At 41.1% G+C, this 131,707-nt stretch overlaps 2 protein-coding genes across 2 annotated transcripts; both read right to left on the reverse strand.

The window, feature by feature from the left end:
* Positions 1 to 49,865: 49,865 nt before the first annotated feature.
* On the reverse strand, positions 49,866 to 98,320 carry DERA (deoxyribose-phosphate aldolase). Its single transcript, XM_021535160.3, has 9 exons — positions 98,257 to 98,320; positions 90,249 to 90,346; positions 87,756 to 87,903; positions 86,963 to 87,058; positions 84,994 to 85,128; positions 78,447 to 78,575; positions 57,425 to 57,537; positions 53,157 to 53,306; positions 49,866 to 51,737 (listed from the first exon to the last, which is right to left on the reverse strand). Exons 1-9 carry the CDS (start codon positions 98,285 to 98,287, stop codon positions 51,681 to 51,683), a joined length of 957 nt encoding a protein of 318 aa, XP_021390835.2. The 5' UTR covers positions 98,288 to 98,320; the 3' UTR covers positions 49,866 to 51,680.
* A 2,435-nt stretch (positions 98,321 to 100,755) lies between these two features.
* On the reverse strand, positions 100,756 to 108,159 carry STRAP (serine/threonine kinase receptor associated protein). Its single transcript, XM_021535172.3, has 10 exons — positions 108,011 to 108,159; positions 106,763 to 106,898; positions 105,953 to 106,034; positions 105,629 to 105,701; positions 104,896 to 104,992; positions 103,875 to 104,012; positions 103,364 to 103,500; positions 102,582 to 102,731; positions 102,028 to 102,096; positions 100,756 to 101,694 (listed from the first exon to the last, which is right to left on the reverse strand). Exons 1-10 carry the CDS (start codon positions 108,120 to 108,122, stop codon positions 101,627 to 101,629), a joined length of 1,062 nt encoding a protein of 353 aa, XP_021390847.1. The 5' UTR covers positions 108,123 to 108,159; the 3' UTR covers positions 100,756 to 101,626.
* Between the last annotated feature and the right edge of the window lie 23,548 nt (positions 108,160 to 131,707).

Raw genomic sequence — 131,707 nt, forward strand, 5'->3', positions numbered from 1 at the left:
ATGTTCTGCCACAGGAGAAGCTACATGAAAAGGATGGAATTCACTGCGGTGACATAGTTTGTGAGCTGGCAAAGGAAATCTCTTCTGCACCATTAACCACATTTAATGCTTAAATTTAGGGTGGGCATTGTGGGAGTGGGAGAAAAACCTAGTGAATCCACCCCTTCCCAGCAAGGGACAGACTATTTCTCCAAAAGTGGCTGCATGAGCTGGGACTGTGAGAGGAGAGGCAGCAAAAGGCTGAAGGATCTCTTCTCTGAGGGCACTGGAAAGTGTGAAACAGGCTAATTTCCACATATTTGGGTAAATTTATCCATGACACCTGACAGCTATTTGCTTGTAAGGTGTTATTTTCTAAATCATGTTTGTACTGCAATAGACCCAGGTTTAAGCCATGAAAAATATTCATTTCTTTTCTGAGAAATCCTTGCATACTTGACCTTTGTCCTTGCACAGAAAAGCTATAAAATGCTGGTTGGAGTCTGCTGACAGGAGGAATGTGATTGCTCTCAATGCATTTGAGAGTTAGACATAAAAAGGAGAGGAACTATATAATAGAAGGGCAAAGTTTACATTTTGGGCAGATGAATATGATTGGACTGTAGATGTTTTATTAACTAACAATATTTTTTTTTTAATTGCAAAAGTAATAGTGGCTTGGAACCACTTACACCAAGAACAAGATATTTAACTCTGTTTTAAGGTAAAATGTTTAGTCTGCTGCATTCTCAGGCTGGATGGCCTCGAACTTCCCAAGGCCACATTCTTTTTTTTTCTCCTCAGAAACTGAAACATGAGGAAAGATGACAGCAGATAACAGAATGTAGCCATTTAAGTTTAATTTTCTGATGAAGATAATTCTGCAAGAAAAAGGATTAGTTAACTCCCTTGATAGGACCTCCTTAGAATGGGCTTTGGGATGAAGAGTAGAATATTGGAAGTTCCCTGCCTTCTTCACACAGACAGGAGGATTTTTCTACCAGATTTAATAAAGGGTTTGGCCTTTCAGATGGATGGCAAAAGAAAAGGGGGCACTGGATGCTGAATTTGGCCTTAGTTCAGTTGGTGGAGCAGAGGAATCTACATTCAAAAATCTATCAATCAATCTCACTGTTATGACAGAGCAATTTAGCACTCAAAACCAACAGACAGGAATTTTTCTTGAACTGCAGCATCTAGGACTCCATTAAAAGCTGATGGAATCCTTTGTACATACAGGGCACTGCCTAAATTACATAAATCTTGTGCCAGCACACTGTGAAATCAGTATAAAAGACTCTAAAGGCTTGGTCTTTAAAAGAAGCTGCTTTTAATTTCTAAAAATTTTGTGACTTTTTACATTAAAAAAAAAATGGAGGACAGCAAAAATAAGGATGTGTGTGTGCATACAAAATAATGCAGTAAACAGCTGAAAAATGTTAGGATAGCTTGCTTTTGTTCAGCCTTTTGTTGATCTACGGCAGTTTTTACAAAGCACTCAGATCTGACTGCTTGTGTTTGAGATCACCTGTTGCCATTCTGCATTGCTTTGCACAAAGTAAATTTAAGATACTCATGTTTTAATCCTCACCATAAAGGTTTAGAGTTCTGAAGTGCATTGTGGGAAAAGTTGCCTCCTAGATGAGATTAGGAGTGGCCAGAAACATCCCAGTTCAGTTTTCTCTTTGATTACTGCCTAAGTTTTCTAACCTTTCTCCCTTGTAATTAGTAGGAAGGACTCTAGTTTCAGACTTGGCTTGGGAAGAAGTTGCTTTTGTGCAGCTCTGGTTTTAACTGAGTAGGTGCTGTGCTCATCAGAGGTCATTACTGGCTTTGAATGGCCAGATGCATTCCTGATTACTGCTGGTACATTTTGGGGGTATCTTTTTAATGGTTAAATGTACTGTATTCATGGACACAACAACAACAACAAAAAAAGGCAAGTTCTGTCCCAGACAATTCATAGACCACCTCAGTTAAGTCTAAATGCATGGGATACCTTTTCTTGGGGGGAGGGGGCCCTGAAGAAAACTCGATGGAGAGGATTAAGATCTCCATCTGTTAAGTTTACGCTGATTATCAAACACATCCTCCCAGTTGGAACAAGATGCATTAAAAGAGCAATTTCACTTCTACTGCCTAGCACAATGTCATTGAACACCTGCAATAGTTTAAACATTAAGCATAATTGGCTTTGCTTGACATAAATCTGTAGTTTTGTAAATAAGAGCAGTTGAGTTTCTGTGCAATACCAATTAGCTATAAGGAATGCTTTGTTTGCTGATGCCTGCAGCTTTGTGGAGGAAAGAGGGGGTTGTTAAAGCTCAGCAGTGGTAGTCAGAAGGTAGAACCCAGATTAGACAATTACACAAGCTTTGAATATCCCTGTACAAGTTACTTCATTTGTTTCAACCAGTTTCCATAGAGCACAAAAGAAAGAATAACATTTATAATTTTTTTTTTTTTTGGTAAAGAGGTCTGAGAATGTCTGATCAAAATACCTTGGAGGTAATTTTATAGCACTAAACTGATCTGTCCTGTTGTTTAATGTTGGATTTCTTTTCCCTTCTTTTGGTGGAAGCTACTTGAAAATTCTTGAGGCACCCTGAAAATTCTTGTAAATTTTCTTGAATCACTTGTTTTCTGCCAGGGATGGAGGAAAGAGGTGCATGATCTGCTAGACATGAAAACCAGTCTTGTTCAGTTCCTGTAGGAATTGTGGGTTGGAAAGGTCAGGTAGGAGAATCCCTCCCTTGTGGCATTATAGAATAGTACTGCAGAGCAGAACTAAAGCTTTTAACTTTAGCTTGGTGTCTGTTTGCTGTAACATGTATTAGATTTGTCTTGGCAAAAGCAAATGCATCTGCCTTCCAGAGGAGGTTTTCAAAGTCTGCTTTTTTTTAATCTGAAAAAAAAAAAAAAAAAGGGAAATTCACAAGTCTCCTCATGATTTCTCTGTTCTGAACAGAATAAAAATTACCTTTTCTTTTCGATCTACCTGGTCTCTAGAAAGTGTCCCCACAGAAGTCATATTTTGGTGATGTAGTACTTTAAATTATTCTGGTTTCAATCTCTGTCTGTAGCTTTAAATACAGATTTCCATGAATTAGACAAAGTTGACATCTAAACTTTATGAAATCTAATAGTATTGGTGATGGCTCTCTAAAGGTAATCAGTTCTAATACTCCGTGGTAATAAGTATGAAAGAAACTGCTCTGACAGGAATTTTTCATTGTTTTGGAGATATTTCATCTCTAGTGTACTGGATATTGCACCCTAAGACTACCAAGTTATAAATACAATCTATAGGGTTTTTTTTATTTCAAATATAAAATTGACAGAAACATTTTTTAAAATACTTTTCCTACTTTGATGTTGATTGTTTTGCTTTGAGGTGAATGTTTGTTTGTTTGTTTGTTCTGCCCAGCTTAAATAAAGGAATAGGAGTCTTTACATCTGTCATTGACCTGGGGGAAGTCCACGACCTCACCATCACCACAATTTTATGCAGAGCCAAAATGTTCTCATTCCTATCTATCTCATTTCTGAGAAAATGCCCAAGTCTAGAAAACATTGCAGACATTAGCTTTACATTTTCTAGGCTTCTTTCCCGTTAATATGGGAAGCAACTGTTCAAGTGGTTGCACTGTCACAGCTTAGCTTTGAGCAGGGTGTTTGAAACTGAATATTCATTTTGATCACCCAGCTGACCAGCTGGAGCTGAATGCAGGTTATGAATATTTTCTAGATTCTTCTTTTATTATTTAAAAATATATATTCTTTTTTCCTTTTGGATCAGAAGAAATGTTTTGAAAGCTGAAACTCTTAGCAATCAATCCGAAAGGAGGAATCAGTGGGGACATCAACAGAAAAACAAACCTTAAAGCAGTGGATGTTTGTCCTACCTGCTTTGTAGCCTGGTAAAAAGCATCTTTTGAAAGCAGATCCCAAATGTCTTTATTGTCATTTTGTGGGAATTTCAGAAGCAAGATTGCCATGAGGTTAGGGGTAGTAGTCACAGTAGCACTTAATGAGAAGGCACAGAGAGTTTTCTCTGTTTCATTTTTTGCTTGGTCAATGACTGTGATATGAAGATACTGCCTGTTTGGCTGGCAGGATGGAGTAATCTTTGATATCCAGCAAAACTGTTAATTCAAAACTAATGTTGAATAGTAAACCCAAAGGTTGCAAGAGGATGCTGCTTGAAAGTAAATCCAGCGTTACATGCAATTCTGAATTTCTTCACCTTAGTTCACAGAGTTTTTCTGTTGTCTTGAAATTGTTCCCTTTTAAAGTATTCAGGGGAAAAACCTGAGAGATTTTAATACCATGCTGACAGATGATAACCCCCTCAACAAGCTGTGTCAAGCTGGTTATAAAGAGCTGTCATTTAATGGAAATGCTCTTTAAACTTAAGCTGTTTCTAAACTAAACTTTAAAGGTGAGAATATTGTGTAAAACCTTAACAGCAAAAATATTATGCAGTTTTAGGTATTCTGTAATAAAGAATTAGGGAATGTCTGTGACTGTAAGGAAGAAATTTCATTGCAGAGATGCAAGTACAGAAATTATGCAGGCCTTGCAAAAAATAAGCAGACAGTTTCAGGAACAGAGAACAGCAAACTGTATGAAGAGGGGAAGGAGGTGGTTATTAGCCATTTGAAAATGGTGTTACTTTATTCCTTTAAGCGTTTAATTGCTGCTCCTTGGGATAGGAAATTCATGTTTATGAGAATACGTGAGAGTAGAGGAAGGTCTTGTCTGTTGGATTGCACAGGTGTTAAAAAATCTAAATACAGTGGCAGTAAGGGCACACCTAGAATATCTATTTGTTTATTATTACAAAAAAATTAGTTGAAAATGCTGGTTTTGTAGTTCTGGCTTAAGTAACTGAAGGGTATAACTTTGTAAATCCAGTGCTGCTTCTCCTGACAGTTCAAGTGTGAATTGGCAGTAAATTGATTCTTGCCTTTGCAAAGTTTGTTCATCTGATTAATGGCTGAAATGGACTACTCTCTGTTCGATTATTTAAAACAAGCCTGCTACAACAGAGGCTGTAGCAAGGGTTAACTAAAGCAGGGTGGTTTGGGGTTTGTTCATTGAGCATTTTCAAGCTCTCTTCCTATACAGCCAGTGATTGTTACACCTACCTTTCAACATTCTTTAGTAAATGGCATTTTCACTTTCTTCAAGCCTTTTTAAGATGCAGTGAGTTCCAAACAATCACTTGCACAGATGTTCATAAGTGTTTTGGGGTGGGTTTGTTTGTTTGTTTGTTTTTGTTTGTGTGTGGGGGGGGGTGTTGTTGGGTTTTTTCAGATACTTGTGCAGTTCTGACACCGGCTCAGGCATGTAGATCCTTCAGAAATGCTCAGAGAGAGTAGCCCAATTTAAATTATCTATTGAATGCTGAAACACAAATTGCACATGAAATCCCCAAGCTTCAAGGGTCTCTGGCAGGTCACATCCTACCAGTCAGTCAAACATTTAGTCAGTGCCACCCCCATGCACCTATGAAACTGAGGCTGTTTGACACCTCTGAGAATATTTTTCGTGTTAGATCTGTTGTAAATGAGCACATGGTCCAGAATAATTAATGGTAACACTTCAGTCCTTTTTTGACAGAGTTGTGTTTCTCATGCAGTTTGTGCTGGTCTGTCTATTTAGATGCAATCAGCCATGCCTGAAAGACAGGAAAGAACAAGACGGACAAGTGTGTCAGTGAGTGAACCTCTTTTCTGTAATTAGAAATGCACAGGGAATAAATTATTCTCTAATTCAAGCTGTCCAGCTCACACTAATAATAACAACTCAAGGAGCAATCTGTTTATAAAAATCAAAACTGAATTTGTGAGACTCAGTGCAAGACAGGATTTACTGTGTAAGCTTTGTTCTGGTTTATCAGGGCTCCAGGAAGGCAGGGTGAGTGTTTGAGGCTGCACTACACAGCCATTTCAGACACAAATTATATATATCACAGATGATTAGCTAAAACATTAATCAGAGATCAGCGTAGCGACTCTGGACCGAATTTTTGTCTGCTAAATTAATGACTGTTAAGGAAAAAATGCCACAGAATAAAGGTATGACTAAAGTTGGCCAAAGTCCTGTCTTTATTTTTCTTTTGTGGACATCTCTTAATGCTTTTCCATTTAATTGTCTGGCTGGCATGGGCAAAACCTTTCCTGTGGAGGCACTGGAGAGGATCCTTAGCAATGCCTCAATAATCCCTGTTTTGCTTATATGAGTGTAATTAAACTCTTCTTTCTCTGGGCTGTAGGCCCAAGAGACTAAATAGAGTCTTAAACTTATGTGTCCAAAATTTTAGGGACAAGGCTCAAGGGATTTTCGCTGTTTGTTGCAATTAAGCTTTTGCTACTATTTTCTCCTAAATTAACAAGTTAGCCATTGTTAAGGCCTATGCAATTGTAGCACTTGATTAAGATGCAAAAAATGAGCACTGGAGAGTGCTGGGCCTCTTATTTGACTTCAACTTGGAGTCAAGTGGAGCTGTGATGTTTTGAGAGTGGAGGAGGTGCCAGCTTTCCAACAGTGAGTCTGAAAATGAGAGTCCACAGTCTTCCTTTCACACCTGGGAAAGTAATCAGGTCTCAGGATTAGATATGTTACTTATCCTCTCTGAGAGCCAAAAGCTGTAAAGAAACTGCTCGCAATTTGAGCAGCTGTCATAAAGCATCCCTGACATTTTTAAGCAATCTCAGATCTTTGGATGAAGAGCCATGATAGTAACTCTACTTTTTTGGAAGGCTGAGATGTACACAATGAATTCTGTCTGTCAGACAACATGCTGCAAAAAAGAGTGGTGACTACCAGAAGTCAGCTTAACAGGTAACAATATTTTTTACTCTTATTTTTGTGAAATCTCAGCAAGTTACTTTATTCATTTTGTTCTTCATATGAGGTGTCTGTATATGGTCGGTCACTGATCTGAAAGTGCAGATGAGATCAAGGGGAGGGAACAAAAGCTATCAAGGTTTTCTGGCACATTTGTACATATGCATCACTTCAAAACAAGTAGAACAAGCTTGAAGACACTGTCCAGTAAGTCTGAGTGTCTCATTAATTTAATTGCAAACCATTAAATCCTCAAATTAGTTTATTATTCAAATATATTCATGTATTTCCTCCCCCAGGGCTCTCCCCCTAAAAACCCCTGCCTTTTCAGTACAGCTCTGTTTTGTGAACATCTGAAATCTGAACAAAAGAATATCCACAGTGTGTCATCCTTTTACCCAGTGTGCAAGGGGGGGGAAATAAAGGACAAAACACAAAAGCCTTCTGAGTAAAGCCTTTGAGGAGCCCAGGCTGAAGGAGGTCCCTTTACTTCTGTGTTTCTGTAGTCTCAATAGCTTCTGTAGCCAATCAGAATATAAACAGTAGCTAAACAAAATCCTAATTACCAGTTTGGCATGCTGTAGTTTAATGTTCAATTCAGGTACTTGTTTTCAGTTTACATTTGGCTTTAGTATCTTTCTGCCAGTACTTTTGCCCGTGGGGGTTTTATGCCTTGCTTTTCGAAGTCCAAGGTGAAACCAGCTGTGGGCCAGACACTTCCCTGACCAGGCTTCTACAAGTAGTAGGAAGGGGATTTTGGGTGGAGGAGGGAGAATAAACTCGCACATCACCTTCACAGAGTGCACACTCTTCAAATATTATTTTGTCTGAGCCACAGCTGCCCTTCCCAGAGCTTTGTAGTTCAACATCTAACATCTGGGAGCTGTGCTAATGACAGGAGCTGGGGACAGATCTGGTGTTTTTTGTGGTTTAACCTCTCGTTACAAGAGTGAAATAAGTCATAAGCTACTGGAGCTTGAGTTTTTTAAGTCCACAAAATAGACACATGGTTGACTTGAAGTTAGCTTTAGAATTTATTTGTAGGAAACTCCTTCCTTTGAAAACAGGATGAGATCTTTCCTTTTCATCATAGTAAGCAAGGCACTTGGGTCTTCTCTGATGGAAGAATTAGATCTAGGTTTTAGTCACATTTTAAAATAAATAAAAATGAGTTGATGCTAATGCCTTGGCTTCTATACCTTCACATGAACTTAAACCCTTCATGGCCTGACCTCCACAGAAGGACGTGTACAAGTAGTCTTCCTGGGGTATTTTGGGGCTTGTTTTTGTTTTCCTTCGCCTTCTCCAGCGTTCATCCACCAATGCCCTCAAAGCTTTGGTATGAAGAGCACCCCAGGCTGTTACAGATGTTCTCCTTGTTTTTTTCAGCTCTTTTGGCTGCTTTTGACAAGCATCTCTCAGCAGCCTTGTGCTGGCATCCCTGCTCCTGCTCACCTTTTCTCTCACCTGTTATGGCACAAGGGTCTTTTTTGTCTGCCCCGTGGCATGCAGTGCTCTAATCCAAGCTTCCTTCCCATCTCCTCAGAAGTAATTCTGCTTTCCTGGCTCCCTCTGAGGATCTGTCACCCAGCCCCACTCGCTGCTGCATTATTAACCATCGAGCAGACACCGAGTGAACCTGCTGGAAGCTGAATTCAGAGAGTGTTTCTGTGGTGCCCTGCTGTTCCCCTGGTCCCTGCTCCGCTCCCGGTGTTCCTCTGCGTGCTGGGCATTGGATTTCTGCAGGAACCATCAGCGTGCCCCGTCCTTGTGCCCTGTGTCCTTGCACACTCGCTGCCCCTTGCTAGCTGCCCTGGTTTTGGAATTGCTGCATTCCAGGGACAGTGGGGACATCCAGTGGTCACATGGGTTATAATTAATTACTCCTGATCCCGTCAGGGAGATCAAATTTCCAAGCTTTCTTGTTTTCCCAGCGTTTGACTTGTTTTTCATCATAGCTCATTATGCTGTAAAGTGTCTGACAGAAGGTTGGGATGACTTGTTTTCTCTCGTCTTTTTCTTCCCCTTATGTGATGTTGGTTCGTATCTATCAGCAACAGAAATCAGGAAGTTGAGTCTCTCGCAGACAAATATCTGGGGATATCTTTTAATTGCTTTTCAAATTGAGGATTTGGAAGAAAGAGTAAAGAAAATATGAGCTATTCTTTTGAATGCGTAACACTGGAGTAACTGGTAAAAAAATGTTATTGCTAGTGGTGACAGGGAATTTTTTTTTAAGTGATGACAAATAATCACAACTTAAACTTTTTATATAACTTTTTCAAATTACCTCATGCATAATGCATGTGCACCTTGGTTCATCTGGCGTCTGTAATGAGGCTGAGAGGAGCTGTCTCCTTCCCTTTTCTGAACTTGGCAGTGATCAGATTCAGTCCCTGCTCATCGTAGAAGCAGAGCCTCCCATTTTCCTGACTGAGTGTTTTTTTCTGGAATGATTCTGAACAAGACAAATTTTTAAAAGATACAAATAAAAATAGACCTGTTCTGTGGTTGTCACAATATAGCATAACTGTGAATTCCAGACCTTTCCATCAGAGGATGGGAGATGCTTCTTATCCTGTCCTGCTAAATTTGTACTATATGTGTGTATATATATATATATATATATATATATATATATATAAATTTAATTTGTTAAATTAAGTTGAATCCATTTAAATTAATTGAATATATATATATATGTTCAATTTGTTGTATAATCATGAAGAGGATCCACCTGTCCTTTGCTTTCTTGGTAATGCCAGAAATGGCACAATTTGACCTTACCATCAGAACAGCAAAATGTCTTTGCTCGGCATCAGTGTGGTCAAATCTGCTCCCTTATTTATTTTTTAGAAATATTAAAAAATAGTATGAACCCTCCATGGATTGAGAGAGTACATAAAAACCTTAACTTATTTTAAAATTAATTTATTATCATTTTGTGTATTGTTCTCTTAGTCCATCTGATAGAAGAAAGGTTGCCTTTATTTTGTTGTCAAATTACAAATTAATTTAAGCAATATGATTGTTCCTCTGCTGTTTACCATTTCCACGTTGAGATAAAATTTCTGGAAGCCACAGGAGAAATCCTAGTAAAGGTCACTGGCCTAATCATAAAATGCCTTTAAAAGTTTTATGACCCTTTAATGGAGTGCAGTGTGATAATTCCTCCTGGAAAAGATCTAGCTCTGGAACAAAGCCTTTTGAAGAAACACTGCAGCCTTGGTAGGGCAATTCTTTTCCCCAGGTTTGCATGTGGTACCATGGTGGTGACAGTGACCAGCCAAAATGCTTCAATCATCTGGAAGAAATGCAATGCAAAAATGAAGCAAGTAAGAACTTATGGATTTTGAATTTTACCTCTGTGAAAGAGGTAAAATTCAATTTCTACAAGGCAAATTCATATAAAGGAAAAAAAGAAACCGAAAATGCATTTGATATTCAAGCAAATTATATTGAATTACCTCCACTTTATTTGTGAAATAACTGGCTTTTTGCAGTGCATGATGGTTGTTATTTCAACAAATCCTTAATTTTTCCTGGGTGATGGAGACAGTGGGAATACCAGACTGGAAAAACCACAGTGTTCTCTCCTTTTCTCCTCTTCCCTGCTGGTATTTTGCCATGAAAATTCATCTTCAATACCTACTTCAAAAATATGGATGAACATCATAAGCTAAATAATGGGTGTGACTGAATTTATGTCAGAAGTGAGCATTTGCAAAGCTTAATCTAAAAAATCATTCTGTCTTTAAGGCCAAAGTCTTGTGCCTTTTACCGTCTGGTGGAAAAGATTAATTGTTCCGAGTTATGAAAGAAATGCATTTCACAGCTGTGAATAAACATAATGCATGTGGCTTTTCCATGCTGCAGACACTGCAGTGGAGACTGGTATTACTTCCTTAAAATCGAGTAGGATTCTGGACATTTGAGGGGGTGTCAGGAAAGCTCCGGGCTGCACATCCTGTGCGGAGGGCCATTAATCAGCCGGGGAGCAGAGCCCTGGCAGCTCACCTGCTCCCTCCTCCACTTCCTTCTGCAGGGAGCTGCTGCTCCTACTTCAATCTACCAACAGTCCTCAGGAATATGTATTTCAAGCCCTGCCAAAAGGAGGTGTGGCAGGGTTTGACAGTGGCAGCGGATATCGCGGAGGTTGGGAGTTTTTTTGGGTTTTTTTTAATGTTTGTTTTTTCTTTTCTCGAGATGAGCCTTTTCCGTTTGCGCTTGAAGTTTTGCTTGATTAATGTATTCATTAGAGAGGAGTGGCGGTAATGATTAAACAAAAATGGCTCCAAAATGCGGAGTTCATTTCAACCCATTTGGTTTTGTTGCATGCAAATTGGATTGGCATTGCATCCTGCACAGCAGGTACTCCACTTGAAATCAAAGACTGATGCTTCTATAGGATTAGAAAGGATATCTTGAGGGGTGGAGGAAGAGACTGAGGTTGAGAGACTTCTGTTGCTTTTTGTTGTTACTTTTTAGAAGCAATGGTGGATGAATAATGATAATACTGCTGTTTTGCCAGCCTTGAGCACTAATAACATTGTTTGCTTACAATTAAAAGGAAATAAAAGCTTCATTGTATCTTGAATTCCGAACAAATCCAGGATGCTTAATTGAGATTCTTTCCCTCATAAATAACTAATGGCACCTGAGTCTGAATTTTAATGCTAAATGGCTCTGAATGAAAATACTTGACTGCTGAGTCATGTCAGGCTGCCACACTTTTTTTATTTTAATCTGACTGTACGTCTTTTAAGAGCTTCACTAATTACTTAAGCCCAGTCTTTGCCTAAGTAGAAACCTAATGAGAGAGCTGCAGCTTGCAGAGGATTGCAGTTAGTTAAAATAAATGCAATTGAAGCATGTCTCTTGGAAGAGAGATCTGAAAGATTGAGTTGAGCTGCTGAAGGTATTGATCTTCCTCGAATTCACCATGGCCAGTTGTTGGCTGCAACGAGAGGGGAAGGTCCACATCATTCCCATGGCTCTGGCAGGACCTTCCAGTCAAAATTCCCCTTTGGGAGGTGTGATCTGAAGGAGTCACCAGCAGCCTGTGAAAACCAAGCTCTGGTGAAACATCACCCTGAACATCCTTTAGCAGCACTCAGAAAGCCAGCATTTCCCATAAAAAAATTTTCAGATTGCTTTAATAATGATCCTATCCTCATGTAGGCTTTGGGGCTCCTGACTTGGAATACCTTCCTTGCAATCTGCTCTGCTTAATCATCCAGCATTTCTGCACACTGTAGCTTTTCTGAGAGTGGTTACTGTAGCTTCACTGTTTACTTTTTTCCAAGTCCCAGCCACACTTATGGCTTCACAAAATATTTCTTATTTAGTCTCTTTTTAAATACATAATTCAATGAGCTTATCCTGTGTCTTGATGCTGCAAAACATCAAAAACCTTGGGTTTTCCTAATGAAACTGTAAAATGCTTTTTTTTTTAAATAGTGTATTATTTTTAGTCAACACTTTGCCTCACCTGTACAGAAAGAAGTTGAAGGGAGGAGCAGCGTGCTAAGAATATTCACCTTTTTTTAGTGTCACTGTTGCTTTCCTCAGTGTGTCCACAGATTCAGATTTCGTGCAGGGTTGGCTTCCCTGTGTATCGCTCAAATACAACAGATGGAGAGTGTCTGACCTCAGGAACTTATCAGTGCCTTACGAAACAATAAAATCAGAATTCTGAGAAACAAGAGAAATATCACGTATTCCAACCAATTCAAACTCTTCTCTAGCTGATGCCATTTGATAACATCACTCCATGTGATATGAGCTTCCTCTCAGCTGGTGGTGAATGCTGTCTGGTTCTGTCTGTCTATCTATCTATCTATCTATCTATCTATCTATCTATCTATCTATCTACCATGAGAATCATGACTGCCCTGGACCCTTGTTCAGGGTTTAGTACCTGGTTTTATTCTGCTGCCTGGCTTGCCTTGGTCATTTATGAGCATCAGGGTGTGCCTGAAGGTTGAACTTGATGGTCTATGAGGTCTTTTCTGTAGTATGGTATGATCTATGGAATTTTTCAACCATATAAAATCCTAACATTTCTATAAGGTTTTGTTTATTATTATTGTTGGGTTTGGGATTTTACATTTCCTACATTTTGCCTGTCCTGTATATGGTTTAGAGAAGATAGGGCCTAAATTTAGATTTCTATGATCAAACCAAAGGGAGGCCTGGCATTTTGTCATTGATTATTTTACTACAGCAGAAAAATTCTGAAGTCTAGGAATCTGCAAATAATAATTACTGCCCCCAACTATTGCTTGACTTTATTTTCAAAACTGATCTCTACTGCAGATTTAATCTTGTATTTTTCTTTTCAGGTTTGCCTAGCATTAAATTTATCTATATTCTGTATTAACTCCTAGGTTGGTAGAGTCAGTTCTTGATGGGGGTTGGTTTGGTTTTTCATAGTAAAGGATCTTAACCTATACAGTTCACATAGGCTGGACCGAGGGAATAAATCAATAAGCTTCTCTTGCATATTTGTGCTCCTGCTTAAGAAATAAACATTGCCATTTAAGTATATGCAGAGCAATAATTATTTCTTTTGTAGTAACTCTCTCATTCCAGTCTTAAATCAACCTACAAATTCCAGAGGAAGATGTTCTAAAAATGAATAGACACCTGGAAAGCAAAAATATAGGTCAGGATTCATAGAGGTACTTTTTCTAATTCCAATACTTTTGCATGAGAGTAACTTTGCTTTTTTTCTGCCTCCAGCATTGGTATATAAGCTCTTTAATTGGCTGAGATTTTAAAGAACACTCTAATCAATGTTTGCTTCCCATTGAACTTTTGAGAGAGAGATTTGTGATGCATTCTCTTAAAATCATGAACAGAAAAGCAGTTTGCTTACTCAAAACCAGTATCCCATTGAAGAAAGATGTGGTGTTTATCATTCAGCAATCAACTTAATTGCCTTCCATTATGAAATTGGCTTGGGTTTTTGGGATCCCGCCATAACAGTTTTTAATAGCACAAATGAATTTTTCATAGAATGAGAATGGAAAAAAGTTCCAAAATGCTGAATTCAAAGATATATTTCTCCACTGTGCATTCTTCCATGCTGCTCCTGCTGGAAATCATCGAGTCATATGTTGTTATTGCTTGTCAGAAGATCCATCCAGATGGGAAGTCCTTCTATTTTATATTAGCAGAGGCTGTAGGCAGCCAGAAATAGGGAAGTGGATACAGCCTTGCCATCTTCCAAAACTGAATAAAAGAGGAATGTAATCAACCTCCCAAGAGAAATTGAGAAGTTTTACTTATTCCTCACTTCAGTAGCTCAGTTTTATCTGTAGGGTTGTTCTGCTGTGAGCCTTGATCTGCTTTTTAATGCTTCTTTTCTCTATTGAAGGGGGAGTATCCAACAGGTCAGGCAGTTCCTCTCATCTTGGACATGATGGCCACAGTAGATGCAAGCTAAGGAACTAAATCCAGAACACCCCATGGGGGCTTTCCTGGAGGCTCTGCTTAGCAAGGTGATGTCACTAAGTATCTGAAAAAAAACCCCCAAAACCAACAAAATCTTTACTTTTAGGAAGTTGGAGCACTTTTTGGAGACAAAAATGTGTAGTTCTTTCAATATGTCTCACTAGAATGCTGTAGGGTCTCTTTCCTATTGGTACAAAGAAAAATCTTCTCTAAAAGGTTTTCCACACTAGAAGATCTAAATTGGTTTATTCTCATTTAAGTGTGACCAGTTGATTTAACACAGCTATTTAATTTTTTTAAAATAATTGAAATAACCCCTTAGCTTTCTAGGCTGGAAATCAAATTTTGGCTAGCTGTTGTATTTTGCTGCGGGATCTCGTCTTCATAAGTGGCATTTCTGTGAATATTTCATTGTTGGTTTCTGCCTTTCTTGGCTCCTAAGGTCTGAATATTAAAATATCACTAAAGTTAATTTTCAGAGAGATTGAGGACACTTTCTAAAAAGAAACATTTTGAGGATGATGGAGGATTTGGAAAAAAAAAAAAAAAGAACAACAAAAACATCATAACTTTTCAGTGCTGCTTCTGCTTTGTGAGCATTGATTTCCTGGTTGGATTTGTTGATTAGATTGGTTTTTTAAACTAGGTGGTTCTTAATGCAATTTTTTTTTAATACCACTGATTTTCATGTCTGTTATTGTGAGATTATTACAGAGGCATTTAAAAACCATTTCTAAGTAAAATTTTAATTTCCTCATCTCTCACATGTAAACTGCAGTGATGAAAGCAAATGTTTTCATTGAATTTCATGTTCTTTCTTCAAGAAGAAGAGGAAAAAATTTGGAAGCTTTACTGGGAGAAAGTTTTAAGGGGTTTTGCTGGAGATTCTTTTTTTGGAAGAGGGAAGCTGTCACAAGAAATAAGAAAATAGATGGGCATTACAGAATCTGTGGTTGTCTAAATTCCTCTAAAGATTAATTCTGAAACTAAAGTACTTTAGGAATCCTATAATCTAGGAAAATCAGACTGGTATCCAACACATATTAGTGGATGCTGACTTCTTCCAGTGGTAGCTGCTGCATGTGCTTGTAGCTGTCAGATCATGTGGGTGCATTGTCTGATAATAGCTGTATTTTTTACTTACCTGTCAGATTTGAAAGGCTGAATTGATGGTGTGTGTGGTTTAAACATGTGGATGTGTGCAGTACATGTCTGTCAAGGAAAGCTGGAAATGTATGAGTTAATTGTATATTGTTTTGTAGTAGGGTAAATTTTTAATCACATTGCATGTATACTTTTTTTTTTTTTTTGGTGAAGGAAGTAATTGATATATGGGACACAGTGGAACATAAATATTTTATTTGGTCTTCTAAAAATAAAAAGAGTCATGTGGGTTTCTTTCATGAACTTATATGTTTATAAGATGAAGGAATTTATTCATGAATGTTGAGATGCAAAAAAAAAAGCATCAGCAATAACAGCTGCCTAAATCAGTTGAGACAGTAGTGAGTTACATTGTTTTGTTTTATATCTGCTTTTACTTTTGAGGGCAGGGAGTTTGTAAACACTCACACCTCTGAAAACAAAAATCTCTGTAGGTGGTGGCACACCTCCTTTCCCTTCATTTACTAAATCCTGCATTCCCATCCTTCTTTGTCACCGGTGATGTGGTACAGGGCTGCTGATATGGGCTGCAAGAAAATTCTGGATTTTTTGGAAGGAACTGATTTTCTGGGGCACTAATTGTACTTTTCTTGACAGAGCAGAAGTTATTCAAACCAACTGCATCATACATGGTGCTCTTTTCTCTAAAACCACATCCACTGGGGCTTTCCTTAGGCTGAGAAACTTTGTCATGTTGGAATCATGCGTGAGGCTTCAGGACACTGATGTGACAATAGCATTATGTACTGAATGTGGCTGTAGGTTGGGGGTTTTTTTAAGGTTTTGTATTCAGGTATTCAAAAACATGAAGGCATCAAAGTGGCAGTGTTTTATTTAGACACAGAGATGAGAGAGAAGTTCCAGGTTAGATGCAAGTGGTGACCATGAGTGACACTGCTGCACATTGCCTGGGCAGGGAGCCTGGTATCCACCACCAGGCTCTGACTCAGGAAAAATGTGATTAAAACAAGAAGCATAGCAAAAAACACCCACTTGGCTAAGTTTTCCTTTTTATTTAAAAAATTAGCTATTAATAATTCCCATAATAATCTCTGCATGTGAAGATACAGTGGGACAAGCCCCAGTATGAGCTGGAGAGGAAAGGTAGGATGGGTGCAGGTGTGCTGGAGAGGTGCTGGCATCCTATTGAATGCTGTTAGCTGGGTCTTGCCAGCCCTGTCCTCTGAACTCAAACCCTGAGTGCTTTAACAGATGATAAAACAAGAATTGTTTGAAAATCTCAACAAAAGAAAGCCTAATATAGATTCTCTAAATCTGATCAGCATGTTGCATTGTCCTCATTCCCATTTATCCAATTTAATAATGCTATAATTGGTCCCTCATGAAAATATTTGTCTTAAAATCTGTGGTTTAGCATCAGGAGTTTGGTATTGTGGCTGTGTGGTGTTTTTATTGTGGTTGTTTGGGGTTTTTTCCCCCTCTCTCTTTGCTGCTTGCTGCCAGCTGAGCGCAGTGTGTTGTTTGCCTGTTGAAATATAGATTGGGTGATCTGTCTCTTTTAGACCATTCAGTGATGAAATTTCTACTGTACCACTTTATTGTGACATTACCTGACTAGATAAAGCCATTTTCTGTCTGAGCAGGGAAAGAAGCTGGCAGTGTCTACATAAATCGTGTTACTCATTTCATGCTGAGACAGGGGTTCCCAGAGGGAGATCCTCTGGGACACGTCCCACCTCAACAGAAAAACAAACAGAGGCACAGCCTATTTCTGAAAATGGAGATGATCAGTTTTAGAATGCTGTTGTTATTATAAACAGCTATTGCAGTTTAGCTTAACAGGTATCCCAACAGCTATTAAAAAATAAAGCACATATAAAAGAAATACAGTTTCACCCTGTTCCTTCCTTTCCCCAAAGTACTTGGCATCACCCTTGGACTCCAGTTGCAGGGGAATGACTGCATATCTTAAAATAATGCAAATGTGGGTTTGTTCATGCCAAAATTGCTGCTTTGTCTGGCCCATTTGAATACCATAGTCCAATACTTGAGTGAGGCAGCTCTCAGACCCGTTTGTGAAATCACCAGTTTTTAACAGCTCTTTATTTTGTGAGCTACTTACCCCTAGATCCTAATGTGCTTCATAAAAATAAGGTAAAATTCTTATCCTTGTTTTGCAGATGGAGAGCTGTGGTCTTTAGAGATAGATAAGTGAATTGGGGACCTGGAGAGGATTTCTGGCAAAAGCTGTTTTTTGTCAGGAAACATTGATTCATTAAAGCTCTTTTGCAGAAGCATATGCTTTGATGAAACTCCTGGCATGAAGTTTTCCTGAAGCGTGGGACGGAATTTAAAGGCAGATTTTTCTGTGCTGGCAGAAAAGTGAACATGGACTTTCCTCTGTGGCTGGGTCACCCAGCTGGGCTGTTCAGCCCCTGCCAGAGCTCCAGTGCCCTCCACAGCAGCATGGGGGTGTCCAGAGGTGCTTTTTGCTGTCCTCTCAGTGTGCTGAGACCTCTCAGTGTGGTAGGGAATGGCAAAAGGACTGATTTTCCTCCTTGGAAAAACCTGTGTTTGTCCCTCCCCTGCAGGCTGTCCAGGCATGGCTTTGTGCTCTTGTTAGGCAAACACCTGGAATATCTCTGGGGTCAAAGGTAAAGCAGAACAAAACAGTGTAAAGTTGTGTAGACTGAAAAGTTAGAACTCTCAGGAATTTTTTGCTTCATAGAGAAAATATTTGGTTTTGTTCTGCCCTACTGGCAGTTACTGGGGAATAAACTCCTGACAGCATCCTAGAAATCAGCTGCTCATGGTATTTCTGGAGAGGCTGTGTGGACTCTCTTTCTGCTGTTCTGAGCCTCTAGAAGGAGGCTGTTACTCTTGATCTGCAATGAACAGCCACAACTCTGACAATAATATTCTGCACTTCTTCAGTCACTGCAACTCAACTCAGAATTCCCTTTCGGAGCCTGCACAAAACAACCTGATGTGCCTGAGCAGTGGGTAGGAGAGGCAGTGCTTCTCCAGCTGGGGAACGATCTGACAGACTCGGTGATGTGCCCACTGTCACAGGGAGGGAGGGAGGGCTGCTGTGTGCCAGAGACTGAGAACAGAAGTGTCTGCTCCTCCAGCATGCAGAGCTCACCTGTGCTCAGCACTGCCCCTTGGGCCTCCCCATGCTCTCTGCCCTGCCTTGCCCACTTTACCACACCTTTCTTCTTTCTTTCTAGGAAGAAATTAAAATGTGAACAACAACAACAACAACAAAAAAAATGCCACTTCATCTATCATAGCTGGTTTGGGGATCATTTTTAAGCACAGCCCTTTCATATGGTTTTCTTTCCCTTGTTTTCTGTGTGTGTGCCCACTTTGTTTTCCAGCTCTATCCAAAATACCCAGGACTATGTAGTCGGCTGATTGGTGTCTTCTGGGGTCTTTTCTCCTTTGATAAAATGCTGCTGGCTGTTCTGTACCTGCTACTTTATATCCTTCTCCCTCTCATATATAGCTACCTATATCATATGGAAAGGATCAAACAGTTTTGATTTTTCCCAATGATACTGAGAAATGCAATATTTATCACAGGTTACTTGCAGAGAAGAAGAAAGGAGAATCTAAGAGTGTTCCCTTCAGCTGTTTTTCTGTCAAGGCACGGTGTATGTCCCAGTCCACTTGTTTTGCTCAGTGTGTTAGTTCTGCTCACTACCAGTGGTAATGCAGCAAGACTGATAAAGTTGGTTGCCTATTGGCCATGCGAAGGAGAAAAAACAACCAAAACTTGTTGTTAGTTATCCCCACTAAAGTGCTAAACAAATCTCCCAGCAGCTAAACTCCATTCCCTTTTTATTACTTACTGTACCTTGTATATCAAATATTTATTAACTGAAAACAGCTTTGCTCACTGACTGATCTTGCAAACATGGGACAGATTCACCACAGCCAGCTAGTGGCCAATTGCTTATTCAGGCTGCTAAAGGAAATGGGCCTGGTGGAAAGACAAACTCTGTGATGGTTTTTCTTCCCCCCTTCCCCACTTCCCAGGAACAAACCTCTCACATCACTACTTTGCCTGCCATATTTACCTTTCATGAAAACCAATGTGTCTGAATGAGGTCACTGCCACCCTTTTGAAGAGGGCTTTATTTTTGTTTTATTGTGTTTATTTTTGTGGCGCCTGCGTGGGAAATGAAGCTTTAGTGGTTTGAAAAGGCAGGAGCAGACAGAGGCACTGTTTCAATTAGCAGATTGAGTCTGTCACCCGGTGAAATGAAAAGATCTTAAAGCAGCTTCTTCCTTGGTTGCTGTCTGATCATCTCTGGCTCCGTGTTAATCTGTGGGGGTCCTCAACAGTCCGACTGCAGCAAGCTTGAAGCCCTTGGATGTTGAGGGATGACAGGATGAGAAGAACAAAACTGAATTCACACTCTCTCTTCCTCTGGAAGAGCTGCTGGTAAACTTGAAAGATCTTTGCATCATTCCAGGCTTTGCCTTTGGTTGCTGTAATGAAAGTGATTTGCTGTCCGTTGTCTGATAAATATCCCCTGGAATGACAGCACAGTTGAGCTCTTTCACTGAAAGGGGAGGCAGAGAACAAGCAGGAATTGCAGGCATTTAAGAGATGCTCTCCAAGGAGTTGTTCAGGGACACAATTTTCCCTCCCTACCAAAGCCAGAGTCACCTGCTGCAAGCACATGCATTGCAGTAAATGCACACAGCAGGCTGGGGTATCAGTAGTAGGTCCATTTTCAGTGACTCTTTTGGGGCCCACACCTTGTGCCCTGAAGTTTTGCTCAGCAAGTCCACACTGATGTTGATCAGCCACAGCTGATGATTGCATTGATTTCACTGGTCATTACCAAAAGGACTTCAAATATTATATTAAAGATATATAACATCTTATTATCTGTGTTCTCTCTTGTGTCATTATCTTTGTTCTCTCTCTCTTGGACTAATTTGAGGGACTATACAGCAATTCTCTCCTCACAGCAGCACTTTCACCCAGCCAGAAGCACCAAGCCTGTTCCTGGGTGTGTGCTCTGCTGCCCTGGTACTCGTGGGCTGCTCTCCTCCGTCAGGTCCTGCAGCACATTTTTCCTGGAGAGCAGCAGGAAGCCATCAGTACCTCTGCAGCATTTTGGGAAGCCCCTGGAATCAATGCAACTGTGCAGCAAGAGTGGCATCAGGAGCACTGGGAGCTGCCCAGCCAGAGGGACAGGGCTGGGCAGCAGGGAAGGGGCAGCTGCTCCATGGGTCATGTCTGTTGGATTAAGCCTTTTCTGACCCAGAGACGGGGAAACAGAGAGGTGTTTTAAAAGCTTTTATTCCGTTTTCAGTCTCACAAGAAGGGTGAAACAATACAGATGTTATAATTCACACCATCCCAATCAGAAGCCTACTGTTTCCTAACTACATTTTAAGTGTTTCTTGGCCTATCAACTTTTTGCCATGCCATGCTGTAAATGCCTTCAAGCCAATAATCTAAAACTACCCCTTGTGGGTCCTACCACAGTGCATCTTTCATAGTTCTAGTATCCAGTCTTATTTACAAAACTATCCTTTGAAACTCATTTCTAGTTCCATTTCTCTCTCAGCAATGTCTGTCCCATTCCATGGCATTTCTAAGTCAGCATTTCATATCTCAAAGTTTGCATGCAGATGCCCACCATGTGAGCCTTCTGTCAGGCTTTGAAAATTCTCTACTAATTCATTTCCCATATTGTCCACCTCATGAGTGCACTTAGAGCACCCTGGTTCACTGCCAGAGGACAGGGTCCTTACTGCATGCTCCTGAAGTCTGAGGTGACCAATACTTTCCAGACTAGACACAATTTTTTTTTTCCATATGCTAAGAACCATAATCATATCTGGCTCTTCTGACCCATCCCCTGGTGAATTATTGCTAATATTTTCCCTTTTTCATTTTTATACCTTTGGATAGTTGAAGATGGATACACTCTGCCTTTAATCACTTTGCCAAGCTGGAAATATTTATATATTTATTTTTAAAAAAAGGAAAAAAATCTACATTTTATATTTGTGATAAGATGCATGAGCATTGCTGAGCAAGAAGCAACTGCCAGAACCCACAAATCTATGGATTAATTTTACATCCACGAAGCAGGGGTGATATATTTTATACGTGTGCATTAACAAGATGGTCATCAGGGACTGCTCGTTTGGATAATAAAATAGCCACAAAGTCACTGTTGGTTTTTTGTTGGTTTGGTTTTTTTTTTTTTTAATTCACTTTTAATGTGGATAAACTATTGTCTTGAAAGATCCCTGAATACAGAGCAAGAGTGGAGTAGGGAAAGGCAAGGAATCCATGGAAAGCTGCTGACAGAGCCATTGTAAACACCCACCCCACACTCAGTTACTGGTTAACTGGGACAGGATGGACTCAGCCTGATGCCAAACCCCAGAAGCTGCCCCATCTGCTGAAGGATGTTTGTCTTGCCACAGGTACCTGATGGATGAGGATGGGATGGGTGTCATGCTGTGCATAACACAAGCACCAAAAGGTCAAAATGCTAAATTTATTGTTTGCCTTTCCTGTCTGACAGTACTATTATGCAATTCTGAGCTTTCAGGTCTTTCCACTCTGCCCCCAGACATCTGTAGGCTACTTAGAAAATGTTTTGAGGAAAGTCTTGGACTCCAGTGTGTGTCCAGAACAATCTGATGTTTACAACCTTTGTACACTTTCCCAGAAATGTATTTTCAAAGCTTTGCTTGCTTGCTCCAGACTAGATAAATACTTCCAGATAATATCCTTCCAGATAAATACAGAAATGGGAGCATTCTTACCCAAACCTTTCTGCTTGCCATGAAGTGGTGGTTTGTCATTAAAAAAAGAATCAAAAACAAAAGAAGAAGAAGAAAATAACCAGCTCCTTTCTTTGTGTATCATACTTTGTAATGAATTTCTTGTTAATGGGAATAGGCCTTGTACTAGTGCCTTAAGCCAGATATCAGTCCTAAGTTTACTGCACTTCTCACAATAGTATTTATTTTCTGTGTGCTGTCATTTATTCTAGAATTGGATTTTATTCTTTAAGACTTGCTTCCCCTTTTTGATGGTGTTTTGAGTTGTTTTCTTTTTTAATTTGCTTAAAACTGGTCCTGATTTTCCAAATAATGTCTCTGACAATAGAAGGAACCGAATGCAGGAGCCCATTTACTTTCACAATGTTTTGGGTAAAAGGATTTAGGCTGAAGCAGAGACAACCTAGTTGTAGTAATTTGGAAGTTACTTTAAACATGAGAAACAATTTGGTCTCTGAATTTTTCAGCCAATCCATTAAGACTCCATGATTTATTCTTTCAAACTCTTCTTTATCTCTGACTATATTTATTATATGGCCAAGCTATGTCCAGTTTGCACCTGACTGACCCCAGGGAATGAATCTAATTTGCTGTCTGTAAATAAGGGGGTGAAGTTTGCCTGGAGGCTGGGGCAGAGGAGTGAGCAGATGTGTGATGAGGGGTCTGTCATCCATGTAAGTGAGGAGAAACACTTTGGTTGGGTGTCAAAACCAGATCAGAGGAAGCAAGCCTTTCCCCCTAATTGGTTTCTAAGTGTTATTTATTCCTCTTGTCACCAGACTCACTCATACCTCTGGGAGCACAGCACTCCCCAGTATGACTTGGGTTCCTCACACGCTGTCATGGTCTGTGGGGTGTGGCAGATGCTCAGGAGCACCAAACTCCCCTGATGCAGGTGCAGGAGGTTGTGTGCCAGGTTTCTGAAGGAAACAGGGTTCCCAGGGGAGTGGGGAGCTTGTGGGGCACCGAGCCTTGCTGCCCTGCACTGGGGGCTGCCCAGGAGAGCAGGGAGCAGAGCTGAATGCTGCCCACTCCCAGCAAACCTGAAATATTCAAGGTCAGGTCAGATGTGGCTCTGAGAAACCTGATCTGGTTGAAGATGTGCCTGCCCATGGCAGGCAGGTTGAGCCATGTGACTTCTAAGGACCCCTTCCAACCCAAACTGTGGTTTCTGGGACCTTCTTTGCCAAGAGAGATTGCCAAGGTGGCTTTGGCTGCACATTCCTGCCCAGTTCCAGTAAGTGAGGTTGACCCTGTGTGGGATTGGGTGGGGGACCCAGCCCCAGGTGAAAAACAAAACAAAACAAAACAAAACAAAAAAAAAAAAAAAAAAAAACCCACAAAAAAAATAAACCTCTGGGGCAAGGTGGGAAATTGTTTTAAAACCAAATCATCTCCCAGACATGTCCAGTTGCATTCCCAAAAGGGAATGGGATGAGGCAGGAGGTGACGAAGTGAGCATGTAGTAATCCTGCTCACTTGCCTCCCTCCCAGCTGAGCATCAGGGCTAGCCCAGGACAACATCTTGAGCATCTTTCTCTCTTCATTCCAGAGGCAGCCAGGCTGTTTTCTTCCCATGAGGAGATGGGAGATGAAGGGGAAGAATGACAGATTTGTGAAAGGAGCACTGTGCCTCTGACAGCTTGCAGATGCACAGGAAACAAGGTTGGCAAAAGGCAGCATTAGGTGTTCCTACTGCCAGCTAATGGTGTCCAGTCAGGTGGGTTAGCCTAACAGACAGATAGTAATGGATTAGCTGTACCAGAGCACATGCTTTATTGGCAACTAACCATTTACAACCTACTGTGCTCTTCCACCCAGAATTTTCCTACTTAATTTCCTGACAAACCACTGTCCTAGCACCATCTAGTGTCCAGCCTGGCAATTCAGGCATCCTTAATGTGGGAATTCCAGCCTTTTGTGGCCTAAAGAAGAAAATTCACGGGGATTTTCTTGGGTTTTTTAAGCTAACATAGCCTCCTCCAGCACCTTCAGAAAAATCTACAGTTTTACCACCTGAAAAAATGCTTTTGTTTCCGAATCCTGCCATTATTTACCATGATTGTCTTCTCTCAAATGTCTGAAATCTTTCTGCATAGAAAAGGGCAGCAATCAAGCACCTTTCCTGACAAGGATGTTGAAATTTTCACTTTCAGAAGGGGTATCTTGGCTGAAAAAAATGAGGAGCACAGAGGTCTTAAGAAGGGATAACGTGAAAAATGCAGGTTCTTCAATGTCAGTGGCAAGGCAAGACAGTGGTTAAAATTCTGCTGCTTAAAAGTCCTGGATTATTTCCAAGAGGATGGAGAAATGGAGAGCAGAGTGTGCTGCAAAGAACAGCAAAACGAGACCATGGTGTGCCTGGCAATCTGAGCTGGCATGCAAAGAACTGAAATTACTGCAAAGTGTCCTATTTCCCATGAAGTCAGAAGCACAGCAGGAATGTTGGCACTCCCAATTCCAGCCTCCAAGCAGCATGTATCATTATAACTTATTGCCAAACTCTTGGTTTATTAGCACTACAGAGCCAGGAGCGTGCGTTCATATCCCTTCTGTCACATTGCATCCATGGGGTTAAGTCTCATAGTTTGCAAAGTGGAGCGGGCTAATTATCATACATAAAAATGACTAAAATCTGACAGTCACATATCCCCTGGGAAGGACAACCCAGGAGATGTCAACAGAGAGGGGGAAAAAAAAATCACACTGGGGAGAACTTTCCCAAGTTTTCAGCAGTTCTGGTGGTGTGCTTTCCCCTAGAGTCTCACAGAAATCCCAGGCAGCAGAAACAATTTGGATGGATGTGTCTCAAGGACCATGGTGTGTGTGGCTGTCACCTCCACCACTCTGTGTCACCAACACCACTGTGTGTCACCAGCACTGTGTGTGTGTCACCAACACCATTGTGTGTCACCAACATCACTGTGTGTGTGTCACCAACACCATTGTGTGTCACCAACACCACTGTGTGTGTGTGTCACCACCATCACTGTGTGTCAGCACCACTGTGTGATTGTCACCAACACCACTGTGTGAGTGTCACCAGCACTGTGTGTGTATCACCACCACCACTTTGTGTCACCACCACTGTGTGCATGTCACCAACACCACTGTGTGAGGGTCACCAGCACTGTGTGAGTATCACCAATGCCACTGTGTGTCACCAACATCAGTGTATGAGTGTCACCACCACCACTGTGTCGCCATCACCACTGTGTGAGTGTCACCAACACCACTGTGTGTGTGTGTCATCACCACCACTGTGTGTCACCAACACCACCATGTGTCACTACTACCACTTGTGAGTGTCATCACCACCACCACTGTGTGTGTGGGACTGTCACCATCACCACTCTGTGAGTGTCAGCATCACTGTGTGTGTGTCACCAACACCACTATGTGTGGCTGTCACCACCACCACTGCGTGCCGCCACCACCACCACTGTGGCTTTCACCACCACCATGTCTCACCACCACTGTGAGTGTCACAACCACTGTGTGAGTGTCACCAACACCACTGTGTAAGTGTCACCAACACCACTGTGTGTGTGTGACTGTCACCACCACTACTGTGTGTGTCACCAAAACCACTGTGTGTGCCTGTCACCACCACCACTGCATGTCATCACCACCACTGTGACTTTCACCACTACTGTGTGTCACCACCACTGTGTGAGTGTCACCATCCCACTGTGTGAGTGTCACCACCCCACTGTGGCTGTCACCGCTGTGTGAGCGTGGCCGCCTGCTTGCCCTCCCTGTTGTGGGCCAGCCGCAGCTGCTCACACAGAGGCTCAGCACAGCCATGGAGAGCCCCATCCCAGCCATGGCCACCGCTCTGGGCACTGTTCACCTTCCCCAGGGCTCCTCTCCAGGTGCCCCTTCCTTCCCCAAGGGCAGCCCTGCCCTGTTCCATCCCACAGCCGCAGGGAGAGGGGCTGTGCTGCAGCAGGCACCAGGGCCAGGTTTGCCCAAAGCTGCTGGCTCTGTGTCAAATGAGGGCTGCTTTTGAAACAGAATATCAGAATAAATTATTAGAGGAAGCAGAACTAACTCCTGCAAGAGCCCTTTTTTGACAACAATAGACTTGGGAGAGGAAGAGAAGGAGTCACATGAATAACACGTGTGCCCCTGACAAAGAGAGGAACTCTGACCTGAACGCCCAGCAGCTGCTGAACACCCCAGTGCTTGCTGATGTGAAGACACTCCACCTGAAGATTGTCACTTCACTAATGACATGATTGCTAAGATTTTGGGTGGGGATTTGTCCTAACAGATGTTTTTCATCACTTACTTTTTTTTTTTTTTAATTATTCCTGATGCTTTTACCTATCGAATTGCAGGCTTCTTCAAAGGAAAAGGAATAGGCAGTTGTCATAACAACAAAGCTCTTCATTACCACAGGAACCTTTGACAGCTTTATTTAAAACACTAAAAAAAATTAAAAGAAGAATCCAACCAATTATTTTTATCAGTCTGATTCATGTTCTTCTTAAACAGATTACTGTGTGTTCTCTAGCAGTTACACTGTGAAGGGAGTATGGCATGAATATTTATGATACTGTAAACTTTGGGAAAAAAATTAAATGTGAGTTTGTTGTCTTTTTGAGCTTCCTGTGGCAATAGCTCACCTTGCCTTTTAATTAGAGGATATGATGTGAAATTGAAAGGTGGACTTTTTCTTTTTTTCCTCACATATGTAAAGCAAAATGATCATAGTATGAAATATAATACTGAGTTAGTCATCCATGTGTCCCATAAAATTATGCCTTCCATTTTTCAAGCCAAAAAGAGGATATTAGCATCCTGAAGATCGAGGAGGAATGGTTTGTTTATTAAGAGGTGGAGGCCCTTTGCAAAGTTTAGAACAGGCTCCTGTTTTTAATTCTCAGTTCCCTGAAGCTGAAATAGAAGAGAGCAAAATACCAGGTATGGCTGGCCCATCTTACAGAAGAGGAAGATGCAGGGAGGTGCTGTCCACAGCCCCTCCACTCCCAAGAAATAGCCTGTTTATTGGGCAGTGTGACTTGCTGGGGCAGGAGAAGCCGGAGGCTGATCTGGGGACAGAGCACTGCCTGGCCACAGGAGACAGGAGCCAAAGAGTCCTTGTATTTTTTCATACAAAAGAGGCAAATAGCTCCAGCTTTTTCCTGTTTAACTTGCACACTCAAATATGAAAGATGCTCTTCTGGATTTCACATTCTAATTCTTAGTCTGAAATAAAGGCTAAATGCCTTTCATCTGTTCAAGTCATTTATAGCACCCTTAGCAAAAGGATTTTTTTTTACAGCAAAGTGAAGGATAATAGTGGAATTGTTAAACTCGTACCCTTAAAATAAGCCACATTTGTCCTCAGTTCGAACAGTGATGTTTCTTGCTGGGCGTAATCAACAACTTAATTCTCTCCCTAAGCCAAGGAAAGAATGAATATCTGCAGAGACCTATCATTCTGTCTTCCATCCATAAAGGAATATAACAAGCAGCTGTTGCATTTATCTTAAGAAGATGATAACTCTAAATTGCCTCATGTCACAGGCACTTCTCTTGCAGATGTCCACAATTCCTCCATCAAGAGGATGACCATGAAAAGCAAGGAAAATCCCAAACATATAAGGTCAGACGTCTCTCCTAAAATAATAGATTAACCTCAGACGTGTTGGAACCCTATTTTCTGCCAGTTTGGGGGCAGAGAGGTTTTTATTTACCGTTAAAAACAGGCTGGTAACATAGAGCAGAACTTGTTTTCTCTCTGGGTGGAGGGGATGGGGTGCTGTGGGTATTATTTCCTTATTTTCTTCCTCCTCCATCTACCTACAGACTGGGTTTGATGGCTTCCCTCCGAGAGGAAATGTGGCCCTGGCTCTGCTGTTACACGAGCTGATGTTGGGAGTTATTATTTAATTATGACAACTACACACATACAAGGCACTGCATTAGGAAACACACACACACCATCTGCTAGATCCCAGGATTTAGCTGTGGGCGTACAAGAGAGGAGTCTTATGAGTATTAACTTTATTCCAGGAGATCATAAATGCAGGTCTCCTTACACGGCACTGCCAAGGGAGGCATCCAGGAGAAGAGCATTCCTCCATGATATAGTCATTACTGCTTCAGCAAGATGTTAATTTTTACAATAAATAAGCTTAATCTTTTTTATGCAGATCGTTTTAGAAAATAAACAGGCCATTTTTATGAGCTACTTAGACCCAGGACTGGGATAGGATTTGTGGTAAGGTCCTGTATACACTACAAATTGTAAGCAATTTTGAATTCCTGGGGAACTACTGCAGTTCATTACTTCTTGTGGGTTTTTAAATAACTTATAAATGCAACATTTTTGCATGTTTCAGAGCATTTAGAAAGCAGAATCATTGCCTGGAGGAACTCAATTCCTGATTACTAAAGAAAGAAGACGACTGCAGTCCATGGGCTGAGCTTGTAGTTTTACCACAGCACCTTCCTCTGATTGCTTCTGGAGAACTTGCACAGAAAACAGGGATTGGGGGAGCTGCTGTGGGAGAGCCTGACCACCTTGGAAGCATTAAATCCCTTGGGCTCCACACACCCAGTGTGGTCTCCTCTGCTATCCATGATTGGAACTTCAGCAGAAGTTAGCAAACAGCAGGAAACTCAGTTCAGGTGTCTTTAACCACACACCTCACTTTTAGAAATAAAGTAATAATGCAGTTTTGGACCCCCGAGGCTATCTCTATCTGATGTGGGCTGTGAATAGTAATATGCAATAGATGTGTGATTCTGATGTGAATTGTTGATTAATGTTTGCTGAAGGAATAATGCAGCTGTTGTCTTGAGGATAAAAGAGATGTTGTCTTTTTCATGAAGTATTAGAGAAAGAAATGATACTACTAGATTTAGGCATTTAATATCTTACATGACTAAATCTCAAGAAGGGACTGATTTTGCCTTCTGGCCAGCCCTGAGATGAATTCATTTGTATGACAGCCTCTGTTATGACACTAGATATGATATCATGTCCTGGCCAGAAGGTTTCACAGTTTTGGTGAGATCCTGTGAAGGAGATGAATCATTCCAGCCCAAAACTATCCTGGCTTTCAGAAGACAAATGTGGCCTCCAGGTTTAGCTGCTCCCATTGACCTTGTGGGACATGGGCTCAGTTCACTGATCATAGAATCATAGAATGGTTTGGTTTGGGAGGGACCTTAAAGTTTATCCAGTTCCAATCCCCCTGCCATGGGTATGGACACCTCTCAATAGATCAGGTTGCTCAAATGCCCCATCCAGCCTGGCCTTGAACACTTCCAGGGATGGGACATCCACAGCTTCTCTGGGCAACCTGTGCCAGGGCCTTCCCACCCTCCCTCTAAACCTGCCTTGTGTCTTCCTGGGAGCCTGGATAAGGCTGTGCAGCCTGAGCCTTCATTTCTCTCTTGTAAATAAGCTGATTTCATATTGTTAGGAAATCTCATTTTCTCTTTATCTGTGGAAATTATTCTCAGGCACTGTGGAAAAGAGGATCACATAACCAGGTTAGTTTTGGCTGCATGCAGGCACACGTTGTGTCACTGCATCACAGAGGCATCATAATTTCAACAGCTACAAGTTTATGTAAAACATCTCCATTCCCCGTGGCAGGAAAGTTTATTAGCACTGTATTCCTCTTCTTGCTATCCACTGAGCCAAGTAGCTGTGTCTCACAATTACAGAAAGGAAAATATAATATCTAGGCTGGCTTTCCTAGTGCAGCCTAAGGGGATTTCTGTGGCTTTCACCCCCTCACCTAACATATCCCCTGCAGGACACAGGATCCCACTGACACCAGGCAGCAGCCCTAGTTTGCCTGTCCAGCTCTGGGTACAACACCACGACAACAACAGAGCTGTTAACAATCCAAGCCAGGAACAAACTGGCAGCAAACTGAAGCTGACCCTAGGGACACACCTGGGACATGCCAAATGAACAGTGCTCCCTCCACACCCTTGGGCAGAAGCACCATGGGGTCTTTAGACTCTGCAACTGTCAAAGAAACCACTTATTTTAAAACATTGGCTCTAAATCAAATTCTAGGCAAAATAGCAAGCATAGGAAAACATCAGACGTTTCATTTGGTAAGGCAGGTAGAGGTGTTTGTGTGCAGTTTTTTTTAAACATGTTTTATAATGTAAATAAAACCTGGATGAGAAAGAGAAAAATTGTTTTCATCATGAAAGCAACTGTAATTCCCAATTAAACAACTGCTAATAAATGTTGGTATTGTTCAGTCTCTGTGGAGGCCACCACTAACATCACACAGTGTGTAGGCCCCCAGAACTCTTGTTTGTTTCTAAAGCGATCAGGTCGCACCACTCAGTTCCCCTCAATTTATTTAAATCTGTTACTTTATTTCAAGTGCTAATTATCTCTCACAACAAACAGAGCCTTGTCAGCTGCAATTACTGGCATTACAATAGATTATCAACAGAAAAGTGTGTCTTGAAGCAAGAAGTGTTGCCTTGGTTACCAACCCAAAACGCTCCTGGATTGCATCTGTAACCACAATTTCCTGATTATACCTGAAATATTTCATGAGCGAGGCCCCACTTTTCCTCCTAAATCAGTACAGGGCCTCATGAGCCAAATTTTACCCTATAGAACTGTGATTTAAATCACAACAGATCAAGTTTGGAGCCAATGGCAGCATACCCTAAAGGCAAAAGGAAGAGGTTACATTTTGCATGAGCAGAGGGGGATGCATTTTGCTCCTGTAGTTCCCCTTAGAATCATTCCTGTGCCTCCCCAAGCCTTGCGCCTGGCTCATAAATGAGAGCAGGCTCTTGCCCAGCAAAGCAAAGCAAAGCAGGTGTGTTTCACAAGGCCCTTCTCCTCCCTACCAACCACCCTGACACATGCAAAGAGCTGGCACGGGCTCGGGAGCCTTGGACTAGTTATGAATGCAGCTTTCAGGATGGCTGTGAGGGGGAGAGGGGCTTGATTTGACTTGGCAGAAGGAGAAATGTCAGTCGCGAAGGAAGCGCGAGTTCGGGAGAGAAGTTGGGAGGTTGGGTACGTCTCTCATCCCGTGTCACACAGCCAAAAGTTAAATGCTTCTGCCTGAGAAATGTGTGCTTGTCTTTCATCCCACCTAAGGCTGGCTCAAACAGGAGGGAAACAAAGCTGAGGTGGATACGTGTGGGAACCCAGGACATCCCTCTGGCTGCCCTGGCTGTCTCCAGACACTGGCAGGGGACTCAGGGACTTTGGCATGAAGTCAAAAACAGCTGTGGCTTCAATTTTAGCCCGTGGAAAAAAAGTGCCAACTTTGTGTGAGGAATTACAAGCCACAAGGGTTTAAGTAGTGAGGTAGTTGAATTATCACAGGGTGAAAGAGTAGAATTTTGGGGCTTTTTAGAATGGGGTTAAAGGGGACAAGAGGGAGGAATTTGGGCATGTCCTGATCTTCTTCTCCTTCTTCTTTGCCCTCCATGTCTTGCTGTGATGGTGACACTTTTCTATTGGTTTAAGGTAGACACACACTGTCCAACATAAATGATAGGTATTGACACATTATTGTAAATATAGTACATGTAGTTTTTGGTATAAAATGTAAACACTGCCCTAGAGAGCAGACAGAATGCCATGGCCTCCTTGCTAGACTGAGCTCAGCAGGTCAGAGAAAGAATGTTATAGATAAGGAAAAAAAAATAACAACCTTGAGAAGCTGATCCTATGCATTCAGACTCCTTTTTTGGCTGCATGGGCTGAGAAACAAGGATTTTTACATTCTTAGGGTTAACTCAACACCCAGACCCCTAGAGACATGGTGCTGAAACTTTGTGACCTTGTCATCTGGAGGAGGCTCCAGCACTGTGTCAGCCCCCAAAGGGGAAGACAGAAAAGGAACTGGGATGCCTAAGCTTTATTTCCTCAAGTATATCCCAAACCACAGTCCTACTGAGCACCATTTATTTGGACCCCCAGCTTGTGACTCTTAATCTTTTATGGGCAGCTTTCCTCTTCTGTGCTTCCCCAAACCCTCCTGACCAATTTTAATGCACAGACATCAGCTTCCTAGCCTTGAAATGCCTGACCAGCCCTTTGCCTATCTTTACACCTAAGCCTGATCAAGATCTCCAAACAATACATTTGCTTGCCCTAGAGGAATCCAAAAATTTGGGGAATGCTGACCAATTGGGGTAAAATATGGTGGAAGTCTTTGCTTTCCTTTAAGGTCTTTTTTTAAACTGGGGATTTTCTGGTCCTGTGAGTGACATGGTGTTAGGACGTTTGGCCAGAGAGGAGGAGCCTGGCCACGTTTCCTCCCCTCTCCTATCACAGTGTGGGCCTGTGCTGCCGGGGTGGGGCTGCATTTTCCAACCTCCCTTTGGGTAGCTGTACAATGGCACAGGAGAGATTTAGTGGGCAAGAAGGAGGGAGACCAAAGCCAGTTGTGTGCTTGTGGCATTTTGTTTAAAAGATGCTGAGTTCCAGTCCCAGCTCTTTCTGTGTTTTATCTGTGTAAAATCCATGTAATGTATAAAAGGATCACTCCCTAGGACCAAATACTCTTGCATGGATTATGTGTTTCTTGTTTATGCACCCTCTTTCTCCTCTTCTCCCAAATCAATCATCACAGAAGCTCCTTGGCTTTTCAGAAGAGCACACAGGGGAGCATTCCCACACCTGTAGGGGCACTGTGCTGAGGGGATGGCACACAGGTCTGAGTCCTCTTAGAGTGAAAAAGGACATGTCTGGATGTGCTGAGTCTCCTTAAGTGCAGCAACACTGCAAAACCCTATTGGCAAGTGAGGGTGAGCCAAATTTTCCTCTGAGTTCCTCAGAAGGGCTGGATCTGAGGGACTGCTGAGCAAAATAAATCACTGCTGATGGAAATATCACCTTTGAACCAGTCAAAAACCACTCTCAGGAACATGGTTTTATTTCAGCTTTGGAATCACTGTCTAGGCATAAATAAGAAGGTTTGGGGGCATTCTGCAGATCATTGGGGAGCATACTGCAGAGTCTTGTCTTCACTCACATTTTTCATCCCCTCAATTTGCACAGCAGGAGCACTGATTTGTACTCACAGCAGAACTGGTTTCTGTTTATCCAACCCCAAATATAAATATTTCCATAAAGATAAAATTTTAATGCAGGGCTTTATGACAAAGGCTGTTATTTGCAGGCTGCCATTAACAAATCCATGCTGCTGTGGTTTAAATGGAAAAATTTAGAGCCAATTACAAAATGTTGTAATCAGGTGCAGCTATGAAGATATGATAATACCTGAACTGGAGACAGAAGGTTTTGTTGGGGATAAAAAAGCAGAGTGAAGGACTAGAAGCCAAGCCTAAAAGGGCACAAACATGGCAGCACCATCAGAAGAGCATTATGAGTAGTGTGATACGATTCTCCCACAGAACAGATTTCCATGAGTTATCCCAGGGAGAGAATGGGAATCAGTACAGCTCCTTCACAAATACATCTTGGCTGCTTCAAAAATTAACTTATTAATTCTGAACAAAGAGAAGTTCAAATAAAAGTTAGTCTGCTTTAAGAGTAATTAACTAGAGCAGAGGGAAATGGTAAAGCAGCACAGAGAAAAGTCCCAGAGAGGGACAGGTTAGTCCATTATGCTCTTACTAAAATTAGACTCTTCCAATTTTTCCCTAACTTTGGCATGTGCATTTTGATAGCACCCTCTCTGATATCCTGAACACATTCTAAGGAATTGATAGAAATTGATTGCAGCCAGGCCTTGGTGTTTGCTGAGCCTGGCAGAGGTGGAGGAGAGCTGGCCACGGCGTGTGGCTGCTCAGGATGGCCTGGGCAGGAGCAGCTTTCCTCAGATGTGGCACTTGAGTGGCTTTTAATGCATTTTGTCTGCATGAAGCCAGCCCTGGAATATGTCTAAAAGGCTCCCCTGCTAGAGTGCAACAGGTTTTGACAACCACCAGTGCTCAGAGGAAGAACAAATGTGTGATTTAGACCACTGTTGAGGACTTTGTCCCTGCAAAGAGAGTTGTCACATTGCAAAATTGTTAAGCTGCATATAATGGAATGCTGACTGCACAATGTGTTACAGCCATGCTCTGCTATTATTTAACAATATAACTATGGTTATTTACCAATCTTAGATTGCCAAACCACAGAGGAGCAAAACTACGTGAAAAACTTAGCATGTCTAAAGCAAAAATTTGTTCTATCTCAGGCCATGTTATTATATTATAAAATTTTATTAAGAAATAAATTTATTGAGCATTGTTTGCCTTAGAGGTGAGTGATTCTGAAACTCTATTTCTTGTATCCACATAACCATGCTTCAGTAAATTTTGACGTTTTAACAAGAGTTTGGGGTCAGTTTCCTCAGGCAAGCTGCAGAAATTATTTCTGATGATTTAGTTATGTGGTGGTGTGGTTTTCTGTAATCATACACCAGGCATCTGGAATGAGGTGGGGAAATTAATCTCTGGTGCACCTTTAGAGTAGATGGAGAAATAAACCCAAAAGAAATTAAAATAAAAACATAACTTTATACTGATTCTAAAAATGCTGTTGTTTTCTGCATAGAATAGAAGTTTACATGAAGAAGACTGAGAGTGAGAGGCACTGTGAAAGTTAAAATAAGCCAATTCCAATGGATAGTTTTCCCATCATACTCTGAAATTAACAACGTGGCATTGTGCAAGCACAGAACAGAGGGAGCTACTTTATCCAATAAACTTTGCGGTAAGGAAAAAAAAAAAAAGCAATTTTAAAATGCAGCCTTTGATTTTTTTATTTTGCTCACTTTCTCTGAATGTCCCCTATTTGTAATGTTTGCTTCTGCCTTTCTGACAAGCCCCAAATTCCTCAGCTCCAGGAGCTGTGGGCACATAAGAGCTGGCAGATCAGGCCTTGGCTTCCCTTCCCTTGGAACATGCTCCCTTCTCAGATGGGGTGCTGCTCCAGAATAGAAATAACTAATGACAGTGGGACTGCTTGAAAGCCACATGGAGGGAGGAAAGAGATGTTATTCACTTCAGCAGTGCAAATGAAGTGAGAGCTTTCTTTCTACAGGCATGTGTGGGAAGGGCATCAACAGAGCAATTACATGGTGGGTGGGAAAGGGGATTTTGTCACTTTGGCAGTACTGGCAGACAGAAATAAACTGCTTCTAGGGGAATAGCAGGGTAAGAACTTGCACATCAAGAGCATAAGCAGAATTAAAATGGGCCCTTAAGGGGCTTTATTGAGGGCTGTTGTTTTTTTTTTTTTAAGTGCCTAAGGCCCCTCCTATTTCATTATGGGCAAGCCAAGAATCAGGAATGGGTTGAAAAAGTGAGCAAGTTGCATCAGAACTAGTAAGAAACTGTTCAACTGTTCTGACTGCAAGAATTTGATTGCAACCCTTATACAGCTTATGCAGCTGTTACAGAAGGTGGCAAAATGGCACATTCAGCACACAGGGCTGGTGAGAGGGGTAGTGATGAACAAAGCAGAGTGTAAGAAACCCTCTTCCTTTTTAAAATCAAAAATGGAGTCCATTTCCTCTTGAATAGAATAGAATAGAATAGAATAGAATAGAATAGAATAGAATAGAATAGAATAGAATAGAATAGAATAGAATCGAATATGCTGAGTTGGGAGGACACTGTACTATGTCCTGGAGCTGCTTGTGGTTTTTCCTGGTTTCCCTGGGATTTCACATTACTCATATGAAGGCAGAAGGCAAAGCCTGCTCCAGGTTGACTGGAAGAGGGACGGGAAGCTTTGCTGTTCTGTACCTACAACAGCAAGGTGTTGCTGGTCTTTTCTGGGAATTAAATAAAAAAATTTCTAACACAGGTTACAATAACACTGAACCAACACATTCAGGTGATGGAGATGGCTTTGCTCCTTTGTCATGTTTTTTCTTGCTAAAAGAAAACCAGTAGTGATGTCCACTAGTGCAGATGAACAGACAGTTGTAATGTGATAGTCATGAGCCAGAAATAGCAGATTGCTGCAAAAGAAAGATAAGAAATATGGTGTGTGGAACAGAAAGGAGTCCCCTCACATGTAAAAAACACACTGCCATTTCATGGGCCCCAGATGCCAACAACCAAATTGGAGTCACTCATTGCTTAGTGGAGCAGCTCATCAGGCTCATTTGGTGCACCAGTGCTCCTAGCAGCAGGCTGGGCTGCCATGCAGAGCACTGCAGCTGAGACAGAACAAACCTGCCTTCAGCTAGACAGCCTGGAGATTTTTTAGATGGCAGATGATTGGTGATGTCGCATAAAATTGACAGCTCTTCAGACAAAAGGAAGGAGCTTGACTTAATGAGTGCAATGGGTGGGTGTATAAGCAAAGACTTTTCTAAGAATTATCATTACCTAGGAAAGGCAATTTTCAGCTGAATTGACACTGCAGTAATTAAGGGCCAATGTAGAGAATCTTGGTCATTATAACTATTTAAATTTCCAAATTGCTTAGTTTAGAATTGCTTATGCTTGAAGTGCTACTGACAGCCCCATCACTTTCTATTCTCAGCCAGCTTGATTGGCAAATTGCTGAGGTCTGTACCTCACAGCCACAGTTCCACCTTGGTGCCAAAAGTCACTACCTGGAGCAGAACAGTGAGCAGCAACTACGGTCAGATCAAACCACAGTGAATCCAAGTCTTGAGTCCTTGATAGTGGAAATGCACATTAAAAGGGTCACTGGGTAGCAGATTCTTGAAAATCGTGGTGAAGGATGTCTTCATATTTCAGTTATTTAAATTTCCCTTACCTGTGAATTAACAGCCTAGTTGCAATCCACACTGTTGGACTACTAGAGAACCTAATTTTTTTTTTTTCTGATTTTTTCCTCTGTGTTGTCAGCCTCAGATGGACACTGCTTTTCAAATGGCAAATGTTATTCTGTGCTTGCAGGAACTTTTTTCAGAGATGGATAAAAGAAACATCTGGACTGACTAAGGGGATTGCATTATGTCTTGCAGCAGCTCTCCTAGTTCTGAAAGTGAATCATAATATGTTGTACCTGCCAGTTGCTCTAATTCTCTTGTCATAGCAAAGTCAGAGAGACTGGGAGACACAAACCATATTTTTATTTTAACAATTTAGAAGACTTTGTGTGTTATTCTGCAGGAATGGAGGCACTGGCCTCCTTTAGCTTTGGCACGTTGACCTCCTTTTCTTTTCCCGTGTAAAAATGTATTATTGTGCACTTTGTTCTACCGACTTTAAGAAAGATAAATTGGTTTTTTAGTCCCTCTTCCTCTGTACTGTCACTTTTGATTCACAGTTGCTAAGTGTTGCAAAAGCTCACCAGAGGGACACTCTCATAGTGTGATTTGCAAACTTTGAAATAACACCCACCAGCAGAAGCACCATATGCTACAAAGTTGCACAGTATACTGACAGCAGTATTTCATTTATAATTTGAATTTCCAAAAATGTCAGCATTTTTCACATCAACAAATGCCTCTCAGCTTGCAGTGCATGACTCTTTCCTCTGAGTGGACATTAAATTGTGCTAATTCTGCTTGAATTTCTACAGACTTCATTAATGACAGACACATTAAAATCAATTGGCTTTTATTATGGTAACTTGTTGTATTGAGACAAAATAAATCTCTGAATTTTCTGAATGTGCAGATAAGTCACTGGGCTTAAATGCTTACCCAAATGTGTGTGTAGTTTATGGCATGTGGACTTTGAGGCCCTTTGTAACACTGATAATCCAGTGTACCCTCTTTGATAATCAAATAAAATAGTGAGGAATAGTTTTTTAATAAATCAAAGGCAAACTTCACATAAAACACAAGCTGTTCCCTTTGTGGTTAATTTTCATCCAGCTGCACTTAAGTACAACAGAGCCAGCAGAGAAAACTACTTGGCAACACTTCCTAATTAGGGGACGTTAATTACAGCTAAATACTATACAAATTCTATGTTACAAGAGTTCACCTAAATCAATGTTATTATGGTACTAAAGGAATTAATAATGATTTCATACGTAGAAGCTGTTGCCAAACTACCCATTAGTTCAGAGTTTAAAATGACTTTACAATGAAATCTCTAAATCTGCCTTACATAAAACACTGGAGCAGTGGCAGACAATCACACATGGCACTTGCATTGTGCACTGCTGACTGTGCCTGATGGCATCCCCTGCTTCTGCTGGAGTGTGGATGGGCTGGGCGAGAGAGGCAGGGAGGGAAGGGCCCTGCAGGACCAGGCACAATCCCCACAGAGCTCTGTCCATGAGTGGAGATCTGTCCCTCCAGGGGCAGGTTTGGGACAGGTTTCATGGGGCAGGGGGCAGGCAGAGCCTCTGGAAAACCCACAGTGTTGGAGTTCTGGATGCTGAGAATTTTAGACAGTCTGTGGTGACAAACTCTGACTCTCAGGAGAGCACTGCATTGGACCTGAGGCCATGGAGAAGGCTTCCAAAATTGATTGCTAGCACTGGGACTGGGGTTATGTAGTTGGTTAGAAGTGTGTAATATCACAGGGTGGAAAACTTAAGAGTTTGGGGTTTTAGAACAGAGTAATATATATGAAGCAAGATGGAAGTTTTAGGCCAGGCTGGTCCTTCTTCACTTTCTTCTTCACCTTCTTCTCCATGGGTTTGGGTGGTATTGTGTAATCAGACAAAAAAGTCCACAGTGCGGGCTTTGAGTGATCAATTATTGGGCTAAAAGTGAAAATAATTTAGGTGTCATTTCCTAATTGGATAGTTTAGACTTAAAAGACCTTGTAACAAGAGATAGTTGGCCATTTTGTGCCTTAATGAAAGACAGCAGAACTCAGTGCTGTAAGGCTGTAATATTGATAAGAAACAATAAACACCTGAGTCTGAATGGGAATCATGGTCTCAAGTGCCTTTAATCCCCACCTCGACAGAGATAGAAAAAGGAAGCTGAAAACTGGCAGCACAGACATTTCCCAGTTCATGTCCCAGTGCTGAAATACAAACTGGGGTGTATGGGGTAGGATCACAGCCGCCCTGACTCCCAGCCCAGGGTTCAGACACATTTTCCACTTAGGATGGAGAACCTCTTGTGAAGCTGATCCAGGCTGAAGTGTCCTTCACTGTATCTACTCAATATCGGTGCTTTAAATGCAACACAAGGATTAAAACACTTGCACCTTGCAGCTCTGGCAGCATCTGCCTTGTTAAAATTATGGCTTAGCATTTCTAGATCAAATCCAAATTCCCAAAAAGGGAGGAATGTTAACCTACTATGCAGGCAGAGAATTTCTCCCAATTTATTTATCCTTAAATAGGGATCTGTTACTGTCTCAGCAGCCTTGTCAGTAATGGGGGAAGAGAGATTGAGACTAGCCTGGATGCACAAAGCAAAGACCTGGTCTGCAGAGAGCCAGGGAAGTGAGTGAGCAATTCCTTAGCTCAGGCTTTGCACAGAGCAATCCTGATGGGTTAAAGCCCTCTTTGTGCTTGCTGGGTTTGAGGCAACTGCACTCCCTCTGGTTTCCCTCAGCCCAATTTGTATAACTCATAGGACACTCCCTCTGTTCCAAGAACTCGCTGGTCTTTTCCTCCACCCTGAGTTATTGCTGCCCTGGAAACACTTAGCTGTACCCTTCATTTCCATGGGGAGCGTCTACCTCAGAGTCCAGCTCCTCTTTTTTCCATTCTGCCCCTTTTTTTCACCGTGGTGGATGAGGTATGGCAGGTGCAAAAACATACCTGAATGTGGTGGATGGCAGAGGGGAGCTGCTTTACAACTTCGTTGGTTTATTTCTTAGAAATAGACAGAGAAAGATTTGTGTTGTTGCAGGGAAAAGCTGCTCAATTTGTATGTTTTAGAGTAAATCAGGATCAAAGTAAGTTATTGATTTATTAACGGCATGTAATTAACTGGCAATCAGTAAACTATAAATCCAGGGTCAATATCAGCACCACAACAGATAACCCACAATATGAGATGCTTTCAAAATGTAAATAAATGCTTGTAAATTCAAAAAGAGCCTTCCACATGCAATCCCCAAAAGGCTCCCACCACATTTGCCCTACGTGAGGGTGAAGAGGGATCCCACAAGGCTGCACATGCAGTTTAGGTTCCCTGAACTGTCAGTCCACTCAGGGTGTGTGTCCACAGGGAAGAGCCCTTGTCTTTCAGGGCTGGGGATGTGAGGGGCTCCCCCAGAAGGGTGAGAGAACCTTGCACGAGTTTAACGCCCAGCACAGGAAAAGTCACGTTCAGCAAACACACACAGAGCTTTATAAGGCATCTCCTGAGCTGCCAGGCTTTGAAGAGCCGACCTCCAACCAAGTTATAAAAGTTGTTTTGCTGCACTGCCCCAGGACGGGAACATCAAAAAGATCAGGACATAGATGCAAAATTAACCCTTTCTAAGGCATCAAGAGTGAGAACAGGTGGGGGAAATGTTTGTAGTTCGATTCAGGTATCCACAATCACTGAGGAAGGCAGCAACACTGGGAGATGTCCCAGCCTTTACCTGCAACCATCGCCCACCCTGACTTCTTTTAAATTTTTAGTCCATCTGGGGACAGTAGTGACCACGTGGGGTTGCTAACCCAAATGTATTCCAACACTGGGAACCTGTGCACAGCATCCTGCTGGGACAGCCCAGAAGAACAAGAGGCATGAGGCCAAGCAGGGAAGCCATGCCTAGAGCAGAAGCCAGGCAGGAAAGCTGCAGGAAGATTTGTGTCCATGGCCCAGGGTATCACTGGCTTGGGGCAGGATTATCCAACATGCCCAAATTTTGGATATACCAGATATGCCAGCTTTCACTCCCACTGCCACTGCTCTTCTTTGAGTGAGCAAGAGAGCACTCTGCCTGTAAACCACAGTGTTTGGCTTTTCACTTTGTACTGAAAGCATTTTTTGTTTGAGAAAACATAGCTGTATCAGCACAAGAATTGTATTTAAGCAAAACATTCAGCAATATTTACACCAGCAGAACACTAACAGATAGTGCTGCATCTTTTACGTATGGAGCAAAGGGCTGACTTGCAACAGACTGCTATTTTGATAAGAATACCTTCTGCTTAGGAACTATTCTTAAGTTTATTTTTCAAGTGTTATTCCAAATCCATGTTATAAAATGTTTATACGTGCACTTAGGAACATGGTTATGGTATAGATGTAAAAGGGGAAAAAAACCCACCCCACAACTGGTGTCTTTTCTCATACTTAAAATGTCAGAACGGATTTGCAGCTCTCTCACCCTGGGGCTGTGTAAAGCCAACCCTCACAACTCAGGGGATGCTGTTAAAGTGCCCGTGTGCCCCCCAGCCCCCAGCACACTTGTGTGGCACTCGCATCCTCAGGGTAGCCCAAGAAATCCAGAAGCAGAGTGGGTCTGTCACCTTAAGGATGTGAAAGGAGATGTTCCCGTGACAATAAAAGCATTCCTAAGTGCACCTCCAATCATAAATCATTTTCAAAATTGCTCCTGGCTTTTTAATTTCTTTCATTTGGAGGATTTATAGTGCTCTGATGTGCCAGAATGTTTATTCCATGGGCTGCCCGTCACGTGGCACCCCAATGGCATAGCACCAGGCTCCAGTCCCTGTTAATCTAAACCTCTGCAATGATCATCTGCAGCTTCTAATAAATGACTGATAACTCTGGGTGTAACTCTTGCAGTGATTAAAGTTAACATCAGCACAGAGTGCTTCAGTGTTTCAGCCACTTCTTGACGGCTATTTGCCATTCTCCCTTTTTAGTATTGCCATCACTGAAACAAAAAGCTTCTTGTTTGAAAATTATTTATGGAGTGTTCCAGTGCTTTATAAGATTTTCATACACCACTCTGTGAGCTGGGATCCTTTTGGATTAGAGTGTACTCTGAATTTCAGTCCACGGATGAGAACATCTTGATTTCTTTTCATAGTTTGCAGCTCCAGAAATGGCCATGAATATGTATTCTGTCTTTTGACACTCCTTTGTGCCAGATTTTGGGGAAAGCTGTACAAGATCTGAGAAGTTAAAGACAGAGTGGACCCATAAGACCCATGCCTCCCTGTGCAAGCTTGTGCTTTGTGTCGGGTTGGGTCCCAGCTGGGGGGTTCCTGCTGCCTCCCTGGTGGGCTGCCAAATAATCTCAGATAATAAATGGCACTCATCCAAAACTCCCCCTTTGTTATTTTTGCCTGGTGCCCCTGATACAAACCCAGCACTTTGTATCAAACCATTCTCCTCCATTGCTGCAATTCACATTTACCTCCATCAACACTTTTGCATCCCTGATGTGCAAAGGCACCAGCCAAGAAGCACAACACATCACAGCAAGGGCTGTGTGAAAACAGGACCAATCAATCAATCAATCACTCCCTGCCTCAATTACTTAATTGCTGGGATAAATTAAATTTATAATATGTGACAGGAAGAAAGGAATAAACACTGAGGTCTCGAGGGCAAAGCATTTCAAAGTTACAAAAGACTAAATTGCCCATGCAGGCATCTCTCAACCTTTGTAAATGCCACTTTCACTGACAGTGTTGTTTCCTCATCCACCTGTCTGTCTCCTGTCAGAGTCCAGGACATCCCTCTGGCTGCCCTGGCTGTCTCCAGACCCTGGCAGGGGTCTGGGAGACCCTGGCATGAAGTCAAAAGCACCTGTGTTTTCAATTTTAGCCCATGGAAAGCTGCGTGATATTTGAATTAACACAAGGCAGAAAAGTAGAATTTTGGGATTTTTAGAATGGGGTTCAAAGGGGTACAAGATAGTGGAATTTGGGTATGTCTTAGACTTCTCCTTTGTCTTGTCCTCCATGTCTTGGTGTAATGGTGGCAATTTTCTATTTGTTTAAGGTAGAGACACACTTTCTAACATAGATGATGGGAATTGGTAAAGAAATTGTAAACACAGACATGTAGTTTTGAGTGTATAATGTGGGAGCTGCCCAGGGCTCAGGGCAGATGGCCATGGTGGATTTGCTAGGCAGAGCTTGGCAGGTCAGAGAAAGAATGTTATAAATAAGAGAAGAAATAAACAGCCTTGAAAGCACAATCAGAAGCATCCCAGGCTCCTTCTTTGGCTGCATTCAGGCTAGGTAAGCAAAGCTTCTCTATGATCTCGCTTGGGGTCACCCTGACCTATAGGAACCCCAAGAGAGAAATCCACAGTCTCCCAGCCATTCCTAAAACTAAATTGGTGGGAGATTGATTGTGATCCATTTTCTTTTGCTCCTAGTATTCCTCCTCTCCAGATGAGGAACTGTTTCTGGCAGGTTCTCTTCCACTCTTCTTGGATCACTCTTGCTTTGCGTCTGGGCTTCTGAGTAATTTCCTCCTCCATGCCTTTCCTTCCACTTTACCTGTTCCCTCTGGCACTCCCCGTTTCCTGTATCCCTCTAACCTGTGCCAGTGCCTGTCTCCCCCTGCAGTCTAGCTCTTGCCTGATGTGGAATTACACTCTGGCAGGCACCACGTGCCACACTGACACCACAAAGGCAGGTCCCGAGCAGCAGGACCATTCTCCCCCTTGCCACAGGTTCATGCTCCGGGAATTTTATAGATCTCAACTGCTCCAGTTTCTAGATGTGGGATGAAAACTCCCAGCCCACCCCTTATTTTTATTCAGCTTTATCTTCTGGCACTCTTTTTGTAAGAAAGTTCAGTCAAGGAAGACACCTACCTAGAAAATTTCAGTCCAAGCAATTAGCTGGCCAGTGCCACAATTGGAGCATAATGGAGAATAAAACGTTTATGAGTCCTGTAAGTGGTTGAGACTCCTACTTCTGCCTGGAGTAAGTGTAATTTCTGAGGAAGGATTTAAAGCTCTATTTGTGCTTTGCTCATGCACTTCACTCCTGTTCTCTGGAAACATACCCTATTGACCAATTACTCTGTGTTCAAACACACAAGCAGCAATTAACTTACTCATCTGCCTCACCTATCACATGTGTATTTAAATTCTCTCTTAGCACCTTAGTGTTTCTTTATCTTGTCAGCAAAACCCAAAGCACTGATGTATTCTTAGGCACAGCACTTTTTTCCTGCTCTCTCTGAGTGTTGCACCAGTTTTACACTCCATTGAGTTCAGGAGAGCTATACAGCAGGAAATTAGGCCCAAAGTACATATAGAGGTTTAAATCCCATCCTAAAATACTGTAACACACTGCTCTGAGGCCCTCTAATGGAGACAATGGCAGCCACAATCAGGAAAATGAAATGGAATTAACACTAAACAAAGAAATTTCCACTGGAGAAGGCAGCTCAGGGAACACATACTCAATGAGGAGTGGATAGATACTTCTGTGCAGTTGAACTTTTATTTATGCATTTATTTGTTTATTCAGAGCAGGAGGTCAAGAGGAATTTTTATTTTTTTTTTTTTTTTTAGAGAAGCAGGGGTGGGAAGTGAATGAAATTAGATCAGAAGGAAGAGTACAGGTGAGACCTCCTGGAAACCTCTGCCTGCACAACTTTGATGGAGAGGTCATTGATACTGGGGCCATCCCTGCTGTGTCTCCAAGGACAGTCTGTGGGCAGAGGTGATCCAGTGAGTGGCCATGAATACCATGTCCATCCTCTCTGAAAATGCTACATGTGACTTGCCTGCAGTCTAACACAACACACTGAAGCAACTCAGCACCCTCCCGTGTTGATAACACATCCCTTTCACCCTGACTGGCAGTGTGGAGCTGCCTGGAGCCACATCTGCTCCTTCCTCTCTGGCAAATCTCAGCCAGCACAATGCCAAGATCCTCCTGCTCACCAGCAGTGCTTCTGAGGGATTGTGCATTGGGATTTTACCTGGCATTGTCAGGGCAAGTGTAAGAAACGTTTCAGAAATTACACAACAGCTTTGCCTTCAGTCCGCTGGGGATAACTTTCTCTTCTGCCTCAGCTGCCTCCTCCTCACCTCCTCATCTTAAGTGTCTTAAAGTAATAGGAGTTGTGGGAATTTGCTCAGGGTAATGGTAGAGAAAAGTAAAGATATTTTTCTCAGTCACTGTAGGAATATACTTGCACTGGATGCCATCAAGTTGTTTGAGTATGTTGGACATCCACACTATAACAGCAGCCAAAGATATCTGTCATTTCTGACTCTTCCTGTAAGCATTAGTCACGGAGCTGTACCTTTCTCATTTAAACTTGCATTCCACACTCAGAAATAAAGAAGGAAACCATGTAAAGATTGCTCCCATTTCATTAGCTGACCTGAACAAGCCATGCCAGCTCTCCAAGAAATGTAGTGGCTTCCTGTCCACCCTCGATATGTCTTATTTATTTAAAGCTCCTTGAGCTTTAAACAGATGCAGAGCAGCTTTTCAGATCATGAGTTTTTAGGGGCCATTCTGAAGCACATTTAGCAGAAGAGAGCCGAGGTGACACTGATTTACAGACTGGCACAGGCATTTTGTATTTCCTATCCCCAAGGACAGGTGTGATTTGGGCTGCCATATGGGGAAAAAATTAGTGCCCGTGAAGATGCTCCCCACTCTGCTGTCACCAAATACTGAAATAACCCATTTAAAAGTGCTGAAGAAACTTGAAGTCAGTCCCTGGTGCCTGGATCTATAGTTAGAGGGACATTACTGGATGATGTGATCCTTCCAGATTGCAGGGTTTATTTCTTTACAACATTAGAGTACTTGTCAACCCTGAAGGGAATAAGGGAGGGAGGATGGAGAGGATGAAACTACTTGGATGTGCAGCACTGCAGGTCTAAAGCTTCAAGTCCCGGGTTCGGCACACACAGCATCTGTTTAACATCCTTGCAGCTTCAGCTGGGCTTCAGCCTGAGAATTGCTCCAGCACCATGAACCACAGAGCCTCCCCTCCACGCCTGCATTAGGCTTTTCTTAACATTCAGAGGCAAACAACAAAAGTTGTCCTTTTCCTTTACAGCTCTTTCACTTTTCACCTAATGAAGGTGGAATATAAAATGCTGAAGGAAAAAGCAGTTTTTCTCCTACAGTAGAATTTCTTTTTCAGTTATTTTTAATCTGTCATCTGTTTTAACATGCATCCACAAGCTGAATTTATTTTAATTTTTTCCCTCCCTTGTGTTTTATTATTTACCTCCCGTTCCAAAGAGATCACAAAAGATTGCACTTCAGTAAAGCAGTAACAGCAGTGGCAATGACCTCCCTTGCTTCTCACAACTTTTCTTTATACCCTTCTGTTCCTCCTTTATCTACATCTTCCCATCACTGCCATCCCAGAGGCCTCGTTACAGCTGCTATCACACAGGGTGGAGGCATTCATGGGGTTTTTTTGGGATTGGACAGACATGTGCTGTGTAGAACACAAAGCCCTTCTTGTTCAGAGCCCCGATAGTCGTTCTTTTGCTCTGTTTCAATTCATGCTTTTAAAGAAGTTCCACCAAGAAATCACGTTCTGGGTCAGCTGTGGTGCCTGTGCTTTGAAGAAAGCCCCAGACTCTGCAGAAGGCAGCAAAAAGCAGCCAGCACTGAGACGTGCCAGCCTTCTGACATGATGCTGGCTGAATGTTTCATTTCCCCTGGAAATGAAGATAACATCCTTAATCATCTTACGTGTAATTAAATTAAATCATGGAGCATACGCATTCCTCACCTCCTCCTAAGGAGCTGGTTGCTCAGGTCTGAAAAAAGGGTGGAAAAAAGAAGAGCTCTCAGTGGGCCAGGAATCACTACAGACAGTTTTAGCACTTTGCAGAGCAGCCTCTCAGGCAGGGAGAGAGCAGGGGCTGGCTGCTGCAGCTGGCAGGCTCAGAGGTGCAGCTCACCCAGCTCCTCCACCAGCCCACAGGTTGTGACAATGGCAGGGACCCCTAAACCATGGGATTACCAAAACAGCCTTGGCCCAGACATAGGGAGGGAGCTGGCTCCCTGCTTTGCTCATTTGCTTGTCTTGTTAACTAGTAAAGAGGTGAGAACTCCTCTAAGACTTTGCATAAAAGCAGAGCTCATGCTATTACTGAAATGTAAAAATCAGGTTATGGAGCTTCTCCCTCATCTTTCTGGGCAAATCATCATCCATCTTAGGGTTTGGTTACTGTGGTGTATTGCAGCAGCTGAGCCTGCAAAGGGCCTGTTCAGCTTGAGGAAGAGGTGACTGAGAGGAGACCTCGTCAATGTCTATTCATGTCTGAGGGGAGAGTGCCCGAGGATGGAGCAGGTGGTGCCCAGCAAGAGGACAAGAGGCAACAGGCAGGAACTGATGCTCTGAAAGTTCTGCATGACCATTAGGAAGAACCTCCCTGTGCAGTGACCAAGCATGGAACAGACTGCCTAGAGAAGCTGTGGAGTCTCCCTCACTGGGTATACTCCAGAACCCTCTGGACACAATCCTGTGCTGTGTGCTCTGGGATGGCCCTGCTGGAGACGGGAGGATGGGCCAGCTGTGGTGCCTTCCAACCCAACTCATTCTGTGACATCTATGATTCCTCTTCTCCTTCCACACAGAAAGCAGGACTTGAAAAAACAAGTGCAGTCATTTCCAGTATGGCTTCCTCAGTTTGTTAACATTGTTTAGAAGCCCTTTGTTTTCATCTCATGTAAAGAAGCAATTTTAAATTTATGCTTCCTCAATTCAGTGTTTTCAAACACTCCCTGTGATCTCAGAGATCTGAAACTTTTATGCCTCAAGAAAGCTTTGCTGTATTTTTCTGCACCCATCACCCACTTACTCCTGCTTTTAGGGAGTGCAAGGGCTGCAAATGTTCTTGATGCTTCTTTCTAAGCCTTATCACCACTTAATTTAGCACGGTTCTGGCTTTCTGTGACTTTAATAGTAATAGGCAATCAGTAATTTTACCAATGGTGTCTTTACATAATAAGAACACTCTTCTCTCTGGTTGCCCTGTTACATAAGGACTGACCAGAAGGACAATTTCCTTTCTCTCCTGGGCAGGTTGCATCTAAATAAAAGCAGAACCCTCCTTTTACTCCTATGCCCCACAATACATGTCATCCAGTTGTGCTTTCAGCAAAAGCTCACCAAGATTTAAATAAGACTTGCTGTTGTTGTTAGTGTTTTTCGGTTTTATTCTCCCCAAGAGAGGCAAGGAGCCAAAGTTTCAACTGAGAAAATAAAATTAAAAGTAGATCAGTTTTTTCTGTCTCAGTGGCATGTGCTGTGGTATATAATGTATGTTCCCTGCTTCACAAAGGAAATGAAAGAATGAACTTATATGATGAAATAAAGATATCAAAGTATTACTTGCCCCAGCTGATATGTGCACTTCACATATAATTACTATTTAATATCTTTGTTTCCTACAAACCAGGAAAAAAGCTTACCCTCTCACACAATTCCCTCTTCTAGTAAATAAGCAGATGCAGATTATTCTAGATTTGCAGCTCCTACTTTACTTCCTTCTTGAAATTATTCTCTTCTTTTCAAAGTAATGTGGTCTACAAAATGAAGCTATTTAAAATCCTAAATGAATAAGTGTTACAAAAATAATAAATTAGTATATACAGGACTGACTTGCACAAAACATATGTCACACTCAGAAATATATTTAGACATGAGTGCATAATTGCCTGTTCCTTTTCTAATGGCCTGAAGCACAGAACTAAATCTGAACTTTTCCCAAAGTCAGAAATGATGGAGCGCCGCCCCCTCCACACTTCCCAAAAATTCAGGTCCTCACGTGCTGCCTGCAGCCTCCACAAACTTCAGCTGAAGACCACAGCTGAAGAGCAGCAAGTGGCCAGCAGGAAAAAGATGGGACAGATGGAAAAGAGGGCAGGGAAGGGTTAGGGTGAAGGGCAGCAAGCTGAGGAGCCCACACTGTGAGCACTCCCAGCTCCTTGGGGATGGGAATGAAGATCCGGCTCAGAAATTAAGGGAATCCCTGCACTTGGCTCTCCCACAGGCTCAGTGCTGGCACAAGCCCAGGAATGCTTCTGGCCCTGCCCAGCAGCCCCACTCAGCCCTGCCTCATCCCAGGATGGATCCCATACCTGCTCTGGTGGCAGCAGTCTCCTGGACTGGCCCTTTGGATAAGCCCAGTCCCTTGCTGCTCCTGATGGCATCCCTGGCCCAGGTTCAACCCCTCACACCCCCCCGGGGCTGCCAGCAGGATAATTGTTGGCTGGTACCAGCAAGGAGGGGTGAGAGACAAGGTTCTGGGTCATGTTGGTGGCCCACAGACACAGACAATGTGATCACAACTTGAATCACCATGGAGTTAAATACAACCAATTGCTCTGAAACACTGAGCCTTCTGCTCATTCCTCGAAAAAGAACAGCCCCCAAACCAGAATCATCTTTATTTGGATGTGTTTATAGTCTCTGCTACTTTTTTTTTAATTTTTTGACAAAAAGGTTTCAACAGAAAAGATGTATTTACTACATTCCAACACAGCTTCTCTGAAAACACTGGTTGGCTTGGAGTTGCACAGTATTTCACAGGTGTGTTGAATGTTCATGGAGAAGGGAAGTGGCTATCCTCAAATCTCCAGGAACCTCTCCCTCTGCAAACAGAGCTGTCACCCCTGGAGTCACCCCCAGCAGCCCATGTGCACACCAAAACTGTTGACAGAATTTCTCATGGCAACTTCTTTCACCAGCACAGCTCCCATGGAGACAGTGAGGCTGTTCTCAGAGACTCACACAGTGAGGTGGCAAAGTTGAACCTCCATTAATTTTAAGGTACCACACAGAATCCTCCACCTACAAACTAAAGCATCACCAAAAAAATAGTTTTTATCATCACCCTAATTGTCCTAAAGAAAACTGACAACAACAAAGAAGTGTGGTTTGCAAGTGGTATTATTTCCCACTATGAAAGTATGGACATTTATTACATTTAATAATATTTCTAGAGCAGCAGCAAAATCCAGTGTTTGGCGGCTGGGAGGGCAGGGCAGAGAGTCAGACTGGAAAAAGCCTGGTGGGAGCTGACTTCTTATAATAGCTCTGTATTTCTGAAAGCTCAGCAGCAGAATTTTCCCTTCCATATGCAGACAGGCACTTGAATTGTTCCTTGGCAAAACTGCCAATGAAATCAGAAGGAAAACTCATGGTAAAAATGGGCTATTTTCAGGAAAACAGAGTCACAGCTCAGCCTCACCTTCTGTGTTGAGATCTAAAGCAGAAAAACACTGAAAGCCTTGGATTAACTATTTTCTGAGAAATTAGGGCCCATTTTTAATCCTGAGCACTTCATATAGGATTTTGCTTTCTGTATATATTGTTTTCCTTTATTTGTTTTTCCCCTAATCAGCTTTCCTGTCTCTCCAAGGCTTTTTGTAGCACTCTAGTGATTCAGGTGGTATAGCCAGATAAATAACAGTAATTATCTTTATAATAAATCTCTTTGTAATAAATGCACCTCGTAGCTTGATTTACAGCAAAATCCTCCTCCTCCTCTTACTTTCATGATGAGACCTACTTAAGTCAGTGAGACTAGTCATGATGATAATTAAGTTTTTAGTACAACTCTGGTTAGTGAGCAGAATGCAGTACTGATAAAATGAATCTACTAGCACCAGTCTGATACTCAAAAGGTGTTGGCGATTTGGCTATTGTTCTTAATGTGCTCTGAAAAAAGCACAATTTTTTACATTGAATCAATAAACCCTATATAAGACACAATTCAGATTATCTTTTAAATTCAAGTATTTCTTTTGGAATGGCAAAGTTGAAGTTCAGCCAGCTGAACAGTGACACCTTCAAACTGACAGTCAACCCCCCTACATGAAAATGGAAAGATTTGCATGAATGTGTTTTAAAATGACAGGAGACAGGAACTGTAGCTTCTAAGTAAGTTAGACTAAAATTTTAAGACTGAAATGCCTAAAAATAGGCCCCTGAATACATAGTTAGGCACCTATATAGAGACTGCTTGATTTTCAGTTGTTCTGATCACCCAGAGCTCCCATTAACTTCAGGAGCAACTGTGGATACTCAGCTGTTCTAGAAATCAAGCCACTTTTATTCAAGGGTCTAAATATGGATGTCTGTGCCCAAGTTTGGGGGGAAAAATAGAAAAAATAAAAAAGAGGTCTGGTTGCCTTTTTTTTTTTCCAACAGAAGACATTTGATAAAAGAGAAGTAATAGCCAAATTTCATTCTTCTTTTCCATTACAATGCCTGAGACTGAATCAACAGAAGAATTTATAGTGCAACACATCTGTGCCAAAAGATTTTGTCTGATGTGAATGGAAATCTATTCCAAGATCAGTAGCTCTTAATTAGCAATCTGAAGCATTCCATAGATATTTCATATTCTGAGACTGCAAAGTGTTACCAGGCCACCTAAATATTTTTCCTAGTATTTCAGTGTTGCCATTAATAAGCTTTTCAGGCTGGTCTGAGGAACTTTGTAAGATTAACTTTGCAAATCTGTATGTATTAACTATTTAACTATTTCAGAAATGCCACTTTTTTCTGCTTTTGGATCAAATACAACCAGCAGACTTGAGCATATTTTTAAATACCATGAACTATGAAGAAGAGAGAATTAGGCCTTTAATTCTATCATATGCACTTGGTTGTCAGAATACTTCTGAATGCTGTTTGCTTAAAGACCTCTTTTGTAAAAGTAATCCTGAGTTGGTTTTGTGTCTAAGCCATTGCCAGTTCATGCTGAAGTGCATAAGAGCCAGTCACATGATAGAAAATCTGCAAGGAAAAAAAAAAGAAAATTTATGATGGAATTATATATGACTATAAAGCTGCAAGTGTCAAGGAAGTAACAAATTAAAGGCATACCAGATGAGGATGATAGATATTTGTTTGTGTGTGTGCATAAAATATGATGTAATATCCCTTAATATATTTTTGTTTGTAGACTATGAACTGAGGATTCTTGCTGCTGTGTTTGGAAATAAAAAGTAAAAAGCAAAGACCCTTGCTGCTCTTAACTAAGATTTCAAAAAGACCCAGGTAGAAGCCAATGTTTTCCTCTGGCATCAGGTTTTGACTATTTCAGTATGTTTGTTTTGTTGAATATATTGACTGGGACATTTTATTTTCCATGTCTTTAGACAGCAAGAACTTTGGTCATGGCTGGGGCATTTGTGCAATTCCTGCCAGATAAAAGATAAAACCCTTAAGAAATCAGAATAAATGGTGCAACACAATCACTGGCTGTGTTCTAACACCCAGCAGTGATGGCAGTGGCAAAGAGAAAGCTCATGCTGCTCTGTCATAACCAGGGACATAATTTTAGGTCAAGTATGAGGCAGAAGGAGCAAGACAATATTATTGTCATTGCAGGAGTGAGCCAGGGGTTTCAGCAGTCATGAATATTAACCTGACATCTTTAAGCTGTTCTTAGAATATTTCCTAAACCTTGTCAGTATTTCAAAAGAAAGTAAGTAAGGAAAGGGAGAAGACTGGCTGCTATACCTCATGTTTTCCTAGCAGCAGCAACAGGATAATGACCCTCAGATATTTTTCTTGGTAAAAGGTAATATCACCTCCTCTCCTGGGCTTAATGAACATGAAAGTCAGGACCAAAAGCTTCATATTTTGGTATTTCCAATGACACTACAATGTTCCAAATTACACTGCATCCTTTGGGGTTGATAGCCTGTGCCACTGATATAAATCATGGATAGATAGGTCAGAATCTTTCTTCCCACTAGGAACTTCTTCCCCAGGAAACAGTCAACATGTGAACAATTCTCTATCAGCAGCACCCATACACAGGATGAGATGGGACTTTCTCCACAGGATGGAAACACACCATGAGGAGTTGTGGCACAGTGACACGAAGGGTCTGTGAGGCTCATTCACAGCTGGGATTGAAGAGAAGAACACTGCCATGCATTTGATAAGGCTCTGTACACACACAAACTGCCAAAATTTTGTAAAATTTTACACTGCCAACATGGCCTAGACCATGGTCAGCTGCCCCAGCATCAGAGCCCCCGATGTCTGTAATGACAGCTCAAATTTAAATAATCACTGAGCTGGAAGCAAATCTGTCATTCATAATGAATTAGAGGGACGTTCAATTTCTGCAGAAGCAGTAAGCCAGCACTTTTAGAAAGATTGCTTTTGTTCTTTATGAGTTCTAAGCTGCCAACAACCAACCTGTTGCTCAATGTCTCCCAGTAAACTGCTGGCACCCAGGCGGAAGAGTTCCGGCGTCAGCCACTCCACTCCCAGCTCCTCCTTCACCAGCATGAGCCAGGTAATGGCTTCCTTGGCTGTCCTAATGCCCCCTGCAGGTTTAAATCCAACCTTTGGAGAGAGAGAGAAAAGAAAATAAATAAAAGTTCAATACACATTTTCATCCATCAGCAACACTAGAAGAGCAATCGATGCTGGCACGGCTGCAGTCTCAAAGTGCCTGTGATGTAACAGCTCTGCCTGGTAAGGACCTGAGTAAGAGCCTCCAGAGAGAGGCAGGACTTCAAGCACCTCTTCAAAGTCCAATTTATTGTATCCAAGATGTTAGAACAGTCCAGAGTCATGGGTGGCAGAGCCATGGCTAAAGCTGTCAGCTCCAGATGCAGACAAGGCTGAAGACCCATTAATTTTGGTTACAATGCATTATATACTTTTCTTTGCTGAGCGTCTTTGATACATAAGAACCAATCTATACCTTAACTTTCACCTATAGCCTATCATAACTACTATCATTACCATATTATGCCTAATACTATCCAATCACATGAGTTAGTATGCTACAGTTTAAGCTTAAAGTTGTTTTTCAGATTTCTTGCAGTGGATAGTTCTTAGACCTCCTTTCAACTTGCCACATCAACATGTCTTGTTTGCCTGTGGTATCTTTTTGCTTCATAAAGACATCTTTTTGTTTGTGGTCAGCTTATCCTTCAGTCTAAGTCCTCAAATCTCTTTCCAACTTGACTTAATGTTTATTTTCTTAGTTGTCCAGCAAGACTGGCTCAGCAATTGTCAATGTACACATCTATTATTCTTCTATGTCAAAACTTGATTCCATCTCTATTCCATTCTCAGGTTCTACATTCAGGGAGCTTTCTGCCAAGCATATATATCTGTGAAACTTTCTTGTCAAACTTTCATCCTTCCCAACAGATCTGGCTGCAAGCAGCACAAGGTCTGGACTAGAACTTGGAGCTACCAAGCCTCAGCCATCACTACCAAAGGTAACATTTTCATCCTGAGGGAGCAATACTTTTGACCCCTGGGCACTTCCTCAGGAGCTGGGCTTGAGGTCTAATGGGAGCAGTGTGTCTCTAATGCAAGGGATTTAGGCAGGACTGGGGTATCTGCATAATCACAGAGTGCCCATGGCATCATCACCTACTGCCAATCTAATTCCAAATATACAACAACAAATGCACAACCTTTAAAGTGATGCAACTTTAAAGATGCTGCATGTAAGGTGGCTGACTCAGGCTCAGTCCTGGCTGTGTTTTACAAAAAGCCTGTGCAGAACAGTTACACATGGTTTGGCTGTACATTCAAATCTACCAGAGGCTTAATTTTCACTATTTTTTTTTTCAAATGGCAATTAAATTATGTTTGTCTTTATCAAAAATTGAAAGGTCTGCAGAACTTCTGTTCCCCACCACAGGCTGGGTGTGCTTTCAGTCCCTTGGTGTGGGATGTGTATCACATCTGAAGGTGAACTGCCACGTCTGCAAAGGCACAAACACCAAGTAAAACTTGTCTTTGAGATAAAGCATGTCTGGAATCCTATGATGGACCTGCTGTGCACTTGGCATACAACCCTAATGCCAGTCCTTTGGTTATGTGCCATTTAAACACAAGACAGAGCTTGTGACACTCAGCTATCAAATCCCTCATCAAAAATGCCAAAATGTTGGCCTGTAGCAGCTACCTAAACTCTTGAAAAGCAAGGGGAATCAGGAAAAATTCTTCCTGTATAAAAAAAAGGTAAATTTGAACAACACATTGATTCTTCTTATGTTTCCTTCTGCCTTTACATTCTGCAAGAATTATCATTTTGTTTTTGTATTCAAGCTCCTGAAACCTCACTGCACTGAGGATTTTTTTTGTGCCTTATGGACATAATAGTGGAATCAGAAAATATCTGTTTTTAAATGTGTTTAGTAATCTTTTTTATATAGTGATTTCAGGACCAACAAACACAGAATAAATCCTTCTCTCATGCTGGAGCATTGTGATAATGGCATATTTCCAATAAGATTAAAAAGAACAAAAGCAAGAAAAGCTTGATAAATCCAAACCACGAAAACTCGAAAACTGTGTTTTTGTGGATGGACAAATAGATGTGTGAGTGTATGCATACATCTGTTAACATTAGACTTCCAAAAAGAATTTTAAGCCCAGCAACGTGAAAGGTGTCTTCTAGATAATAAACAAAAACAGTTGGAATGTGCTTTCCCTCAGGAAGAGAAATTCTAATGAAAATTGAATTCAGATTTCTTCCTAGAAATATGACATCTCTTTGAGATAATCTGTGGCAAAAACAAGTGAAACAGAGTTAATAAGAGAATTAAAACCATCATTCAGAACTCCTTCCCCTTTTAGCAGATTCTGAAAGCTCTTTTCTTTGCAAAAAAGCTGACAAAGACAAGCCTGTCTTCTCCTCCATTTGCCAGCTTTCCAAACAGCACATCTGACTGCCATAAAAACGTAAAAAGGAAGGGGGGTTGGAATTTAATTCAAGAGCAGTACAAAGTCCAGCTACCACTTTCCTGCTGTTTCACAGTATTTCATTATTTTGCTTAATAAGTTCATCTCCTCAAGAATTTTCTCTTCACCTTACATTATTAAAAGTAATAAGTTTTTCTGGATTGGGGGTTTTCCCAACAGAAAAACCAATTTATGTATGTCCTTCAATAATGACAGGAAAAGATTATTTCCCATTATATTGCACACTTTTCATATCACCACCACAGCTTATCAGTCAATAAATGTTACTCTGCAACTTGTTCCTTTCCTTGAAGAAGTTTAATTTCTGTATTAACCTGTTTTTCCCAGGCAACGCCTTGCTAGAAAGCATCCCTACAGCAGCAAAATTAGTTTGTTAAAGAAACCATTTAGAAATTTCTTGTCACTGATAATATTGTCTTCAGTTAATAAAAGTACATACAGTCAGTTTACATCTAATTCACTGACACACACATGCACACGGACACAAGCTCTTACTCCTAATAATACATTTCATACCATGAATGCCTCCTTTGAAAGCAAAAGGTGAATTCAACATTTATATCCAGTTATGGGGACAAAGCTGTGCTGATGCAGCTTGTGGCACCCAGCACTGGTGCCCAGGGGGTTGCTGACCCCAGGGATCTGCCTCACGCTGGGGCACTAAGGGTGCTCCCACAGAAACAAGACTATTGGAGCTGCTCAAATTATTGTGTGGCAGAGAGAGAGGCAGGAAGGGAAAGAAGGAGTGGGGACAGCCCAGGGATCCATGCTGGCCTCATCTAGATAGCTACAGAGAGTGGATGGACACACCTCCAACCTGGTGTCACACGTTGCTCAAGCTCCGACAGCTCCTGAAACCTTCTCAGCCCCCATCCCACTGCTCATCCCATGTGCTGACATTGTACCTTGCAAGGCCACCTGCAGAAGGGACAGAAGGAGCAGCTGGAGATGAGGGAAGAGTGGCCAGAAATGGGGAGAGGCTCTTAGCTGGAGATACGGCTTCCTGCCCTGGTGCTGAAGGTGAGAACAAAACCCACTGCTGAACACCAATAGCAGATCCAACTGGCAGCCCCTACCTGCCCATGGACAAAGGAAGTTGCTTAAGCCCTCCTGGGAATCTCCTCCCTTCTCAATATTTCAGCAAAAGGATGAGTGCACAGACCATTCATCACTGGCTTTGCTGTACATTCCCCTTCACTCCACTGACCTCACCTGACAGTGACCTGATGGATCAACATTAAGTACCAGGATATAATGTTCTTCCAACCCCTGTCCCCTCTCTCCTTCGTTCCATACCAAGCAAGGGGATACAGCTGGATCTGCCTCCTTGTCCCCTTGGAAAGCCTCTCTGGCAAGGGAGGAAAGAGCAAAATGTATCCCTTGGGTTGCCAGGACAGTCAGAAAACACACTTGTGTACATTGGGCAGATTCAATGGCTCTACAGCTGTATAGCTCTGCTGATGTTTTTGGGAGCATGTCAGCCACTATCAGCCCTGTTATTAATGGACATGACCACCTAAATGGTGAAACAAAATTCAAACCCATATGCAGCAGGGAACTCTGATTGCATGAGCATTTATGGAATGAAGACACAGTTCTTCAAGGCAGAAAACACAAAAGTAAAAAAAAAAAAAAAAAAAAATTAGTATTAGCAAGTCAATCCTATCACATCCTTATTTCTTTCTGAGTGACCCTGTTTGGTTAATTTTTACAGAGGAAATGAGAACTACCTTGTAGCCAGTTTGCCAGTAGTACTCCTTAATGGCTCGCATCATGACTATGCCAACAGGAAAGGTCGCATTTTCCACCTCCTTTCCTGTAGATGTCTTTATAAAATCAGAACCTGAAAGGAAACAAAATGTTTTATAGCAGTTTTAGAGCAGGAGTCCCACTGCACATACAGGTTCACAGCCTCAAAGATGCCCTCCTGCTTCTCAGCAAATCTGAAGTATTCCTTTACACGTATGTCCCTGTGGTGTACATAAATCAACATTTTACTATTTCCACCAGGATCTCTGAAACTAGAAATTATTTGCATCAGGCTTTTTTAATTTAACTTTACATCTACTTGGTCTCACATCTGAGAGTCTGCTATTTTATCTCCTGCAGCTGTTTTTAAGAGAAAAATATCTCATATGTATTTACTAAACCAGCTGTGTAACACTATAAACCAAGGGAAAACTCCCCTTTTATGCATTTTACAATTGCAACATTGCAAGTTACTGATTTAATGCACTAACAAGGTCAAAATATCTGTGATCTTTAAAGAAAAGAGTTAGCCTTGGCTTATTTTTTTTGTTTTCTCACTACTGAATAATATTCTCCACTGCCTGCCTTAATACTTATGTAACATTCTTGTGTATCTTGCTGTTCTGCCTTGGTTTGAAAGAAATCCTGAAGCACAGTGTAACAAAAAACAAAGAAACTAACAAAAAATAATGTGCCTTGCAGTGCATGATCCAGCATTGACAGAACACAATGACAAAACTTCTTTAATTTCATTAGGATGCACTTCACCCCTAGGAACCTACTTCTTAGAAAAGGTGTACTGTGGGATCATTAATTATCAAACGTAATTGGGAGAAGAAGAGGGATAATTCAAACATCATGTAGTAGTGCATCATCCACTTAAGTCAATTGGAACTGCATCTGCTTCCACTTCAAATTTGGCTTGGGGTCCATTTTGTCTCTTATGTGAATGATGATGCCTCTACAACATCCCCTGGAGTAGGGAAGGGAAGTTTGAGCACTGGCTCCAAGTAAGGAGTTGCCTTGGCTATGTTCTGTGAGCTGCAGCACATCCATAAAGAGCCCTCCTGATGGCACAGCTGACGTGCACACAGCTGGGTCTCAGCCCGATGGCAGGGCAGCACAAAGCCAGGCATGTTTCCCTGGCTTTTAGACACAATCAAGTGGTACCACCAACTTTGGGGTTTCTAAGATCACACAGTTATCCCTGTAGGCTTCCTGACTAGGCACTGTGTCAGCCCAGTGGTGGTTCAATTGCACCCTCCTGTGACAACTTCCATTCTGGAGAGAAACAGCTATTTGCAAGAAGGGTTCTAACTCCACAGTGCAAAATGTGCAAAAGAGGCAATTAATAGTTGATAGGGCTCTGCAGGGAATGGACCACACAGGAGAGACAATTGACTTGCACATTTCAGCGCTGCTCCCTTCCAGAGAGGTACTATGGACATCTGATAGTCACATTAAAACAAGGAGCAGTGGAAGTGTAACTTCAACATCACCAAATTATATTTTTAATTTCCCTTTGAAAATGTAGCACTTAAAGTCCTTCAGTGCAATACTTCTCATTTTTTCTCCTATAAGGTAAGTCAAAGCTTTTATAAGTCTTATAATTACAAGTCTCTATGGTACAGTTTCATTAAAAACTTTCATTAAACAACAGCTGCCCTTGTATATGGTCTTCTAATCAATTTGGTCAAACAGAATGACTTCTAATCAGCTGTTGATAAAAATAGAAGATGAAATTTTAATTCTAATAGATTAACCACAAACTCAAGATAGTCTTCAAAATCCATCTAGTTCTATTCTCCAGTGGATTTAACGACTATTCAGCAACTCATTACTAAATAGAACAAGATGAACATTTTCCAGTTCATTAAAGAAATGTACTATGTATTTTTGCATTGTCCTCATGATTCGTTACAGGGAGTCTTAATTACAAGATAATGGATAATGGTTATTAAATGCAGACTCCAGTAATGAAGCTCTATTCATTTGCGAGCCTCAGAGACTGCAAAGAGGGGAAAATAAAATTACTAGCTTCAAAAGATTAACGGATCAAATTATTATTCAATTTTGAAAATCTCATTCAGACTTCATAGAAACAAGAAGAGATTAAAAACTAGTATTAGTACAAAAGTTGTGCATTTATATATTTATTTTTAAATAATATCTTAAGGCTATTACAAGAATAATCAGCTTTAGATGTGATTATTAGACAAACATACAGCCAATTAAGTAGCATCCTCTAACAATGAAAACAACACATTTTTATTTGCTGAACAAATTCTTTTTATGGCACAAGAGCTTGCTAGCGGGACTGCAGGCAGCCTCTTGCAGATGACAGGGGACCCACACTAGCACAGAGAGCCATGACAGAAGGTGCTGTTAATGTTTGGATTTCAGCAATGAAAAGGGGAATTTAAAAATCAAGTGCTGACATAAAAGGCACCTCATTAAGCCAACTTTATGCTTAACCTTGTGATAATAAGGGAGTTTCACCCGGTCTATTTCTTATTCAAGCTTCCAAAAATAAGTTGAAGGAATTAAGTTCAGAAGGAGTTTCACCTGGAAATTTAGGTGATGATTTAAACGCCTGAGTTTTATCATCCATCTTCTCATCTTCCTGTGAATGGATACACTCAAAAAATCAAGACTAAGGCTAAAATACACACTGAATGGCTTTCCCCTTCCTTAGAGCAGATTACATGATCCAATGAAGCATAAAATCCAAGATTTTACAAAATCAGTTATTCAGGGTAGATTTCTAGGCCCGGTGAGCCTGGAAAAGACTACTCTTTCTACTTTTATTTTCCAATGTGAAGCCACAACAGTACATTTCCTTTCAAGGCAACAAGTCATAAGAGACTCAAATGAATCAGGGGGATGAGATGAGGTCAGCTGGGTACAACATGGTGCAGTTAACACCAAGGTTCTGTGTTCCACACACACAGGACATTCAATTCAGAGGAATTCCATTATATTTTTTTCTGTTCTAGATACACAGCCTCATTTATGAATGCTTTGGTCTCCCAAAAGGTCAGAAGAGCTTTCAGAACTGGCTTGCCCTATTGCTATCCTGTACATCTACAGAAATTTCCAGCCCACATAACATTGAAGCAGAGCATGAGAAGTGGAGAATCTTATTCAGATGACAGCATCCAAGAAACACACTCTGATTCTATAATTAAGCAATAAGGAATAATAAGCAGTGTAGCAATTGTGGAGTAATCACAACCTTTTGGTTGTGAAGTGTTTCAAATGCCCTTGGGGAATGATTATCTCCTGATACCTACAGACTTTGTGTTGCTGCCTTAGTCTTAATAAAGAACAAAGATGTGGCTGGCAGTTTTAAACAATAGTTTAGAGAGAGATGCTTGCAGAGGGACAATTATGTGCTACTTTGTAAGTATTTGCAATGAGCACAGATACATCTTCATTGCTGCAACTGAGTTATAACAATATGGAGTTCTCCCAGGAAGAACACAAAGCCTTCCAAGACTTCCAGGACTGGTGGCAAAAAGTGGCAATCTGCTCAGAGGCCCTGCAAACCCACCTGCTGGTTCTCCTGATAAGGCAGCAATGACAAAATAGTAGCATATCAAATGTGCATGAAGTCCCATTAGCAAGTAATCTTTTTATTTTATGAGCACCCAAGCCAAGGGTCTTCTGATTCACACACAAATTAGCCTTACTGGGGGTGACCAGGTTAACAACCCTCTGAAAATAAGAGGCAGGGCAAGATAGAAAAGGCTAATGTAGCAGCTTATTCTTGTCAGTTGAGTCGTCCTTAATTGTCCCACTTACATGTCCTTACATCTCCAGCAGACAGATAAAATTCATTCCCTGTTAGCTTAACTTTGCCATCCAGGAGAAGAGAATACAAAGGTGTGACACCTCACTCAAGCAGTAGCTCAGCAGGTAGCTTTAGCTCCATGGCGTGGGGCCACACTGCCAGACCACTTGGTTAGGTGCCAATGCATGTTTTGCCATGCATGTGCCTCAGCTACCATTGAAAAATGCTGGTTTATAACTTGCTCTGTTGAGAACTGCCCCTTTTTTGCAACTCTTTTTGAAAAAGTGCCTGCACAGAGGGAAAAAAAGCAAAAATCCCATCATAGGCCTCCACATTTAGTGTCTGTTTCCAAGGAGGACAACCTTCTGAAAACCCATCCTATCTTCCCAGCTTGGTTTCTAAGACTCAGAATGGATGCTCCCTTTCTTGAACAGGACCTCCAGAAACAGTTCTGCAGGCCCCTAGGAACACTTACACATGCACACAAAGGGACAAATGATCAAGTCCATACTTGTGCAAAATTCTCTGTAGATGATGTCTGAAAGAATTCAGCATTGCTGAATTATGCACAGCTTGCTAATGCACTGTTGCAGCATCTACCACAGATCTCCACAGAATATTATTATTAATTAGTATTAGTTTCTTGTGTGTTCATTTAAAATGTTACTTTAGAAGGTTCAGCAGGAAGAGCCATACCAGCTTCTGTTGCTTGGCTACACAGCATAGGCTGTGTTTTTAGTGTTTTTAGAGCATTCCTTACAATCCAATCCCTGTGTGGCATGGAGTAAGTGGAGATAAATAATTGACAGGTGCTCTGGGTCCAAAGACCACAGCTGGAATCCCTATCACTGGTGGCTCCTGGTGGCATTGGTGGCTTGGAGCCACCCTGAAGCCCAGATGCCAGGGTGCAGGATTCAGGCAATTATGTGCTGCTGGAGCAGCCATTCCTCTTCCTCTCCAAAGAGGAAGCAGCAGGAGTGACTTGTTATGAGACAACAAGGAAGTTTAAGGAATTCCTGTATTGTTATCCACTTGCTAAATTTCATTTACCAGGACCCCATTTTTCTTCTTTAAAAGGGTGTGCCACATAATGCACTCAGGGGTGTCACAGTGCACTGTGAGATGGGACCACACTCCAGCACAGTGTGGGTGGAGGGAGGCAGAGATCTCTGAAGCTTGCTCTTGGGGAAAGAGGTTTATTGGGGGTCCAGGAATGCCCGAGCCTTGTGCTCTCAGGCGTAGCACGAGGCTGGGCTTAAGAGGACAGGAGAGGGGAGAGAGAAACGGAGGGTTTAGGAGAGGGGAAGCTCCAGGGGGGGAGGAAGTCCAAGAGGGGGGAGAGGTTCCAAGACGGGGAGGAAGTCCAAGAGGGGGGAGAGGTTCCAAGAGCGGGGAGAGGTTCCAAGAGGGGGAAGGGTCCAAGAGACCGCATGGCCCCTTGGAGCTCCCTTATCAGGGGCTCCCAGGTGGGCCGGGACAAGGCATGGGCCAATGGGGTTACAGACACTGATGTTTTAGGGGCAGGTATAGAGGTGTGGGATGAGCCACAATCTTTTGGGGGGTGGGATGGAACAGTCCATTTCACTCCAGGATTCATCCAAGGGCAGAAGTGACATCCGGCTAGCTGAGAGAACAATCATATCTATCTATCCTCTGCAACAGTGCACGACCTGCATTAACCTTATTTCTTATTGCAGATGGCACTGCTGGAACTGCTGGAGCAGTTTGCCTAATGACACATGACAAGCCAAAGGCAGAAAGAAGAAATAAAGCAAGGAATCCCAACAACTAATCCTAACCTTACTACCACTGGGGAAAAACCAGACTTTTCTCTCAGCATACCCACTTGCAGTGCTAATTTCCCCTACAAGCCATTCTGTGGGCTATTTTTTGCCACACTCTTGATTTTGAGCAAGACTCAAAATACAAGAGACACCAGTAGAAATGTCTCTCTCTAGCACAGTGCACCCAGGGCAGGAGGCAGTGCTGGTGGCACAGCTCTGGCCCCAAATTCCCAAATTCATGGTCTCCTCCAGTAGTTATTGATGAAGAAACATAAAGCTTGGCCTCTCCTTTCAGACTGAATGCAAACACTCTCAGCACTGAGCCACATGCTCTGGCTAGGATGGGTGAAAAACCAAAATGCTGTGGGAGAAACTGGACTTGATTTGAAAATCTCCCCCTTTAAGCTTCCTTACAAACACTGAAATTCATTGCATCACTTTCTTGTTCACATTTAAATTAACCTAAACAATTATAAACTAGCTGAAACCGTGATATAATTAAAACAGCACTGGTCTAGCTCAAGCTTTTTCCCTCTTGGCATTCTTGGGTTTGGATCAATACATCTCAGCCTCTCAAAATGTTGTCCTGTACATGACATATTACAGACTGAGGCTGGAACCCTGATATATATACCAGTAATAGAACTGCAATTTGGAAGAAAATAATAAATATGCATGATGGCTTAGAATCACAGCACTATGTGGCATATTGCATTCCATGTTTTAGCAACCACATTTAGCTTTGTGCTTTTTAACGTTGATAACAACTTTGAAACAAATATGCTAACATTAAAGCTCAGGTACACTTACATATTGTCTATTAGCCTATAACAAAATTACTCAAATTGAAGAAATAGCTGTTTTAAAATCAATTTGGAAATACTCCACACTGAATAAAGCAAGTAGAAAATCAGACTACTTTATCAAGAAGGTGCTGTGAATTTTAAAGATTTAAAAAAATCCACCATCCATAATGCAGCCAAAATCATGACACTTCAATGTCATTTTGAGTGTTTTTCAACACTTGATGTTAAAAGCAGTTTAAGATTCTGTTCCTACGCTAACCCAGAGAAAGGCAGGATTGATTTTTGAGATTTAAAAGCCCATGTTTTAATGCTGCAGTCAGAATCCATCCAGCAGGCAGCCTCTTTGTCATGCAGAGGACAAACAGCAGCATCAGCCCCTCTTCCACACTGTCCCCTCCAACCAAAGGCAGCTGGCACAGCTGAAGGCTTCAGTACCAGAGGGATTTCCAGGATCAAAGCTATTTTCCTTGAGCAATTGGAAAGGTCAACATTTTGGCTTCTGGCTTTGCCTGAAAACCAGAAAAATAAAAGGTGACAGATCTCACCAGACTCATCTGTGACTTGTTTGTTTCCACCTGGCTTTTACAAATCAGGTAGAACAGGTTTCTTGAGGGCTTGCATGGAGGGATGAATATTCCACTTTGGTTACCACCTGACTACCAGAAAAATGTGAGGCACTTTTAGCTTATTTTTTATGACACTCAAACACCTTCAACACCAACCAGTTACAAACACGTAGATTTTATCATGGACTTCTTGGATTCTCCTGATGCAACAAATATCCAAAGGTTAACACCCTGGATGGCCCTACCTATACATATAAGGCATCACAATGCTTGTTTTTAAAGGAAATCAATCTTACTTAAAGCTCCTTTACTTTCCAGAAAATTTTGCCCCTCAGAATATTTCCTTTTTCCTTCTCCACCTTGATAATTTGGCATTCGGCAAAACTCCAAAAGCCCATGCATGCAGGCTGCAGTGTAGGTGAGACCTTCCAGACATTTTCACTACTGTCAGTAGGGTTGTTCTGCAATGTTTCCAACTCTTCAGGCAGCCTGAATACCATAAAAACCTGCCAGCTCCCTTAAATGAAAAAAACAACCAAAAGCCCTGACTGTGCCGCCACACTCCAAACAGGAGGCACCTCTCTGCTGGCGGCCAGGGAAATACACTTCTGGTTTTTTAAAAAATCCTTTTTTTCTCCCTTGCATTATTAACAATGCTTACATGGTAAAACTAACAATTTTATTTCAAAGGGATGCTTTATGAAGGTGCGTTGCTGCTAAATTCAGTCAGACTTTTCTGGCATAACTTCTACTGAGCACTACTTGAATGAAGGAAATAAAAAAGACCAGTAAGCACCATCACAAATAGGGAGCAACTCATAAAAAGGTATTTAATAGGCAGTTTCTTCACCTCCCTTTGTTAACAGCCTGTGTGCTGATCTTACCACAGACTGCAATTTTGGTGAACATTTCAATCCAAAAACACTTGATTAAATAATTGCATGGGTTTTGGTTAAAAAAAATTATAGAAACCATAGAGAAATGCTGATTTCACCAGTCCACTGGCAAACCAAAGATGATATTCCAATCTTCAAATCTACATTTTATATATATAGGTTTTACATTTTTAAAAACTTACACTAAATATATATTATCATTTTGAACTTTGGCATTCCACCCTTTTTACTGAAATACTGTGAATCAAAGAAATTGAGTATCAAACTCTCTTTGTGCTAGATGTATATATATCCTCATAGGTATTTAGTGGCAAGTTATTAAATGTCACTATTCATTCAGACAGGACATTTTATATCTTTCTTAAAGGAAAAAAAAAAAACAAAACAAAACCCATCTATGTAAAATTTGCAGCAATATTTCAGAGCCTGACTCTGGTATCAATGTGTCCTGGACTGTAAGATAAGTGTGTATTCTATTTGCCATCTGTTAGAGGTGGGGCAGCTCTCTGCTGTTCATTGGGCAGTTTTCTTTATCTCTTCCGAAAACCAATCCTCCCTCCAGGAGACATCTGCTGTTAATGGGCTATTAATTATAAATTATCTTCTGTTAATGTGTTATTGCTTGTCCCTGTGTGGCTGATAAAATTCCATCATCCCATTGTGAGATGCTCCACCCAGAGGGAGGGGCCAAGCATTCCTACCTGGATATAATCTGACTTTGGAACACCACAGCAGCCTTAGCTCACTGCATTCCCAGAGGAGCAGCTTTCTTCCCCACTGCATTTCCAGAGGAGCAGCTTTCTTCCCCACTGCATTCCCAGAGGAGGAGCTTTCTTCCCACTGCATTTCCAGAGGAGCAGCTTTCTTCCCCACTGCATTCCCAGAGGGAACCACTTTCTTCCCCACTGCATTCCCAGAGGGAGCCCAGGCCCATCTCCCCCAGCCCTGGAGCTTCAGAGGAAAACTCCCCCCTTTGTCCAGGATCCCTGCTCCAGAAGAAGCACAGCTGGCACTGCAGGAGGGATGAGCCACCATGGGATAGGACTGCTGCCACCATCCTGACCCACAGGGGGTCAGGACTATTCTGACTCTGTCGGTGGCTTTTTTTGTTTGTTTGTTTGTACTACAACATTTGTATTTTTAGTTTTTCTAGTAAAGAACTGTTATTCCTATTCCCATATCTTTGCCTGAGAGCCTTTCAATTTCAAAATTGCAATAATTCAGAGGGAGGGGTTTTACATTTTCCATTTCAAGGCAGAGTTCCTGCCTTCGTTAGCAGACACCTGTCTCTTCAAACCTAGACACAATGACTTCTTCTCTCAGATGTTCAGAAACAGAGGTGGTCAAGCAGAACATCCCCTGTGCTTTGCTGAGTTGTCACATGCCAAGTTGCAGAGGCAGGCATGGTGTCAGCGTCGCGCCGGGAAGCGAGACCACCCCGTCTGCACCTCTCCTTCTGGCATAAACAGCAAAAAAAGACAGGAGGATTTCCGTGTTTAGCATTTCCCAACATCAAATCACAAAGGTGTCTGATAAGTATTTACATTGGAAGATGCTGTTCTGGGGTGAAGTACAGCAGTGTTACATATCCCTTATCTAAGAACTAAGCACTGTATTCACTTCCATGGAGGGCTTTAAGGCCCCCAGACATTAGCCCAAAGCAAAACCACATTGTCTCCATTTAATTACCTATCTTTTCATACTTACTGTGATCCAAATTACTGAGTTAAACAAAATGGTTACTAGTAACAGGAGACCATTGATAACCAGCAAGCTGAGGTGGGTGTACGTGCACGGAGTTCAAAAGAAAATGATGTTGCTGCATGCTGTTTACTTCTACAGCATGAATTTATAAAGTGAATTAGCAAAAATTAAAAGCATTAAAGCCCCAGGAACCGATGAAGTCAAAGAGAAATAGAAAATGGATTCACTCCTAAAAAGATAAAATTATTTAACAACTTATTAAAACAGTTCATCACTGTAATTAAAATCCAAGTGCCTAGAAAAAAGTGCCACAAGAAAGGTAATTATTTATGAGGAGACTTTAAAAAACCATTCACAGTGAATTTGGGAGAGAATCAGCCTGAAAGAGTTGGTAGTAAAAGGAAATTGTTTGTTTATTCATAAAACATTTTGGTCTAGCCTACCACAAAGAATCCCTAACATCTGCTCAATGGCAGCTGTAAGTAACATTAGGAACACTCAGCCAATTTATATCTTTCCTTTTTATTAAAAAATAAACAGGTCTTTTTAAATTATTCACTAGTAAATTAACATAAAAATCAGTGCTGTAGCTAACCACATTTTGTGGAAAGGCATCTACAAGCTTTGCATGATCGTGATGATCTCAATCTTTCTACATTTCAATGACTACTTTGCACTTTATGTGATGTCCCACCTAATTCAGCAAGTGAAAATGTAGAAAAGTTACAAACCATACAGGAGTCACTGCCATGAATAATACAAAATGCACAACTGATACTTCAAAAGCCATATTAGTTGCCTCCTTCTGACTTTAACTGATTCCATTCCTATCTTTCCTTTGCCTTCTGCCGAACAAAAATTCCCCTCAAATAATCTCAGATCTCTCCTGCTTTTTTCACAAATAAGGCATTCATTAAACAGGAAGCAGCAACAAAATACAGTGGTGCTACTGATTAATAATTATTTGTTCTTATCTGCAGCTCTGCATGTTCTCGTGTTTCACTCCAAAACTGTGTTCTTAAGATAGTAAAAAAGGAACAGGAACACTTCAAACCTAGAAGCTTCTCTTTACCTCTCACTGACTTTTTTTTTTACTCAATCTCTTCAACATTTTAGAAGACAAATATATTACTTTCTTCTTGAGTTTCTCTCCCAGCTTCAGTTCTTACTTCATAATAGAAGCAAGTGCCTGCAATGAACTCACCAAGATGTTGTTCAAGGACATGGAGTAGCTCTGCTTATTTTACTAGGATATTTTTGTTTTACTTCTAGGGAAAAAGTAAGTGTTTCTGCAGTGCTCTCTGGAGACACTGAGTTTAAAGCTGAGCTGTAATTCTAACCCAGGCACTGGAAATGGCATCCTTACAATAGCACAGGGTCCACCCAGCTGAAGTTCCTGGAGGACTCTGCCTTGAAGCTGCAGCCGTGCTGCCACTGGCGACCAAGAGAGCTGCTGAGAAGCTGGATGTGCTGAGATCCAGAGCAGCTGCAAACACAGTGCCTGATTACAACATAAACCTAGTTATTTAGCTACCAACAGCATGTATATGGTGTCAGGGTAGCAGAGAACCAGCTGAAAAATGCCACCCCTCCTCTTCCTTGGCCTAGGATTCCCAAGAGACACAGCATCCCTCTCCATCTTATCCCAGAGAACAGCTTCCACATCTTGGGGTCAGCTCTGTTCCAAAGCTCTGTTTATGAGGAAGGCTTTGTGCTTCCTTTGAGTTCTGCACAGGTTCATTTTCCAGGACTAGTGGGAAACAGGCTTTTGAAGATACATGACTCACAATTTTTTATTCCATAAGTTCAGTGTGATGCATGAAATATGGAACACCATCCCTTGTTTCCTTTTTGGTCCATTGCAGATGAATTAACAGTGACAAACTACAAGATTTCATTCCTGAGATGTTTGGGATAGGCTGGTAAATTCAACATTGGACTGGCAACATAACTGCAAAGGTGGAAAGAAGATGTTATACTCAAGAAGAGCTCCTGGTATCACCAAGAGGGAATCTTTTCTACATCTTGGATTTAGGGAGAACTCAACCTTAGGAATCAGCTGCAGTTGTACACTGCAGATAAGTCACTTTATAGCCCAAATAGATAGCAGGAAAGAAACTTCAAAGGTACAAAACTCAATCAGATGTCAGATCCCTGTTGACTTGCCATGAAGACTATGGCCTTTGCTGTCAATTTAGTCTTTGAAAAATTCCCTCAGAAGAACTCCTACAGACACCTCTGGGAAAGCTATTGTCTGTAGTAACTATAAAGTACAGGCAGAAATCTTAAATTGTCTTATATGAGATATGCTTAACTTTAAAACTGTAATTTCTGAAAAGGAATTGAAAAAAAAGAAAAAAAAAACCAACAAAAAAAAAAAAAAAAAAAAAACCAAAAAAAAACCAAACCAACAACAAAACCAAATCAGGAACATTTCCCAGGGGATGAAATTCTCACATATAGTGTCAAAAAAGGTAATATCTTCTATTTTTTGTTCACAATCTGAGCTGTAACAACAAGAACCAGAAGAACATAGAAAGGCCGGGAGACAGACTCCAAGTAACCCAGGTACCTGCCAAGGAAATTCAAGTTCCTTGTGTAACTCATCAAAAACATTGCAAGCAACCACAGAGGCAACCTGGAAGAGTCTGTTTCCAAATACCATTGAAGTGAGCATATTCTATGATAAATGCATTTGCATTTGACCAGTCCTGTGTAGCTCAGTGAGGAATGTGTTCATGCACCCCAGCAGTCAGCTGGGGTGTTCAGTGTTTCCCTGCACTTCATGATATAACACTTCAACAAAAACCAGTGCAGCATCAGCACCATTAGGACATGATTTGTTAAAGGCTCATGGATGTCTATGTTGATGTTAGTGTGTTTTAATATGCAGGTTTAGCACTCAGGTAAGGAAACAATCCATGCTCTACATATGGGAAACTTCTTGGTTTTGTCCCACTTTTATGGCTTAACTGGTATTTCACTTCTCACACACTGTTTGTGCTCATCTCTTGTTACACTTCTTTGTTTTTATCTGTGTCCTTATGATAAAATGGTATATTCAAGTGAGTATCCACAGTTCTTTAAAATAACCTAATGATGTTCAAGATCACATATTCCTGATGTATTTTCCCACTCAATACATTTCTCTTCACAAGTCTAAATCCACATTGCTGCTGCCATGAGCATATGTCTTCAAATTAGACAGGCAAAATCACTAGGCATAGATACCTTAAAAAGCAGCAGCAATTAAAAAAAAAATCCAGGACCTACAACCCTAAAATCATGCTTAGTGTATTTCCACATCTGTATTAGGCTTCTGTTAAGGAACTGGATTTTCTAACTCGTGTTCCTACATGCAATCTTTTTTAATATTTCATAAGCCAATTTTATATAATTGATAGGTACAGTAAATTAAATATTTATTTCTATTTTTCACTGGTTTAGTAGAATTTAACACCTGCTACTGACAGAATAAAAAAACCCAACCTGAAATATTAAAGAAATAGATAGTACCAAGTACATCTACTGATTTTACATAATATTTCCATGTTTTAAAATTGCATTCTCTCAAACCATTACCTTCAATACCAGAGCTTCACAGATGCAAAGTTTTTTGCCAGGAAGCCCTGTTATTTTGTTGGCATATTTAACTGGAACTATTCACTGTGCAACAATTTCTGAGTCTGATGCGATATGAAACTTCACAAGTTTTAACTCAAATTCTAACAAGTTATTTAACATAGAAACAAGGTTTCATTCATGGAGAAAATTAACCCAACAGGGGTGCTTTCTCACCTCTCTGCATCAGTTGTTATAAATTGGAAGTATACCATTCAGATATTCCTTAATTAACATGTTTTGGAAAGATCTTGAATATCAGCAAAAGTAAAGTGCCATTCAGGCACTGAGGATAATTTGCTAATAGAAAGTTGACCTCACTCAACACAAGTGTGTTACTCTGTCAGTACCTGCTATTTCACAACCCATTCCAAAGGGTGGAGCATAAAGAACTGTGGGAGTCCAGGACATCCCTCTGGCTGCCCTGGCTGTCTCCAGACCCTAGCAGGGGGCTCAGAGACCTTGGCATGAAATCAAAAACACCTGTGGCTTTGATTTTAGCCCGTGGAAAAAGCTGCCAACTCTGTATGAGCAACTACAAGCTACAAGGGTTTAGTAGTGTGATAGTTGAAATTAACACAGGGTGAAAAAGGAGGATTTTGGGGCTTTTTAGAATGGGGTTAAAGGGGACAAGAGGGAGGAATTTGGGCGTGTCCTGATCTTCTTCTCCTTCTTCTTTGCCCTCCATGTCTTGCTGTGATGGTGACACTTTTCTATTGGTTTAAGGTAGGGCCACACTGTCCAACATAAATGATAGGTATTGACACATTATTGTAAATATAGTACATGTAGTTTTTGGTATAAAATGTAAACACTGCCCTAGAGAGCAGACAGAATGCCATGGCCTCCTTGCTAGACAGAGCTCAGCAGGTCAGAGAAAGAATGTTATAGATAAGGAAAAATAAACAACCTTGAGAAGCCGACCCTACATATTCCAGACTCCTTCTTTGGCTGCATGGGCTGAGAAACAAGGACTTTTACACTCTTGGGGTCACCTCGACACCCAGACCCCAAGAAAGAACAGCCCCTTTCCTAAAGGTCAGGAAGCAGAAATCAGTGTTCAAACCCTTGTCCTCAGAGAGAAGGACAAGCCTGGGGTTTCTGAGGAGAAACAGACAGAACAGGTGAAAAGGGGACACAGCAGAACTCTCCTTTTGGAAGAACATTTTGGGGCAGAGTGCTGTGAGAACAGCTGGAGGAAAGGCACTTCCCTGCTGCTCCTGTCTGCTGCACAAAGCATCACTTCAGAGCTCTGCTGGTTCCCACCACCACTGTCACTCCCAGGGCTGGTTGTACAGGAAATCACAGCCAGCAGCTCCCACCAGAAAATTTCCAGAACTTCTTTTATTCTGTTTCCTGATTTGAATCATGACCAAGAGTATTCCATTTTCATGCACATACACAGAAATTTCTACCTTCTAACAAGAGGAACACACTTCTGTTCATATCTTAATGTACTAAGCCTCACAGAGGTTCTATAAAACGTGCAAATGCTAATTTTACACACAGAAAACCAGAGAGGCAAGTAGAGTTATCAGAAGTCATGATATGCTGGAAGTCATTCTGCAACCTCAAACCCATCTTCTGGCTTCCTGAGCTGGTGTTCTGGTGAGAAGTGCTTGGAAATAGCACTTTTTCTATTTTTAAGGGGAGATGGTGGAGGGAGAAAGTCAGGTGGTGGTGTGGGTAACACAAAATCAAACAAACAGGTACAGAGCTGACAAGTTTTACACTGTTTTACACGGCTATTTTTTCTTTGACTTCCTTGGAGGGTATATATTCTTATTTTCTGATCACAGGAGAACACCATTAATAGAACAGACACAAAAATTAGTAAAAAATGCAGAAAATTAGCTGAGTTGCCAAGCATCCTGCTCTGACAAATATGAATGGCCCCAGATAAAGATCTCCCCTCAGACATGGCTGTGTAGGCAGGCACGCAGCTCAGTAAGCACATAAATAAATGCATAACAAAATGTACCATTGCATGCACGTCTGGGTTTTTAACAAACTGCAAACAAATGAGGCTTCACTGTATGCACTCTAACTCTGTTCTCACTTCACAGATTCTTTCTATCTTTATTTTTCCCCCAACATCTTTGTTTCTCTCAAGTGTTACTTCTGTCTTCTACTTACCCATGCAGGGTTCTGTTGACTCAACTGGAAAGACTTTTCATGAGAGCCTGCCCCAGCCTGTCTCAACCAATTTCTATTTCTTCACTTCTGTTTCCCTACACACATATTACTGAGTTCCAGATAGATTTTTAAGTCTCATTTCACATTCCTTCAAGGTCTGCTTTCCTCAAGCCCCACTTTTTTGTGGTTGGTAGTTTTGTTTTGTTTGTTTTTTTTTTTTTGTTTTTTTTTGGGTTTGTTTTTTTTTTTTTTTGTTTTTGTTGGGTTTGTTTGTTTTTTGCTATGGTCTTTCTAGGGCATCTCATCAGCAATTCAAACCTGAGGATATTGTGACTGCATTGTTGGAACTTTTAAATTCCAAGCTTATCTATCACGCCTACATTATTTCTAGTGATTAGCTGCAGTATCACTGTTAAGCTTGTAGGCAATTACCTCATTTAAGGGTGCATCCTTGTAGTGCCTCAGTGAACATGCTGTTAGCAGCATTTTCATACTGCTGGCTTTTTTATTTCTCTCCATTCTGTACCAGAACAGATGAAGTCACTTTCTTCTGTTCCAACCTTTTTAGGCTGATTGTATTTAAAGATACTCCATCTTTTGATCTTACACTTAATTCAGAAACTTTGTTCATCCATTATATCATTCAAAACTTTGAGACAGACTGCCACACTGCATCTTTGTTTTCCACAGTGTGTTTTGAGCTTGTTCTTTGCACTAAACTTTCAGTGATGTTAACTAGAACTTTGAAGATGCTCAACAACCACAGGCTATGCAGAATGCAGGACATCTGCTGCAGCAGACAGGGAAGTGATCAGCTTCCAGTGTAATTCCACAGCAATAATCACTGTCCTAACAAGCCCCTTAAGCAGCCAACTGCAACCACCTCTACACCAGATAGTGGCCAGGAAAGCCTCAGTCACCAGTCAGTGCCAAGTACTCTTCCCACGCACTCCTAGGAATAAGGATTGCCTGACCTGCCCCCAGCCCCATACTGGGCTGGAAGTCCAGAGCTGAACATCATCTGCCACCCTGGAGAGTACTCAGAGACAAATCACAGCCACAGAAAGTGTTTCTGATTTCTGACGGGTGTTTTACAGGTAGAGTGTGCCTTTTACAGATCAAACCAAACACGGCTGGTTGTATTTCAGACAAGTAAAGACACAAAGTGAAATTTTGTGTTACCAAGCTTCCTCCCTTGGCTTGCCTTTTATTTGCAAATGCCCTGGGCTCTAAAAGCTGACTGACTTGGAATCAAATTACAGCTGAAGTTGTAGACACATAATTAAATCAACACATAATACAACTCACATGCTACTGAGGGGGGGGACCCTTGATTTTTGTATTGAGCACAAGACTTAAAGCCAGAAACTCACAAGTGATCTCAGTTTGACTTTTGCTTTGTCTGTTATTATCTTTGTCATGTATTTCACAAGGCAATTTTAAGATTTACTCTGCTAATGTCAGTTATGAGCTTTGAAGACATGAGGTACTAAGTGCCAAGTATTATTATTTATTCAGTAGTCTTGTTTTCTATGTTAGTTGCATTTGAGCAAAGCAAGCCTTGCTTTTTAGTCAGTTTTGCTAATTTGGTTTCCTTGGTCTCTCATTTTTCATGAAACAGTCACTGGGCAGAAGTTTTGGTTCCTAGTGGTCCACATCCAGCAGTAGAGGAAGTGAGCCCCTGTACTCAAATGGCTGCTAGCATGTTTACAGCCCCACCACATAACCCTGCTCAGAACAAATCTGTGCAAGAAAGTGCTCAGAACAACATCAGCTATTGGCATCCTCGAGTTTGTCTTCCCTAATATTAACCCCAGGATAAAAATCTTTTTTTAGAGCTGAGGTAAAAGCTTTGTGTAGCCAGGCAATCTTTTGTGATGTTCCAAACCATCTCTCTCTCCTATGAACTGCAACACAAAGATTTTCCTCACTGTTTGTGGTTTTGTGTTATTTCTGTTCACTTTGGAATGAACAGCATCAGAGGATCTAAAACCATTTCTAGTCACATATTCAATGTGTTTTAATTTTCCCCCTCTAGACATCAGAAACCTTATTGCTTCAGCCACCTTCTGCTACTTCTTGCAGGATTACTTGTGCTAGGGAACTTCAGAAGTTGGTTCATTTTAGGACTAACTCACTCCCTTCATAAATTCAATGTTTACATTAGTCAGTATCTTCACATATTTGACTAATTGTTTAATGACCCATGAAAAAATTGTTTAAAACCCATACATTAGTGAGCTGCAGAAGAACATTTATCACTCCTGTTCTTTACACAGGTTCTTGTTTAGATATAGACAAAGAAAACAAGTATCTTTCACATGTCACTGCTGTGCTCCTGCAGCTTCCCAAAGTGTCATAAAAGGAGCAGTTTTCATAGTCAAAATTACACAGATCAAGTTTTCACTTTCAAAGTACTCTTTCCTAGCCTGCATATCTTTATGATTATGAATTGTTACACAGTACAATAAAGACTTGGAATTAGGTAATTTGGCTTTCCAGAATAAAAAATCTTTCATATAAGCAGAATATGCAATTAAGTCATCAACAGCTTTACTGAAGTATTCCTTTCCCACTGCAAGTTCATCTTTCCCTTCCTTGTCTGCCTTGTCTGCCTTCCTTGCCTGTTTCTGATGTTTGTGCCAAAAAACAGAAGTTTAAAAATGGCCCACCTCTCTACTATGTACAAGAACGCTTTCTTGAATGTTCACAAGAAGAAACTGAGAAATTTCTTCCTGAAAATTCTCACTGAAGAAATATGTAATAGTTACAACTAGCATGGGGGAGTAAGGCACCCATCTGTGTTCCTTAGGACTGTGTATTCCAAGAGACTACTTAGGCACAGACTTGAGTGTCTCCTGCTGTAGAAATGGACATGATTTACACAAGGATACACCAGACACTGAACACCACTAATTACTTTACTCTCTGTCCCCAAAGCAGAGCCAAAAATGCAGCCAGTTTTCTTGAGAAGCTCGTGTACTCAAATCACCACCAGGACTTGAAGAAGTACAAGAAATGGCAGTGGATGCTATAACCCAATGACCCAGAATTCCCTAATTCAGTGCGAGGGGTTTTTCTCAGGCAGCTTTCCAAAATCAGGGTGCTCCTTAGGCAGTAGGACTGCTCTGCAAAGCTCCCTGCCATCTTGCCCTCCTCAGCACGGCATAATTATTATTCTTGCCAGGTGAGTCACTGTCCTTAGAGGGATGTCAGTCTCTTTCACTCAGAAATAGCTTCTCAAATATTCCAGAAGAATTTATGGCGTGCCAGTCAAGTTGGTAAAGGCATGGTTAAAATAATTTAAGACACCTGTGTGTTTCCACCCATTCTGATGTCTTTCCCCTCGTGCACTTTACTAGAGAAGAGGAAGTAGCCATGGAGAATTATTTCAGAGACAGCAAGAGTCAGGAGCCACCAGTTCACACAGAGGAAAATTATATATAATATACTAGTTTATATTATATACAATTAATATCATTATATTATATTAATAATGCATATACTATATAGTTACATTATATAATATTATTCTATGATAATACATATATAATATATTATATATTATATAATTATCAATAATATATATTATATATTTTTATATTATCCCTTCTATAATATACATTCTATATTATTATTTTAGAAATTTATATTACATTACATTACATTACATTACATTACATTATATTATATTATATTATATTATATTATATTATATTATATTATATTATATTATATTATATTATATTATATTATATTATATTATATTATATTATATGTATTAAATTAATCCCCTGGTGGCTTTGTGCTTCAGGACCTTGGTGAATGTGTTCATGCTCAGCAAGGCACTGCAAATATCTGTAACCCCAGGATTTGGTGCTCCCCACATGACAGGCTGGAATCATGGATGGTGAAGCAAGAACACTTTGAGGACTGCACATCCTCAGTTGCATTGATACAACTGCATGCAAAGCAAGGCTGTAAACCAGATTACTGAGACTGTGACCACTTTAAAAAAAACCCAAAATACTGCCAACCAATCCAAAACCCCACAGCAAACTAGTTAACCCTTTTCTGGAATAATTTTCAACTGTAATTCTTTGAAAACTCAGTTTACAATGACACATGAGAAGCACTTCTAACGGCACAGCTGAAGGAACTGTATTTTGCTGTAAAGGACAGGAGGAACTAGCCAGAGGCAGCAAGAACTTCTAAAGCCACTTTTTCAGTTGAATCCACTATACTATGGATTCACTTTCTCCCCAAAATGAGACTAATAAAACAAAATTCAACTGGAATTCGAGGCTCTCAGCACTTCTGACAAGTTGGAGTCTGAAAGCCTGGCCCTCAATGGATGTATGTAGAGTGCAAATAAATTCTTATTTTTATGCCTACTCACAAAGAAAAAGCAAAAGACTGAAATAAGGAAATTACTGGATATATTCAGATGGATAAGTATCTTGTAAAATGAATAACTAGGCAAGGAAAATCATTAACAATAGAGCCATCTGCTGTATTTCATAAAAACTACACCAGCAAAATTCTGAAAATGGTAAAATGCTTTACAAGCTGAATTTCTCACTACTCAGTGGTACAAAAAGTGATCATAATGATTAGTGCATCAGTTTAAATAAGAGGAAATGCGTATTTCTTAGACCTCTTCTAATTAAAAGCAATATTTAGTGGCATAATACTGATCCTCAGTGTCTAATGGTACTAATTGACATTGTAGCTGGGCTTGTTAGAAGCCTGAAATGCTCTCCATTCCATTTGAATCAGAGAAGCACGGAATTGTGTATGGTGACAGTGAGGCCAGCAGCAAACTGAACATTTATTTAAATACTGACAAGACACTTGATTACGTTTTTCTTGCTTTAATGTAAGAATTTCAAGTCTGAATAAAAAAAAAAGGAGGAAAAAAAATCAACATAAAAAATGAGGGGAAGACTAGAAGACAGACTAACCCAAGTGGTTCTTAGTATATCTTTACACTTCTAGGAATAAACTTGAGGAGCCCACTTTCAAGCACAGTGGGAAAAGCTAGTACATGGGAGCCAATTCCCAATTTTGTATCTCTAACCTAGCACTAAAACACAGAACTGTAATCCTGGTTCAGCTAGGAAAATTGTACCAAAGCTGCAAAGAGAAAATGTACTGCTGAAAATCTGGGATCAAATGGGTGCTAAGCTATGCAAAAACATAACACCTGCAAAGAATGCACAGCCCCTGGGAACTCTGCTCTGTTTTGGAAGGTTGCTTTCCTGAGCTGCCCTCTCAGAGGTGGTTAGAAATGATCACAAACCAAAACTGAGAGCTTTTGGCATGACTCTTCACTGGGAAGTTACCCTTGCATTTAAAACAAGCTTGTGAACCACCTACCCACATCCTATCTGTGGGTCACCACAAATGCCTCCAACAGTGTGTCTGCCCCAAATGTCTTTATTACATTTTCTGATCACATCAGATGTTGGACAACTTGCTCCTACAACTCTTGCCATCCAGCAGTTTCTTACTTAACGTTTCATACAGTTTTTTGTAGGTTACACAAAACAAGTGAGTGAACAAGTGACTTTATTACTCCACCTGCAGCTTCAGTAATTGCTACACACGTTTTTTCTACCATCGACAAAACCAAACTTCCAGGACCGGAAGTTTTTAAGCCTCATAAAGACATTCTTAGCTTAAAAGGAGATTTACCTGCCATCATAGCTATCATACTGGCTTTGTAGACATTGGCAAGGGAGCCCAGTTCACCTGTAGCCAAGATTGTTTTCATGTGAGCTTCTCCACAGGCTGCACGGCACAGACGGATCTCCTCGTACAGACCTGAGGATAAAAGCATGTGGAAATGATCAAAGTTGCCTGAGAGATATTTTCAAGTATGGCTGTAATTTCCACTCCTGGATTAATTTCCAATCTTATAATTAGTCGTAGCACTCAGGAACTTAAGTTTTGTAAGTTCAATAAATTACATGACTGGAGGTAATTAACAACGCCGTGCGGTTTCAAACTTTAGTTAATAGCTATTAATGTTCTCTCAAAATACAAATGTACGAAATACCCATGAATACATCAGGAGTAAAAAATGCTATGATAGTAAAGATTGATATTAAACCAGCTGTCCCAGCAATAAATATGGTAGTAGTTTGAATCAGTACTCAGAGATAGCTATGTTTTTCTCTGCACCTGGCCAGTGAAACCCTCCCTTTTACCCTACTGGTAAAATTCAGCAGCGCTCCCACAAAAGTTTACACAGAGGGAGACTAAAAGAGCCAGAAAATAATTAAGCATTGCTGTCAGAAGTTGGCTGCTTGGGGATGTTTAAGATTGCTCCAGTGTGGGGAGAAAAGCAGCTCTTAGAGTGCACATTCACCATTTCTGGATTTTGAATTTTAAAAAAACTAAGATGCAAAATAAACAAACAGGATGCTTTGCAAGAGGGTTTTTTTTTGACAAAATGTACTCAATCTTCAAACACATAATCAAAAAGTTCTTTGACAGGAGGCTAAAATACAGCTTTAAATAGGTGTAAAACAGTCCAGGCTAGAAAGACTTTTGTTTTCTTCAGCAATACTAGACTTCTTTTCCCCTCAGCCCTTAAGTGAGACCTGGAAGCATGGGGCAGGGTTTGGCAGCTGTGGCAGGGCCCTCATCCCACTGATGCCATGGGCACACCAGGGTGTCCAGGGCTGGGACTGCTGGGCTGCCCTTCTGAGACACGCTGCACACATTAGCAGACAACTGGCTGATGCACTTAGCAAGTCCCTTTATAGACACCAGGCTTCACCTTGTTTCTCACTGTGTACCAAAGGTGTGAATTAATCAGTACTAGCATGCAGTCTAACATGTTTTATTGATCAATTGGTGATGCTCCAGAAACCTACATCAAATCGAGGCTCAAAAAGGAAACACAAAGGACCTGTGCTATATATATATATATTTTTTTTGTGCATTTAATAACCCTGCTCATGTTAGAGCCAAATGAAATCTCTTTTTGTGGGGTGACTCTTTCCTGAAGCTTTTGAAAACCCAGAGAAAGCAGCTTTCTTCTTCTTCTAGTTTCAGTAACAAGAGGAAAAAGTTTTCCCTACCTTCGAGATACGCCACCAAAAATGTCAAAATAAAATCAACAAAATGTACATTTAGGTTGGATTCCACGGAAAGAAATTACATCCTCACAGCTGTTGTTCCCTGGCACTGCAGCTCCAGCACCCTCTCTTGCAGTTGGAAGGTACTTCTACATGCAATTAGCGTCAAGCTCATTTGAGCAGCCTTGCTGCCTGCCAGCACACATCATCCCACGGCCAGGAACGACTCAGGATCCTCAATCATCCGTGTCTGTCAGCTTAGCTGGGGTGGAGGAAAAGTGGGCACACTTCAGTGGGGCAGGTGTGTAGGTAAGAAATGCTGTTCTTTATTCAGAGATCAATTATTGCAGACAATAGCTGATGTTCACAGGGCATTTTTAACCCCACAGTAAAAGTACAAATAGAAATGCAACTACATTTGGGACAGAGCACCCCAGTCCCAGTGCGAGCTGGAACTGCTTTGATACAGAACAAGTGTGAAAACTCCTACTCCTCTCAAAAATAAGAGAAGTTTCAGTACTCAGTCAGATTGAAATCAAGGCACAAATAACGGGATTATACTGAAAATCTTGGGCACATGTCTAAAGTATGGGTGCAGTCAGACACACTAGAAAATGTACTGTTTCAAGGAGTGCTGGGCTTCCTGTGGGACAGTTTGTGCTGCCAAAAAGTCCAGCATTAACGACTCAGTTCCATCCAGCTGAACAGCAGCAGGATCAAGGCTGGGTGCTACAAAGGCAGGAGTATCTGTGAGCTGTGCAGAACACCAGCAACTGCCACAGCACACACAGCATCTCTGGTGAGCAGCAGTGGCATGAAGATTTTGACCTAAAAACTCTGTCACGGGGAGCCCTGCAGGCATATTTTCAACTAATGAGCTAAGAACACCACAAAGAGGTTGCAAGAGAATTTCTTTTTTACTCCTAAAACCAAAGAAAAAGCAAAAGCTCTCAAAGCAAACAGCCAGTACTCTCCAGCGTATTAAACAAAGCACCAATATTATCCATTCTAAAAGCAGTCTAAATTTTAAGTCAGGGAAAAAAAAAAAAAAACAAAAAAGCAAAAAAAGACACTAAAACCCAAACCAATAAACCCACAAAAAAACCCCAAAGCAAGCCAACATATATAGAATATACCTGGAGCCAGCTGCTCACTAATACAGTCTGCAGTAGCTCTACTGACCTAGCTGTTAAAATGGATATGACATAAGAACTCTTCTACTTTGCACCGCTTGAGGTACCTGACAGTTTAAATGAACTTTAAATCTGCTTAAAATCACAAAATAAAGGGCATAATCCAAACCTCTTACAAAGGAAATGAAAATATTAAAGGAGGAAAAAAAAAACACACTCCTTAATTTTTTATGGAATAGCTCTTCTTCAAAAATATGGTGATAAAAACACTTTTTAAAAAAAATTTCCATGTTTTGGTGTTATAATCTAGTCAGTGACAATGAATAGAAATTGAGATGAGAAGATGTTTTGATTTCTGTTAGCCCAAAATATCAAGGTGATTGTGATGGCCTGGAAACTGGAAAATGAGCTGGAGCCCCTTCTGTCTGGCATGTTAATGGCAGGTTTGTTAACAAAATGACAAGCACAAGGCCATCAGCACAACACAACTCCCTCACATATGTGCAACTCCAGGAATTCACATTCTGAAAACAGAGCTGGGCTGCAGGAGCCCAAGCTGCTGCTGCCAACACCAGACAGAATCTGTGCAGCAGGGCAGTCTGCACATCTAGAAATGGTAAAGCCAACTATTTATCATTAATAGTAATTAATTACTATTATTAATTACTCCTGAACAACGTGGGGAGGCTTCTCCAAGGCTCTGGAGCAGGGAGTGTGTTCTGCCTGCGCTGTTTATGAAGTATGTAGCACAAAATAGTGTCCCAGTCCCTGATCAAAGCCTCTAAATCCACACCTAAAAAATCAGCAGCAGTGAAAAGAACTTTTCATAATGAAGTTATATCATGGATGCAGCCATGCTCCAATTCCTCAGAGTATAACTGAGTTTTTTTCCCTTTTCTTATAGGAAAATTTAACTGCCACAGAGCAAATTATGGATGAACAATGCTCCTACAGCCACTGACAGTGTAGCATGTCCAGGTGTTTTCCAGCAGCTGTGGAATTAGCACTAACACTACTGCACCCCACACAACTTCAGAGGGTACAGCAAATGCTGATGACAGGGGAAAAAAAGAATAATAAATAGATCCAATATATTTCAACAATTTGTTGGTCAGTTTGATCACAAAGACTCCACATTCTGTGCCTAAAGGAAGCATCCAAATTGATAATTTATGTTTAATCCATACTTTGTCAAGTAATACAAGACAACAGCTGAGTAAACTATTATAAAGTAATATTGCTTTAAAAGCTAAAAGCTTATAAAAGGTATGTAAATTCATAAACTTAAATCTCATATAATGTTACTTTCTTATGTAATTTAGCTGTCCAATAAAGCTGCTTTCATACTCAGCATTTAAAAGATCTTAACAATTACTTTGCAAAGATCTGGAAAATACATTCTGAGTGTCATAAAGAGCTCCAGCAATATTCAAAACTTCTTTAAAATAATTTGACATAATTGGACATACACTAAAATATTTAATAACAAAACAAGCCTTTGAAGCAAATCACAAAGCAACACTATTCTATTGTGGTGACCCCAATTATTGCACACGCTAGAAGAAAAGCTAAAAATGAACTAAAAAGCACTCCACCACATAGATTTTTTTCAATAAATTCTCAAGTTGTGAAGACTGTCAGCATAAGAAAATACCCATAGAAGCATATTATTGTTATTATTATTGTTATTTTTGTTACTATTCTAATGACTACCACTTTCATAAGTTACAATAGAACTGTGAGGCAGCTTTAATTGACAAAGCACCTTAAACACAGGAACTATTTAATTTTATGTAATATAGGGATTTAGCCTAAAAAATCCTTCTTTATCCCTTCTTCTAGATTCCTTGTAAGTGTTTTATAGATTATTCTGTATTATCATTAATCACACAGGTAACATATCTATTGAAAGCTAAACAGGAAGACAGAACACTAGATTTTCACCAAAACATCTAGATCACTGAATGAAATACCTTTCTTTTTATATAGGAAAGTCAAATATTATAATTTTTCACCTTGTGGCATCTCTATGGCAAGTAAATTCTGTTCCTGAAGTAGCTTTTCTTCAAGCTTATGTAAACATGTGTCACAAACAGACTCAGATTCATGAATAAACTGAGGAAATTATTTGGAAATCATTTTAAATCTGCCATCGGTAAGAAAAAAATTTATTTATTTATTTAGTTAGTTAGTTAGTTTTATGCATAACATATATTCTATATTCTATATTCTATATTCTATATTCTATATTCTATATATTCTATATTCTATATATTCTGTATTCTATATTCTATATTCTATATTCTATATTCTATATTCTACATTATATATTATATATTATATATTATATATTATATATTATATATTATATATTATATATTATATATTAATTTAGTATTTATATTTATATTTATACCTATATCTATATTTATATCTATATTTATATTTATATATGTGATTGTCTTAATATAAATATAAATATAAATATAAATATAAATATAAATATAAATATAAATATAAATATAAATATAAATATAAATATAAATATAAATATAAATATAAATATAAATATATATCAATAAATATATATATTATATAGAATATATATATTATATATAATATATTTCTATATTATATATAAATAATATATATAATTATTTTATAGTATATATAGAACATACAGTTATATCTAGTTTATCTATCTATAATATCTATATTTTATTTCTATCTATTTATATCAATATAAATATCTATAACATATATATGTAAGATATATATTAAAAAAGGATGGCTTTCAACCTTGTCAAGACTTCAGCTTTGGATAAAAATATGCATACCAAATAAAAAGCCATCCCTAATTTACTTATTTAGTAAAATGACAGCTTTAAATCATATCTATCATTGCTTTGTCTGCATACTCCTCCCTTGTAATTTGTGACCACAAAGAGTAGTTCATCTCCCATGCAGAGCAAGCTAACAACACACATCCAGCTCATTTCAGTCATGATCCAAACTCTCTCTCTGAATCCAAGCCCTGCATTTCTACTCTGAGTTCTCCTTCATATTAAAAAAACGCAAAATTATGAATCCTTAAATAACTAAGATCAAAAGTATGGAGACTGCAAATACTACAAAAGAGGCCAAGATATGACAGCAAGGAAACCAGTCCTGAAGACACAGATGCAGGAAGACGGGGGGGTTTTGGTTCATTTCTAACTGTTAATTGAAAGAAGACCAGAAAACATGATCTTTTACCATGATTTCTGTTATTTCCTTAAATAAAGTCAGGCACCAGGCCTTCACTATAAAATCTGCCAAGCAAATAGGATATTATGGCACTGCATTATACAGATAAAAGGAAAATTCATTCCAAGACTGTAGATGTGTCTACCTTCACATGGAGATTAGTTATAGGAGCACTGTCAGCACTTAAGGCAAACATTCACAGTACATTAAGGATGCAATTAGAGCAAAAACCATCTTCAGCATTATTGTTCCTACTAATTAGTACTAGTCTACAGACGCCAGAACATCAATAATAATACGAAGAGTCAATTTGTACCCTCAACTTTCAGCAAAAAGAAAGCAACTAAAATATGTGTATTTGTCAAGAAATGAAACATGTATATTTAAAAAGGTATCATCTACATTAGCAGCCCCTTGGGCTTTCTAACAAAACTCTTCAAATAATTAGGCTTTACTTGCTAGTTTTTTGAATGCTGTACACAAAATTCTCTAAAGTCACTGAGGGAATAGAACTGAATTTTCAAACCACAAAGTCATTCTGCCTGCCCAGCCTGACACAGCTTCCAACAGGATTCCTCTCAAAAAAATGCAACCCTTTGTCATAAATTGATTAAATAGTTTTTATTTAGCTCAGAGCCCCAGATTATCAGTTATTCTGAGGGGAGAGACCAAATTCTTCAAGGATTGATGGAGAGATTTGGGGAAGAGACAAAGACAGACCTTGCATGTGCATATAGAAAGGTTTAGGCTCCTTGCCAAAGGAACTTTTTTACTTACCTTCCCACTGGCCAGTCAGCACCAGACTCCTGCTAATGACAATGTCAATCTCTCGGGCACCATATTCCACTGCCAGCCTTATTTCAGCCAGTTTTGTCTCCAGAGGAGTTTGTCCAGATGGAAACCCAGCAGCCACTAGCATGAAAGGGGTGCAGAGAGAAGGAAGAAATGCTTTATGAATGTGTTAAAGTTTTATAAATAGACCATAAAATTGAAAATACCAGTAATACAGCAAAAAGTTTGAATGTTATTCTTTTTTATTAATGCTTGACATGATTAAAAAAATCTACAGGCACTTCATCCTACTCTCTCTTCACCAATAAGAAACATTGGTTCTACCCTCAAAAACCAATGTTCAGCAAGGTAAGTGCATCTTCTGAAAAGATCTTTCACGTGCCTTTGTTTTCCAGAACAGCAAACAATCTGATATGAAGCAATATATATTTTTTTTATTTTCTCCAATTCTTTTAAGCAGTATCTTCACTTAAAACATAATAATGTTGTTTAACGGTTAAATCATAATATAGCGAAAATTGGTTTCAATGAGTTCTATTTAAAATTATGTACAAAAATTTATGTACAAAACCCAAAGGTAACTTTGGAAATTGAAAAAATAATGGCTCTGTCAGAGATTTTCCTTCTCTCTGACATATAAATGCATTTAGTACATATTTTTCCCCTACACAGCAATGAAACAAGAACAAAAAACTCACATGTATCTTAGCATTAAACACCTGATCTAATGTCGCTATAGGACACGTGAAAGCACGATGCGAGCCACCTGCTATTAGCAAGGTAAAGAAGAAAGTTTATTATCTGACTCTGACTTTTATACTTTCCCAAAGGTGACATTGTATTGGAGAGTGAATGGACCACCTCTCCAAAGATATTGGACAAACTACTAGTATATCAAGTTTTCTCCACCCCCATAAAAGAATGTAAACAATATGTTGTTTACAGAAATTGTGTGGGAAAGTTCTCCAAAATAATGTAAACTTAGAAGGCTTTAGAAAGTCTTAAGAATCAGGGTGACAATCCAACTTCAAAGTCAGCCCTGCTTTGAGCAGGGGGTTGGACCAGATCATGTCCAGAGCTCCCTTCCAACCTGAGTAATTCCTTTATTTTACTTCTTGCTTCCTGTAAATTCAGGACTTGTCCCTCATGCGTGGTGACTGGAGAAGAGCCAACTCTGTTAGGTTTTGGATGTCCTGACACTGTGGCTGCTCAGCAGGCAACAACCCCTGGCTCTGCTGACAACTTCCTTGAAGCTCAGCCTGTCGGATGTGCTGCTTTTGGCTGGAATAGTTATCCTCATTGTAGCTAGGGTGTTTTGGATTTGTGCAGGAAACAGTGTTGGCTCTCCAGGGATGGTTTGGTAAGTGCACAGTAGTGCCAGCCCAACACAGAGTCAAGGCCTTCTGTTGGTCAGTGGGCTGGGAGTGCACAAAAAAGCAGCTCTCATCTGAAACCACAAATTTTCTCACTTTTACTATTCCAATTCTCATCTCTCCTCCAGAAGTGGCTGTTTGAGCAGGTGTGTGGCACACAGTTACTGGCTTGGGCTAAACCTTGACACAGGATTACACTTAAAAGCCAAATATGATAGGGAAAAGAAACCTTTATTAGAATTCACATCATCATCATCATCATCATCATCATCATCTACTTAGTGTATACTGATACTTGTCCAGCACTCTATCTCAATTTCCTCTATCCTGGTGAGAAAAACACTGATATATTTTAAAGGCCTCTTGGAGGAGCTTCCAGCAAAAAGACTTGGCATTCCTGATAAGCTTGAAGTTGGAAGACAACAAAAGATTACACCAGAAGAAAATCATCCTTCCATTCCCTTCCTTCTGTTACCTTTTCACCTTACTCCCTGACACAAAAGCAAGTCCAAACTCCTGGATTTCTCTACATATTTTATAACATCAAATTATTTAATGGGACATTTTCAAATAAAGCATACCTGAAGCCACTGGTATGTTACAACCAGCAGCCTTGAGGGTGCTCACTGCATCAGAGACTCTTGCAGGATACACACAAACTGCTCCGACAGTGATACCTGCAAAAGTCACAGTTCCCTTTTTCATATAATTCAGAGAATTCCACCTTTTCCATAAGCACGTGTGCATTGTCCTCACCTCCCACTCCTGTGTTCTACAAGGATCTTAAGCACCACACCAGGGATTTTGTTATACATCTCAATGTATAACAATATATGCTCAAATGGTTCAGGAAATTCTCACACTGTTTCCTCTCTCACATTCCTTCACCTGACCCTGGGAGCAAGTCTGCATAAGCAGGAGTTAAAACTCCAAGATTTGTATTGACAGACTCACAGTTTAATGCCAACACACACAGTTAAGACTTGATCACAGTTATGCTTGATCAGCAAAGTGATGCAAGAGAAACTGCACTGCCAAGCTCTGTTCTTACTTGTGCAAGTTAGACTGAGCCCAGCATCAACTGAGCAGTCTTTATGTTAATGCAGCCCTACTGCATTTCTAGCTCTTCTCTCAAACTCCCAGATAATTGACCTCATATTTTATACTTCAGCTGTCTAAGGAGTTCATAAATCCAAGTTTTTAAAAAAGACTAATCTTTGATATTTTATGTGTGTGGCTTCAGTCAGAGGCCTGATTCTCCTTTGGTCCACACCACTTCAAACAGTGGACCAACATCCTTTCCGAAAAGTGAGAAAATAACGAGGAAATGCAGACCTTTCCTCTAGAAAACACACACCCCAGAAGCTACCATACCTTTATCATGCATGTCCAAGGCTTTCAGCAGATCCTCTCTGATAGGGTGCTTTGCTTTAAAACACAGCCTTTGAACATTTGAAGGAGTATCATCGCCTGAGAGAGTGGTGAGGTCTATGCAGGTGACAGCTTTCAGCAGCCAAGCTGCCTGCAAAGGGAACAAAGCAAGGAATGGAGCATTTCTGTTTATACTTCCAAAGCCAAAGTGCCTTAGAAGTACAGGAATCAGAAGCCTGGCTCTCACCCTCACAATGGGGAAATGTATAGCATGTAACATATAAGCAAATAATGGCTTAGGATAGACATGCTGGCAGGTATTTGTTCATGTTTTCAGCAGTACCTAATGATACAGAGGATACTTCCTAAAAAAGGATCTCAAAAGGATCCACTTCCTTTTGTGTGAATCAGGAATAAAAAACATCCATAATTTTGGTGCAAGAAAAAAACCCCAAAAGTAAGAGGTAAGTGACAAGGTTAAAGCATTCTTTAGAAGGAAATGCTTCAGAATTTTGAAAGACTTTTTAAACAAAAAATGGAACAGAAGCTTAACTAAAATTTTTTGTGCTATTTTCTGCTGAGCTAAAGTTGAGCTTAAGACATAATTTTGAATTATCTGTTGAAGGTCTTCCAGAAAATGTTCATTTATAGTGACGGCTTCACTCAAAGGTGACTTTTCTTACAGAGCACTTGTACAGGGAGAGAGTTTGCAATGGCAATGGACTGGCCTCTGTCAGTCTAAGCCTGACTGACTGTATCTGCTTCTTCCTTTCATCCCATAATTATTTGAAAGGGGTTCTCCCTAGAAATAATTTTATGTTACTTTCACTTGGATTTTTTTATCCTCTGTTTGAGGGAATTTTTGTCTCCTATGACATGAATCACAGTCAAGATAGATGTAGTCAGGGGGTTTCAAGAACTGGTATAAACTTCAGGGTTTTTAAAAGGCTTTTCCTATTGAGTATTTTGGGAAACAGGCTACAGAATTTGAATCTGTGATGCTGCTTCCATTCAAGCATGCACAGGTTGAAAATCACCTCTGTTAAAAAAACAGGACATGATTGCCCTGCTTCTGACACCCTTCAAAGTAAAACCTTGCTTGGGTTTCTGTGTTTCAGGGTTTCTTTCTTTGGTTTTCTTTCCTGTTTCTACACAGGAGAGGGGAGAAGTGTTAGGAATAAATATCCGTTCTCCAGCTGTGCTGTGGGAGTGACACTAAATCCCTTTCTCCCCAGTAAATCTCTGTAATCAAAGCCTGTAGCTCTCTCTATTTGTTATTTACATGGTACCCTCAGTCAAAAGAAGACTTTGTTTTTACATTACTGCACGTGTGGTATCTGAGGATAGCCATGGTCCTGGAGTACCATCTGGAGCTTCTCACTGATGCTATTTCCCAACTCAGAGCCACTGGGCTGATAAACTCGGTATCAAGTAACTTTTTATGCCTAACAAACTCTAAAGAAATGCTGAGCTGGTGTCTAAATCTCCTCTGCTTATCTCCATTTTTTAAAAATTTAATCATAACACACAAAGCACAAACTTTCAGGAAGGAAAAGCTGCCAGGAAACCTTTTTCTCTCACCTTCCAGTAGCACCTTACACCTACATCAAATTATCCCCAAACTGTAAACCCAAAATCTGTGCTCATTGTGAACACAGCTTCAGCCATTCCAGAATGGTTGCACGATATCCATTATTTTGAACAACTTTGTTTAAGAATTAAGTACAATTAAATGATTCTTGCTTTGTTCTGTTACATTTCACTCTTAAGATTGATTCTTCATCATCTCCTTCCTCCTATTCCAGGTTTTCAGCTGCTGTTGCACATAACCAACTTGTTCAGTGTGCAGAGGGGAGGCATCCCAAGCATTGTTTGCAGAACAGTTGCTTGGTGAATGGAGAGCCAGTTTGTCTTTTTATACTAAGATGGACAATAACCAACCATTTACCTTATCTCAGCAGCTGAAAAGTCAGTTTTCCTAACATTTGTGGGCTACTTCCCCCCACCAAATACTACAGCCAGTCAGGATTTTTGAATTTTAGCTAAAAAAACTAGTTAAGCAATGAAATCACATATGTTGAGAACGTTTAAGCAAAGAAAAATCATCCAGGTAGGTCAAACTTGACAGGGACCATGATCATATCTTACGGCTTTAAAATTAAAAAATAAGAAGGCAGCATGCAGAGAAGTCTGTCTGGAAAACAGAATAAATGTGGAGGGGTAGTAATACACAATTTAATCCACTCATGAATAAAGATGACTTAAATCCATTTGCAGTTTTGCCAGTCATGAGTTATAAGGTTTTTAACTTGTTTGGATAAATGCGTCACCTTATTCCATCCCATCACCATCAAATACAAATTACTAAAATAAGACATGGACAAGCACATCTTTTAAGTTTACACGTATCTTGAAAAAAATTCAGTATTACAGCCTGGAGAGGGAGAATGACTGCTTTAAAAATACAGGAACAGAATACATAAGAAGAACACTTACTTGCCAATTACCTTTCAGAGTTTTCCATTTTTTAATTTGTTCTGCATGCCTCACCACTGCAGGTCGATTCACATATACTTTTGAGATCCAGCCAAGTTCTGGGGAGAGAAACAAAAAAAAAAGCCTCATCTATTTCTGTGTCCTTTTAATATATGGTGTGGTACTTCAGAAGAAAGTTGTACAAAGTTTGGAACCTCTGAAGAGAGTGTTGTGCTTTCATGTCCTTGTAATGGCCTGTGTACTTACCACCAGTTCAAATAACCTCAGATTCTGTCAGGGGATGATCTGTGAACTGGGTATTTCACACAGCATGTTTTGTGTGCCATTAAAAGTGAATTAACTGAGTGCTGATGAGACAGAGACACTGTGTTGCCAGCCCTGGACTGAGAAGTTTATTATACATGTAGCATGGAAAAAAAAACAAAAAACCTCTTAAAAAAAGCCTTCTGCCATTGCTTGATGACTTATTTCTAGATTGCAGAATTCCCAAAGAGCAGCAGATGCACAACATGTACTAAAATAATGAAACTGTCTAGAGCCAGAAGAATCAAATATTGGCCACTGCTTAACAAAGGGTAACTGACTGAAAAACAAGAACTGAGGGTTCAGGCTCTTGAATCTTTAAATTTCTGCTTAGTATGGTAAATCCAGAGTGTAATTTTTAATATTATCAAACCCAGACTGCTCATGAGAGTACCCAGGAAAAAGAAACTGGAGTACCTTTAAAATCTCTCACATCCCAAAACATAAATAGTTCCTCTAAATATAAGCATTCCACAAAAACACTCTGAAAATAACATCAACAATCATTAACCACCAATCATCAGCAAATCACCACCATCAATCATCAAATATCATCACCAGTTAAGGTCAGAATATGGACATGGGCATAGACAGGTACTAGGAGATAATAATTCCAGGTGACTGAATTTATTAAGAGCATGTCACTCTATGAATCTCCTTTACTACAGTGTTATATTGCATTTCCCTTGAGAATATTGATTAAAAAACAGATTTAGAACTTTAAAAAAAAAAGCTGGTAGACAAAATCACTATTTTTGTACAAAAATCTTATGCTTCATTTTTTTCTTCCTACTGAATAGCTTTAATAGAAAAAAAAAAAAAAAAAAGGTAGAAAACTAATATACTAGCCAAAGTATGTGTAAGTTTTCCTAGACTTACAAAAACCAATTTAGGGTAAAGATGACTCAGAGGAAATGCAGGACAACATGAAACAGCTGAAAAAAATCTTGTCTTGAGCATAAGTAAGCTACCACTCACTGTCCCATTACCACATACAAGCTATTAGTGAGTGAAACCCACAAAATGTTAGCTAAAAGCAGAACAAACAAATCAGTGAAGGAATTTCAAAGGGATCCTAAGGAATTTATGGATTTTTTTTTTTTAAGAGTTTAGCATCAGATTTACTGCATGGCAACAATGAAAAGGGAGAGCTTGGAAAGTTGCAAGTGAGTCAAACAACAAATCTTTGTTATTTCTTTCCAATTTCAAAGCCACAGGTTTATCCATTCTGCACCCAAAGCAGCTCAGCTCAGCTGACTTGTTGAAAGCAGGTGAGAAAAAATTGCTACAAAAACCATGACTACAATTTTCCTCCTTTTTTGCCTAGCAGTAGGCACATAGGATATATTTGACAAAGTCCATGAGGAAGGAAACATACATAAATCAAAATATAGCAGAGGGAAACACAAACTGTGTTATGATTCTTCTGCTACCTGTGCTAAGTGCTGAGGTAGCATCATTTAATCATAATCCCATTTATTATAATAACTTTGAACCCTGCTGGGTGCACGGTGACCTTTCAGCCCCTTTGGAAAATGTGATAAAACTAAAAGAAGCAGTTTAGATGAGGAACTCAGCTTCTCCCTCTCTAATAAGGATCCTTTCAGTTGGTCTGCTCTGACCTATTCTTTCTACACTTTTGGAGACAACCAAGAAAACCAACTAGTAGTAAATGATTTATAAAAACAATTCTTTGGGAGAATATGAAGACAGTGTTCAGTCTGTTAGGGAAAATTCAAGTTCGATATGAAAATTTAAATGGAAAGACACAAATTTCACCCATGAGGAGGTTAATTCTTCATTAGTCATTATTTGTAGAGGATTCAGTCTGATACAGCTGTTGTACCTACTCCACCTGACTCTTGAGCATCCTGACTCAGGTCTAAGCAATCTTTTTAAGATGTCAGAGCCCTGCACACTAGATCATCTTAAAGGAAATAATCAACTATAAATCTATTTGGAGAAAGAACAATTCATAGTGGGAGAAAAGGTGTGGAAGGAGAGTGGAAGTGGAAATGAGCTACTACTTTTGCTTTGCCCAAATTCACCTGTGAAAGTCACCAAATATCAGCTGATCAGCAATAGCTGACTGGTTGTTCTTTGCAAATGTGACAAAATCCATTGGTTTAAGCCCTTTTCACTGCCTGACACATTTTACCATCTGTTCTCAATGACTCAAGGCTAGCCACAAATGTAGCTGACACATGGCAACTCAGTAATTTATAATACCTAATTTTTGTGCATGGAATGCAAGAGTCCCTGAATGACCACAGAATGTGGATCTCCAAGTATTTTTTTTTTTTGTGCAGGAACTCAAACCACAGTGCACAGCACAGGCAGAAATTAAAAAAAGAAAAAAAAAAGGAATAATTTAACAAAAAAATCAGAACTCCATCCTTTCTGTACAACTTAATGTGAGACATCATGCAGCTTACTATAGGAAATAAAATGCTGCAATAAAAATGGCACGGCAAGGAAGGACAAAGGTTCTGGTAATGTGCAGCAGCAGATGGAAACTTCCATATAACACAGACCTTTTATTCAAGCCCATTCTTACATTAATTAAAGCAATGGGTAAGTGAAAACAAATATGTCTCAGCATAATTGTCTCTAAATAGACTTTCAAAGTTTGCCATGTAAGGTCTCATCAAATCTTTAGCTCTAAGTGCCTTTATTCAGAAAAATCACTCACAATTCCATCTTTTCTCCTTTTTTCATTAAATATCAGAATAAAACCATTTTTTTAAATAGAACTGACGGTCTTTGGATTCTCCCCCCCTTCCCCCCCACTCCCCCAAGCTTTATGATTTAGTATCTGGCTAAGGAAAACTATATTTAATTAGGCTCATTAACCTTGCAGTGTGAACATGTCTTTTTTTTTTTTTTTAATAAGTCATCTGCTAGTCATCTGCACAGTCATGTGGCTTCAGGGATAAAAGTAATTAAAGCAGTTACACTACAGCTAATTAGCCAATATTCTGTAATCACTCTTCTAGTTTACTTTTTTCTCTGAAGACATTTGAAAAAATCATATTCAATTCCTTAACAGGAAACTCATCTCCTCTCTTTGAAGAACATGAATCCAAAAATACCGAGCATTTCCTCAGAAAACAATAAATAAAACCACTTCATTAGGATAATTACATAAATATCTAAGCTTCCTAACACATCCCTCATAAAACAGACTAAGCTTTACAGAAGCTTTAAAAAAAATGTGTTGATGGCATCCCTTCAGATGGCGAAACAGAAAGCTCAAGGATGCCTGAGGCGTTAGTTTCACAAGCATTTTAAGGCAGCACTGTTCCCAAAAGGAGCTGCCCCCCTCAACTGGTTATTTCATTTTGTGTGCCAGAGACAGCATGTGTGCTCCTGCTCTGCCCATGAGCACGCGATAAAACGGGGAAGGGAAGTGATGAAAGCTGTTCTTTCGGGAGAAGAGCCTGAAACTGTGTCCTGAACCTTGCGTGGAGAAACGAGGAGCTCAGCTGGACACAGGCCGACCCCAGCTGGCCACACAGAGCTGAGCAAAGGCCCTGAAAGGAGAGAAAAGGCATTGGGATCAGGTCTTGTTACAGCTGTCTTACCATGTAAGCTGTTTAGAGATTTGGGGGCTATTCATATTTGTCAAGACAGAAGCTGATGTTATTTTTCCATAGTGACATGCAATATGGACTGAGATCCTCAATTTCATGTGGGTCTTCCTTTCCATGACAGAAGTTCAGCCTCCAAGTTATCAGCATCCCGACAATAAAAGCAGGATATCAAAGCATGAGCCCTGAACTAGAAATCAGCTCTGCTGTCTTGTGCCATCAGTGAAATCACACAGTGCTGTCCATGGATCACACAAAATGCATCATGGTGTCCTCCTCCAAAGCACTTTGGAAATCACTGACAAGCCTTTCCTCAGGAAGTGAGATGCAGAATATCAACCTGGTTTCCTACAGGTCCAAGCCCCCTGTTGTTCCCTCTCTTCTTCCCTAACTTGAGACATCTCCTCACCCCAAAAACCCAGCTGTCCTCATGTGGTCCTTACAACCATGAGTAAAACAGGACTCTGCTACTGGCATAAAGGCCAAAATAAAACAGTTGCAATGAAAATTCATGTCATTGCTGATCTGTACCTGCCTTTCCCTCAACAAAAGAACTGATTTGGTAATTCCACCCAGCACCTAACTTATTTCTGAGACATCTACTTGTCCTTTAAATTTGATTAAAATTACCCACTAGATTCAAAAGGTATTAGAACAGTGAAAAACCAGAGCCACAATACAGGCTAAAACCAGCTATTAATATATTAGAACAGAATTGTGCTGTTTTGAAAAGGGATGTAACACTTCATTATCTAAATGCCACTTACCAACAGGCTAGCTCTAACATGTAGATGGCTCAGAAATACCAACTATAATTAAAAATATATAAATTGAAACATAATGAATGTATTTTTGGCCCTTCAACTAGAGGGTCTGAGCAACACAGATAATGGGGTTTTTTAAGAATCCAAGAACATTGCAAAAGAACTCCAGTTACTCATTACTCAGAATACATACATATATATGTGTGTGTGTATATATATTCATACATACATAGACACACAGAGGTAATAAAACACATAATCATAGAATAATTTGGAAGACTTTTGAAGATCATTTGTCCAACCCCCCCTGTGCAATGCAGCATCAGCTCTGAGGTCAGACAGGTTGCTGAGAGGCTATTCAGGTGGGTTTTGAGAATTCTCAAGGATGGAGATTGCACAACCTCTCTGAGCCCAACCTGTCCCAGCACCTGATTGTTCTGCCCCAAGTTTTCCCACATATCCAGTATGAACTTCTCTGCCTCATTTCCCTGAGCTAAACCAGCACAACTCTTTCAGCCTTTCCTTACAGGACAAGCACTCCAGCCCCAGCCCCATTGTGCTGTCCCTCTGCTGAAGATGTGACAGTTTTAGCAATCTCTCTTTCCTATTGAAAAGAGAAATTGGAGCCCATCTTCCATGTACATTCCAAGTGCTGGGTAGAGGGGATGGTCCTTAGGTGTCTGCATCCCCACAGTTAAACCAAAGCAGCTTGCACTTCCAAAACAGATACTCACTGATATGTTCTAATATTTCATTGTGAAGTGACATTAAAAGTTGCACCTGATACTCTTCTGAAGCATGACAAAACATTAAATATCTGGGCTGCAATAACCCAGGGACCTGGAGAGCAGAGCAGGAGAGGCAGATTCATTCTCATCCCTGCAGGCATTGTGGGGAACCCGAGCACACAAGCTCTGCAAACAGTCCTTGTCCGATGAAAATCTTGTAAAACTCTTTGTCCAGCTTCTTTACATGACTCTTGGACAGCAGATGTATCAGTATATGAGACTGGGGAGCCTCTGACTGTGCACATCAGGGTCTTTTCACCTGTGTAACATGCACTTGTTCTTTACTCCAAGGAAACTCCTTCTTCTACTAAGGCACAGTGATGGGTATGAGGGAAGGAGATAAGGAGGGAAGAATCAAGGAATTTTACAAAAATGTATTTATTTTTTTTAATCACACAAGGAAAGCACTACATGCTATGATTTGTGAAGAGTTTGGCTTGTCAGTGATAAACAAATAGATACTCTCTAATGGCAACATCAGAGACCTCACGCTTCGATAATGACATTATGTAGCAAGCACAGAAACAGCAGACATAGAAAAGGACATAAACAATATATTTTTAAATAAAATAAATTTTACCATTAGATGTCCCTGTTAGAAAACTCTAATTCTACACAAAGCTGTGTGGGAAACAGGGCAAATCACCTGAATTGGTGTTAAAGCTGCTGGCACAGGCTTGCAAAATCTTGAAAAGCTGAAGTGCCTAAGTCACAGAAGCAGTGAGTATTGTTAGTAACCATGAAAGATAAAGGTTTACGCTGTTCTTTCTGAGTACTGCTACCAGCTAAGGTACAGCACTAAGATATGTTAAGTACTGTTTTAAATATGCTGCTGTAGTTCAGATACGTATTTAGTGGGAGAGCAAATGGCAGGGAGGTGCAGTTCTCTCTTTAAAGCAGACAGCATGAGGCAGATGCTAGAAGCTGCCACTTAAACATGGTGACAGCCACACCATTGTCTTTCCTACACCTGTCCTGAACATCTAACCCAGCTCGTTTTGACCACAACTAGTTTAAACAAAGATTACTGGGAAGTGATAGCAACAAGTATCAGAACTAAGCTGACTTCACCTTCAAGTTTCTCGATTTCCCATATATCAACTAATTTTAAGTTTGAATTTACTAAGAAAAAGCATGACACACACCTAGTTTAAAGTAACTGGAGTGCATTTGTAGACTTTTGTGTTAGCTGTTTTTCCTAACAGAAAGTGATGTTTTGTCACCACATTATTGTTTGTTTCAGGTCTTCAGATAGCTGCAGTTTAAACTGACCTGAAACTCACAAGCAGCCCATGAACAAGGACATCAGACAGCAATTAGCTCACTTTTGAAAGCTGAGACATTTCCACAATTTCAGTGAAATTCCTGAAACACAGCTCTCACTGTCCATCCACAAGCTAATAATTTAAAAGTGCCTGTGCTGGTTCTCATGACAGGCACCTGACACCACAATCTCCTGAACTCTGCTCATGTCAGCTTTGAGACCTATCTGTTCCACGCCAGCTGGCCTTTACTTCCCCTCTTCCATGAGGCCATCCCTGTGTCTCCTCCACTTACTTCATTGTCCACCTACTCATAATGTCCAAATTATCACACCTTGGAGGCAGACTCTAGGAAACCTCACCACTTCAATTCATTCCACCGCTGCAGCTGGGTTTTGCTGAGGAAGCTGTAACACTTTCCCCTTCCCCAGCAATGAGGAGAAAGGCAATTCCAGCCAGGAAATCTCAGGCACAGCCACCTTTCAGGCCCAGAGACCAGCTGCAAACACCTGGAAAATCCTTACCACTCCTCAGAGAGCAAGGCAACAAGGAGAACAGTCAGATGAGGTGGAGTCTCAAGTTTGCAAATCAGAGCCCAAACTAAGTGTTTTTAATCTCTTGGTGAGAAAGAGGGAAGGAAGGATTATCCTATGAGAACCAGAATGGCATGCAGGAGAAAACCAGGTCCACCTTTGTGACAGGACCGGGGCTGCGGGGCTGTCCTACAACCTCTGACCCTGCACATCCAGCTTTGGGACAGGACCGGGGCTGCAGGGCTGTCCTACAACCTCTGACCCTGCAGGTCCAGCTTTGGGACAGGACCAGGGCTGCGAGGCTGTCCTACAACCTCTGACCCTGCACATCCAGCTTTGTGACAGGACCGGGGCTGCGGGGCTGTCCTACAACCTCTGACCCTGCACATCCAGCTTTGTGACAGGACCAGGGCTGCGAGGCTGTCCTACAACCTCTGACCCTGCACATCCAGCTTTGTGACAGGACCGGGGCTGCGGGGCTGTCCTACAACCTCTGACCCTGCTCCGAGCCCCTCAGGCCAAAGCCACGTGTGACACGGAACTCGTGTTTAGCCCGCAGCCCAAAGCCTGCTCCCGGTCACGGGAGTGTGCCAGAGCACCCACAGGAACCCCAGCGCCGTTCCTGTTTCGGCTTTCGGAGGAACGCGGTCCCGCAGCCGCCCGGAGTGGGCTCGGACGGGCGCGGGGAGCCCGAGGTCAGCCCCGCCCGCCCGTCCCGGGACCCGCAGCGCCCCCCGGGGACCCCCGGCCCCGCCGGCCGCCGCTTACCCAGCTCGGTGCCCGGGTTCCGCCCCGCCATGCCCGCTCCCCGCCCCGCGGCGCGGCCGGGCGCAGCTCCGGGCCCGCCCCACACGGGCAGGAAGCGGCGGCGCCGCCCCGGAGCTCCGGTGCCACGTGGACACCGAGCCGGGCAAGGCGGGCGGCCGGCGCTGCTGCGGGGATGCTCCTTCCCTCCGTTCCTTCGGAAACGCCGAGCCTGCTGTTGGCGTGGGGATTAATCATGGCACTGTCCGGCGTCTTCGTGTTGACTCCTCAAGGAGGAGCTGGTGCCGCACGTCCGCACGGGGTTAATAAACAGCCAACCTGTAAAACTTCTAGTGGTACCTGCAGATTTGGGTAACAAAGCCACTGAAAACTTCATAGCCTTTACATTTCTTTCCAGATCTGGGAAAATAACCCACAAAGTCTCACAGAAAATATGATGCACATTGTTAATACTGACGTTTAGATGAAACAGTTTCCAACTTACAGAAACCTCAAACTCACAACGGCATCGGGTAAAGCAGGAAGGGGTCATAGCTCTGAAACCTGAGGACACTTTTTTTTTTTTTCTTTTCCCATGCCAAAACTGCCTGTGTGTTTTGAGAAGCAATGGTTTGAGAGACAGCAGTCACTCTAGAAGTATATATACTATTTGTGCTGTGTACTTTAGGACCCGTCAAAGCAGTCCAAAAAATTAAAAGCTTTCAGGTACTTGTGGTGGTGAATCCTCCTCCTCCTCCCCCTTTTCCAGGCTACACTGTCATCTAGGAAATACTTGTGATGCCTTGGCCTTGACAAATAGCACTGGGTTCAGATACTCTTGAGAAACACTGCTTTAAGGAACTGCTGCTAACAAGCTCGTTTCCCCTATGAACAGCCTTGGAAATTATTTTTCTTGCCTGAATGGCATAACATCCCTGCTCCCACACTTTCATATGAAGTGCAGACCCTAGCTGTGTCTGGGATGAAACACTGTTTCCTTAGATGTCAAAGTAAATTAGGCTGGTAAATAAAGTTAAGCCCTAAATTAGATTAAATCCTGTGGTCTTAATTGTTCTGTTAAATTGTTAGGTTTAAGGTAGAAGTTAACATTACTGTTGAGTACTGTTAAGGCCTAAAAGCTTATTTCTTTTTATCCTCACCCTCACTAACCTTTTGCCACAGGCACCTAGCACACACACATCCCTCTAGACAGTACTTGGTTAATTTCTGGTTTTATTGCCTGGATTTTGTTTGGCTTTGTTATTGCTTGTTTTTCTTTGGCGTGAGTGAGTCTTACCAACCAACTTTGTTGTCCCGTTGCTTAATATTAAATCTGGTTTTGCCGATACCCTTACTGGTGATTTTTCAAACATTTGCTCACAACAGTACTTTAGTTTTGTCAGGTTTTTTTTCATTTCTTCCAGTATTTTAGTAGCCATTACTAAGTATTAGATTTATGTTGCAGATGATAGATAAATATGATTATTCATAAATAATACAGCCAGGATGAGAACAGTTCTCCCAGCTAGCCGGATGTCACTCCTGCCTTCGGATGAGTCCTGGGGTGAAATGGACTGTTCCATCCCACCCCCCAAAAGATGTATGGTTCACCCCACACCTCTGTACCCTCCCCTAAAACATCAAGTGCCTGTAACCCCATTGGCTATGACTCATCCCAACCCACCTCAAAGCCCCCCGATAAGAAGGCTTCAAGGGGCCATGCGGTCTCTTGGAACTTCATCTCCTCTTGGAACCTCTTCCCCCCTCCTGGGGCTTCCCCTCTCCTGAACCCTTCTTTTGTCTCTGCCCTCCCCCCCCCCAGGCCCGGCCACGTGCTGCGTCTAAGAGCAGGAGGCACGGACCTTCCTGCGCCCCCAATAAACCTCTTTCCTCAAGAGCAAACTTGAGAGATCTCTGCCTCCACTCATCCACACCGTGCTCCAGCGTGTTATTTCCCACAGATTTCTATGACTAATATCTGTTTCATTTTTATGCATCCCAGAGCAAGCTGTAGATGCAGAATGAGGGACATCGTTTTCTGGTGAACTTGGGAACAACTAGGTTAACAGTTGAACTTGTGGATAAAAGTTTTTTCCCCCAGTTAAATGATTCTGAGATTCTATTCCAGACCTCTCTATGAAATGCTATAGAGCTTGCAAATGGAATAAAACCCACAGCACACAAGTTTCACCATGGGGCAAGGTGTTTGAAGTTCCTAATTTTAAACACATCCAATTTCTAAAATAAAATTTTTATGCTCAAGTACTAGATATGGAGTCCTCAAAAGCCTTAGTGGAATTAGCAAGACTTATCCATTTAGCTGTAAATCAGAGTTGCTTGTTTTTAGAATAAAATTCAAATAGGTAATTGCAAATAGGTATAGTCTGCAAAAACAGGACAGTAAGGCCAAGAAGGAATATGAAAAAAAGATGTGTGAATAAATATACCTCTTTCTTCTTACCACACAGAATATATTATGTAAAACTTTCAGCATAACATTAAAGGAAATGACAAGTGGAAGAATGGCAATTATTTTCTTTAATGGAGAAAATATGATTTGTAACCTTGAAAGAGTAACTTTTTTACCCAGTCTGGAGGACTAAACCCAAGCTTCACACAGATTTGCAGCCAGTCGCTCCTATTTTCATGTATAACCAAATACTTCAGGCAGCACACTTAATTTAAGGATTTTCACTGTTTTTCTTTTTAGAGACTCATGTTTACATTCAAACTTTAAAGAATAAAAAGATACAAAGCTTACAGATCAAAGAACTTGCCACCCTCTGTACCAAGACTAAAACATTCTTTTGCTTTCTCTCTGTATAGTACAAACCCAAGATGCCAAGGATTACGTGATTAATGTTGCTTTTCCACTTCATGAACCCAACACTCAAAAGTAATGTATGAGTTTGGAGAGGCTTTTTATTTAGACAACTGAAAACAGTTAAACATTCAGAAGTAGCATACAAGGAAACAAAACCCAAACCAAATACTTTTAAGTACATAATCCCTTCTTTTCAACCAGAGCCAATTTTTCCAACTTTCAAGGGAAAAAAAAAGGTAAAAGCCATTGTATCTCTTCTTCGTAATAATGAAAACACACTACAATGAGTCTAATTGAGATTGGAGAGACTGGATCTTGGCTTGCACACTTCTTTGAAAAGACAGTAGGCAGTTATGCCAAAAAGCCAGCAGAACTCTACTACTTGCCTTTTGGGTTTTTATTTGGATGCTCAGTTCTCTTACAGACAACACCTAGCCAGTTCCACCGCATTCTCATCAATTACTGCCCATCTTTGCCCCACGCAGGGAGCGCGCTCTGGAAGGCTGCTGTCTGTCACTGCTCACTTGATTTAGTCTCACATGTCCACGTGTCACGTAACAGCTGCAGTAATCAGGCTTTCACTTCAGGAGTTGAGCTGTACACTGTATCTGAGTTTTCAGAGGCAATCTCTTCTGCAACTAAATAAAAAAGGTGTTATTTAATTTCATTTTAGATATATAAACCAAAGAAATGTTGCAGGGATTGCTTAAAGGGACCAGTTCAGTTTGTTTTCTCATTCAACCTGATCCAGCTGTTCTACCCCATCTGTTCTGCCTGCAGAGCTCCAGTCACCAGTCTGACACTTACCACATAATCAATGTCAGGCAAATGTATTCAAAGATCTTTTGAAAAGAGTGAAAAATACCAGAAAGCACTTGAGGGAAAGTACTTCTTCTATACTAAGGAAGATGCTATCATCTTGACTATCTTTTAACACTGAGGCAGTTGAAGCTGACAGTTCAGCTCATTACCTATTTCTTCCTCCTCTGCAGTTCCTGGAAGGGTAGTCCTTGCTTTTGCTGCTTCTGCATTCTCCTCTTCTGTAGAGAAAGAAGAAAACCAGTCAATACCTTCAGTTCTACTCACCCACCTTAACTTAAAAAAAAAAAAAAAAAAGTAATTTCCATGTTGAGGAGAAACACTTGAGTGAGTAATTCTATTAACGAATGTCCACATGTAGTTATTGCCTCCCTCTCCCCAAGCTGAAAGAACCAGAGTACAATATAAAATAAAACTACCACCCACACTTCTTTCTAGAGAGTCCCTCTTTCAGAATTATAAAAGCGGTATCACATATTTCTCACTCTTTAGAGAAAAATACATCAGGCTCTTAGCTTAAATACCCACAAAGTGCCTATATTCAAAAAGCATACATGTGTGATGTTAACTCTTTACACAATAGCTACAGAAGTACATCCTTCAATCTAACAGATATGAGTAAATCAGAAACCCTCAAAAGACAGGAGTTACTGTATGAAACTCGGTGTTTACCACTAATGATAGACAGGACCAAGCACACACTTACCAGGAACTACACACTTCCAAAGGCCATAGGTTTTCCCTACTGTTGTCTGCCACAGCCTTAGTGTACCATCCTCAGAGCCACTTGCATATAACTCTCCATCAGGGCTAAATCTCACGCAGTGAATGGGACCAAAGTGCCCTTTGTAAGATTCTGAAGGGAACATGTTAAGACCATAAATTTCAAATTTCAGCCAACTACTGAAATTTAAGTACAAACCAATCAGTTTCTGACACCAAACAGAGTTTCCATGAATGGGTGTGTCAGCAATAGCTACTTTAGGCAAGATATTAACATTTCATTACCTGCAAAGAAAAAGGTGCTCAGTTCTAGACAAAACTGCAAAGCAATCCAGCAGCACAGAGAACACATGCTCTGTTCCTTCAACCACTCCTTGCACAAACAATTTTAAACGAGGACTGGATCAGTAAGAATATATGCTTTTTTTTAAACTAGGCCAACACATCGTATTTTTCATAAAATCTCCTAACTGACATACCTAATGAACAGTATGACAATTTAGCATACAGCTATTATAGCAATACAGAATGAGAATTTTTTTTAAATGGATGCAGAATTGTTGAATGGATGTTTTAATTAGTTCTAGAATATTAGGTATACTGAGATAGCAAAAAACATTTAACTGATTATATACCTTTTCATCATCCTCTTGTACAGCATGCTATGCTAAGATCTCATTTGAATACAACAGTTTCATTTACTGGTCATTTTTTTTTTTAATATCTATTTCAGAATTCCTTTATGATTATAAGACACAAACATACCTAATTCTTCTCCTGTATTATAGTCATATTTATAGAGTTTAAAATCTTCACCACCTGCAACCAAACATTCTTTCGCAGGGTGAAGAGATGCAGAATTGATTGTAGCAGGTGCTTCAAATGATTTAATCTGCTCTAGACTGAGGGAGAAAAGTTTGTTAATGAAGCTAATACAACAAAAAAAAAAAACAAAACTGAGAGCAAAGAAACTGTGATTCTACTAATCTCAACTGCTTTTCCCAGAAATAAAATACAACCCCACAGAGTTTTTGAAACAAGTTTTGATACTTGCAAATCATGCTTGTCAAGTTAGAAATGAGTTTAGAATAAGCAAAACAAAAGCTCACACATACAGAACTACTTTCTGGAATATGTTTAAGCAGATAACTTCCTTTCTTGAAACATCACTGAGATGCCAGTCTTGACAACTTGGTGACTCTGGCCTTGTACAGCCAGTTTTTACCCACAAGAATCCCATTACTCCACCTGTGAAAACTGGAAGTTGTGGACTCACGTTTCTGCACTATGAAAAGCAATAGTCTTCCCATAGGTTATCACCAGTATCTGTCCTTCTGGAACATACTCCATGCTGCTCACTGACATTGCCACATTTAGTGACTTCACCTCAGTCATGGTACTCCGGTCCCAGAGGCTTAAAATAAAACAAAAAGGGAAAAAAAAGACTCTCAGACTTCTGCAAATCAAACAATTTCCACCTCATATCCATGGCAAGACCTGCATCAAAACAGGCACCCATCAAGGAATGTGGTTTGATTCCACAGGTACTTCAGCTCTTCAGTGGCTTTACCTGCATCCTCACCTGGGCCACTTTTTAAAATACTTATACCTTTGCAGCTTAATGCCACAACATTAAATGGTATAAACACACCATTTAACTACTCAGTGATTCTCCTGGAGATTAAAAATATTGATTTAAGTCTTCTAAGCAATGCTTGAAGATTCTACTCTCTTTTTACTTCAAAAGACAAAGAGATACTAATCCAAATTTACAGAGGTTCACTGAGGATAATATAGTTTTATATCTAGCAGTGCAAGAAGCATCTAAACAGAAATTAAGCTGTGCTGCTGTGACAAATAAAAATCTTTATTCATTAGCTGACTGCTGCATTTCTATTCCTACAATTTGGAGGAAAACAAACAGGAATAGGCTCTTGCCTATCTTTAACACCAGGAAACTGAAGAAGACAAAGCATCAATATCTCAGGACAGTGTGTATGCAAGAGACCTCATCTATAAATTCATCTTCTTCAGGATTACAAAAGGCATACATTTATTCTATGCAGTTATCAAAGACTACCTCTTCTTATCAGGGAGAACACATCTAGGAGGAGCACACATTTATGGGGAAATTAGAACTAAATGATCTCTAACAGCAGAACAGAGCTGTATCAGGCATGCAGCTACAATAATCTAGGATCAGGTAACGTGTGTTACTCATCCTTCACCAAAATAACATGACTTCATCCCCACACAGAGCATGACAATACAGAAAACTCAAAGTTACTTTTTCTTACCGGACAGTTTTATCATCAGCTGAAAGAATCTGTTTGTCATCACTGCTCCATAAGGCCTTTTTAATGCCAGAAGTATGTCCACTGACAACATCAGGTTCTTAAAAGAAAGCCAAATATTTTAATACATGTAATAAGATTAAATAACGCCATGCAGCAGTTGGGGGCTTCCTTAAGCTACACTGATTTCCATCTACTAGACACTGTAGAATTACTTCAAGCACTTATGATTTTACTTGCAGATCTTATTCCAGGAACAGGATAAATGCAAACTGAGTACCTGATTGCCTGCCTAGCTTTCAAAAACTTCACTAGGTGAACATCAATTTTCTCTGGCTTCCTAACAACCATCAATAGGTTAGCATCAACACAAATTTAAACACACTTAAATATGTGGAGTCATTTTTTCTCTCCGATGACTAAATTTTAATTAATTAGATCAATTTAAATGTGTCTGCACTGAACTAAAACACGCTCTGCTTGATGTCTCATTCCTGGAAGTGTGCAAGACCAGGCTGGATGGGGCTTTAATCAACCAGCATCCAGAGAAGAGAGTTTGGAACCAGGTGATCTCCAACCCAAGCAATTCTGGGACCCTTATATACCAAAACCTTATAGACATTACATTTGTAAACCAATCCTCAACATTGTTCTTAGCAGAAAGTAGCTCCTTAATTTCAGAACTTTTATTTAACTCAATAAAGCCCTCAAGAGTCAGTTTTAAAAGCAGACTCACCTGCTTCTGGCTTGCTCAAGTCATAGATACGCAAGAGCTTATCTTGTCCACCTGTTAACAGGTAATTGCTATCCTGAAACAGAAGTTATAGAGAGTCAACTCTACTTTGAATCAAAATACAGCCTTTGTCTGTGATTTAAAATCACAGCTTTTTCTCTCAGACAGCCTCTAAGACACTTGCTACATTAACCCTACAATCCTAAAAATGAGCAGCAGTATTTTAGATTATTTCGCTGTTAAGATTTACAACAAAAAAGTAATTAATAACAAAACATGCTCAAGAGCTTATTTCCCTGGTGAATAAGGTATAAAGGTTCCTCATACCTGTGTAAAATCCACACTTTTGACAATGTGTTTGTGAGCAAGTGTGATTAGTTCATCGCCTGACACAGCATCCCACACTTTGCTAAACAGCAAGAGGAAATATTCATATTTTAGAAACATCAGGACAAAATCAACCTGGACAGTCACATGAATTTGTAAGCAATCTTTCCTGACACCATCACAATATTTTATCCTAAAATATTACATTCTTTTAAGTTGCAACCTAGTTAGTCAATAAGAGTATTTTAAATATTTTTACTAGAGCTTTTTTTTGTACTATCCCACCACTTTCCGTTATGCTCTTCTTCAGAACCCTGCAAACTTATTAACATTTTAGTTTGAAGACAAAGGTGGCTCTTCTCTGCAAGTTCATTAATAGAATTTACCCTGTACTAACAAGATTCAACTTGCAAAATATTCCTTAATACTGCAAAATACAGCACAAACAACAAAAAACATTGAAGGACTAATTCACTAGAAGTTTAATGTAATAAAAAGAGGCTAACTGCTAGATGAAAAATAAAAATCCCCCTCTCAACTCTGCTATAACTACAGTGCCACAGATTAGAGATTCACAGAAAAGTTAAGTAAAAGTAAACCAGTATGATAATTCAGCACATCAAGAAGCAATCACAGTTGTTCATCATGACACAATTAACTGTAGCTACTTTCAAGAATGTACAAATTTAGGTTTTAATTGACTAACCAAAGAGAAACAAATGAACCAGTAATTTAGTACAGCTAAGTTGCCACCAAAGAGCTACAGAATAAAAACCAAAATACAGCCCGTGAAGACAGTCCATCACTTACGCTGTGAAATCTGCTGCTGCTGTAGCTGCTTTCGTGGCATCCGTGTTCAGGGTGGCACCCCACACAGCACCTTTATGACCCAGAAATGTGCCAATCCAGTCTCCCGTGTCCCCCTGACGCAGCATAGGCTTGCCATCTTCATAGAAACAAAACCAGTATTCAGGTAACATGGCAAAAGAAGGAAGCAGTTTTTCAAAACTAAAAATACTCCCTTGCATCAGCATGTGGAAATGCCCCATACTTTACAAAGCCACTCTTTGCAGAGGGGTTCAGCTGTAGAGTTTAGATGTGCAGTCGTACTTGCTGCATGCATCTAAACTGTGCCACTATTCAAATGCTACTGCATGTGGAATTAAGAGCTTCCTGGTAAAACTCTAACTTTTTCTTAAGATAGAAGGAAAGTAGAAATTAATGTTTAATTCAAGTTTTATTTTTACTAAAGTTTTCTTCAGGCAGGACAGATTTGGTTTGGTCTTTTATTTTTACACTGGAACAATATTACCAAGTCATCAGTATGTAGAAACAAGTCTCATGGTTGCAATGAGATATGATTAAAACATACATTGATACATGAATGAAGTAGTAATAGAAAGCCTTTCCTATCATCAGTTTTTTTCTACAAGGCTATCAAAGAGTTGTTCACACAAGACGTAAAGCCGACCTGGAAGCACTTCAAGGCAGAAAAGGAATGCCCTTTAAAACTTATGCATGTCAAAGATTAAAATATACATGCACGAAAATGAAATGCTATTCCCACAGTGAGCAAAGAGCTCTCATCATGCCGTGTCCAGCAGCTGCCCTGGTCAAACCGGAGCTCGCTTCAAATCCGCAGCATCAGTGTGCACAGGGGGCAGAAGAAGTTTTACAACCGAACTGTTCTGGAGCCCTCCCACCCCGCAACAGCCGGGATGCCAGCCGGGATGCCAGCCGGGATCTCAGCCGGGATCCCAGCCGGGATGCCAGCCGGGATGCCAGCCGGGATCCCAGCCGGGATGCCAGCCGGGCGCATGCGGGCTCCCACACCCCGGCTAGCCCGGCAATGAAGCGCCAGCACAGAACACCGGCTATCCGCTCCCTTCGTCATTCCACAGCTCGCTGAGGCGCTGCCACCACCCTGAGCGGCCAGGACATCCCTCCCGCCCCACCGCCACCCGTGGGGACGGCGATGCGCGACCTCCGAGCGGCGGGGCTCCCCCACGCCCACCTCCGGGGCGGGGGATCCCGGACAAAGCGGCCCGTCCCGCTCACCCTTGCAGGCGCTGATGAGGAAATATCCGTAGGGGGTGACGCCGCTGAAGGCCAGGTCCACCACGGGCCGCGTGTGGCCGGAGCAGGTGAGCGGGGTCTGCCTCATGGCCATGGCGGCGGCGGGGGCCTGGGCAGGGCACGAGTGCGGCGGCCCGGCGGGAGCGGCGGCGGCGGCGGGGGAAGTGACGGGCAGGAAGCGCTTCCCGCCGGACGCGCGTCACGCCCGGGGGCGCGGCCGCCGCGGCGCCGCCCCGACGGGGGGACGGGTCTGCGCTGCCCCGCTCGTCCCCTCCGTGAGGGAGCGGCTGGGGTCCTTTCTGTCCCGGCAGTCCCTCATCCCCTCCGTGAGGGAGCGGCTGGGTTATCAGCGTCCCGGCCATCCCTCATTCCCTCTGTGAGGGAGCGGCTGGGTTATCAGCGTCCCGGCCACCCCTCATCCCCTCTGTGAGGGAGCGGCTGGGTTATCAGCGTCCCGGCCATCCCTCATCCCCTCTGTGAGGGAGCGGCTGGGTTATCAGCGTCCCGGCCACCCCTCATCCCCTCTGTGAGGGAAGAGCGGGCTCGTCCTCGTCCCGGTCATCCCTCATCCCTCTCCATGAGGGAATTAGCGAGCTCCTCGTTGTCCCCTTCAGCCACCATCCCGGTTCCTGAGGAAGCAGCGGGCTCGTCCCCGTCCCGTTTATCCCTCATCCCGCTCCCTGAGGGATCAGCGAGCTCCTCGCCGTCCTTTGCATCCCTCATCCCGCTCCGTGAGGGAGCAGCGGGTTTATCGCCGTCCCAGTCATCCCTCATCCCGCTCCCTGAGGGAGCAGCGGCGACATCCCATTCCCATTCAGCCACCATCCCTCTCCATGAGGGAGCAGCGAGCTCTTCCCTGTCCCGTTCATCCCTCATCCTGCTCCCTGAGGGAACAGCGGGGTCCTCGCCGTCCTTTGCATCCTTCATCCCGCTCCATGAGGGAGTTAGCTAGCTCCTCTCTATCCCGTTCAGCCACCATCCCGCTCCTTGAGGGAGCAGCGAGCAGCGAGCTCTTCGTCTCGTTAATCCCCTCATCCCGCTCCTTCAGAGAACAGCGGCCACATTCCCGTCCCGTTCATCCACCATCCCGCTTCCCGAGGGAATAGCGACCTCATCACCTCCCGTTCGTCCTGTCAGGAAGATTAATCCACATACGCCACAGGTTTATGTCCAAAGAGGAGACAGAGGAGTCCTGTAACTTTATTCGAATAAAGGGAGAGGTCATGGGCGTTTCCCATGAGGTCTCTCAAACTGTTAGAGGACGCAGCCTCCTTTTTATCCTAATTTCCAGGCTGTATTTCCCTCTCTCTTCCCCCATTTTCTGAGGTACTTGAGAAGTACAGACTTCCCAAATCTCTTAATACAAACCCCTTTCTAATATGTAGGCCCCCCTTTTCTTTTTACCTTGTGTTCTTTTTCTCTAAATCCAGAGGTTTAGCTCAGGCTTGAGTGAGTAACTGTCTATTAGTGAAATTTATGTTTCCCCCCCCACATTGCTTCTTTCACCTCTCAGTATCTGGCCTTGTCTACCATCAGGCCCACAGTTTGTTGGTAAAGACCTCTTGTTCCTTCCACAGATTTCGCAGAATGACCAGGTTGGAAGAGATCTTAAAGATATCAAATCCAACCCAGCCCCAATACCTCAACTAAACCATGGCACCAAGTGCCACATCCAATCTGTTTTTAAACACATCCAGTGACGGTGACTCCACCACCTCCCTGGGCAGGCCATTCCAGAACTTTATCTCTCTTTATGTGAAAAACTTTTTCCAAATATCCAACCTGTATTTCCCTTGGTGCAGCTTGAGACTGTGTCCTCTGGTTCTGTCAGTGCTGCTTGGAGAAAGAGACCAACCCCACTTGACTACAACCACCTTTCAGGGAGTTGTAGAGAGCAATAATGTCACCCCTGAGTCTCCTTGTCTCCAGGCTGAACACCCCCAGCTCCCTCAATTATTCCTCACAGGGTTTGTGTTCCCAGCCCCTCTCCAGCCTTGTTGCCTCCTCTCAACGTCCTTCCCAAAGTAAGGGGCCAGAACTGGACTCAGCACTTGAGGTATGCCCTTACCAGTGCCAGGTACAGGGGCAGAATGACCTCCCTGCTCCTGCTGGCCACACCATTCCTGATCCAGGCCAGGATGCCCCTGGCCTTCTTGGTCACCAGGGGCATGCTGCTGGCTCATGTCCAGTTGGCTGTCAAACAGTATCCCCTGGTCCCTTCCTGCCTGGGCACTGTCCAGCCACACTGTCCCCAGCCTATAACGCTGCAGGAGGTTATTGTGGCCAAAATGCAGGACTGGGCACTTGGATTTAGTAAACTTAATCCTCTGCCTGTCCATTCAACTGTTCCAAATCTCTCTGCAGAGCCCTCCTACCTTCCAACAGACTGACACTCTATCCCAGTTTAGTGTCATATGCAAATTAACTAATGAAAGATTCCATCCCCTCATCCATGTAATCAATAAAGATATTGAACAGAACTGGCCCCTCATCCCACTTCCCAAAGGAAAAGCAACCTCATTACTGTCCAGTTCATCCCCTCCTCCTGTTCCCTAAGGGAACAGTGACCTCCTTGCCATTCCATCCCTCCACAGGTGGCCATGGTCCCTCAGTGCCCTGCTGGCTCCTAAACCAGCAGCGACTCCTGCCAAAATCCTGCCTTTTCTGCAGGCCCAGCTCCCCTCATGGCTCACTGATCACCAGAAAGGTGATGGGAAAGCCTTGAAGGATGAGGGGATTTCAGGGAAAAATAGCAGCACTCGCCTGGTTGGGCATTTTTATGTTGAAGACAAGCTGATGGTGCTGTCTGGACTTGCCCTCAGAAGCTTCTAAGGATGACTTGTTTGCTCTTACTCAAAGATGAGTGGAGTGATGTTTCTCTTAACCTAGAATCAGAATGATTAGTAGTTAATCACCTCCTTTTTCTCTTAAGCCTTACAACTAGAAAAGGTATTTAAATCATTAACTGAAAATTGAAGCTGGAGCTAACTGCAGACTTTCACAGCTTTTTTTATTTAAAAGATAGGCACGGTGTTTCACATTCTTCTGGTATTTTATTTCTCACCCCAGGTTTCTCAGAAGTAGCTCCTAAAGATTTTGTAACTTCATGACTCATTTTCAGGCATACTGACACTGTATCACAGATCAACAGTTTTTCCATTCAGAGCCACAGGTTGCCAGGTGGACCTTTCCCGTGTCTTTAAGATTTTCTGGATTTTTTCCATACAAAATTTAATTGCTTCTACATTTACATCTTACAAAGTCTTATCTAACCGTAGGGCTGTGACTTCCTGATAGAAATGCTGTTTGGGTTTATATTTTTAAAAACTCTCCTGGTGACTGATGTCAAATTTTTCAGTGGAAAAACATGATCCTAAGGGACAGTATAAAGAAAAACTTTGTATTAAGTTTAAATTGCCTGCTTAGAAATCAAAGTTGAGAAACAGGAAGAATGGGAAGACACAAAATCCATAATGGGCAGAGAAAGGCAAAAATATTTCAAATTTGCTAGTAAGTAGCTGAAAGTCAGAAAAGGAGAAAAGTTATGGATGTGGGAAACCTATACAATCTAGGCATCCCACTAGGCCAAGGAGAACTACAGGGTATTGGAAAATATGACTAAGAACATATGGAATTAATTCTGAAAATAAATCTGTCTACATTTTTCTTAGTCTACAAAGCTGGTGCTAGGCCTAACTCAGGATTCAATCAGACTGTTTCTTTAGCAGCGGTCTCACACTGACTCCCTGGTAGCAGCTCCATTGAAATAGTTTATTCCCCACAGCCTGAAAATGTTTTTTTTAAATACACTAATTCTGTGTCCTCAGAGGGCACAACCCTCTGTAGGTACTTTGCTTAAAACAGAATTTTTTAGAGGTAGGAACTGTGAAATAGGCTTCAGTTTTTCAAGAAAGTCTAGACATGGTACAAGAAAAAGAAGGGAAGATTAAAAAAAGTTATTACTTACAAATGGAAGTTTATCAAGCTTAAAATAAAAAAAAAAACAAAACACTACATATTACTGAGTTTTATAGTTTTAAAAAGGGCAACTATGTATCACGTTCCAGTGATTGAATTCACTCAGAAATGTTGCTGACAATAAATAAAGCTATCCTAGTGAAACGTTATGATTCTGGTGCTATGATTACAATGAATAATGCAGAGAGTCAATTAAATAGATGTGTTAATTATACATATTTACATTTCCAAAGACTCCTTTCTTCTCTTGCATATATCAGAGTTGGAAATACATTGTCTTGCCACTGAGTGGAGCTCCTTACATATTTATTAGTACAGTGATGCTCTAACAGAGTTCCTATTGTGAGGTGACCTAGTGATGCTTATTTCAGCTTGTGCCTGGCAGCTGTGTGGACACAGCACTCAAGAAGTTACTAAATGCTTAATTATCTAAAATTAATTAGCTATATAGGTAAATGGAAATCTCCAAGATACAGTAGCAGGGTAGACCTCAAATATGAGTTATTTTAACAAATGGTGAAACATTCAGTGTAGTCTGTGGGCACACTGATGTTCTCTACCTGTTTTGTTTTTTGGGGTTTTTGGAGGGTTTTTTATTTATTTGTTTGGGGGTGGGTTTTTTGTTGTTGTTTTGTTTGGGTTTGGTTTGGTTGTTTGTGGGGTTTTTTTGAGAATGCCCTGCACTAATCTGTACAGATAATTTAGAGGGGGAAAAAAGAAAGAAAGAAAAAGGACTTCCTGTTTACTGAAGGATGATGTGTTACAGATGCTGCATGCAGATATGTGAGAGCAATTGCAGAGCGTGTTGCTGGGTTTCCGTCGGGGGATAATTAAAAATGAGTGCCAGCCTTGAGCAGTCATTTATCACTGAGTAACAAGATGAAAGATAAAAGGCAGATGTAATCATATTTCACAAATAATATATCAGTGTGCCTCTAGTCAAGGAGTCCTTTCTAGATCAGCTCTTCACAGCAAGTGATATTTTTTCTAGTTTCCTGCAGCTTCTTTTAGCATTCATCTAGGGAATGTGAGTGCAGGACCACAGACACTCTTCTGTGGGTGGGTGTGGCAGGACAGTCTACTGCAGTGTATCCTGAGAACATTTGGGTAGGAACTGGGGATCCATTTCTTTTTCTTGGATAGTACATGTTTGGTAGAACAGTTTATGTGTGTGACAGAGGCCAAGGAGATTGGGAAATGGGATGAAGAAGATAGGGAAGTGTGTGAAGAGGAGTTTGAGGCAGCAGCAAGGAGGAGAAGTGGTTTAGCAGCAGAAATAGAAGTTGAACAGGAGGGGAAGTGGGAGATTTATCAATTGTGTACCTCACAGTTGCATTTGTCCCTTTTTCCTATCTCTTCTGGTGAGGTCACATATAAGATCACTTCTTCAACAACCATGTTAGTGCCAGGATCTCAAAACAATTTGCTCTTATGAGAAGAACATTCTTCCTAACATTGTCAGGAGTCTTTCCATCTGTCTGGATGGCAGGGATCCAGCCCATTCAGATCATGCACCACCACAGAATGATAAACAAATAAGGTATATTTAAAATTGTTTTATCTCTGCCATAATGGCATCTCTGTTTCTCAGTATTCAAGTCCCTTTCTGTCTTTTGAGAGGTAACAAGGGGTAATTTTGGCCAGATAGAGAGGAGAGATGAAAAGGAAATGATTCCCCAGTTTCTATCAAAATGTCTTCAGAACATAGTGTTGCTAAAGGAAATAAAAGAATGTAAAGTCAAAACATCCATAATATTATTTTGCTGCTTCTTTTCCAGCCTTGTATTGGACCCACTTGGTATCTCCAGCTAGATAAATAAACATTTACCTCTGCAAAAAGAATTTCAATTCATAATAAAACCAAATCAAATTGCAAAGCTCTGCTCAAGGAGAATTAAAATTGCCTGTCAGTTTACTTGCTTTCCAGGAAACAGCTTAGCAAAATTCTTATTCTCTGAGGATCAGCACAACTGTAATACCTCTCTGTGAGCTTACTGTACTTTAAGAAACAGCAAGACAAATTTACAGGAATGAGCTTTAGCTGAGCTGTTTCATAATTGTAGTCTGCTTTGATGTTTTCACTTGGAAGATGTTTTTCACAATGCAAGATGTTTATATTTCCTGTTCTAAAAGACTAATTCAAATATCAGCCTCTTAAAAATCAGCCGCAGCAGATAGTCCTACTATCCCAGGAACACTTGAACTGATCTGACATAGAAAGGACATTAAGCCCGCATCAACTTACAGTCTCTGGCTTTTGAGGGTTAGCTTCTTTGGGTAATTCTCTTAATTTTATATATCAGCTTCTAGCAAGCCTTCTTTAAAGCTAATTTTAAGTCTTTTGGTTCTTTACTGTCTATGCACAAGAGGAGGTGGGTTGGGTGACCCTCTAGAGGACACTTATTCTTATTAAATAGTTACAAAGTACTTAAACTTTGACCATGGTACCTTAACTCAGAAGCAGTTACCACCTTACCATATATCAGCTTCTAGCAAGTCTTCTTTAAAGTAAATTTTAAGTCTCCTGGTCCCTTAATTGCCATCTATGCACAAGAGGAGGTGGGTGACCTTGTTGGGTCTGGTCTGGCATCTGGGGGTGGCACTGGTCATTTCACTCTGGGGATATGGATCCAGCCTTTTTCTTGGGCTCGCACCGCAGTGTGTGTGGTGAGTAATACCTGAAAAGGTCCTTCGAATTTGGGGGTTAGTGGAGTGGTGGTGTTCCAGGATTTTATTAACACCCAATCCCCGGGACTGATGTTGTGGGCATTGGTATCCAGAGGGGAGGTCTGGGGAAGATACCCCTTCTTTCTGAGGCCTTCTAGGGATTTTCCTATGATTTTTAAATATTTTTGAGTTGCTGCCTCCCCTTCTAAATAATCTGCAGTACTGAAAGGAGTGATTAGAAAAGGGAGTCCAAACATCATTTCATAAGGAGAAACCCCTATGTCGGACCAAGGTCTTGTTCTGATGCGCAAGAGAGCGAGAGGTAAACACTTGAGCCAATTCATTTTTGTCTCTTCAATTAATTTGGTTATTACATTTTTAAGAGTTTTATTCATCCTTTCTACCTTTCCCGAGGAGCTCTGAGGATGCCATGGGGGTACAATCTCCACCTTATCCCCAGGGCTTTTTGTTACTTGATGCAAAGTTTGAGCAACAAAATGTGGACCTTGGTCAAGTCAATCTTATTGACTAGCCCGTATTGAGGTATGATAGTTTCTAAGATTATTCTTGGAACTTTTTGCGTGGTTTCCTTTTTGGTTAAGAAAGCCTCCACCCAGTGAGTGAGATGATCTACGATCACTAGTAAATGCTTGTACCTCTGCACAGAAGGCATTTCAGTGATATCTACTTGTATGTTCTGGAAAGGTCTTAAAGCAAGTTTTCCTCCCCCATGTGCTGTTTTTCTCATTACCTTTTGGTCAGTTTTCAAACAAATTGCACACCCTCGTGTGACTGCTTTTGCCAGATCATATACTCCAATACATAAATTTTCCCGTAAAAAGTGGTCACACAAACCTTGGATTCCCCAGTGTGTCAGTTCATGTAACTCTACTAGCACTCTTCGAGCTAGGGCTTTATTTAGGAATTTTCGCCCATCTGGAGTTAACCATTCTCCGTGTTCCCCTTGATGTAATCTTAGATATTTTATTAATTTTAGTTCTTTCTCACTGAACCTTGGCTCTTCTCCATCTCTACTTAGTCCTACTTCCATTCTAAAAGCTTTTACTGGGCTTGTTGTGTCTGAGGCTGCTTCTTTAGCTATCTGATCTGCTAATCTGTTTCCCTCCTCTTCATGGGTATGTCCTTTCTGATGTCCCTTTATGTGCACCACAGCTATCTCTGTGGGCTTTTGTAAGGATTCTAATACTAGTTTTATCAGCCTCTCATGCACCAAATTCTTCCCTTTTGAGTTTAGGTAGCCCCGCTCTTCCCAAATTTTTCTGAAGGTATGGATGATCCCAAACGCATATTGCAAGTCTGTGTAAATAGTTCCTTGGTCTCCCTCTAATAGGTCTAGTCCTCTTTTCAAGGCATAGACTTCGCAACACTGGGCTGACCAATTTGAGGGTAGTTTCCTTTTTTCTGGGACTTTCATGCTTTCCCCATCTATGACAGCATACCCTGAGGCTCTTTTCCCTCCTACTATTTTTGAGGACCCATCTATAAAAAGAGATCTCCTATATGGTAGGGGTACATCTTCTAAATCCTCTCTCACTTTGGTCTGTAGATTTATGAGTTCAATTCCGTCATGTTCTAGATTAGCCAGGGGTTCTCCAGCAAGAAACTGTGCAGGGTTTAGACATTTGGAGGTGACTAACTCTAGGTCACCTGCATTCATTAAGATGATTTCATACCTCAATATTCTAGAATCAGTCAACCACTGCTGAGTTTTTTGGCCTAGTACCGTTTTTAGGTCATGGGGAGTATGGACTTTAATTTTTCCTTGCAGGGTTAACTTTTGAGCTTCTTCTATTAGGAGGGCTGCTGCTGCAATTGCTTGCAGACAAGTTGGCCATCCTCTGGCTACTGGGTCTAGTAGCTTTGAGAGGTAGGCTATTGGCTTTTTATGCCTTCCCCACTCCTGAGTTAATACCCCATATGCAATTCCTCCTTCTGTGCTCACAAACAGGTTAAACTCTTTCTTAAGGTCAGGCAGGCTTAGAACAGGTGCTGAGGATAGTTTAGTTTTTAAATTTTGTAGTTGCTTTTCATCTTCTTTTGTCCATTTTATAGGCTCAGAGTCTACTAATTTATCATAAAGGAACCTCACACTTTTAGTGTATTGATCTAACCACAGCTTACAATAACCAAACAAGCCTAGTAGCTTCCTTACATCTCTCTTCGTCTTGGGAGCTGGGATAGACAGGATACCTGAGATACTTTCAGGACTTAATTTCTTATATCCTTCTCCAATTATATGACCTAGGTAGATCACCTCAGATTCTACAAATTGTAGTTTTTCTTGGGATACTTTTAGGCCATTTTCTCCTAGGAAATTTAGGAGTCAAACACTAGTGGCTTTGACCCGGCCTCGCTCTTCTCCAGGTACTAATAAGTCGTCTACATACTGTAAGATCTGAACATTTTCCTCAGGGGTGAACTGCCCCAATAATTCCTCTAGTGCTTGCCCAAAGAGATTTGGGGATTCTGTAAACCCCTGTGGGAGACGTGTCCATCTTAGCTGCTGCTTCCTCCTTCTGTCAGGATCTTCCCACTCAAATGCAAACCAGTCACGACATTCCTCTGCTAGCAGGCATGCCCAGAAGGCATCTTTCAAATCTATAACTGTGAACCAGGCATGCTCTCTTGGAATTTGGCTTAACAGCGTATAGGGGTTGGATACCACGGGATGTCTGGTAATAGGTTTCTTGTTTACTTCCCTTAAGTCCTGAACTAGCCTGTATTTCCCTTCTGCTTTTCTTACAGCTAGTATAGGGGTGTTATGGGGGGACATACATGATTCTAAAATACCTTGCTCTAGTAGTCGCTCGATCACTGGGGCTAATCCTCTCCTGCCCTCAGGGGATATTGGGTATTCCTTGACTCGGATAGGGGGTGTATCTCTTTGCATTTCTATTTTTATTGGTGTGATGTTTAAATATCCACACTTAACTTTCTTCCGCCCATACTTAGGAGTCTATTTCTTCTATGTCTCTCTGGGTCAGTCTCATGACCTGGACTACCATCCTTCCATCTCGTGGGATGATCCCTACCCCCAATTGGACTTGCAAGTCCCTTCCCAAGAGATTACTTCCTAAATTTGGCAGATAGATAAAGTCTGCCAAACATTGTCTAGAATTCCCCTTGATTTCTATATTTTCAGCTATAGATGCTTTAAATGGCCTTCCTTCCGCCCCTAAAACCTCACAGACTTTCTTTCCAATGTTGACTATTACTGGTAACTTGTGCTGGATTTATCTGCCCCTGTGTTAACTAAGAACTCAAAATCTTTATAGTGGGGACTTCAAGGTTTACCAAGGGCTCTTCTTGATGGTTCATTGGATCTCTTCGCTTACAGAACCCCTAACACCTCTAGTCATCTCCCCTTGAAATCCTTTCTACGACTTCTTGTTCTTTATGCATTGCTTTATCAAACTGAAATATAAGACACATCCCACTACAGTGATAGCACCTCCTGTTGCTTTGTGAAGCTTCAGGTTTCCTAAACTCATTGAAGTTCTTATTTGTCTCATATGATGGTGCTGGTTGGTCTCTTTTTTGATAGCCCTGGTCTATTCCAGCTTGACTTAGACATCAGTGCTGGCGATTTCTCTACTCTTACACTTTCTCGAACAACTGCAACCATAATTCTGGCTTTGGTTTTGGCCTTTTCTTCCTCCCTCTTTAAATATATTCTTAGGGTTTCTAGGTGTTGGTTTAGCTGATTATACATCTACTGATATTGGGTTCCATACCATGGCCACTCTCCCTGTAATTTTAACTCTGAACATACTTCTGTACTCTTATCTAAACCCTTTGTGGTCTCCCAAGAATCCCATTGGTCTAACTATTGCCCTAATGGCCTGTTAAGGGGAAATTCTCTTTGCTTTCTCTTTTGAAGGATCAGCTCCTTTTGCTATAACCTGTTCCCATTTCCAGGCCTCAAAAATAAAAGAAAAAAATACCTCAAATGGTGCCCCCCTCTAAAATGGAATATACAGATATGCAAATATAGTTCATTTGGCTCTTTCCCACAACTTAGTATTTTAAATCTCTTGACTGAACTTAATCTCTTCGAGCTAACCTCCCACTCTTGGCATTTATATCTGTCCCTTGCCCAGGATAACCACTAATCACACTCACATATATTGTCTTCTGCTTTCCTGTTCTTTTTTGGACTTCTTGATGGACTTTCTAAGCTTGGACCCTGGGGAGGTCTCGCCCCAATTCTTACTTGGCATTTTGCCCAACCTCCTTACTAGGCTTAGGAAGCTTGGTCTCCCTGCTGAGGTAAGGTCGAACGTCCTGCCGAGTCTTACACTCGAACTCCGGCCAAGTCCCCTCGCCTAACTCTCCTACTAGGCTTAGGAATCTTGGTCTCCCTGCCGAGGTAAGGTCGAACGTCCTGCCGAGCCTTACACTCGAACTCCGGCCAAGTCCCTTCGCCTGACTCCTAATAGGCTTAGCCTGCTTGCCTTTTTACTTGCTTCTTTACTTGCTTGCTTACTCTGCCTGCTCGGACATGCCTCCTGCCTACCATAACACCTATCCGGCCTGCCATGACCTGCTCCCTGCCTGCCAGGACATGCCCCTGCTTGCCAGGACCTGCCTGCCTGCCCGGACATGGGCTCTTTCTCCCAGGACATGCCCCCTGCCTGCCCGGTCATGCCCCTTGCCTGTTAGGACATGCCCCCCTGCCTTTAGGACATGCCCCCTGCCTTTAGGACATTGCCCCCTGCCTGCCAGGACATACCCCTTGCCTGTTAGGACATGCAGCCTGCCTGCCAGGTCATGCTCCTGCCTGCCAGGCCACGCCCTCTGCCTATTAGGACATGCCCCCGTGCCTTTAGGACATGCCCCCTGCCTTTTAGGACACTTCCCCCTGCCTCCAGGACATGTTCCCTTCTTTCCAGGACCTATGCCCTATCTGCTAGGACATGCCCCTGTCTTCCAGGACATGCCCCCTTTCTTGCCAGGGCCTGTCCCTTGCCTGTACATGCCCTACCTGCCATGACCTGCCCCCTGCCTGCCAGGACCTGCCTCCTGCCTGCCAGGACATGCCCCCTATCTGCCAGGATATGACCCCTGCCTGCCTGCCAGGACATGCCCTCTGCCTCCCAGGACATCCTTCCCCACCTGCCAGGGACATCCTACCTGCCCCGCTGTGGACAACCCCCTTGCCCTGATTGCCAGGGACTTTATCCCTAGAGAATCTCCACATGCCCAGAGGAGGGCCTTTACCTCTAAGGAGACACCTCAGTCACTCCTCTATTCCACTCACTTCCCCCGTTCCCAGCCGGCCCCTTCACAGGAGTCCGGAAACGCGGTACTAGTGGGTCCCTCTCACTTCGGGGGTCCAAGCTGCCAGCCCCCATCTCACTCACTCACTCACTCGCTCGCTCGTCTCCCGGTTTTTCTCACCAATCCGTCGTCCCTTTGCGTTGCTCCTCCACGTGGCTCGTCCGCGTTGCTCCTCTGCATGGCTCATCTCATGCTGATCCTAGGGTCCATTAGCCAGCAAATCCCGAGGGTCCCTCGAAGCCGGTGGTCAAGCTGTCCAGCAGTCCAGGGTTCCTCTTTGGGTGTGGCTCTCCCGGACGAGCCCCCAAATTGAAATTAACAGGATCTATGCCTTTATTAGTGTTCAGCTCTTTATTAAAAAGTCAGCTTGGCAGGGGGGTGGTGTAGCTTCTTCCGGTAGCCGAAGGGCGAGAAGTCATGCAGAGTCTGTCCCTGGAGTCTCCGTGGCACACTGGTAGCCGGAGGTAAGAGGTGTCCGGTCTGTGTCCAGTCTGTATCTGAAGTCCCGATCAGCAGACCATCATCTCTCCTTTCCTCCTGGCACACTGCTAGCCAAAGGGTGGGGGGATGTGCAAAGCCTGCTGCCGAGATCCAGCAGCAGCTATCCCTCTCCTTCCCTCCTGGTAACACCAGGAAGAGTGTCTGATTCCTTGTGCCTGCTTCCCACAGCCCAGTCCAATCTGATCCTCTGCAGGTTATGGTGACAGGTCAAACACAGACTAGGGATGGGGCTCCCTTTTCCCCAACCAGCACACCCATCCAGCCCCCTCCACTGTGCCCCTCTTTTTCATTTTGGGGTGTTTTTCATCCCCAAAACCCCCTCCCATGATTCCACTGGATTATTTTGCATCCGAGTCCTAGTTTGGGTGGGGGTGTAAGTGATTCCCAGGAGCGATTAGCTAATTAAGATTTCAATGTCAGTACTTAGTTTCAGCCAAGTGTCCCAGCCAGGCTGTTTTGTTCATAACATGGGAAATTACTATGTACTAGACTGTGCATCCCTTTTAGGCACACTAGAAAAATAGAGGATAGCAAGAAAAAGGTAAGAAAAACTACTCATATTTGACATATATTTGTGTTATTTGGAAAAAATACTAGATTGTATAAAATTTTTTTGCATAAACAGCAATTCATATTATTGTCTCCATCCTCGGGCCATAAAAATCTCAACTTTTAAAGAAATATTGTTGCTCTTCTCAGTCTTGAGAATATGTTCAATTTCAAAACAACTTTAAGCTACATTTGTCTCTGGACTGAATCCACCAATGTCATCACTATTGGATCATGGATTAATTTGGTTCATGGTATTATGCTTGGAGTAACTACAGTTGTGAGGTTTTGGACTTTTGCCATGATTAAACTTTAAAAGAAATTAATAGTATCAATGGTAGAAGATGATGGCCGTGCTTTTACACAAAATAGACAGAAGACAAAGATTTGCAAATGGGTTTTTTTTATTATTACTGAGATTTTGGGAACAAAGATTATTGTCCCAAGATGCATAACAATTATACAACTGGAAGGAACTGAAAATATTTAATGGTGGAGTGAGTTGAAAAGATAGGAAGTACCCTCATTACTCTTGAACAGAACTTTGCTCACGATGCTTATACAGATATTTGGAAAATTCATTAGTATAATGAAATTATTTGCCAGTTGGGTTTCTTTGACACTTTCCCATTTAGTGCTGCACATCCATGTTGCTATGGTATGTAACATACAGACTAGGTTTCCCAAAAGTGTATTTCATGTTTCTTTCCTTTTGTTTCTTGATGATGACAGCTTGGCAAGGTGGAAGGAGGTTTTAGTTCATCTCACAGCCTTGTCCAATCCAGTCTTTAATAGTAATGGGTCACCTGCCATTTTGGATGCTAAAAACAAGAACCTTATTTGCATGTGGATGTCAGTGTGACCCAGGTTTTATATAGCATTTAAAATACAGATATATAAATACCTTCATATGACAGAGCAGTTTAGATTTCAATTAGCAGTGGTTGGCTCTCAGACCAGGTAAAAATAGAAAAAGAAATAATCTGTGGACACCCCTGCTGCTTGATTCCAGGTGAAAATACTCTTTGCTTTTAGTTAGAGGTTCATCTGCTGGCTGAGCATGAAGCAAGGAGAAATCAACAAGTTTCCAAGGCAGCCCCAGACCCATCAAGAGCCTTTGAAGTTTAACAACAAAGCCTGACTCCAAGGGCATAAATATTGGGCCACATAAGGAAAAGTCATTAAGCAGTTAATCTTAGGCCTTATTTTAAAGTGCTGCATTTCTATGGAAACTGAGTACTTGGCTATGAACATATGATAGGAGCATATCTTAGGAATTATTGTAAGAGTATTAGAGCAGAGATAGCCAGTTCTGATATTGTCTAGTTCTGCTTGTCATCTTGTCGTCTCTCTCCCCACCCCGGTTTTATAACTAATCTTTTACCTCCATTTTTGTCCTCGTGATTTACATCTTTGTGGGGACAGTAAATCCAAAGGAAGCATGTATTCCGCCATTTCAGAAACGTTCCCTGAGATAGCTGGGGCACTCTTGATTTACTAATCTAAAGAGGACCTGTTGTGGGTATTTTATCAAGCACAGGTTTTTGGGAAGGAATTTTTCAGACCAAGAAAAAAAGTCATTTTACAGAGCAAGTAACACTCAACAACTCCTGCAAATCCCTTGAACATTGTGACCAGTTAAGGGTTGACAGCTGCAAACAAATTACAGGCAAAGCTCTGTATCACAGTAGCATATCTGGGATTTTCAACTTCATAATTTTTTATATAAATAATATGCTTAAAAATAATTAATGTGAATATAGTCCTATAATCAAAAATATGCTTCTAGTATCTCACTTATTCGAGGCACTGAATAAACAATCATATGTGAAGTGGGAAATGGGATCAAGAGTTTGGAAAGTAATGGCTGGTAACCTACTAAAAAGATATGAGTAATTTAACTGCAGGTTACATTGTGTAACAGTTAAAAAAAAAAAATCTATTAAAAATCTGCCCATCATCTGGAAATGGGCTATTACTACAGCTGGCAAGAGCTACAGAGGTTTCCATCTGTAGATCATTAGACAAATATGTGCCAACTTGAAAGACCAAAACCTGCTATCAGTTATTTTGTCAAAGTCCTCCTATTGACAGCATCACAGGTGAGGCCAAACACAATTGACTCTCATGCTCTGCACAACCTTCCTTCTTCTTGTGAGAGTTAAAATATGTTGGCAGAAAGTTTTGAAGTTATGTATTAGTACATTTATTTTGTTCTACTGAAAAAAAAATAGATTTATCCTACACGTTCCATTAAACAGCTGTCAGATCAACATCTATCTGTCAGATCCCCAGCACTGCTGACTGCAGCTGAGTGGACGGCTGGAAGTGAAATATTTTGGTCACTGTAGGAACTGCAGTAGCCCTACCTTCCAGAAGGACTTCAGGCTTTTGCCCTGGGATTCCTAACCAGGCTTTGATATCTCCCTTGGCTTTTGCTGTTACCTGTCTTTCCTGCCTCTTATCAGCTCCTCCGTGACAGCCACAGCTGGTTTGCTAGACCTTATCCTTACTGTTTTGCAAATGCTTTACTAACTAAATTCATGTGTTCCCATCACCCCTTTTCTCGCAGAAGTTGATGGCAATGCAGAAGACTCAGATGAAAGCTGTGCTTTGGCTTTCTGTGCAAGCTTTCAGTTCACTGCCTGTGAGTCTCTTGGCCTCAGGAGTGGCAGCTGCTGGTTTGATTCCATTTGTGAAACACGAAGCACTCAAAGGGAAGTGAGTCTGAAGCGAAACACAGTTACTGGATGTTTGTTCAGAGCTATAATCAGATTGAGTCGATAAAAACAAACAATGCTTTCATAGGCTCTTAATCTGATTGCAAGTACCGTGGAAAACAGTGATAGGAAGCACACAGGTTTCAAGATGAAACCTCTATTAATTCTTTTGCTGAGAATCTTCATGCTTCTACAAAAAAACCCCAGTGCTGTGCTTTTATCTTAACGGATATTACTGAAAGTAGCTCGATTCCACATCCAGATACCACGTGATTGGCATTAAGCTTGTAGTTGCAAAATGTTTTACAAGTCAATCCCTACTTGTATAATGCATTAAGCAAAAAGCCAAACTTTCAACTCTTCAAGTCTATATTTGGGTTGTTTTCACAAAACAAGTTAAATGAGCCTAAGATTACTTCTAAAATATTTTCCAGAAAACTAAAGTTAGCTTTTAAACCCCATTTCCACTAGAAAATGAGTTAAATATTTTTGCTTTGAGATCTGGGTTCATTGAACTCTCCCAAGTCCTAACATAGGCACAAGCCAAAAAACCCATGAACCAACAGTTCATACAAACTCCTGAGAGCCAAATCAGCTGACTCTGGCAGAGCACAAATGTTTTTAAACTCATTTCAGCTTCTTTTATGAAGATAATCCAAGCAGTACCAACTTGCTTTTTCCACCATCATCTTCTTTGCTTCTCCCAGAACAAAATGATAACATTGGAGTCAAAGATTTGCAGTGTCATGGAGTCATGGCCTAGATTTTTTGTACTGCAGCAACAAATCTGCAAGACAGAAGATACTTGTTTTATAATATAGAAAGCAAAATAACAGAAACCATGATCTTTTTTTTAACTAGTCACAGTATTTTAGAGAAAGCTGGAATGCCCTGTCTCTCATGTAAATGTACAGTACTCCATTTAACATACTTCTTTTATTTATTCTATCTTGGTAATCAACTGCTGCCTTTGAGAGGATGACAAAATTAGTTTTTATTCCCACACACACACACACACACATACAATGTAATGTATTGTGACCGATTTATTCTTTTTAGAGAAACTAAAAAAAGGAGAAATGCACAAGAGCACCCTTGTTTGAATAAATACTGGGCTGTCTGTATGGAATAACAATTATATGCTGAAGCTAGAGCAGATGTATGGGTGTGAATCACATAAGGGTATGTTGGGAAATTATAATCAGCTAAACAGACCTAGGAATCAATCAGCAGTAGAAATTTTTCTCTGGTTAAACAGCAGATTTTTCTAACTATTATGGGGCAGAATGGGGGAAGTGATTTTTCAGCCCATGTTTTGCATGTATAGTGTGAAATTTCCTGAAGTATAGGACATACATTTGTGGCACAAAAATGCAAAATAAAATGAGATCTGGCACTGCCATTGTCAGCCACTGTTACAACTGATGAAGAAAAGTTTGAGGATCCCTTTTTTATTACTCTCCAAGAAGGACAACTCTGGAGTGAGGATGACATGTGAATGCTATTTTTTCCTGGGTTTTGCCATACCCTCTGACCTAGCTCAGATTTGGACTGATTTGTATCACTGCCAGGTATCCAAGTGTTAATACAGTCAGTAGAAAGAGGCAATAAAAGTCACTTTCTTTAAAAGATGAGGTCAGCTTCTGTGGCACAAATGATACAAATAATGGTGTGTCTTCATGGGAATTTCTGATGTTCCTTTGATATTTTCATATAGAGGGTCATCTCAAATGTCCTTTGCCCACTTTTCTTCATAATTTCTGCATTATCATACAAAAAAATAATTCCAGTTGTTATGAACAAAACAGCCTGGCTGGGACACTTGGCTCGAACTAAGTACTGACATTGAAATGTTAATTAGCTAATCGCTCCTGGGAATCACCTGCACCACCACCCAAACTAGGACTGGGATGCAAAATAATCCAGTGGAATCATGGGAGGGGGTTTTGGGGATGAAAAACACCCCAAAATGAAAAAGAGGGGCACAGTGGAGGGGGCTGGATGGGTGTGCAGGTTGGGGAAAAGGGAGCCCCATCCCTAGTCTGTGTTTGACCTGTCACTATAACCTGCAGAGGACCAGACTGGACTGGGCTGTGGGAAGCAGGCACAAGGAATCAGACACTCTTCCTGGTGTTACCAGGAGGGAAGGAGAGGGATAGCTGCTGCTGGATCTCGGCAGCAGGCTTTGCACATCCCCTCGCCCTTTGGCTACCAGTGTGCCAGGAGGAAAGGAGAGAGGATGGTCTGCTGGGACTTCAGATACAGACTGGACACCTCTGCACCTCCGGCTACCAGTGTGCCACGGAGACTCCAGGGACAGACTCTGCATGACTTCTCACCCTTTGGCTACCGGAAGAAGCTACCCTGCCGAGCTGACTTTTTAATAAAGAGCTGAACACTAATAAAGGCATAGACCCTGTTCATTTCACAGTCATTCAGTGGCTTTCCCAGCACTGTGTTTGTGAGCTGCCGACCTCTTACTTATTAAACAGCTTTTCCTGAACCACCAACACAGGCGCACTCCCAAGAGCAGAAACCAGAAATTTCAGGATGCAGATTTTATCTTCCCTCAGGTCCTTTCTTCTCTTCTTGTTGGTTTTGCATTTCACAGGTGCCCTTGGAAATGCCCAAAGGCATCTGTAAACTCAGGGTTCTGAAGCACCCTCCAACAACCTGCCAGCAGCATCTTCCATCAGCTGCAAGTAGAAGCAAATGGACTAAGAAGAACAGGCCATTAGCTGTGGTTGCATAGCCTGACCTCTTTGATTGGGTGGCATTTATCCAGTGAGCCAGCGAGCCTTTTTTTTTTTTTTTTTTTTTTTTGTTCACCTCCCTCATTTTATCTGGGTGTTTTGTGGGCAATCTCGGATGAGAGTTAAGACAGAAAGGCAAAGAAACAGGACTAAAGTCATTGCTGGGGTACTGCGGGGAAATGTGGGGTCTTGAAGTCCTGCTCTTGCTGCTCTGATACCTCCTCTGAGTGGAGACTTGACAGTAGTGTTTGTAATTTCATGACAAATGCATTACTCTACCAAAATATTTTATTGTATTATACTCCATCCAGGGTTGAAGAAAGTTTCTATGCTATTATCCCTTCTACAGAAATTCCACATGCATTAGGTGCTTCCCAATAGACATGTAGCTGCTCCTGGCAGTTAAGCTATTTCTAATTAAAATTAGATTTGAATGAATTAAAATATTTCCAAATAATTTGGAAAACTTAAAAAATAAATATGAGTCTTGGATATTATTATTGAGCAGGGACTTAAAAAATCAAGGCTATTTCTAGTGGTAATTGAAATTACCACTTGTTTCCAGTTAATCCACTGGGCATTTGTAAAGTCATAGAGAAAGTAGATTGGACACTTCTAGTTCCACAAGCTTTCTTAGGTAGATTTAAACACTCAGATTTAGTCGCATAAATTTACTCATAAACACATAAATTATTTACTCATACACATAAATCACGTAAGTTTACTCACATAAAACTCAGTAAATTGAAGAAAAGATGGTGCAATAAAAGCAGAAATGAAACCTACTGCAATCCAACCCCAGCAGTCATGTGTGGGTTGACTGCTGTATCCTGTCTTACAGACAATATCGCCATTCCCAGGGACAGACACACAGAACAAACCTGTCACATTTGGGCTCCAGAACATGACAATCTGCAAAACTAACCTGGAGAGGCTTCTGACTGCCAAAAAAGAATATATTTAATAATGGAAATCACAAGCTTCCTTCGGAGAAATAAGTCCACCATGAATGTCATGGAAGCAATAGGAGCATAAAGATAACAGTGTATATTGGAAGCCTCCCCGTTTATCACACTATTTCATCCCTCTGTTTTTAGACAAAAATCATTCTCAGGAAGTAGTAAGGCTTGCAAATATTTTTGTTGCTGGATTAACTGGATTTTATTAAGATAACAGAGAGCAACAATGCACAAAAAGGGCAAGACTTTCCTGCAGGCACGGGATAGAAACTCTGTGTGAATATTCAAAGTTTTGATGGCATTTTGATGGAATTTCTAACCATTGATGCAGAAACCCCATTTACAACACAAAGTGGAACAGGCTAATGAACAATTTGGCCACTCAGTGCTACATGGGAGTCAGTCACTTCCCCTGTCATGGTTTAAACCCTGGCAGGCACCAAGCACTACGCAGCCTCTCACTAGTCCTTGGCTCTGTGCTAGCCCTGCTCAGCAATAACAAAAACATCTCTCTGTTATCAACACTGTTTCCAGCCCAAATCCAAACCACAGCCCCACACCAGCCACTGGGAAGAAAATTAACTCTACCCCAGCCAAAACCAGCACGCCCTATCTAAAACATTGTGAGATCAGTAAAGAGTAAGAATTCCTTTCCTGCCAAGTTGCCCTGGACAGAAATCCTGCTTCAGTAGCTACATGATACCACTTGGGGAAAATGGAGTGATACCAACTATACATCAAGTATAATTGTTTGGATATGTAATTTTCCACAGAAGGACTCAGCATCAAAAATTCCACAGTATTTAATGCTTGAATGAAGAACCAGTTATTCAGATTAATGGTGTGCCAAGCCAAAATAACAGTAGCTGCCTCCCAGAGCTATCAGTGCAGTTAGAATATATTCTCTTCCTTCCATCCAGATGTTGATGTGATCAGAAAAATCAGCCAATTTATTAAGTTCAGAAGCAGCATGGCCAAAGCTCATCCTTAATCTTGATCCCATTTCCTGGTATCCTGCCAGAAGAGATCCTGGCTACAGCAGCCCATCAGTTACCATGGTTGTCCAAAGGTAAAGACAACACCAGGGCTTACTGCTGAAGAATGTATTATTTTCAGGGGGATTTAGAGCTACAGATATTTTGTGTCTGATCTTTTTAGCTTCAGGTCTACTCTGTCTGCCAATTTGAGGGTCAGATCCTAATCTTCAAAGCCATCAGCAAATTTTAATCTCTTTACTATTGGCAGAGCATTGCTATCTGCACTATAGCTAAAGAGCTGCATCCTCTCAGAAAAGCAGTTCAAAGTTTCCAGGACAAAATACACTAAGGCTGAAGACAGATGGTTTTGGCAGAGGGACTTCACTACTGGGTAATCTCCTCAGCTCAAGACTCAGCAGTCCTGAACCATAAAACCTTGTCTCCTTTCCAAAGTTACCTGTTTTCCTTGTGGAATGTTCCACTCATATTTCTGCTACACATTTTTTTTTTTTTTAATATCAGAAACTTAGAACTGTGAGCCAAGATTACTCAGATTTATTTACAATCTAGAATGAGCAAACCTACTGTCATTGAGAAGTACTTGCACAATAATTAAAAAATAAATTATGTTGCTTATTTTGAGATACTTTTAACTGACATGATGGAAATAAATGCAGTTAGTTCCCAGATTTAAGTGATTTTTGATACACCTGCAGACCTTTCTCATGAAAGGCATCTTTTCCAGTAGAACTGAGTTGATTTGAATTAAAAAGTAAATTTTTCATTACAGACAAAGATTTATGTTACATATTCAGCTCCCTTAAGAAATGGTTTGCCCATATTCTGATGGAGATAATCCCCTGCAGCTGGTGATTCATGATGAGATTGCTCAAGCAAGTGTTTGATGCAAGATTTACATTTGCAATAGAGTGCCTACATTGTGTGAAGGGACTCTTGCAGAAAAATTGATTTATTTTTCCTTTATAAGCAATCAGCAGTGTTCCAAGTGGTGAGGCAATGCTGGGAGTCAGGTACCAGTATGAAAATCATCTGATCCATACAGCAGCCTCCAGTTTGCTTCATTTTTTTAATGAGGAGGAGGAAATAAAGGGGAAATGTTAAGCAAAAACAACCAAATACTGACCCCATAACTATTATTGCATTTATTTTGCAGTTATTTTTTTGTCTTGGAGTAGGACAACAGGAGAACTTCACCTGTTAATATTTCTATGATTGTTTAGGAGGGAAAGCAGAGACTCTTCTTGCCCCAGTGGTGCTTGCTTTCATAGCCATCCTCCTGTTTGGCCAGAAACACTGAAATAATTAAATCAGCACCACTAATTGCTGCAGCTTCATTTTCAAACTTTCAGTATTTAATGGTTTTATTTGATACTTCAGGACCTGAAGCATCTCAGTCTTCACTTTTGTAAAGTTATTAGGTCTCATTGAGAAAAAAAATAAATTATTAATCCAAGTGCAACTTAAGGGCTCAGAGTTACAGTGAAACTAAAAATGTCTTAATTTATTATTTCCCAGCTAGATTGCATAATTTGTGATATTTACAAAATATAACAATTATATTATATATAGTTATTTATTGTATATTTAATTATTAATTATATAGTGTATATAAATATTACAATTTTGCGAAAGACTCTGTTCTAGATATCAAATTTTTTTCTGAGAGAACTGTTTTATAATTTAAATATGAAATGGTCTGCCCTCAAAGACAGTTTGCAGATTCCAGTTTTGTGATTCACTGGTGAAGAGAGTTATTTTCAATCTTTCCCATGATCTCAGTGTCATGGGATTTTTCTTCTCTGGAAGCCATGATGACACAAATAACATTAGCAATAATAAATGGTTTATCCATATTGAATTTGTGATAAGAAATTAATTCATGACTCCTGATAATTTCTTGATGGTCAGGAGGTTTTGTTTCCAGCTGCCAGTACAAACCCAGCTGTTATCAGCTGGGGAAGGCTGCATAGACTCAACCAGATGTCAGCCGAACTGCTATTTATTTACACCTTTTTCTTGTGCTTCCTGTGTAATTTGTATAATTACATACTCTCTCTGCTTCAGATAGTATCTGTAAAATGGGATCCTTTAGATTTCCTTCTATTTGACTATAAGCAGGTTGTTACAGTTTGTGTCATCTCTGCCCTTGTAGCCCAGCACTTCACAAAGGAAAATAATAGGAGTGAAAATGAATATTGAGTGTTTATCACAAGGGGAGCCTGATTTTGAAGCCTTTAAATGTATTCATGTATCTGCATATAATGAATGAAGTTATTAATAAAGTGATAGAACTTTCAAATGATGAGGAGGCTTATCCAGTGTGCAAATTCCTGATACTGCAGGTTGGGTTACCACATCTAGCTGGTGATTTGTCAGATACTTAATGCACATAGAAAGAGACATCCCTATCCCTCCAACACATTTCCCCCACTTCAGGCAGACTCTATGTTCATTCTGTTTCTGTTTTGTGGTTAAATTAAGGACATCAGTTTCTTGGAACGTTCCATACTAAACTGATACAGAAGAATAAATAACATTTCAAAAGAACAGCAAAGGCAGTACCAATGTGCCTGAACATTAGGTAATTGTCCATCCTCCTGTATTTTCTCCCCACTTTGGCTCAGTGTGTTTGGTCCAGCTGCTGGAAGATGTTCTGGTGAAGTTGCTGCCTTTGCCACGGCATCAGAGAGAGCTGCAAGGTCACTCTGAACCTCCAGCTTCTTGGTCTGCAACTAAAAACACCAGGCTTCTGGGGCAGCATTATCTCCCTGGAGTTTGGTATCAAATGGCCCTGCCTGTTGCAGCTAGGTCACATACTGTGCTTGGGAGCCACCAGCTTGTTCTAGGTCAGGTTAAGTTCTCACTGTGCCTCATCAATGGCTTGCTTGTGTTGAAAGATTAATGAGGAAAAAGTGGCAGTATATATTGATATTTATGCTGTGTTTTGGCAAAGGAGGTTATAAAATCAATAGAGGAATTTAATCCCAAAATCTGTCATAAAATGTACCTGAATACAGACACCACACCAGACAGGAATTTTGTATATGGTATTTTCATTTATTTTTACAGCAGGAATAAGTATCTTAGGGAAGTGTGTTATCTGTCTCTCTATTTTTTACAATGAATATAGTTTTGAGTATAATTAAATTATATTTGTAAGACACTGCAAGGTATATTGTATGAGGACAATATAGAATTGGTTTATATTTTCAAATCTACACTTGTTGTACATACATTTGATTTTTTGTTTAGA

This window comes from Lonchura striata, chromosome 1A (assembly GCF_050655825.1).
Source record: "Lonchura striata isolate lonStrDom1 chromosome 1A, ASM5065582v1, whole genome shotgun sequence".
Taxonomy (NCBI): Eukaryota; Metazoa; Chordata; class Aves; order Passeriformes; family Estrildidae; genus Lonchura; species Lonchura striata.

What these genes read in the sequence shown, in the direction of transcription:
- DERA (XM_021535160.3), bottom strand. Translation starts at nt 98,287, where the DNA reads ATGGCGGGGCGGAACCCGGGCACCGAGCTGG. An exon ending in GAACCCGGGCACCGAGCTGG is followed by an intron (nt 90,347 to 98,256) that starts GTAAGCGGCGGC and finishes TTCTCTCCCCAG; the next exon opens with AACTTGGCTGGATCTCAAAA. An exon ending in ACTGGCAAACTGGCTACAAG is followed by an intron (nt 53,307 to 57,424) that starts GTAGTTCTCATT and finishes CTCTCTCCAAAG; the next exon opens with GTTGGATTTAAACCTGCAGG.
- STRAP (XM_021535172.3), bottom strand. Translation starts at nt 108,122, where the DNA reads ATGGCCATGAGGCAGACCCCGCTCACCTGCTCCGGCCACACGCGGCCC. An exon ending in CCTCATCAGCGCCTGCAAGG is followed by an intron (nt 106,899 to 108,010) that starts GTGAGCGGGACG and finishes GTTTCTATGAAG; the next exon opens with ATGGCAAGCCTATGCTGCGT. An exon ending in GCAGCAGCAGATTTCACAGC is followed by an intron (nt 106,035 to 106,762) that starts GTAAGTGATGGA and finishes CTTGCTGTTTAG; the next exon opens with CAAAGTGTGGGATGCTGTGT.